Source organism: Schistocerca cancellata, chromosome 5 (assembly GCF_023864275.1).
Source record: "Schistocerca cancellata isolate TAMUIC-IGC-003103 chromosome 5, iqSchCanc2.1, whole genome shotgun sequence".
In the NCBI taxonomy this organism is placed as follows: Eukaryota; Metazoa; Arthropoda; class Insecta; order Orthoptera; family Acrididae; genus Schistocerca; species Schistocerca cancellata.
The window spans coordinates 494,434,328-494,578,506 of record NC_064630.1 but is presented as its reverse complement, the minus strand read 5'-3'; the positions used below and the strand labels follow the sequence as shown (position 1 = coordinate 494,578,506).

The following is a 144,179-nucleotide window of genomic DNA, read 5'->3' as shown; positions in this document are numbered from 1 at the left end:
TCGAAAGCTACGGAGGCATATGCTGAGGTGTATTGTGCGCTGGAAGGAGTAGTAGGAGAGTAGAATGGCAAGTTGCTATTGAACACAGGGCCACATCTGGCTGTTGCCAATAGGGATCTGGTGAAGTAGAAACAGTGGAATCGATCGCGGCACAGATTACGTGTAGTGGGGGATAGTAATGTCAAGCCGTTGGAATCAATGGACATAGATTTTTGTTTGTGTGCAGTGCCATTCAGTCAAGGTGTAGAAATTGAGCCACACATAAGTGAGGACCATGATTTGATTCTAGGGCTGGATTTATTACGTCAGCATTGAGCAAAAATCGACCTTCGGCAACACACAGTAGAGTTTAACGGAACGGTATTTCAGTTAGGCGAAACTATTGCCAGCATAGATATGTCTATAATTTGTGACAAACAAATCAAGCCGCGAACAAATGTACTCCGGCTCGATTCACATAACTATGTACTCAAGGGAAGTTGCTTTGGGGTAATGTTGAGGCTAACTGACCCATAGGTAAATTGCGTGGTCATGGACTGTGCGGCGGGTCCCGGGAAAGGTTCGAGTCCTCCCTCTGGCATGAGTGTGTGTGTTTGTCCTTAGGATAATTTAGGTTAAGTAGTGTGTAAGCTTAGGGACTGATGACCTTAGCAGTAAAGTCCCATAAGATTTCACACATATCTGAACATCTAAATTGCGTGTGGTGGTACCATTAGAAGGAAATGCAGTATTGGATCCAACAAGTTTTTTCGTGAAAAGATGCATTTTACACGTGTAAGAGATCAATGGGAAAAAGTGTTACCTATTAATAGATCATTTTAGCGCTGAGAATTAGAAGTTAAGGACAGGGTAGTTAATCGCTAGCGTGAATACCCTGGATGAGGATGAGAAGGACAAGAGAAGTGTTGGCCACATCCAGTTGCCAGACGCCACTGAAACTGCGTCATGAAGAAAGAGGAAGCATCTGAAAGAAAATGGTAAGAAGCATTTACTGCTGGAGTTTAAAGATTTTTTTTTGTTTTTTTGTTTTTCAAGTAACTCGTTGTCAGCGACACGTATTACGGGGCACCGTGCACCAATGGAGGGCGAATCATCAATGTACTGCATGCCACGTGGAGAACTGAGATAGTTACAGCTTAGCCTATACCAGATGAGTTCATTAACCATCAACCAAGGGCTTATTGAGAAAAGTAATAGCTGTATACAGTCTGGGACAGTGCAAATATTTGTCGACTATGGGCTATAATAGTGGATACAATCAGCTAGGAGTGATTTCAGAAGACTGGCCAAAGATAGCTTTTGCTTCACCGTGGGGACATAACCAGTTCAGATGGGTGCCTTCTGCGTTGAAAAACGGATCTCTGATGTTTTTGAGATTGTTGTATTGGCTTCGAAGGGGTTTCGTTTCATTTCGGTTTCGCAAGCAATGCTAATTCCACTCTGTTTAGTTATTTGCGGATTTTCCTGGGTCTCAGGCAAAGTAACTGCTACTGCCGCCTGTACCTCGTAACATTCTGTACCGAACTCCTTTGATACTACTGAACTATAGTCTCTAGTGATCTTTGTAGCTTCTCTAGAACGCTTTCGATTAGCTTTCTCCACTTTAATCAGTGAGAATCGAGAACGTACTGTTCAGCGATCAGTCGAAAATACGAATTAATTTCATGCATGTAAATACCCTAAATTCACAAAAATCCTCACATGCCAAAGAAATAATTCTTCACGCGCAACATATCACAAATAAGAACCCCAAAAAAGAAAATGAAATAAATTACAGTCTGCACTACCAAGGTTGTAGCTCTCGAATAACAAAGCAAGCGAAACTGGGATTACAAATAATGGCTACAAAATGTTTTGCAGTCTAAGATACGTCCCGCTATAGCGTTCTATCTGCGAGGCGTCAGACAATTGTAGTAATTTTAATCCTGGATAAGGGTCGCCATGAAATATTTATGTTACGTATCATTCTGTCGTTCTGGTGATCGGCAGTGGTGTGTGCTGTACGCCTACCACACTTACCAACTCAAAGATGCTGTAAGAGTGAGTGAAATGCTCGTTACAAATCAAATAACGAACTACAAGTAACACGTGTAAATAAATCTGTTTGCTTACTCAGCACCCAGATGCTATATCAATGAGTACAATGCTCATTCGACATTAATCAAAGATGTCAAATTTTAATCTCTGTCAATAAATCTGAATGTTCCAAAGTGAGAACATTTGTTTTCCAATGAGAACTCCGTCACGGGACAGTAAATTAAATGACCAAAGGGCTGATTACATTTATTATTTAAGGATCGCCTAGTTAGGATCTGTTGTAGAATAATTAAGTTTGGGAACGCAAAGCAACTCTGCGTTTAGCAATAAAGTTCGAAATGAGTGACGTTCAGTTACTAGCGAGCAAACATTAATTCATGTTACGTTTAAGCAAAAGGTGGCTCACTAGTCGGTCAGATACATACTGAATCTGCCGTTAACGCTTTTGGAGGACACCAAAAAATTATCTGGAAGATTGCTGGGGAAACGGGATAAGCTCCCCTAATCTGCTCTTCTGCTAGTTGTGAAATAAAAGAATCAGTGATAGAACTAGCACAAAATGTGAAACTTACTCGTAAACCAGGAAGTGTACTGAATTAAAACTGGAGCAAGCACCTCTGTCTTTGTGACGAGGCAGCGCGCCTACGTTACACGGAACGCGCTCTCAAAGCTTCGTTCCTGCCCCCTCCCCCCCCCCCCCCTTAACTGATACCACATTTACTGGCAAGAATTCCCCTAAATTACCGTAAAATTCTCAGCCATTACTTACGAAACGTGACAACCTGTAGCAGATTGGTACTGGCTGATAACAACAGTGTCCCAGTCATGGGTCATGCTCTTCCCGCCATGGCGCAGAGGCGAAGCAACGTACTTGACTGGATGACAACGTCTGGAATGAAAGACACCTAATTCTCTCACGCATCATGGCCTAGCTGCGGTGACGTTTGTTACATTACCTTAAGGGACGGTGCCTGGACTGGAATGCGAGTTACGTTATGAAAAAACGATGGATTTTATCACATACATTTTCCCACAGTTGGGAAATTTAAAATATTTTACTGTGCCAGCAATGAAATACACCCAACGGAGAGATTAAAACAATTTGAATATTTTTTGCTACCAACATGGCCAATCGGCCACGAACTTCTATTCATTTCCATTTACCTCGAAGGAGAACCTGCGACAAGAATGAGATCGATAGCACGTCAGCGTCACTCATACGGTGATTTTTATCACGCATTTTTGTCCGCTTGCTGGTCTGATATAACAAAAGATCGCGCGAAACACGATACGAAAACTGCACTCCTTAATGCACCCATATTATCACATGCTGATTTATCTCTTGATTTTTGTCTTTCGACAGATGGATCCAAATCTGGCCTTGGTGTACTCTTGTTTCAATAAGTTGCAGAAAATGGAATTGTTACACAGAAAAGTGTAGCTTCCGGTAGCCAAGTCTTAACCAAAGCTGAACGTAACTATCCCGTCAGCGAGCTAGAAGCCTTAAGACATAGTGTAGGCCTTTGATGAATTTCATTGCTTTCTATAGGTAAACACACTAAGGCACATATACCGATCGTTGGGCATTTCTGTCTCTTAAGACAGCTAAATTAAATCATGATCGATGAGACGTTGGACTCTGTTAAAACAAGAATTCAGTTTCACTGTGATTTACATTCATGGTTCAGAAAAATTAACTTCATCTTCCTTATGTGATATTCCTCATGAACAGGATAAAGAACCAATCCGGAAGGACATAAAGGAGAAACGGTTTGACAAATCAAATTCTGCGATAAGACAGTTTCACCTTTTACGTAATAACATCTCATTCTGACGCAGATGTCCTGACAGTCCTATTTGGATTCTGTGTATCCCACACGAACTCGTCAACAAATTCATTTGGTACACACATCTCAGTTATGCACGCTTCGGTGCTAAGAATTGTCTTCAGAAATTACGGTTCATAAAGGCTCAGAGCACTATGGGACTTAACCTTTGAGGTCATCAGTCCCCTAGAACTTAGAACTACTTAAACCTAAATAACCTAAGGAGAAGACACACATCCATGCCCGAGGCAGGATTCGAACCGGCGACCGTAGCGGTTGCGCGGTTCCAGACTGCAGCGCCTAGAACCGCTTGGCCACAGAAATTACGGGGTACCCGTTACTTCAACAATATGGAAAAACCAATTCGTACATTCTTGGCAAAATGCAAACTGTGCCAAAAGGCAAAACCACCTACCGTCGCGCATAAAACATCACTATTTCCGGTCATTCCTCTGAAACTGAGTGAATTTTCGGTCCAATTACGAAATCTGAACGTGGTCATTCATTTCTTTTTGTAGCTATTGAGCTTACCTCTGAACTTATGTCATTAACACTCTCACGGAAAGCGACTGTAAAATCTGTTTATAGCATTCATAAAGAATTATCTGAAAGCAGCAGGGCATGTTGACTAAGTTATTTCTGATAATGGCCCACAATTTCGTACAAATACATGGCTAAAATTTCTGAGAAAGAGAAACTTTAAACCAATATTTACATCACGGTATATGCTATCGTGTAACCCTTCTGATCGCGTTATGAAAGCATCACCCCGTGAACACTGCAGACTGTATTGCTGTCGCCAACACAGAAACTGGGATTTGCACTTGTTGAATTTTCCAAACATAATTAACTAACTACCAAATGACTCTACAATTTACCCCCCACCCCTTGTATTAAAGAATAAACCACCAGCAGATCGTACAACACAATTAATAGCCTTCCCTACATAAAGACGTTTAAGACGCAGTTAAATTATGAATTCTGGGAAACATCAAGAAAGATGCAAAGAAAAGGAAGAAGCTACAGAACCGACGAGTGAACATCAAGAACTTATAGTTGGTCAAAAAATCTTGCTTGAATTGCATCGTTTAGCTCATAAAGGAAAGTGTTCAAGTAGCAAGTTTTCCTTGGTGTACAGAGTTGCTTTTCGCATACGCTGAACCACACAAGCACGTATTGTGGAACTTGAAAACATACGTACACATAAATCACTAGTCTTCATCATATATCACACATTTAAGTATACAAAGAATATTACCCTGTAGTGTCTACTGTACTTCGATATACGTATACATGGAGAGCGTAGGTGCCCGAAATATTGCAGTGCATTTTCTTACATTAGCTTTCAGCACTGTTTCATGCTCTTCAGCTGATTTGTATATCGGTTAATGTATTTTTCACTTTCAACCTACTTAATAGGAATTTTAAAAAACATGACTATCTATGATTTGTGTTGTCCGAAGATAAGTTCTCTGAATTTCTTAAGCCTAGTCTCACAGGTTGATAATACAGAAGAAGTAGACAATGTTTTTGCATCCACATTTTCATTATCACAATATGAAATGGTAAGCCATCTGTCAACAATTTGTATTCAGCCGGTATTATTTTCAGTTTACTGGTGAAGTATCTGATTGAAATGTAATACTGTTCTCTTATTTCTGAGTTTGAAACTTTTCTGTTGAGATCTTGGTACAACAAAATAGACTTGGTTTTGCTGTTCTCAGATAATCATATTTTTCTCCAGGAAGATAGTTTGCACATTTAATGAAGTTTCTAGTGACTTATGGCAATTTGTGGATTTTTGTTTTATCTTTACCAGAGAGAAAACTGTCATTTTAGAGGAAAATGCATAGATTACATTTAGTGAAGTAGATCATGAGTTTTAGAGGTATAGACAACTGCTGACTTGATTTTTGACAAGAGATTGTGTTCGAGTGGTTATGAATTGAGAAAGGAATTTCTGATGGGCAGAAGTGTAACTAGGAACATTTGTTATTAATGCTTGTTCTGCTATGTAGGAAATACGTCAGTGTTATATACACACACATAACGCATCTAGAAAATACAGCGACATCTAGATATGGAAAATGATGAATAATTTTGTTTAAGTATTGCTGTGTGAGCGTTATGATGTTACTATGATTCATTGTAGTGCAAATATGGTATATTATTGGTGCAGTTATGGTATATTATGTGAACTGGATTATGATTTGTGGGGCATTATGCTGACGGCTAATAAAAGAAGTTGTTTTAAAGAAGACACACGGGGCATTAGATATGATTTAGTGAAGAAGCGATTTTTTGCAACTGTTTATGGAACAGGACAAGGTAAGGAATGTACACTCTTTAAACGAAGCAACCCACAGCTGTACTAGATACACGGAGATTTCGTTTGTGCACACCTTGTTCGAATATTGAATCACAGTGAAAATTTGAAGAGAGATTTGTTTTGTCATGAATGAATTCCTGTAAGAACAGCACTTTTGAAGTTATGTTGACACTGATGAGACGTATTATGACATGAAAGAGCTATCAATTAGAGAAAGAACACGAATTACAGATTGAGAAACCGATCATACTTCCTATATCCATTCTAAACTGCACAAAATACCAAACTTTTACCTATGTGAAACACCAGTGCCTGCAGACGATACATTTTCTTTTCACCTATTTGGAGATGAGCGTCGAAATGTGGATGTATCTGTCGAGTAATGAGCATGAACAGGTTAACAAAGATATTTTGTCTCTCATGCTTAATTATTAATGTACGAGTGAAATCAATTTTCTGCCTTGGCGAAGGTTAAAAAATTTTGTTTCTCTATTTATTCGGTTTACAGTTTCTGTACTTCATTTTTTGCGTGTGACGTGGTCATAATCGAATTTTTCTCTGTTACAGAAGTAATAAAAAACTTCGAACTATATGCTTTTGAATGAACTAATCTGTATTTCCAGATCGGAGTGTCACATACGCGCTGAGCGAATTACATTCCAACAATGCATGTGTTGCAGTGGTCTGTTACCGAGTGTTACACCTTCCAGAAGACTCAGTCGTGTTAAAAACATTGATCAACGACTTTTATATTAATACGTTATGCATTTTCACATCTTTCTTTTTTTCCAGATTGTACTATTTTTAGACTTTTATGCAAGTTCATCAGCTACATTTTTATGCATGTTGTAAATAATTGTGGAAAATAAGTTACTTCAGTACTTCAGCGTTTCTCCGTCTAAAGAATTTTCTTTCTGAGTTTCTCTTATGGTGAATGAATGAATGAATGAAGATGTAGCTTCTGCTACAGTAGTGATGTAGTAACAACTCAGAACAGTAAGTTAATGATTGTAAGAAGATAATTTTTTCTTGAAACTTTCTGACAGGTTAAAACTGTGTGCCCGACCGAGACTCGAACTCGGGACCTTTGCCTTTCGCGGGCAACTGCTCTACCATCTGAGCTACCGAGGCACGATTCACGTCCGGTACTCATAGTTTTACTTCTGCCAGTATCTACTCTCCTACCTTCCAAACTTTGCAGAAGCTCTCCTGCGAAGCTTGCAGAACTAGCACTCCCGAAAGAAAGGACATTGCGGAGACATGGCTTAGCCACAGCCTGGGGGACGTTTCCCGAATGATATTTTCACTCTGCAGCGGAGTGTGCGCTGATATGAAACTTCCTGGCAGATTAAAACTGTGTGTCCGACCGAGACTCGAACTCGGGACCATTGCATACGCGGGAAAATGCTCTACCATCTGAGCTACCGAAGCACGACTCACGTCCGGTACTCACAGCTTTACTTCTGCCAGTATCTCCTCTCCTACCTTCCAAACTTTTAACATGCACTCCCGCGAAACTTGCAGAACCAACACTCCTGAAAGAAAGGATATTGCGGAGACATGGCTTAGCCACAGCCTGGGGGATGTTTCATGAATGAATTTTTCACTCTGTAGCGGAGTGTGCGCTGATATGAAACTTTCTGGCAGGTTAAAACTGTGTGCCCGACCGAGACTCGAACTCGGGACCTGTGCCTTTCGCGGGCAAGTGCTCTACCATCTGAGCTACCGAGGCACGACTCACGTCCGGTACTCACAGTTTTACTTCTGCCAATATCTCGTCTCCTACCTTCCAAACTTTGCAGAAGCACTCCTGCGAAGCTTGCAGAACTAGCACTCCTGAAAGAAAGGATATGGCGGAGACATGGCTTAGCCACAGTCTGCGGGACGTTTCCCGAATGATATTTTCACTCTGCAGCGGAGTGTGCGCTGATATGAAACTTCCTGGCAGATCAAAACTGTGTACCCGACCGAGACTCGAACTCGGGATCATTGCATTCGCGGGCAAGTGCTCTACCATCTGAGCTAACGAAGCACGACTCACGTCCGGTACTCACAGCTTTACTTCTGCCAGTATCTCCTCTCCTACCTTCCAAACTTTTAACATGCACTCCCGCGAAACTTGCAGAACTAGCACTCCTGATAGAAAGGATATTGCGAAGACATGGGTCAGCCACTGCCTGGGGGATGTTTCCAGAATGAAATTTTCGCTATCCAGCTGAGTGTGCGCTGATATAAAACTTCCTGGCAGTTTGAAACTGTGTGCCCGACTGCGACTGGAACTCGGGACCTTTGCCTTTCGCGGGCCAGTGCTCTAACATTTGAGCTACTGAAGCACGACTCACGTCCGCTACTCACAGCTTTTCTTCTGCCAGTATCTCGTCTCCTACCTTCCAAACTTTACAGACGCTCTCCAGCGAAACTTGCTGAACTAGCACTCCTGAAAGAAAAAATATTGCGGAGACATGTATTAGCCATAGCCTGGGGGATGATTCCAAAATGACATTGTCACACAGCGGCGGAGTGTGCGCAAGTATAAAACTTCCTGGCAGATTAATACTGTGTGCCCGACCGAAACTCGAACTCTGGACCATTTCTTTTCGCGGGCAATTGCTCTACCATCTGATTTACCGAAGCACGACTCGCGCCCGGTACTCACAGCTTTACTTCTGTCAGTATCTCGTCACCTACATTCCGAACTTTACAGAATCTCTCCTGCGAAACTTACAGAACTAGCACTCCTGACAGTAGTAATATAGCGGAGACATGGCTTAGCCACTGCCTGGGGGATGTTTCCAAAATGAAATTTTCACTCTCCAGCGGAGTGTGCGCTGATATAAAACTTCCTGGCAGATTGAAACCGTGTGCCCGACTGAGACTCGAACTCGGGACCTTTGCCTTTCGCGGGAAAGTGCTCTAACATTTGAGCTACTGAAGCACGACTCACGTCCGCTACTCACAGCTTTACTTCTGCCAGTATCTCGTCTCTCGTCTCCTACCTTCCAAACTTTACAGACGCTCTTTAGCGAAACTTGCAGAACTAGCACTCCTGAAAGAAAAAATATTGCGGAGACATGTATTAGCCATAGCCTGGGGGATGCTTCCAAAATGACATTGTCACACAGCGGCGGAGTGTGCGCTAGTATGAAACTTCGTGGCAGATTAAAACTGTGTGCCCGACCGAAACTCGAACTCGGGACCTTTTCTTTTCGCGGGCAAGTGGTCTACCATCTGAGCAACCGAAGCATGACTCACGTACGGTACTCACAGCTGTACTTCTGCCAGTATCTCGTCTCCTGCCTTCCAAACTTCACAGAAGCTCTCCTGCGAAACCTGCAGAACTAGCACTCATGAAAGAAAGGATACTGCGGAGACATGGCTTAGCCACAGGCTGGTGGATGTTTCCAGAATGAAATTTTCATTCTGCAGCGGAGTGTGCACTGGTATGAAACTTCCTGGCAGATTAAAACTGTGTGCCCGACCGAGACTCGAACTCGGGACGCTTGCATTTCGCGGGCAAGTGCTCTGCCATCTGAGCCACAGAAGCATGACTCACGTACGGTACTCACAGATTTACTTCTGCCAGTATCTCGTCTCCTACCTTTCAAACATTACAGAAGCTCTCCTACGAAGCTTGCAGAACTAGCACTCCTGAAAGACAGGCTATTGCGAAGACATGGCTTAGCGACCGCCTGGGGGGTGTTTCCAGAATGAAATTGTCACTCAGCAGCGGAGTGTGCGCAGATATGAAATTTCCTGGCAGATTAAAACTGTGTGCCCGATCGAGACTCGAACTCGGGACCTTTGTCTTCTGCGGGAAAGTGCTCTACTATCTGAGCTACCAAAGCACGACTCACATCCGGTTCTCACAATTTTACTTGTGTCAATATCTCGTCTCCTACTTTCTAAACTTTACAGAAGCTTTCCTGCGAAAATTGCAGAACTAGCACTCCTGAAAGAAAGAATATTGCGCAGACATGGCTTAGCCACAGCCTGGGGGATGTTTCCTGAATGAAATTTTCACTCTGCAGCGAAGTGTGCGCTGATATGAAACTTCCTGGCAGATTAAAACTGTGTGCCCGACCGAGACTCGAACTCGGGACGCTTGCATTTCGCGGGCAAGTGCTCTGCCATCTGAGCCACAGACGCATGACTCACGTACGGTACTCACAGCTTTACTTCTGCCAGTATCTCGTCTCCTACCTTCCAAAAATTACAGAAGCTCTCCTACGAAGCTTGCAGAACTAGCACTCCTGAAAGACAGGCTATTGCGAAGACATGGCTTAGCGACCGCCTGGGGGGTGTTTCCAGATTGAAATTGTCACTCAGCAGCGGAGTGTGCCCTGGTATTAAACTTCCTGGCAGATTAAAACTGTGTGACCGACCGAGATTCGTACTCGGGACGCTTGCATTTCGTGGGCAAGTGCTCTGCCATCTGAGCGACAGAAGCATGACTGACGTACGGTACTCACAGCTTTACTTCTGCCAGTATCTCGTCTCCTACCTTCCAAACTTTACAGACGCTCTTCTGCGAAAGTTGCAGAACTAGCACTCCTGAAAGAAAGGATGTTGCTAAGACATGGCTTAGCGACCGCCTGGGGGGTGTTTCCAGAATGAAATTGTCACTCAGCATCGGAGTGTGCGCAGATATGAAATTTCCTGGCAGATTAAATCTGTGTGCCCGACCGAGACTCGAACTCGAGACCTTTGCTTTTTGCGTTCATGTGGTCTACCATCTGAGCTACCGAAGCACGACTCACGTCCGGTACTCACAGCTTTACTTCTGCCAGTATCTCGTCCCCCCTTCCAAACTTTACAGAATTTCTTCTGCGAAACTTGCAGAACTAGCACTCCGGAAAGAAAGTATATTAAGGATACATGGCGTAGCCTTAGTCTGGGGCATGCATCCAGAATGAAATTTTCACTCTGCATCGTTGTTTACGCTAATATGAAACATCGTGGCAGATTAAAATTGTGTGCCAGACCGAGACTCGGACTTGGGACTTTTGCCTTTCGCGGACAAGTGCTCTACCATCTGAGGTCCCGAAACTCGAATCATGTCCGCCACTCACAGCTTTTCTTCTGCCAATACCTCGTCTCCTACCTTCCAAACTTTACAGACGCTCTTCTGCGAAAGTTGCAGAACTAGCACTCCCGAAAGAAAGGAATTGCAGAGACATGGCTTAGCCACAGCCTGGTGGATGGTTCCAGAATGAAATTTTCACTGTGCAGCGGAGTATGCGGTGGTATGAAACTTCCTGGCAGATTAAAACTGTGTGACCGACCGAGACTCGAACTCGGGACGCTTGCATTTCGTGGGCAAGTGCTCTGCCATCTGAGCGACAGAAGCATGACTGACGTACGGTACTCACAGCTTTACTTCTACCAGTATCTCGTCTCCTACCTTCCAAAGATTACAGAAGCTTTCCTACGAAACTTGCAGAACTAGCACTCCTGAAAGAAAAGATATTGCGGAGACATGGCTTATCCATAGCCTGGGGGAATTTTCCAGGATGAAATTTTCACTCTGCAGTGGAGTGTGCGCTGATATGAAACTTCCTGGCAGATTAAAACCGTGTACCAGACCGTGACTCGACCTTGGGTCCCATGCCTTTCGCGGACAAGTGCTCTACAATTTGAGCTACGGAAACACGACTCTCGTCTGGTACTCACAGCTTTACTTCTGCCAGTGTCTCGTCTCCTACCTTCCAAACTTTACAGAAGCTCTCCTGCGAAACTTGCAGAACTATCACTCCTGAAAGAAAGGATATGGCAGAGACATGGCTTTACCACAGCCTGGGGGATGTTTCCTAGAATGAAATTTTCACTCTGCAGCGGAGTGTGCGCTAAAATGAAACTTCCTGGCAGTTTAAAACTGTGTGCCCGACCGAGACTCGAACTTGGTACCTTTGCCTTCTACGTACAAGTGCTCTACCATCTGAGCTACCGAAGCACGTCTCACGTCTGGTACTCACAGCTTTACTTCTGCCAGTATCTCGTCTCCTATCTTCCAAACTTTACAGAAGCTCTGGTGCGAAACTTGCAAAACTAGCGCTCCTGAAAGAAAGGATATTGCGGAGACATGGCTTAGCGATAGCCTGGGGGATGTTTCCAGAATGAAATTTTCACTCTGCAACGGAGTGTGCGCAGATATGGAACTTCCTGGCAGATTAAAAGTGTGTGCCCGACCCGAGACTCGATCTCGGGACCTTTTCCTTTCGCGGGTAAGTGCTCTACCATCTGAGCTACCGAAGCACGTCTCACGTCCGGTACTCACAGCTTTACTTCTGCCAGTATATCGTCTCCTACCTTCCAAACTTTACAGAGGCTCTCCTGCGAAACTTGCAGATATAGCACTCCTGGAAGATAGTATATTGCGGAGACATGGCTTAGGGATAGCCCGGGTGATGTTTCCAGAATGAAATTTTCAGTCTGCAGCGGAGTGTGCGCTGATATGATACTTCCTGGCAGATTAAAACCGTGTACCAGACCGAGACTCGACCTTGGGTCCCATGCCTTTCGCGGACAAGTGCTCTACCATTTGAGTACGGGAACACGACTCACGTCTGGTACTCACAGCTTTACTTCTGCCAGTATATCGTCTCCTACCTTCCAAACTTTACAGAGGCTCTCCTGCGAAACTTGCAGATATAGCACTCCTGGAAGATAGTATATTGCGGAGACATGGCTTAGGGATAGCCCGGGTGATGTTTCCAGAATGAAATTTTCAGTCTGCAGCGGAGTGTGCGCTGATATGATACTTCCTGGCAGATTAAAACCGTGTACCAGACCGAGACTCGACCTTGGGTCCCATGCCTTTCGCGGACAAGTGCTCTACCATTTGAGTACGGGAACACGACTCACGTCTGGTACTCACAGCTTTACTTCTGCCAGTGTCTCGTCTCCTACCTTCCAAACTTTACAGAAGCTCTCCTGCGAAACTTGCAGAGCTAGCACTCCTGAAAGAAAAGATATTACTGAGACAAGGGTTAGCCACAGCCTGGGGGATGTTTCCAGAATGAAATTTTCACTCTGCAGCGAAGTGTGCGCTGATATGAAACTTCCTGGCAGATTAAAACTGTGTGCCCGACCGAGACTCGAACTCGGGACGCTTGCATTTCGCGGGCAAGTGCTCTGCCATCTGAGCCACAGACGCATGACTCACGTACGGTACTCACAGCTTTACTTCTGCCAGTATCTCGTCTCCTACCTACCAAACTTTACAGAAGCTCTCCTGCGAAACTTGCAGAACTAGCACTCCTGAAAGAAAATATATTACGGAGACATGGCTTAGCCATAGCCTGGGCTATTGTTTCCAGAATGAAATTTTCACTCTGAAGCGGAGTGTGCGCTGATATGGAACTTCCTGGCAGATTAAAAGTGTGTGCCCGACCGAGACCGAACTCGGGACCTTTTCCTTTCGCGGGCAAGTGCTCTACCATCTGAGCTACCGAAGCACGTCTCACGTCCGGTACTCACAGCTTTACTTCTGCAAGTATCTCGTGTCCTACCTTCCAAACTTTACAGAAGCTCTCCTGCGAAACTTGCGGATCTAGCACTCCTGGAAGAAAGTATATTGCGGAGACATGGCTTAGGGATAGCCTGGGGCATGTTTCCAGAATGAAATTTTCACTCTGCAGTGGACTGTGGGCTGATATGAAATTTCCTGGCAGATTAAAACTGTGTGCACGACCGAGACTCGAACTCGGGACCTTTGCCGTTCGCTTGCAAGTGCTCTACCATCTGAGCTACTATTTTTTTTTTGTTTTCACCCGCCTCTCTCTGAATTACTTCGTTAACAAAGACTTTGTTGGAAATACTCTCTAAGTTTTTATGTGTGATACCTTTGCTGCTTTTCTGTTATTGTTTTTTTGCTCTTTTCATTTTCTTGAAATTTTGTAAATTTATTGTTTCTTCTTTTATTATGTCTCATGTCGAAAGCAGGATGCATATCCCTTTTTGTTTAACATCAAATCTAATTTTTAAAAAAATAAGGTTCTAAATCCATTAGACAAGAAAACTTCTTCGACTTCACAGTAATACATCTTGAATTTGGTTGGTCACTCGTATGCTCATGTGAGTTAAATAAAAATAAATAAATAAAAATAAATAAAAAAGTAAAATAAAAAAACAAAAATGAAATTAAAAAAATTCAAGAAGTAATGTAAATGATATACCCTCTTTGTAGAACTAAGGTGATATTTGCCTCAGTAACGAAATAAAGCACCTCACCTGTGAAGATCGTTGTCAGTGGGTGTCTGAGATCAATTTGAACATGACTGACGCTGAGACTGGAACTCGTCACAGTTGTCTGCTTGGTAGGGACATATGAGAGGGCTGCTGCATCATCAACAGACTAACCTATCCCTTTTTTTTCAAAAACAATGTCCAACATATTCCCAAAGATTTTTTTTCAAATTGCCCGTTTGTTTTATTCTCCAATAAGCAGTATGCATGTATGCCAAAAATTCGACTAGGTTGTCGCCGTCCCGTCTGGTCATCGTATAATGCACGTAATTTGCCAATATCCACATCATTGTAGTATTCTTAGCCATAGGATAGTAGTCCTTATCTGGGTTCGTGATGATAGTGGTCGAGATACTCGCTGGCGAGCTTCTCGATAATAGTGCGAGTTTTTCCTTCACCCATCGCCAGTTGTTTAAGTGTCCGCAGCAGGTGAAAAGATGAAGCAAAGTGTCGATTAAACCACATTTAACACATTTGTCAGAGGGATGTAAGCCTATTCTGTGTAATTTGTCATTAGTGGCAATGGTATCATTCACCACCTGGTACCAAGTTGATGCAACATCCCATGTATGAATCTTAAGACTAACGTTCCTCCATAGGCTATTCCAGTTACAAGATGGATTTTTTGCCTCAATTGTATTACATTTACGCATCTTAGTCCATTTAAACATGACTTCATTCGTTGTCAAATGCGGGTTTCGTAAGATGCTGTCGCCTATATAACTTGTTTCAATGAAATATTCTCGTACATGTTTCAGCTGGAAGTTTATGTTGCTGATGTCGACGGGCGGGTGCATGTTTCCGGGGCGAACGACGTGGAACAGACTTGCAGTTATGTTTGGGTTGTGACTGTATACTAGGCGCGAAGTTCGTTTCAGAAAAAGGGCGTTGGCTTTTTTATGGATGTCAGTGAGCCCTAACCCGCCGTCGGGTCGTGAGTTTGTTAGCGTGGCACTGTCGAGTTTAAAAATATTCCCTTTCCACACGAATCTGCTAGCAATTTGCAACATTTTTTTGGCCTGAACTTTAGGTATGGGAAATACTTATGCCAAGTAGTATCCTTTTAGAGAAAATACATATATTGACAATCTTGATCCTTTCAATCAAGTTCGCAGAGCGCCAGTTGTTTTCAAGAATGAGACCATGCATGCTGTTCGTAACTGCTTTCCAGTTTTTCGCCGTCATTTTAAGAGGACATTTGTCGACGATGATACCTAGTGACTTAGGGTTGTCCACGTTTTGGGCCCAGGGTATGGATACATGTTCAAGACCTCTCACGTTAACCAGTTTGCATTTTCCTTCATTGAGTTTAGCTCCAGACACCTTACTGTGGTTGTCGATTTCCGTTTTAATCGTCATTACGTCGTTTACACAACGAATAACTGCTGTGACATCATCGGCATAGGCACGCAGTGCAAAACGAGCTCTTGATATAGATATACCTGGTAATGTGGACTCCAGTTTTCTGAGGACAGGTTCCAGAGAAAAGGCAAAGAGCAACATCGAGAGAGGACTTCCCTGTGGGACCCCTCCCTTAAGTGTGATCGGTATTGTCGACTGGCCGTTAACACACAGTCGGGTCGTAATGCCTGTGATGACATTGCGGAGTAAGGTTACTGCTGTGTTATCAAATCCAATCCTTTCCATGATCTGGAGTAATTAACGGTGACTCACACGATCAAAAGCCTTAGAAAGGTCGACAAGCAGTAGGGCACAGTTGATGTTGGTCGCCGCTGTGATCGAAATTACGTCCCTGAGTTCAGCTATTGTGGTCATTACGCTTCTGCCAGGGATGCAAGACTGATGATTTTTGATGACATGCCGGGCTGTCAAGATCAATATACTGTTTATCGCTCTGGCAGTAGTCTTATAATCAAAATTTAACAGCATGATACGCCGGAAGTTAGCAATTTGCCTGTGGCCTCTTTGTTTCGGTATGAGCACTGTTCTACCTTCTTTCAACTCGTCCGGTATTCTGTGGCCTCGAAAGACTTCATTAATAATTTCCGCAAGGGTGGGTCCAAAATTTGTGATAGAATTCTTTGGGGAGACCATCTGGACCAGGGGATTTGTTTGCAGGGGAACCGACAATTAAGTCTAAGACATCTGAAACTGCGAAATCGGCAAGAAATTCATTGTTGTCTTCTGCAGTTAAGTTACTGCCCAAAGTCTGAAGGAAATCAGACGTCAGATTTTCATCAAGTGGATCTTCTGAGTATAATTTTCTATAATAGTGATAAAAACCCTGAACAATGTCCTTTTGGTGCACGAGATGATCACCGTTTGGGGTAGCTAGTTCGTCAATGAAGGTCCGCACACGATTGGAACGGTGTTTGATGAGTTGGTATAAGGAAGTCATTTCTCTATCACTAGCAGATTTGGTCTTAGCTTTAATTTTTAGGCCATCTAATTGCCTTCGGTTAATGCTTAACAGCTTCGCTTTGAATCTCTGGATTTGTGCAGCGTAAACGTTGGAGTCATGAGATTTGTCATATAATTCTCTTAAAACGGCATAATAAAATTCTGTTGTCCTCTTGTTATCCGTCGCTTTCTGATAGTAGTGAGAGATCAGACATTGTCGCAGTTTTCTTTTAGCTATGTGTGTCCACCACTCTAGTTTAGTTCTGTGCTTATTAATGGAGCGGAGACAAAAATTCCATGTTGCACAAATGGCATCTTCGAGCTCCAGGTCTTGAAGATGAGAAGTGTTAAGCATCCACTGCCCTTTGAACATTTTTGTTGGTTGCTTGTCGAGATTTAAGGTGACAGCATAGGCACAATGATCAGAGAAGGGAGCTGGAATAACTTCAGTATCAAAAACACGGTTGCTGATGTGAGACGATATATAGATTCGGTCAAGTCGACTACTTGAAGTAGGGGTAAAAAAATTAAATTTAACCAGGGTAAGATGCAGAATTTCCCACGTATCTTTAAGCCGAACCTTGGTGACGAGTTCCCGAAGTTCATGACAGTAATTAAAGTGTGGCCTCTGATCCTTCTGATGTACCACGCAGTTAAAATCACCACCTAGGACAATGTTAACGGGGTTCTGTCGAAGCAAATAAATGACTTCATCTTTAAAATAGGCACTTCTCGCTGACTTGTAACTGCTGCCGGAGGGTGCGTACACATTGACAACTGTGACGTCAAAGATTTTGTAGCTAATACCGCGACCAGATTCAAGTTTTTCGACTTCTGTGACGGGGATGCCATTACGGACTATCATGGCCGTGCCTGTATGAAGTTCGTGAGCTACGTTTTCAATGGATTGGAAACCAGGAATATCAAGACTTTTGACTGCCACCTCCTGTAGTAGAATGATATCTGCTTCAGATTCGTAAACGAATTGCCGCAGCATTGCTACTTTAAGGTCGGATTGCAGTTTGTTAATATTTATGGTTAACAGTTTATAGGCTTGAGACATGTCTACATTAGGCTTAACTTAGACATTGAGGACTGTCAGTGTGTCATACGAACTACATCACAGAAAATATTGAGAAAACCATACGGAACAAAACAGAAAAACAACCTATAGAGGCCTGCCGTCCTAACGCAACGTCACTATGCCGTAAACAAGTATCCATTAATCGTTACTACTGTGGGGGTGGATCTCGCCGACACTTTTGGTTTGACTGCCGTCAGGTTCGTCACGCACTATTTCGTACCCGATATTCTCCTGTTTCAAATCTGATTTCCCTTGTTGCGACTGTTGTGATTGCGATGGATTGCGAGAAGCCGAAAGATTAGGCTGCGGTTTGAGTTTGCGTCGTACCGTCGGTTGAGGTGCCGATAGTGTTGTCGAGTCATCGGCCTTCTGTGTTGCTGTTTCCGTCCGACCGACACTCGTGAGCTGTTGTTTGGCAACAGCTGTCTCCTGTTTGTTTCCACCTGAGGCTTGTTGTCGTAGTTTGTTGTGGAGCCGATGTTTACCCGCCACTTCCTCATGTTGGTCGCGTTGAGGCGGCTGTTGTGCATCGCCGGTGACACTCAAAGTTGTTGTCAGTTGCTGTTGGTCGGTAGGATACTCCGTTTCCACATTCGATTTGTTGGTGGCAGATGGTACTGCAGGATCGATCTGCATACAATCGGCTTCTACTAAATCTCTGTCAGCTGAAGGTCGTGGTTTTCTGATTGTGGGAGAGGTGCGAGATAATTCATCTTCTGAATGATCATCGCTTCGCTCCAGTGGCCTTTTTTTATTCTGTAAATCACTGTCAGGGGGAACAGATTCGAGATTCGTCGGGGTTACGATAGGTGGAAAATCAGTGACACTGCAAGGAATGTCAGGTGAAATTTCCTTAGCAACATCATCTTCGGGTTGGACAGGTGTACCGTTTGCCATAACTTCACTGAGTGTCAATTTGCGTCGCTGCATGAGGTTAGTTTTTAAGACAAACACACAGCGGGGACAATTCTGCCGAAAATGACCTGACTCATTACAGACATGACATGTAGGGATTTGTCCAGTATAAATAATGTGAGCCTTGTGACCTTCAACGGAGATATGTGACGGGATATTAGTCTTAACTTCCATTTCAACCGACCTTATTCCATTAAAGCACTGGAGTTTATAATGCGGCGACCAGCGTTCATTAATGATTTCTTTAACATCCCAATATTGAGACAGAGCAACCTTAATTTTTTCTTTTTCAAGTTCAATTGGTAAATTAAGAACTCGAACAGTCCGATATGTAGTTATCAGCCCTTTTGATAGAAACCATACTCTTAGTGCCGTCCCTATGGATAAACTCGACTTGGTTGCCAAACTTATCGCGAATTTTATCAACCAGTAACGGATTGAAGAACTTAACAAACACACAGTAGTTGTCGGAATCAAGCTGGGTAATATGAACAGAATCCGGATTAATGCCAACTACCTCTGTCAGCCATTCGTGCACCTCGAGAGCAGACGGTTGAACTCGGCGAGTTTCCTTTTCAAACGAGAAAACCAGGGTGTTCTTACTGATGGAAGCAGCCATGTTGTGCAGCACCGGTCGGATTACGGTCAAAACCGAAAATCTGTAGAACGACGAATATCCGAAGACGTAACAAATACACAAAACCGGTGTAGAACAGATCTCAATTTAAACACTGAACAGAGAGCAGCACACACGAAACGGCAAACACTAGCGTAAGCGCTGTATTCACGGAGCGGCGGCAGCTAGAGCCAGAATGAACGCTACCGAAGCACGACTCACTTCCGGTACTCACAGCTTTACTTCTGCCAGTATCACGTCTCCTACCTTCCAAACTTTACAGAAGCTCTCCTGCGAAACTTGCTGAACTAGCACTCTTGAAAGAAAGGATATTGCGGAGACATGGCTTAGCCACAGCCTGGGGGATGTTTCCAGAATGAAATTTTCACCCTGCAGCGGAGAGTGCGCTGATATGAAACTTCCTGGCAGATTAAAACTGTGTGCCCGACCGAGACTCGCACTCGGGACCTTTGCCATTCTTTTTTTTTTTTTTTTGGGCCTTCTTCATCCTCTACAGCCCGTCCTTCCGCTCGCCTTTTGTGCCTTCTTCGGCTAGCTTCTGTACTATGTTTGGTCCATCGGAGATAGTTGCCTGACGAAGTATATGTATACAAGTAAACAAAATCCCTTCTTTTGGGGTTGTGGAAAGTAAATAGGTCCACTACATTCTTCCATCATTGTGCGGGAGCGATTTTTATAGGAGAACCAGGCGTACATCAGCCTGCTGGCGTCTGATGTTTGCGTCAGCAATCTATTAGTGCTGCTACACGAGGGCAAAGGGTAAACGAAATAGCCATCTTGTTGGCGTAAAATGAATGAGAAACTGAATAGATAATTTCATAAAGAAAAAAAAATCCTGAGATTGAATAAAATATCGTTTGATCGTTCTTCAGCTCTGTCGGTAAGACAATGTTCGGTTCAAGCAATTTGCGTAATTTTCTTTGTATTTCTTTTGTCGTTCGAGCTTTTGATGTTCTGTCATCAGGTACATCCAATAATCTTCTTCACTCTTCGTCATAGCCGTTGAGATGTAATGGACTGTCAGTCCTTTGAGCCAGTTAGCTGACCTTCGTTTAGTGTTAGGATATGGCACGTCATCAGGCAGAAGGACGTGTGTCGGTGTAATCGTGTTAGGTGACGTGCGGAGCACATTTGCTAGTTTTTGCCTGAAGAGATTCCCACACGTCTTTCACATCGCCACAGACGAAGCGATGTTCTTCAGTGTCGACGACATTGCAGCTGGTACAGTTCGGTGCGTGTGCCAGACGTATCGCGTGCAATTTGGAGTTGGTGGGGATTTTTCTATTGACTGCGAGGTACCACGTCGATCCCACATTGGATGGTAGATGGGGGTCAGATATGTTGTCCCATATGTTTTTCCAGTGATAATGTCGAAACTTGTTTTCTACTCGATTGCGCAATTTTCCTTCCAGCAAGGTGTTGTAAACTTCCTTAACCCGATATATGACCTTTTCCGGTGTTCTATGGCGTACATAGCTGTATTCCACAAGAAAATGTTTATAGTGGTACAGCTCGTGGGAGATGTGATGCACATCGATTGGTGGATCTCTGCTGACTGGGGTGATTTCACGTAAGAGATGAGCCACTAAAGTCCGCGGTGATCGTTGCCACTGTTTATAAGTTTTGCTAACGTATAGCGCTTGCGCTTTAAGGTAGATGTCTGTCAGATGTAGCCCTCCATTGCGTGTCGGTAGCGTCAAGGTATCATATGAAACCTTAAATATCTGACCTCTGCTGACAAAATAACCAAGCGCTGCTTACATTTGGTGTGCTATGGTTCGTGGCAGAGAGCAACATAGTTGACTTTGGAAGTGATGTATGCATTGGCCAGTTGCACTTTTTGTATTACGTTTAAATTACGCAAGCTGTGTTGTTTTATGCTTGCCCGTAATGTGGCAAGTAATTTTCTATAACTGAGCGCGGCCGTGCGGCAGATATTACTCGTATATTCTATTCCAAGGCGTTTTATTTTTTCCACAGTGTTGATACGTCCAGCAGCTCTGATTTCTATACCCCGACCAAGATTCATAATACCAGATTTATTGCGGTTGAGTTTAGCTCCTGACGCCAGTTCATAGGTCGCCACAACTTCAAGTACTGTTTCCACCTCGCTTTCGTCAGTCACAAGGACCCCTACATCGTCCGCGTAGGGTTCACGTACGATCTTTTGTCCGTGTATATGAAGTCCACGGAGTTGCCGAGTCAGGGATACTAAGAGAGGTTCAGGCGCAATCGCGAAAAGCGTCATGGACATGGGGCAACCTTGTCTTACCGAACTCTGAATATGGATCGGGTGACTGAGTTGTCCGTTGACACTGATTCTTGAGGTGCTATTCGTCAGTATGTTTTTTACGGAGGCTATAATTTTCTGTGGGAAGTGCATGGAGGTCATACACCGGAACAGATGACACGATTGACTTTATCAAAAGCTTTTTCAAAGTCAAGCGTCATCAGAGCACAGCGAATGTTGCAGGCTTCCGATATCGCTATAATGTCTCTGTAGTCGCATAAGGTCTGAAATATCGTTCTATCCTTTCCCACACTTGTCTGGTAAGCTCCTGTCACTGTACGAGTAACTGAATTGAACCTTTGCATCATGATACGGGCGAAGATTTTATAATCACTATTGAGAAGTGTTATGGGTCGAAGATTCTCCACGGTTTTGCCTCCTGGTGTTTTGGGGACTAAGACCACTGTACCTTCACAGAATTCCTTCGGAAGGTCAGTGTCGGCATTTAGTATTTCATTGCAGACGAGTGTCAATTTATCAATTACCTGTTCGCGAAAAGTTTGATAAAATTCAGCGGGTAGCCCATCTGGTCCAGGTGATTTATTCCTTGGGCTCCTCGAGATGGCATCTTCGATGTCTTCGTCCGTTATTCTCGCTGCGAGCACATCAGCTTCTTCTGGAGTGAGTCGCTCTGTCGTCCTAGCAGTGAGAGCTTGCTGCGCTGTTTCATCTGTCTGTGTATTGATCAGCAACTCACGAAAGTGTCGATGGATCTCGTCTCGTATTGCAGCTTGATCTGAGTCTCCCGTCTGAAGTTTTGAGTTCCGTCAGAATTTTCCGTTTTTGTCTTTTGTTCTCGTGGAGGATATGGTACATCGATGTTGTTTCTTCTCGTGTACCGTTCTGCAAACGCGTTCGTATTTTACAGCCTTCGAGATGGTGTCTCTGCAGGGTGAGCAATTTGGCTTTTATTCTGTTGATTTTCCCATAATTTGTTATGACTGTAGCATCCCGAACGCATCAGTCTCTCAGACAGCTGAAATAAAAGTCTAAGGTCCGCTTCCGCCAGGCGACTTTCTCACGGGAATAAGTTTTCATTGTCTTTATTATTGCGGGCTTCGCGCAGCTTAGTCACCAATTCAGCGCCGTACCGTACAAGTGGAACGTCCTTTCACATTCTGCCCAAGTGGTGTGGAAGGCGGCGTGACATCCAGGATCCGAAAGATGAGCAACGTTTAGCTTCCACTGACCTCTCGCCCTGTAAGTTCCTTGTTTCTCTAAGTTTAGCGTACATATGTACGCGATATGATCAGAGAAAATAGTGGGCCATAGCTCGGACTGTAAAACGTGTCTCCTTAAATTTAATGTTGCGTAAATCCTGTCGATACGACTGGCAGAATGGCTGGTGATATAGGACTATAGGTGAAACATAGCCTATCACCGTGTTTTAGTTCCCAAGTATCAAACAGATGGAAGTCTCTGACGATGTTCTCCAGCTCCAGAGATTTGTTGAAATTTGGCGTCTGATCTTTGGGACTCAGCACGCAATTAAAGTCACTCGCAAATATTATGTGTTCAAATCGCACCACGAAAAGGGGGGCGATGTCCTCCTTGAAAAATTCGGCCCTGCGGCGCTTGTTTCCAGTCCTGACGGGGCATATATGTTGATAAACCTGGTGTTGTTTATCGTGACAGCGAGACCTCTACTGTTCGGCAGTTTCGCCACGTCTGTAAGTAGGATCACCTCTTTAGTCATAATCGCTGTGCCGAGGCTATTGTCACTGCCAGGATTGATGACAGCGTTGTAGTCAGTGATGTCGTCCAAACGGATAGCCGTTACTTGTTGCAGCATTAAGATACTAATATCAGCGGCGTACAGAAAATCTTGGAGATTTCTCAGATTGAGGGTGCTGCTAATTTTATTTATATTCAAGGTCGCAATTCTATACGCCTGCAAGGACGTCATGTCGACTATACCGTGTCAGGAGGGATACTGTTTGCCAGGTGAAGTGGATGTTTGCTCCACTTAGAAGAAGTCGGCATCATCATCTGCTGCACGAGCGTCTTTGATGGTGGATTGTTGCCAGGTGGACACATCTTGTCGACGGTCGGGTGCCGTCCGTCCTGAATGTTGTGGTATGTCAGCCATCTCTGCATCATGGCTTTGCTCCTCCATGTCATCCGCCCAGTCTCGCGAGCACGTAACTTCCCGCGTGTCCGTTTTTGGTACACGTGGAGGATCCTTCGGACTAGCTGTACCGTCTGGAATGTGGATTCCACGGTCGGGTTCAGTGTCCTCATTTCGGGTCTTCTTTTTTGTTGTTCTATCTTCCAGAGGAGTTGACTGTGTCGTCTCCGCCAGTTCTTGGCCTATCTGTTTCTCCTTTTCACGCAGAATTGGCGCGATTTCTGCTGCTCCCTGACGGGCTATTCGACGTTTCTTACGTTTCTTTGGTGAAACAGGTGTAGGCTGCTGGCCATTATCCTCCGACGTGGCAACCGTGTCCTCTTTGTGTTGCCCGACTTCTTCGAGTGATTTGCACATGCCTTCTTCTGCCGTCTTAGCCTGGTCTTGTTCTACATGCCTGTTAGTTTCCTCGTCTTGTGAGTGTGCTGGACCTGTAGCTTCTGCGCTGCTAGTATCCATGGCTACGTTACCTTCGGGAACGTCGGCATGAGCAACTGCCGCCCTGTCGAAACACATGTCTGGGGCGACGTCACTGCGAATGGCGGCGGCGTACGTCACGGGTAGCGTGGCCATCTGACTAGGCGGGTCTCGCTCCCCAGTCGGCAGTTGCGTCACACGCCGTTGAACACACTGCGCGCGGACGTGTTGGGTCGAACCACAACCCGAGCAGGTTCTCGGCTGGCCATCGTAAATGATGATCGCTCGATATCCACCGATCCAGAGATACTATGGGATGTGTTTCAGCATGTCAATCTTAACTTGCCTGACTCCATTTAATACTGTATACTTGTGCAAGCTAGACCATTTTACGGCGACATTGCTGACAATAGCGCCATAGTCTCTCAGTTTGTTGTTAATCTCCTCGGGCGTTATTACAAAGGGGAGCTCAAAGATTCGAACCGTTCTTATTCCCATTCCAGCACGCCAAACCGTGACCTGCCCTATGTGTCCGCCTGAATATCTGAATTTTGCCACCCCACCACATGCTTCTACATTTTGGTCGCACTTGTGTGAACTGGATAACTTTAGGAACACATTCGGACTGACAATCGACAGGTGAATTCCAATCAATGCATCCACTTTGATCTGAAAAGTTTCTTCGATAAATGCCTCAACTTCGTAAGATTTCGGTCGGGCGTAGTTCGGATCGAAAATCAACTTCAAAGTATCGCGTCGCGTTGTCTGTTCCATTATCTCATTCTAGAAATGTGATCGTGGACTATGACTAACGCAGAAAGCGCGCACTCACCACACAGCGCCGGCCGCTCGCTGCGACGATGTAAACACCGAAACAGCCGCTCCACACGTCCGCACAGCACGGCCGCCGACGGCGGAATACAGTCCATCTGAGCTACCGAAGCACGACTCACGTCCGGTACTCACAGATTTACTTCTGGCAGTATCTCGTCTCCTACCTTCCAAACTTTACAGAAGCTCTCCTGCGAAACTTGCAGAACTAGCACACCGGGAAGAAAGGATATTGCGGAAACATGGCTTAGCCACAGCCTGGGGGATATCTCCAGAATGAAATTTTCACTCTGCAGCGGAGTGTGCGCTGATATGAAACTTCCTGGCAGATTAAAACTGTGTGCCCGACCGAGACTCGAACTCGGTTTAGGTGTTCGTTTTTCCCGCGCGCTGTTCGGGAGTGGAATGGTATGGAGATAGTATGATTGTGGTTCGATGAACCCTCTGCCAAGCACTTAAATGTGAATTGCAGAGTAATCATGTAGATGTAGATGTAGATGTAGATGTTGACTCCGCAATCATTGGTATATCAGAGCATTACTTAAATAATTTGACAATTCAGAGGCTTCCTTTACTAGGATACGCATCAGCTGGCTGTTTCTCAAGGAGTTCCTTGCGGGTTGGGGGAGTGGCTATGTACCTAAAAAACAGTATTCCATTTGAGTCCATAGACGTATCACGACAATGAACGAAACAGATATTTGAATCTTGTGCAGGGTCAGTTGAATTTAGTGAAACTAAACTTCTAATTGTTGTTGTTTATAGGCCACCTAACTCCGACTTTAGAGCATTTCTGCTCAAACTAGAGAGGGCTCTTGATTCACTTTGTAGGAAGTACCAGAAAGTAGTTCTATGTGGTGACTTCAATATTAATTTCGTATATGATGGTGCAAGAAAAGGGATGTTGGTAGATCTCCTAAATTCGTATGATTTGATTCAGACTCTGTTTTTTCCAACCCGGGTGCAGGAGAACAGTAGGACAGCCATAGACAATATTTTTATCCATTCTTCATTACTACATGAGCATTCTGTTATTGAAAGCGTAAATGGCCTTTCACATCACGATGCACAAATTTTAACACTAAAAGGCTTTTGTACTCAAACCAATGTCATATTTAATTACAATCTATGTATGAAAGTTAATCCAATAGCAATAGAGAGTTTTTTAAACCTTGTCAAAGTAAAAGAGTGGCAAGATGTTTATAGTACCGATAACATAGATGATAAACACAATACTTTCCTTAACACATTTCTCATCCTCTTTGAGAGTTGCTTTCCATTAGAACGTTCTAAACGGGGTACTAGCAGTAATAGGCAGCCCAGGTGGCTGACTAGTGGAATAAGGATATCATGTAGATCAAAGTGGAGATTGTATCAAAATGTTAGAAGTAATCACAATCAGGCTGCAGGAACTCGTTACAAATAGTATTGCAAGGTGCTTAAAAATGTTATTAAGCGGGCGAAGAGTATGTGGTATGCAAATAGAATAGCTAAGTCACAGGATAAAATTAAGACCATATGGTCAGTTATGAAGGAAGTGTCTTGTCAGCAACACAAGGTCGACGATATAAAGTCAGTTCGTAGTAAAAATATTTCTGTTACTGATAAATCAGATATATGTGCAGTATATAACAACCATTTTATGAGCATTGCTGGTGAATTAAATATAAATTTAGTTTCTACACGAAATCATATAACTTTCTTGGCAAATGCCTTTCCGATATTGATGTCTGGAATACTCCTCTGTGATACAGACAAGAGGGAGATTGAGTCAATAATTAAATCACTTAGGACTAAGGACTCTCATGGTTATGATGGAGTGCCTAGCAGAAGATTAAAGTACTGTGCTGTGCGTGTTAGCCCTGTATTTTGCCATATTTGTAATTTTTCCTTTAGGGATGGTCAGTGTCCCGAGCGATTAAAGTATCTAGCATTAAAGCCGCTTTATAAAAAGGGAGAAAGGAAAAATGTAGATAATTTTAGACCTATTTCAGTGTTTGCAAAAGTTATTGAAAAGGCTGTGTATGTAAGGACAATTGATCAAATTGATCATTTTACATCACAGGATTTGCTGTCAAATGTACAGCTCGGCTTTAGAAGTCGTTTAACAACTGAAAATGCTGTATTCTCTTTTCTCTGTGAGGTATTGTATACGTTAAACAAAAGGTTTCGAACGCTTGGCATATTTTTTGATTTAACTAAGGCGTTTGATTGTGTTGATCACAAAATATTGTTCCAGAAGTTGGACCATTACGGAATACGGGGAAAAGCTCACAATTGGTTCCCCTCTTACTTTAGCAACAAGCAGCAAAAGGTCAGTATACACAATGTTGATAACGGCTGTGATGTGGAGTCTGAGTGGGGTACTGTTAGGTGGGAGGTGCCCCAGGAATCAGTGTTGGGGCAACTCCTGTTCCTTAATTATATAAATGATATGCCCTCTAGTATTTCAGGTAACTCTAAAATATTGCTGTTTGCTGATGACACTAGCTTGGTAGTAAAGGATGTTGTGTGCAACATTGGCTCGGTTTCAAATAGTGCAGTACATGACCTAAGTTCACGGCTTGTAGAAAATAAAGTAATACTAAATCACAGGAAGACTCAGTTTTTACAGTTTCTAAGACACAATTCAACAATACCTGACGTTTCGATTTCACAGAACAGGCATATGACTAGTGAAACTGAACAGTTCAAATTTCCAGGTGTTCAGATATGTAGTAAACTGTCTTGGAAAACACACGTTCAGGATCTTGTTCAAAGACTTAACACTGCTATTTTTACTATTCGAATGGTATCAGAAATGAATGATCGTTCGACACGAAAATTAGTCTACTTTGCTTATTTTCATTCGCTTATGTCGTATGGTATTATATTTTTGGGTAACTCTTTCCATTCTAAAAGGATATTTTTGACTCAGAAACGGGCGGGTCTGGCAATAAGTGTTGTAAGTTCACGAACCTCTTGTCGACCCCTGTTCACGAGTCTGTGGATTTTGACATTGGCCTCTCAGTATATACAGGGTGGTCCATTGATCGTGACCGGACAAAATATCTCACGAAATAATCGTCAAACGAAAAAACTACAAAGAACGAAACTTGTCTACCTTGAAGGGGGAAACCAGATGGCGATATGGTTGGCCCGCTAGATGGCGCTGCCATAGGTCAAACAGATATCAACTGTATTTTTAAAATAGGAACCCCATTTTTATTACATATTCGTGTAGTACGTAAAGAAATATGAATGTTTTAGTTGGACCACATTTTTCTACACTGTGTGTATACAATGCATACATAATTTTATGAAATGAATATGAAGGTAACGAAATATAAACTTTTAATACTGTCGTGGGCAATGAAGCATCCCAGACGATCGCAGCTGCTGATTTGTGTTGCACTCTACATTGATCATTCGCAGAAGAATGAGTCACGTGTTTTTATTGCGTAATTTGTAGCAAAGCTACTAACCCGCTAGCTTATCTTCAAGTTCTTGGCAAGCCGCCAACGGCCTACTGGCCTGTAGAAAATATACGGACAGACAGTTCTCATCTGTTAGAGTGACAGGAAGCTCCTAAACGTTCGAGATGACTCGTAACACCTCTGCCCTCCATTTATCGACTGCGCTGCTGGTGGTCGCTGCCATCGTGCGCCTAGGTGAGTGGGCTTGCTACACACTTTGCTCCGTTGTCAAGTTCAGTTCACAAACCAGCTGCTACTGATTGTAAACAAAACGTTGGTAGACGTGGTATCCTATTTTGCCTAAACAGGGACGGTGGACGAAAAGTAAGCAAGGTATCGCTCTCAGAATTCTGAATCGATTACTTTCTTTTGATTTCGAGACATAATACAGTAGTGGGACGAATAAAGTAGCAAAATTTTATTTGTCTAGCGTGGATAAACAGGAAAACACTATATAATGTACCAAGTTATGGTTGTTCACTACGATACCTTCTCAAAAGCCATGAGCATATACCTTCTCCGTCCTTTCTGAAATCTTGCCAGTATTCTTTCTCTGGCTGCCTCTTGGCAGACGACAAAAGAGTCTAAAATTTTTTTGTACTGACACTACTTTGCCATAATAGTCCACAGGGTGAGAAGTACGGCAGGGTAAACATAAATAAGTTTTCTTGTTCTTTTTCTTCTTCTTCTTCTGCCTTTCACAGATTAGCCCTCCGACCTGTTGGGGCCCCAGTTCCATCTTTTAAATGGGCGTCCTGTGTCGATATTTCTTTTGGATCTGTATTGTACGACCATCTTTGAAATCCATGTTTGTTCCATTCGTTCCACACCTTCCTTCCAGGCAAAAGTATTTAGTCCTGTCTGATGTTCCCATTAGAAATCCTGTTCATCTCATCTTCGTTGGAATTAATCTAGCTCCCTGGGTACGTGAGTTGGAGTTTAATAGTGGCAATTTTTTTTGTGCAACTTATACAAAAATAGATGCGTGTTTCATAGTTCTAATGTGCTCCAAATAAATCACCATCATTGTATATAACCTGGTGCTAGCGTTGTGGAATTCGTAGGACACCCTCACTAGCGCCGGTTGTCTGTTGCCCGGAGAGTGTCTGTTCACAGTAGTAGTCTGTCAGCCTATGTTACACACACACTTAGTTACGCTAGTATCCTATGACCCTCTGTGCATTTGGATATCTGATGATGGAAATAAATACGAAACGCGTCAAGTGAGCAGTTTAAGTAATAAAGTCATTTTTACCGGCTGTATGACTTTTTTGAAGCGATAGATTCAGCTCAAGTACAGTACTACGCTATAATAATTATAACGATGATCGCCTGTGTATCGACTGCGACTGAAAATGGAGAATACCGAGTTTCGTGAGGTTATTAAACATTTTCATTGGAAGTTTCGGACTGCTGCAGGAACCAAAACAGAACTGGATGAGTTCACGTGGTCTCTGCACCATCTCTGAAGAATGTTTACTTATGGATTAATGAATTTAATCTGACAAGCACCGAAAATAAAGCGCGCTTCGGCCGTACAGTTGAGGTCGCCACAAAAGAAACCATTGACAAAATCCGTAATATGGTAATATAAGACCGCCAGACAGAAATTCGTAAGACTACTGAGATTGTAGGCATTGCAACTGAGTGCATGATATTTTGCACGGTGAATTAGGTTGGAAGAAGGTGTGTATGTGGTGGATACCGCGATTGCTCACAGTCGACCAAAAGCGGGTCCGACAAAATATTTCATTACTGCGGCTGGTGGTGTTCAATCGCAAACCGCAAGACTTTTTTGCACCTATTTCTGACTGTTGATCAAACCTGGATGTATCATTACACACCAAAGTAACACGGCAGTCACAACAATGGATAAGCGCCTGGTGTGAGTGCGCTAGAGAAGGCAAAGACCATTTCGTCTCCTGGTAAGATGATGGTCATTGTTCTTCTGGGATTCCAAAGGAATAATTCTCATAGATTAACTGGAAAAAGTCAGGAACATAAATAGACCCTATTATGCTTATGTTGCGTGAAAAACGATCAATAATGTGTCTCGAAGAAGTGTTTCTTCACGAGGAGTATGCGCCATTCCTAACAGCAGCGGTAACAATGGCAAAAGTGCATGAATTGGGCTTTCAATCGATTCCTTATCCACCCTTTTCAGCCAAATTAAGCCCAAGTAGCTTCATCCTAACTTGAAACTCCGATTTGGTGTGAAGACATTTTCATCAGATGAGGAACTGATATTTGCAGTCTGCGAGTACTTTGCTCCATTTGACAAAACCAATTTTTCCGATGGGATGAGAAAGCTGAAGGATTGCTGGACCAAGTTTTTATGTTGCTCAAAGAAGTTTCTGTCGAGAAGTAAGGTGATCAGACTTATCAGCCCATTCTATATTCTCCCATTATAAGTAAGAAAAGATTTTACACTATTTTGTAGGTGTGCTTTGTCGTCACTGTCATCAGAACACTTGTTTTCAGATACATTCCTTCCATGAACTTGAAACTTGGAAAGCGTTGCTTTAGCTGTTGAGGAATTTACCAGTTCTCCCAAGTCAACCGCAATTGCCTTGGTATCAGAATTCAAAATGAGCGAAAGCAATAAAGACTGAAATAACTGAGAAGTTCTAAACAATTTGTTGGGGGAAGCAGTAAACTAGTACAATGTTGATAGTAATAACAGATTCTTTGTTGACTGTTCAGAGTAAGTTGGAACTATTAAAATCATTACTACCATAAAGTATAACCTAAAATTAAAAAAAAATATTTGACATTTGATTAAAAATTTATGTATTGTGTCAATACTAAGAGTACTTAACATATACAGCGATTTAGGTTTATGACCAAGTTACTTAAAATATTTTAAACAATGAAAAGTCCAGGTTGGAATGTTAACAATGTAATGAGAAGATAGAAAGCCACTTACCGTGAAGGCGACACGTTGAGATACACACAACAAAGAGACACTAACACATTAGCTGTCGGCCACAGCCTTCGTCAGGAAAGGGAACACACATATTCATTCACATAAGCAAGCAGACTCACGCACACGACTTGCCGTCTCCGGCAGCTCAAGATGGAGTACATGAGGTGAGCTTGCTGGTGTGAATGAATGTGTGTGTTTTCGTTTCTGACGAAGGATTTCGCCGAAAGCTAATGTTTAATTATATTTTAGTCGTACTTGTCTGAAATTCCTGTCATCTATGCGGGAAGTAGCTAAAATTCCTCATATTTGGTTTATTACGCTTTATTGTTATTCTTGATTGTTTGTTCACTTTTTCTTCGTATTATATGCAAGTTAACATTTCAAAATAGTTTTGTACCCATATTTCTCAGGCATTTTTAGAGTCACAAAATTTTCTAAAGTTTTCTTGGTATTTGAATAATTACAGTACTGGCCATTAAATTTCCTGCACCAAGAAGAAATGCAGATGGTAAACGGATGTTCATTGGACAAATATATTATACTAGAACTGACAAGTGATTACATTTTCACGCAATTTGGGTGCATAGATCCTGAGAAATCAGTACCCAGAACAACCACCTCTGGCCGTAATAACGGCCTTGATACGCCTGGGCATTGAGTTAAACACAGCTTGGATAGCATGTACAGGTACAATTGCCCATGCAGCTTCAACACGATAGCACTGTTCATCAAGAGTAGTGACTGGCGTATTGTGACGAGCCAGTTGCTCGGCCACCATTGACCAGACGTTTTCAATTCGTGAGAGATCTGGAGAATTTTCTGTATCCAGAAAGGCCCGTACAGGACCTGCAACATGCGGTTGTGCATTATCCTGCTGAAATGTAGGGTCTTGCAGGGATCGAATGAAAGGTAGAGCCACGGGTCGTAACACATCTGAAATGTAGCGTCCACTGTTCAAAGTGCCGTCAATGCGAACAAGAGGTACGAACAACCAATGGCACCCCATACCATCACGCCGGGTGATACGCCAGTATGGTGATGACGAGTACACGCTTCCAATGTGCGTTCACCGCGATGTCACCAAACACGAATGCGACCATCATGATGCTGTAAACATAACCTGTATTCATCCGAAAAAATGACGTTTTGCCATTCGTGTACCAAGGTTCATCGTTGAGTGCACCATCGCAGGCGCTCCTGTCTATGATGCAGCGTCAAGGGTAACCGTAGCCATGGTCTCCGAGCTGATAGTCCATGCTGCTGCAAACGTCGTTGAACTGTTCGTGCAGATGGTTGTTGTCTTGTAAACGTCCCCACATGTTGACTCAGGGATCGAGAAGTGGCTGCACGATCCGCTACAGCCATGCGGATAAGATGCCTGTCATCTGGACTGCTAGTGATACGAGGCTGTTGGGATCCAGCACGGCGTTCCGTATTACCCTCCTGAACCCACCGATTCTGCTAACAGTCATTGGATCTCGACCAACGAGAGCAGCAATGTCGCGATACGATAAAGCGCAATCGCGATAGGCTACAATCCGACCTTATCACAGTCGGAAACGTGATTGTACGCATTTCTCCTCCTAACACGAGGCATCACAACAACGTTTCACCAGGCAACGCCGGTCAACTCCGGTTGTATATGAGAAATCGGTTGGAAACTTTCCTCATGTCAGCACGTTGTAGGTGTCGCCACCAGCGCCAACCTTGTGTGAATGCTCTGATAAGCTAATTGTTTGCATATCACAGCATCTTCTTCCAGTAGGTCAAATGTCGCGTCTGTAGCACGTCATCTTCGTGGTGTAGCAATTTTAATGGCCAGAGGTGTAGAAACAAAATTTATAACGGCTGGGTTAATGTGAGAGTTCCATTGACCGGCTGCCGGCCGCTGCCCGCCAGAGCTTCTGTAAGCAGCTGTCTATTTGGCTATCACGGTGTGCGGCCAGCCCTGCTCCGACAACACACTTGCTACGTGCCGGCTGCGATGCTCCACTGGCGCATTTCTGGACAATCGGCAGCCTTCGACAGGTTAATGTGAGAATCTCCCTGCATGCCCGCCGGCCGCAGCTCGGCAGGGTTTCTTTGCGCAGCTGGTTTTCTTCCGCGTTGACTGTGACGCACTGCTCGGCTCCTACGCTCCACGGGCGCGGCGTTCAGCTGCCGCCGCAGAGAGATAAAGAGGCGTGCGCTCGCTGGCTCAGCCATGACCTCAGTGAACACGCCGTCCGCGTCCACGAGATTCATTGCAAGAGCGTTACGCGATATGGACGAAGCACGATATTCAAGAGCCAAACAACAACGGAAGAGATTATCTCGGCGACTTCTTCTCTTTCACAATACAGGTCATTGTGAAACTCACTCTCTTCAACACTTGTCCACCGGTTATCACGTTCCACTTGCTCTTCTCGTCCTGTATAACCCACTACCTGCACGTCCTTCGTGAATCCATCAATCCATGTGGTTCTCGGGTCACTCCGCCTCTGTGACCCCTTTTAGCTACTTTCGTATCACGCATCTGTTCCACAAGCTTCATCCACCTGGATGTAGCTGATTCCACTATTCTCCTGTTCCAGTGTGTAAGGTCTAAGTAAGCAAGAATCGTTAGGAGTTAAGGATTTGGTTGTCCACAGGAATTTAGAAGTAACAAATCACCATTAATAGGTAAAAGTTTGATATGAATATATTCGACATTCGGTTTCCTAGGGACGTGCCAAAGAATGGCGTACTTCCCACCAACCACTTTGTGGAGCTATTGTGGTCGATCTCAGATAGACCAAAGTCAAAATTAGAAAAAAAGAAAGTATGGTACTGATGGCCAGGAGTCCCCAGCAGGGCAAGGTTGGCCGCCAAGTTGCAGGTCTTTTCAGCTGACGCCACACAGGGTGACTTGCGTGTCGATGACGATGAAATGACGATGGGGACAATCCAACACTCACTTCCAGGCAGAGAAAATCCCCGACCCAGCCACGAATCAAACCCGGGCCCACTGCGAGGCGATCAAAAGTGCTGACCACTCATCTAAGGGGGCGGACCGAATTTAGGACCAGACCTGGAAGGTGATGTGCGTGTTATCTGAACAGGAGCAGGAAACAGAGGTATTGTAGCCTCTTCACTGTTAAGACCAAAAGAAAATGCTTTCGTCTTGCTATAACTGTTCGTTTCTTCGTCTGCTCTAGAGGATGTCACGTCAACACATGCAATATTCGTTCGCTATTTATCATAAATGAATAAAATATTAACTTGACTTTGACACACTTCTTTGCCACATGATTGCTGTATAATTTAAAAGTGTCATTGACTAGCAAAGCATCACTTGATACACTAATTAACAAACTGCTCCCTTGAGGTGCAATATTCCACATTTACTAAAGTACAAGGTGGTCAACAGAAACTTTGATCCTACACTATGATGCTGTCTGTTTCCGATGACGTCACGAACTGGGGTGAGCTCTTGTATGCTTGATACTATATTGACCTCAGCATGAGACTGGTGCTGCGCTCAGAGGAAGGTATTGCTATAACATTATGTGTTTATGGTATATCTAATCTTATAAAAATTTCTTTGCATACTGGTACAATATTTTAAGTATATATAAAGTAAAGTGTGATATACTGAAGGTTGAAGTTCTTTGCATTGTATGTGAATAACGGATGTAAAATACTACCTACATTGTTTATTACGTTAAATAATGATCTGATGATATATTGTATTTAAAAATATTTGTGTGCGTAAACTGTTCATTTTGAAGTAAATTTGACAGTTTTAAGAAATGGTCACGCTTAGGAACAATGAAAGAAATAGGTGTTACGTGAAAATCAGTGCGCTTTTGTTTGAAACGGACGTGGTTCTGTGGAGTAGAAAAGGCGGCAAGAGAGAATTGGCGCCCCACCTAGAGCAAAGGTGGGTAGTAAGTCACATGACTGTAGGCGGCAGTGATTGAGCTAATACCCTTGTGAAGCCGGAGAAGCTTTGCCTGCAAATGTCACGGATGAAGACCGCAAACGGCCTACGGCGTGGTGCAAATGGCTCTGAGCACTATGGGACAACATCTGAGGTCATCAGTCGTCTAGAACTTAGAACTACTTAAACCTAACTAACCTAAGGACATCACACACACCCATGCATCCACGCAGGATTCGAACGTGCGACCGTAGTGGTCGCGGGATTCCAGACTGAACCATCTAGAACCGCTCGGCCACAGTGGGCTTACGGCGTAGTTGTGAGTTGTTGGTCTACTGTATGTAAAATTGAACGATGCCAAGAACAGAAATTGAGCCCATACAACAAGGTACTTGCAGGCTGTACTGTGGGTAGTGTAGCCGTCATAAGAGTTCGCTACAGCCAAGCCTACAGCCACCAGATAAGACTTTTTTTTGGTGTTTTACTTTTGTACAGTGTGAACCATTAATTTAAACTGCGTTTTATTAGCGAATAATCATTCTTGAACTTTAAAAAACCTGGTTCACCAGGTTATTTCATCCGAATCATAAACCTATATAGGGTTCCTTCCTGGTGTTTGACTAATCCGAACCGCGCGGAGTGACCGCGCGGTTTGAGGCGCAATGTCACGAACAGCGCGGCCCCTCCGGCAGGAGGTTCGAGTCCTCCGTCGCGCATGGGTGTGTGTGTGTTGTTCTTGGCTTAAGTTAGTTTAAGTAGTGTGTAAAACTAGGGACCTTTGACTTCAGTAGTTGGGTCCCTTCGGAATTTACACACATTTCAACAACATTAATCCGAGTATCCTGTTTTACAGACTTATGAAGTATCAAATTAATATAAAGAGGCACCATTTAAATTGTTTTTGTGTAAATAATGGTATGTATGTGTGAGGTACTAAGTCCTGTAGTAATGAAATTACGTCTCAGTAGTGGAAAAGTGTAAACTGAATAGAATGACATTAAATGTGTTTTTCCATTATGAAGTTAAAGAGTTCATAATTATAACAGTTAAAGAAAAGTTGTCTTAGCTGTTTCACTGAAAGGCTTAATGAAAATTTTAGTTAGAGTAATAACACGTCCATGCTTTAGTACATTACGGAGAAATAAAGTCAAACTATTCTTGTTTTGAAAGTTTTATTAACTAATGCAAAGTGTTATAGCAAAAGTTTGCTTACGTAAAATTCAGTCAGAGTGAAGCAAGGTTACTAGAATCTGTTAAATGGACCCTACAGAGATAGTTCAAAGAGTAAAAGCTTTTGAAAGTAAATCCCAATAAGAAAGATGTTTTCTTGAAGTGAAATGTGTTGTATAAAAGTTGTGTGCTTTAGTATCTAAGTATTTTAGTATCTAAGTTTGTTAGTATTAATACAAGTAGTTGCTTTCTTAGTAGACAGAGCATTTCGAGACCGCTATTGTTAGTTCTAGAAATAGTTCTATTGGTGAAGCTGAACTTAGGCGACGCAGACGTATAGTTTTTTTCAGTAACTGTAAAATTTTACCATGAGTGAGAAGTATGGGCTCTGTCGTAGGTTTGTGAGTAGTGGATTACAGTGTGGGATTTGTTCAAAGTATTTTCGTTGGGGAGAATGGAGTCGGGAATCCAGTGGGCATTCTAGCGAGTTCCTCTCCGGGGGAATGCAGAATCTGTAGTAAAAATAAGTTGATAGAGGAGCAGGAATGTAAGATCTGTGCCCTTCATACGCCGTTACAATGCGCAAAGGAGGAACTAGATAGGTTGAGGAGGGTCAAGAGTGATGTGGAATGGGAACTGGCAGTTATCAAGAAGGAAGCTAGGAGGAGGAGGTATTCAAACATTTATACTTTGATTACATGCGATAGATAGAGTTGAGTGGAGAGGAACCTCTTGTGGCTATACATGTAGGGAACATGCAGCAGTCCTCGGCAGTTAGGAGGCCTAGGTTACTTGCAAAGTCAAACAGAAAGAAGAAGGTTCTGCTACTAGGTAGTTCGCACGGTAGAGGTGTCCGCCAGCAGTTGCAGGAAGTGTTGGGGGGTGAGTACCAGGTCAACAGCATTGTGAAGCTTAGTGCAGGGTTGGCTCAGGTGACTGGCAGCATAGGGGAGTTATGTAGTAATTTTACAAAGAGGATCAGGTAGTGTTAGTGGGAGGAGCAGGGAACAGTCTTGATAGGGACGAGGAATATGAAGTAGGTAGTGACCAGATAAGTATAGCTACTCAAACTGGTGGCACTAATGTGCATTTCGTCCAACTGTTTCAACTTTATGATCGGCCTCATTTTAATCCGGCTGTTAAGTGCGATAACATGGGGCTGGAGTTGGCACTGATGGCAGAGGGCATGGGTCACATTTCAGTGGTGCTAGTTTGGTCTGTCAGCAGATCAGGTTTCACTAGGCTTGGCCTGCACCTCAATAGGGATGGGAAGGGGAGGCTGGCAAACCTTATAGGTGACAGTGTAGTGGATGGTGGTGGTATCACTCATGGAAAAATTCCTGTAGTAGTTGGTGTTGGAGGCGCACCTTTTTTAGATTTAAGTCAGCTGATAGGTGTACCTACTTAAAGGAAGTCCCTCTAACTAAGGACTCACCTTCAGAGGCTGTTTCCAAGTAGAGAAGGAATTAGCATATTACTTCAAAATATAAGGGGTTTTAGAGATAAAGTTAGTGAACCGCTTACAGACTTTGACTCTGAAATTATTGATATATCGGAGCACCATTTAAATAATTTGACAATACAGAGGCTTCCTTCACCAGGATACAGATGAGTTGGATGTTTTTCAAGGACGTCTTTGCGGGGTGGGGGAGTGGTTATATAAGTAAAAAACGGTTTTCAATTTGATTCCATAGGCTAGACCCATCACGGCACTGCGCTGAACAGATATTTGAACGTTGTGTAGGAGCAGTTGAATTTTGTGAAACTAAACTTCTAAATGTTGTTGTTTATAGATCCCCTAGCTCTGGCTTCAGAGCATTTCTGCACAAGCTAGAGAAGGCTCTTGATTCACTTTGTTGGAAGTACCAGAAGTTAGTTATAAGTCGTGACTTCAACATAAATTTTGTATATGATGGTGCAACAAAAAGGATGTTGGTATAGCTTCTAAATTCATATTATCTGATGCAGACTGCGTTTTTTCCAGCACAGCCATAGACAGTATCTTTATTCATTCCTCACTACTAGATGGCCATTCTGTCAGTAAAAGCGTGAATGGCCTTTCAGACCATGATGTACAAGTTTCAACACTAAAACCCTTTTGTACTCAAACAAATGTCACATGTAATTACAGACTATGTAGGAAAGTCAATCCAACAGCAATAGAGAGTTTCTTAAACCTTTTCATGGAACAAGATTGGCATGGTGTTAATAGTGTTCATAACATTGATGACAAATGTAATGCTTTCCTTAACACATTTCTCATGCTCTTTGAGACTTGCTTTGTATTAGAACGTTCTAAACGGGGTACTAGCAGTAATAGGCAGCCCAGGTGGCTGACTAGTGGAATAAGGATATCATGTAGATCAAAGTGGAGATTGTATCAAAATGTTAGAAGTAATCACAATCAGGCTGCAGGAGCTCGTTACAAATAGTATTGCAAGGTGCTTAAAAATGTTATTAAGCGGGCGAAGAGTATGTGGTATGCAAATAGAATAGCTAAGTCACAGGATGCTAGAAACGTAGGTTTGCCTTTCCTTAATCTTTCTTCTAAGATAAGTCGTAAGGTCAGTATTGCCTCACGTGTTCCAGTATTTCTACGGAATCCAAACTGATCTTCCCCTAGGTCGGCTTCTACTAGTTTTTCCATTCGTCTGTAAAGAATTCGTGTTAGTATTTTGCAGCTGTGGCTTATTAAACTGATTGTTCGGTAATTTTCACATCTGTCAACACCTGCTTTCTTTGGGATTAGAATTATTATATTCTTCTTGAAGTCTGAGGGTATTTCGCCTGTTTCATACATCTTGCTCACCAGATGGTAGAGTTTTGTCAGGACTGGCTCTCCCAAGGCCGTCAGTAGTTCCAATGGAATGTTGTCTACTCCGGGGGCCTTGTTTCGACTCAGGTCTTTCAGTGCTCTGTCAAACTCTTCACGCAGTATCGTATCTCCCATTTCATCTTCATCTACATCCTCTTCCATTTCCACAATATTGTCCTCAAGTGCATCGCCCTTGTATAGACCCTCTATATACTCCTTCCACCTTTCTGCTTTCCCTTCTTTGCTTAGAACTGGGTTTCCATCTGAGCTCTTGATGTTCATACAAGTGGTTCTCTTATCTCCAAAGGTCTCTTTAATTTTCGTGTAGGCAGTATCTATCTTACCCCTCGTGAGATAAGCCACTACATCCTTACATTTGTCCTCTAGCCATCCCTGCTTAGCCATTTTGCACTTCCTGTCGATCTCATTTTTGAGACGTTTGTATTCCTTTTTGCCTGCTTCATTTACTGCATTTTTATATTTTCTCCTTTCATCAATTAAATTCAATATTTCTTCTGTTACCCAAGGATTTCTACTAGCCCTCTCTTTCAAATTCTGAAGGTGTCAGCGGTAAAATACAGGGAGCGAAAGGCTATTTACAATTTGTACAGAAACCAGATGGCAGTTATAAGGGTCGAGGGACATGAAAGGGAAGCAGTGGTTGGGAAGGGAGTGAGACAGGGTTGTAGCCTCTCCCCGATGTTATTCAATCTGTATATTGAGCAAGCAGTAAAGGAAACAAAAGAAAAATTCGGAGTAGGTATTAAAATCCATGGAGAAGAAATAAAAACGCTGAGGTTCGCCGATGACATTGTAATTCTGTCAGAGACAGCAAAGGACTTGGAAGAGCAGTTGAACGGAATGGATGGTGTCTTGAAGGAAGGATATAAGATGAACATCAACAAAAGCAAAACGCGGATAATGGAATGTAGTCGAATTAAGTCAGGTGATGTTGAGGGTATTAGATTAGGAAATGAGACATTTAAAGTAGTAAAGGAGTTTTGCTATTTGGGGAGCAAAATAACTGTTGATGGTCGAAGTAGAGAGGATATAAAATGTAGACTGGCAATGGCAAGGAAAGCGTTTCTGAAGAAGAGAAATTTGTTAACATCGAGTATAGATTTAAGCGTCAGGACGTCATTTCTGAAAGTATTTGTATGGAGTGTAGCCATGTATGGAAGTGAAACATGGACGGTAAATAGTTTGGACAAGAAGAGAATAGAAGCTTTTGAAATGTGGTGCTACAGAAGAATGCTGAAGATTAGATGGGTAGATCACATAACTAATGAGGAAGTATTGAATAGGATTGGGGAGAAGAGAAGTTTGTGGCACAACTTGACCAGAAGAAGGGATCGGTTGGTAGGACATGTTCTGAGGCATCAAGGGATCACCAATTTAGTATTGGAGGGCAGCGTGGAGTGTAAAAATCGTAGGGGGAGACCAAGAGATGAATACACTAAGCAGATTCAGAAGGATGTAGGTTGCAGTAGGTACTGGGAGATGAAGAAGCTTGCACAGGATAGAGTAGCATGGAGAGCTGCATCAAACCAGTCTCAGGACTGAAGACCACAACAACAACAAGTCACAGGATAAAATTAAGACCATATGGTCAGTTGTGAAGGAAGTGTCTGGTCAGCAGCACAAGGTCGACGATATAAAGTTAGTTCGCAGTAAAAATATTTCTGTTACTGATAAATCAGATACATGTACAGTATCTAACAATCATTTTCTGTGCATTGCTGGTGAAATAAAAAAAAATTTGCTTCTACAGGGAGTAATATAACACTCTTGTCAAATGCCTTTCCGAGATTGATGTCTGAAATACTCCTCTGTGATACATACAAGGGGGATATTGAGTCAATACTTAAATCATTAAAGACTAAGGACTCTCATGGTTATGATGGAGTGCCTAGCAGAATTTTAAAGTACTGTGACGCACATTTTAGCCCTGTATTTAGCCATATTTGCAATTGTTCCTTTAGCAATGGTCACTTCCCTGAATAATTAAAGTATTCAATAGTAAAGTTGCTTTATAAGAAGGGGGAAAGGGATCATGTAGACAATTTTAGACCTATCTCCGTGCCATCAGTGCTTTCTAAAGTTAATAAACAGGCTGTGTATGTAAGGATAGTTGATCACACGAGTTGCTATCTAATGTACAGCACAGCTTTAGAAGTCGCTTTTTTCGAACGCTAGGCATATTTTTTTTTAATTTAACTAAGGCGTTTGATTGTGTTGATCACAAAATATTGCTCCAGAAGTTGGACCATTACGGAATACGGAGAGTAGCTCACAATTGGCTCACCTCTTACTTTAGCAGCAGACAGCAAAAGGTCATACTTCACAATGTTGAGAATGGCTGTGACGACGTGGAGTCTGAGTGGGGTACGATCAAGGAGGGGGGGGGGGGGCGGTGCGATATGCCCTCTGGTAGTATTACGGGTAACTCTAAAATATTTCTGTTTGCTGACGACACTAGCTCGGTAGTTAAGGATGTTGTGTGCGACATTGGCTCAGTTTCAAATAGTGTAGTTCATGACCTAAGTTCATGGCTTGTAGAAAATAAACTAATTCTAAATCACAGTAAATCTCAGTTTTTACAGTTTGTAATACACAATTCAACAAAACCTTACGTTTTAATTTCACAGAATGTGCATAAGATTAGTGAAACTGAACAGTTCAAATTTCTAGGTGTTCAGATAGATAGTAACCAGTCGTGGAAAGCCCACGTTCAGGATCTTGTTCAAAGACTTAATACTGCTATTTTAACTACTCGAACGGTATCTGAAGTGACTGATCGTTCGATACAAAAATTAGTCTACTTTGCTTATTTTCATTCGCTTATGTCATATGGTATTATATGCTGGGGTAACTCTCTCCATACTAAAAGGGTATTATTGGCTCAGAAACGGGCGGTTCGGGCAATAGGTGATGTAAGTTCACTAACCTCTTGTCGACCCCTGTTCCCGAGTCTGTGTATTTTGACTTTGGCCACTCAACTTCTTGTCGACCGCCGTTCACGAGTCTGGGTATTTTGACATTGGCCTCTCAATATATATATCCCGAACTGTCATTTCTTGTTAACAATATTAGCTTATTCCCAAGAATAAGCAGTCTTTACTCAGTTAATACTCGACAGAAATCAAACCTGCATTTGGATAGAGAAACTGTGCAGAAAGGTGTGCAGTATACTGCTGCATCCATTTTCAATAAGCTACCACTCGAATTAAAAATCTTAGCAGTAATCCACGCGCATTCAAATCGAAACTGAAGAGTTTCCTCAAGGGTCACTCTTTCTGTTCTGTCGGGGAGTTCCTTGAAGAAGTAAGCTGATTTTTGTGGTATTGTTGATTGGTTTTACTTAAACTTATTGACTGACTTTTCTTGGGTTCACAAACATTTTGTTTTTATCTGTTATTACCTTCATGTTGTAATTTCATGTTCTGACACGTTCCATGACCTTGAAGATTTTCTCCTCAATTTGATTCTACGGGACTTGACGTGTAAATAAATAAATAAAAGTTACGAAAAATGGTTTTCTATAGGTCTGCACTGGCCAATTTTTTTTAGCTTCCTTGAAGTTATCTACTGAGCTCTTCTCTATTAAAAACGTAATGTATAAGGGTGTAGTACTCAAATAATTCCGGTATCTGCAACAACATTGCTTACGTGGAGTAATATTTATTTGAAGAAGCGACTTAAACAGTAGCAAGAAAGTAGGCAAAATTTATACTTCTGATTTTCCAATACTTCACTGTTTCATTGCCTGGATAGTTTTGGCGACCGTTATTACGTATTTTAAACCACTAAATTATCTTTGAACTGAGTTGTCCTAGCTTCAATATAATACTATTCATCCTGCGTTTCTTTCTAACCGCTGGGTAATATCTTAGGAAAAGAGTTGAATAGTCTGATTTACTTATCCATTAGACACAACACAGGGTCAAATCCTGTGAAAAGGGTAACTCTTCTGATAAGCTTTTCCTATTAACAGACTATCCTTCCGTAGTGTAGTTTATTTAGAGACTAATCTAAATTTAGTAAAACGATTATACGTAGCAACATAGAGACAAGGTTTTCTGTTATTTATTTAAAAGCGTACTAAATTACAATAGTAGTGGTAGGGTTATATGGTGTTCTGTACTCCCATCCACTGGTAGTTGCAGAATTCACCAAGTCCTCGGTAATGTCTGTGGTATCGATTCACGTCGGCAACTTTGGCGTGGCACTACGATCTCTAGACGATACGACATTCACCTCACACACTGCTCACGTTTCCTGGCACCACACATAACTTTTCCCCTTGCCTTCAATAGGTTGTTGAAGACACTGCTAGCCGAACTTTGGGCTGTCAGCAACCTTACCTGACACGTAGACCATGGAAAGCGTACTACTACAGACAGTAAAACTGAATGTGAAAGAAAATTTTACATTGTCAGTAACCTGGCAATGAATTACTCCCGTTGATCCTCCAAACGGGAGGTGGCCTGTATAACCCGTTCATTTTCCGTGGAAGAGGTGATGACATTGTCTGGAGGTTTTCATATGTTTATGTGGTTATTGCTGATGGTCATAAATACATCTTTCACGAAGTAATTTACAATCGATATTTCAAAAAATTATACGTATTACAAAAGAATGCTTCAATTTGGCGTGACTACACTGAATTGTTGTCGCTGTGCTCCTGAGGTGTCGAAGCTACAGTGGGTGGCGTGCGTGGTCCACGGAGATGCATGGCATTGAAGTTGCACTGGTATGGCAGTGTATCTCACAGCAGTAGGATATCACGAATGACAGTTGTGGTTAAACGTCTGGTTGGTTGGTTGACTTTGGGTAGGGGACCGAAGATCGGGGATCGGCATTTCCCTGAAGCGATTTAGAGAAATCACGGAAAACCTAAATCAGGGTGGCCGGAAGCGGGTTTGAACCGTCGTACCCGCGAATGCGAGTCCAGTGTGCTAACCACTGCGTCATCTCGCTCGATGGTTAAGCGTCTGCAACAGTCATTAGAGGATGTGTACAAAGCTTGGGATACAACAGGGGGACTTATTTACTGAGACAACAATACCAATTTAAAGAAAGGGAGATAATTCAGAGAGAACCTTGTCACACACGTCTTTACAAATATTTCAGTTTTTACTAAGAAAACGCAAGTCATTTAAAATATCTTTTAAGTTAATGACATTAAACTGATTAGGCAGAAGACTAATGCTCATTTTCAATTTACAAAACTGTTGAAAATTTAATAAAAAATTGTAAGACAATTTAAAGCGGTTACCCCGAAAATTGAAATTATGTTACCTTGTATTATGTATTTCATTTTTCCTGCTTTCAGTGAGTTAGACAGAATAAATATGCATTGAGTGATGTGGGAAAAGTACTATGAGACACTTCATACTTTGACACAAACATAAAATAACCGTTAAAATAAAATATAACTTCCTGTTTTATCACAAAAGTTTCTTATAACGAAACGTTTGATTCATGTGTGAATACCATTCGATTTTCTGCTGAGTAGTTGCTCTGAACCAGCAGTCCATACAAGCAAACCATGATGCTGCTCACACCATTGGTAACTGGACGACACACAGGTCCGTTTGAAAGAAAAAGCTCGATGTTGTCATGGGGGAGGGCTGCAAACGTCTGATTTCATGCCCAGCAGCTAACTCCCTGCAAATACACTGATGCGCCAAAGAAACTGGGAAAGGCAGGCCATCAACAAGTGTCTGCGTGCAAACCATTCAACGAAACATCATCCATGAGGGCTTTCGCAGCCGAAGGCCCACTCACGTACCCTTGACGACTGCACGACACAAACCTTTACGCCTTTTCTGGGACCGTTAACACCGACATTGGACTGTTGATGACTGGGGACATGTTGCCTGGTCTAATGCTCTCACTGCAAATTGTATTGAGCGGATGGACGCGTACAGGTATGGAGGAAACCTCATGACTCCATGGACCTGCATGTCAGCAGGGGACTGTTCAAGCTAGTGGAGGCTCTATAATGGCGTGGTGTGTGTGCAGTTGAAGTGTTATGGGACCCCTGATACGTTTATAGAAGACTCTAACAGGTGACACATACGTAAGCATCCTGTATGATCACCTGCATCCATTTATGTCTATTGTACATTCCGTCGGGCAATTTCAGCAGGGCAATGCGACACCCCACACGCCCAGAATTGCTACAGAGTGGCTCCAGGAACATTGTTCTGAATTTAAACACTTCCGATGGCCACAAATCTCTCCAGACATGAACATTATTGAGCACATCTGGGATGCCTTGCAACGTGCTGTTCAGAAGAGATCTCCACCCATTCGCAATCTTACGGATTTATAGACAACCCTGCAGGATTCATGGTGACAGTTCCCTCCAGCACCAATTCAGACATTAGTCGAGTCCATGCCAAATCGTGTTGCGACACTTCTGCGTGCTTTCGGGAGCTCTACAAGATATTAGGTAGGTGTACCAGTTTTTTTGGCTCTTCAGCGTAATAATCTGTAGTGTATGCATCGGACAGAATTGCGAATAAGTAAAATACACAGAAATATAAAATAAAAGAAATGAATAATTTAATAAAAAGGATTCTATTATAATGTCTGTAGTTGCAACACATGACAAAATTTTATGTTGAATGATGTTTATTCAAGAAAGTATATCTCAAATAAATGGAAAGTGGTCTTACAATAATTAAAATAGAAACAGAAAATAACCTAATCAAACGCAGTAAAGTTGCTTTGAGAGCATTACAAGACAGGTGAGCAGCATCCCTAAGCCAAATAGTCATCCAAGATGTACGTAAACTAATTTCATTTCATGACTATAAGACACGAAATATTCACCAGGTCAAAATAGTTCAGAGTGCAGCATCATGCTTCGCAAATTAAGACACATTAGATGATGAGTAGAAACACATAATCCGTCTCCTTTCAGTTCCATAATTCAACCGGAAAATGTTAGAATATTGTAGCAGCCGTCCACCACCCAGAATCTATCACCAAATGATAAAACACCAAACGATACCACAGAGGAACTCTACATAAAGTCTTCTTCAAGATCTAAACGAAAATTGTGCAGAATCACTACCTTCTGCTCTTCACTCAAAAAAGTGTCCATGTTCACTTGACTCCAGTGGTGTTCCATCACAGTCTGCTCTTCCATTGGCTGAAGGCCATCCCCGCCAAAACTCCGTCGTTCGTAAGTTCCACAGACATGATCTGACTCAACTTGACTACGTCTCATACTAAACAAATACATTATTTTAGTGCCAGTGGATGCGTCTAATTTATCTGGGATCACTGATTTGCTAAGTGCTGTATTAAGCCAGCTTTCATCCTGCGTGACACTCATTCATTGCTCGTGGATCGTCTCTTCTTTCAAGTGACCGACCACTGTCCAAATTCCCCATACCGTGATGTACTTACATCCATCCACACTATGCTGATAGCCTTTGCACACAGGACAACCAATGTTCGGTCTGGCTAGCCCTGCCTCACTCTATGCCTCCCAGCTAGGAGTACGGTCATACAAACAAATTCATCTCCGTACCTCCTACCAATACTAGACAACAAAGTAACTCGCCTATATATGTTTAACGTTACAATTTCCTACGATGCTCAATCTTAATTTCGTCTTCAGTTGTTCTGAGATTGGCCTGTTAAATGCAGCAACTATAGAACACTGCTGTGTCATCCATAATAGTTAAACAATTATAATAAGAGAATAACAGGCTTACAACAATGTATAATGGTTTCATTGCAACAAATGCATATGAAATTTATCGTATGTACTACATCTGAAATACCATTTCCAGTTGGAATAACTGCAGTTTTGCAGCAGCTCACAGCCTCATCTGCCATCGTTGGACTTGATTTTAAGGCATAGGACTATTAACAAAATGCGCAATAAGAGGCATATGGATAACTGAGTCTTACCTTCTAGGTATGTGGTAATGGCTGAAGCTACACATTCCATGTGCATGTGATCTCTATCCACGATAACCACCGACTGGTTGCGGTGCAGGACAACTTGTTTAGGCGAGTTAAGGAATCACTTACAATAGCCCTTCTTGTACTTGTTTCCCACAATTGTTACTAGTAAGAGTTTGGATATTAGTGTAGGAATAGAGTCAGTGTGTGTTGCTGTGAAATGTAGCATTGTTGGTGCCAGTTGTCAATAAGAGTGCAAAATTGAGTTGTTCAATTTCATCAGCTATTAACCTATCTGTTGGCTGGAGCAGATGGGTATTAGTAAGTTTAGGCAGCGCTGACCATTTATCGTGGTGATGGAGCTCAAATGGTAAATCTAGCAGGTAAAGAAAAAAGGGAATGTGTGGTTATACCGAAAGTATGTTCCAGGTGAGTAGGAAGTTTAACAGTAGGCGTGAATATATCACACTGTGACCTATTAAACAATAGACCATTCTCAGTTACGGTGAAGTGGTAAGACTTGATAAGAGGAGTATGGTCATAGCAAATCACGGTCGTAGTTAGTGGTATGGGTATAGTGTACGGACGACTATGGATGACGAAGATAAATACTGGACCTCGCGCTGTAGTTACTACCAGGGAGCATGGCAGTTTGTAAATTTCGACTAACAGCAGAGCAATTTCACAGCCATGGGTTCCGATCTGAAAAAACATATCAACACAAAGGTATTTCTTAGCATGAATGCAGCGCTGGAGGTACCTCAACAACCATGTTGAATGCATCTGACGATCCTTACTAGTGATTAAAAATCATGATTTTGACAATCGGTATGTTTACAAAGGGTTTTCTATGCTACGGTGAACGTGTTCAACTAGAAATATTCAAAGGCACTTGCGACAATTGATGGGTAAACGTATTCTTACACTGTGTTTATTATTATGCAGAGACAGTTGCTCAATAACTATGACGTAATAGTGGAGCAAGAGATTCTCTAACTCGATAAAGCATTTGCAACGGAGCTATTAGTTGAGTGGTAATATCACGTTTAGAAATATTTCGACAGACATCAGACTAGGGTGAGTTTATGTTGCAGCCCTAATTAAGTGACAGTGTACAGAGCACTTACATGTATCTGAGACGTAAGCGTGTTATAGAGAATAATTTGTACAGCTTTAGTTATTTACAACATGTCGGCGTTACTGACTGACTTCCCAAGCACCAGCTACGGACTACTGTCAACAAAGGTTTTGAACTCCTCTACCTCTCCCATTATGCAGTGGCTGCTGTTCCAGTCTATTGGCTACTGGCAAGCAAATTGTCCTCTAGATGAGTTATTGGAATGTTTTGTTGGTAAGAATTCCCTGGGTGTTCTCTACGAGCCACATTGCACAGTGACCGTCGTTATTCTATCGTTCGGAGTCAGTGAGGTCAAGTGTTCCAAAAAATGTCTGAAGTACAGCTCCTCCGACATTGAACCGCGTCCTTTTGGTTCAACGACACAGAACGATGTCAGTAAAACTGTGCAGCTGCTCCTGAATGTTGATAATTGTACGGGCTGGTTCCCACAGGCAACGAAGAGTTCCATTGTGACCTGGGCGTTTCAAAATGGACGCAACCTCCAATAACTGTCTCGCTACTTGAAAGAGAAACTCTTCTTCTTAGAAGGGTATTTGTTTGTTTCTGCGAAGATCAGCACGCAGTGCGACGTATATTCCAAATTATTAAACTGCCAAAGAATACGCCTGAAGTTGAAGGTTGTTTACTCGTATGAAATGAAATGAAGATGGATAGTAGGAAAAGCGAAGTAACGTACCTCATACTGATGAATAATTCTAGAAACACAACGTCCTCACTATCTAGGAACGGCAGCTCGGCTGTACGATAAGGCAGTGGTGGTGCTCGAGGCGGCAGGTTGGATTAAATTAGCTATTCAAATGACCACCTATAAAATTGTAAACTATTATGATTAAGGGTGAATGGAGGAGAGTGGCCTTAAATTCGTCTTGGGCATGGAAACAAATTTAAAAAGATTTCAAGCTTCCGTTTCTTTCAGCAGATCGTGCGACACTCTTCAGCAAGGCATCAGCACCGAGCTACGGTACCCGTTAGCATGAGAGTTTGCTCAGGTGATCCCAGACCCACATACGGGGTATAGCATCAGTATTACAATCTGAAGAGGAAGTATCGGGACCTGAGCTTGGCTTTTAGGTTGCAACTTGGCTGGGAAATAACTTTACCTAACTTGCACAATAAATATACAGACGAAAGGGAAAGAGAGTTAAGTATGTGTTAGATGATAATCAATTTGGCTTTAGGAAAGGTAAAAACAACAGATAAACAATTCGGACATTGCGGTTGATAATGGAAGCAAGACTACAGAAAAACCAGGACACGTTCATAGGATTTGTTGATCTGGAAAAAGCATTAGACAGTGTAAAATGGTGCAAGATGTTTGAAAGTCTGAGAAAAATAGGAGTAAGCTATAGGGAAAGACGGATATTATATAATTTGTACAAGAACCAAAAGGAAATAATAAGAGTAGTAGACCAAGCACGAAGTGCTCTGATTACTAAAGGTGTAAGACAGGAATGTAGTCTTTCACCCCTACTGTTCAATCAGTACATCGAAGAAGCAATGACGGAAATAAAAGAAAGATTCAAGAGTGGAATTAAAATTCTAGGCGAAGGATATTAAGATTCGCTGATGCCGTTACCGCCGTCAGTGAAAGTGAAGAAGAATTACAGGATCTGCTGAATGGAACGAAATGTCTAATGAGTACAAAATATGGACTGAGAGTAAGTCGAAGACAGACAAAAGTAATGAGAAGTAGCAAGAAAACAATGAGAAATTAAACATCAAGATTGGTGATCACGAAGTAGATGAAGTTAAGGAATTCTGCTACCCAGGCAGTAAATTTATCCCATAACGGATGGAGCAAGAAGGACATACGTAGAAAGCAGACTACCACTGGAAAAAAATGTATTCCTGGCAAGTAGAAGTCTACTAGTATCAAACATAGACCTTAATTTGAGGAAAAATTTCTGAGAATGTACGTTTGGAGCATAGCACTGTGTGTTAGTGAAATGTGGACATTGGGAGAAATAGAACACAATACAATAGATATATTTGAGATGTGGTGCTACAGACGAATGTTAAAAATTAGGTGCACTTGTAAGTTAAGGAATGAGGAGGTTCTCCGCAGAGTCAGAGAGGAAATGAATATATGGATTAATGAGAAATTACATGACATCAACTACCTCAGAACTATAGAAGACTGTCCGGAGATTGGCAAATGTACTGCGTGGTGGTGGATTAGGACTGCGAGATTAGCGTGGAAAAAGATGGCCATCTGCTCATTTCTCAGCGACTTCCTCGAAAACAGACAATATTGAGTGTTTATTTACGGTTTATTTTCAGGGACTGTTTATGATGGTTAGCATCTAATTATTTTTACTTCTGCGATTTCAAATAAGGCCATGAAATAATTGTAAAATGCAGCAAGTAGCCGAGAGGCAAAGGTTGGCACGTACTTAAGGCATCTTAATAACCACATGCCAGGAAATGAACGGAAATCCTATTTTCAGTCTATCACAGAAGGTAAGAGACGCAGTGGTAAGAAACTTGTTTTGGCGGAAACTGTGGAACTAGGTCTGTGTATCTCACACTGTAGACACAATGTAGGGTGAAAGAGTTCAGTTTCTCTTTACGAAGGGAAACGATCTCTGAAACTGGAATAATAGGTATAGTCATTCTGTTTGACACAAAATGTACTACCTAGGTTCAGAGGGAGCAATAAACTCTTCAATCCAGATGGGGGATCCTTCGAACTGGTACCGCTTCGACTCAGGGGCAAATACTTTCAGTGTGTATCGGTGGAAAAGAGGTGATAGAGAAATGGTTCTGTCAGAACGTATCAATGTAAGGTATTCTCTGACAGCAGAAGAAAGAAACAATGTACAGTATGAATATTACAGACTCACAGTAAACGGACAACCAAAGACTGAACTGCACAGCGGGTGTTTTCAATAGCCTCCTGTTATTAAATAACAATCTTTTAATTACAGCTGCAGCAAAATTTCGGGAAGGATTGTAATAATATAAATTTTATACGATATCATCTTTATTTGTCTACTTCGTGTTTTACTTACGAATAATAATTATCACAAAAACAATGAAAATAAGAAACTATTTTGTCATCTTCCACAGTTTGTGAAGTACGATTGTATCACACGAACAACCTCTTTTTAAAGGATCTGTTGGAAAATTTACTTCGTTAATATTCGTGAAAACTTCTCTCTAGTAAAAGTTGGCGGTGGCAGTTGATGATGAGCTGTTGATTGTATTTTTATACAGTCTTCTGGGAAATTTATTTCTCAGTTATTTTCAATTAGATAAGGACAATTTTGTGTACCCTTTATTAGTTTTTTTTTACCTGTCTGTAAATATAGACGTTACAGCATTGAACAAGAGGAGTACATTTTGGATTAATCACTTTAATTTTACATGTGGCTGATATATCATCATCCTGAAAGATTTCTTCAAATAATTCAGGCTTTGCCTGCCCATCCCTAGACTGAGTAATTAATACAAACTTTTCTTTTCCCACATAAGACTTTAAACACGGTTCAGGAAGTGAATATACAGTCCTGCCATTAGCTTACCGGATTTCGATGACGTTATTACGACATTTTTATATTTTCACCGATACTGATTTACTGTTTTTAGAATTGGGGGGGGGGGGGGGGGCGAAAGTTACCGGTTGCTTCTTGTAAACAAACAAGTACTTGAGACAGGATTTTTCCAGACAGAGTAAAAGCATACGGAGCGGTATATGTAGGCGTCACTTTATTCGTGTCCGCCCTCGGTAGTGGAGTGGGGTTTAGCTGCCCTCTGCAATAAAAAAAAACTGAGTTAATGGATCACAGACGAATTTCAACAAGCATCATGGTACGTCCGCTCCGAACAAATAAAACGAACACTATCAAACGAAATGAGATTTAAAAAAAAAACAAGAGGTCAGCACGACGGAATGTCAGTCCTAAGGGCCGGGGTTCGATTCCCGGCTGGGTCGGAGATTTTCTCCGCTCACGGACTGGGTGTTGTGTTGTCCTCCTCATCATCATTTCATCCCCATCGACGCGCAAGTCGCCGAAGTGGCGTCAAATCCAAAGACTTGCACCCGGCGAACGGTCTACCCGACGGGAGGCCCTAGTCACATGACATTTACATTTACTTTATTCGTACTGCGCCTTTTGACAAAAATACTTTTGTTTCCTTCGCCAACCAGTCCTGTTTTACGCCGACTAATACCGACATCCTGGAAAGAGAAAACAACTGAAACTGAAGTATTGAAGTATTTCCGTAGAGAGTAGTAACAATAGGAAGAAAAATTAATCTGTAAATGTTTTTCAGTGTTCTACCTCTCAGGTCAGTGTTGGTTACAAAATCTTTGTTAAAATTCGGATCAGTTTGAAAGTCTGGGTTCGAAAAGTGTCTAGAGACGCCAAAGTTTGTTCGATGGTTGCTGTTTCTTTTTCTTTTTTTAACGGATTTAGTTACTTTTCGTTGATGAATGTCATGTTTTTAGTTTTGGATTTATGAAACCAGCTGTCAGAGGCCTTAAATTAGAAAGCTGTGAATTGTTGTGATACTGCTATAGCCCACTGGTGTAAATTCCGAGTAGTTACTTGTTGATAATTCTTTCAGACTAAAACGAAACGGTCATATGTTGAAGGATTGATTGCTGCCCACTTATCAAATTGATTGCCTCCATTTCTTATTTCCTTTTCCTATTGAAATAAATATTCCCTCTTTTTTAACCTTTTGAATCCTTTTTCCACGTGGAACAGCCTTCGCGATATTGACAACTTTAATTTTGCAATTTTTTTCTTCTGGTTTATATTCATCCGATGAGCTATGATCTTCGACCTTTTCAAAAGGTTCCTCGACACATTTTTTTTTTTTCGTGAGCTAGTTCTGGCTTTGCGCTTTACAACTTTTGTGGGTGGACACCCTTCGAGGCATATAAATAAGCTGCAAAGTCTCACCACGAACCGAATTGCTGAGGCGCTTCTTAATGCAGACGACAGGCGCAGCCCGCTTTCAAACTCAGGGCTGCAGCTGACGTAGCCCAGTCATCTCGCTGTCCGGCGACTCTTTGGCGTTGTGTTGGTATTGCTGGCTTCCGGCAGTGACATGTGACCCTGCATTAAAATCCAGATTTATTTACATCTCTCCAGTGCCCATTTGGTTCACTAAAATCTGCCGCCTAGTCACGTTGTCAAAACAAGAGACTTGCCCCTGTGTGGTAACACACTCCCACTCGCTACGTGGTTACGACTGTGCAGCGCCACTTACTGGTGAACTCGGCTATCCTAGCTGCGCAATCCACTAACGTGTCTGCTTCTGTAACCCACATATAGCCATACTTGCGGCTACCGGCCCGTGGCAGCTAGCGCGTTGTTCCGTGGCGTTTCCATGCATGTTTCCCTTACTTGTTAAAGACCAATCATTTTCCGACTAAATACTGAGCCGTAGTACTACAGACTTAAGCCGTACGAGCTGCCAAGATGAACATTGCAGTGGTCGACTAAATCAGGTGACCACAGAAGAAATTGCAAAGAGAATGGTGTAGGACGACCGTCGACTGAAAGTCTGCAAGCAAGCAGAAATCGTAGGCAGTTCATAAAGTGCTGTACGCCACATACTGACTAAAACTTTAAACATGGGAAAGCTGTGTGCTAGATAGGTGCTGCGTTTACTCAACATGGAACAAAAACAGCGTCGTGAGGATATTTCCGTTAAGTTTTAGCGATGTTTCCCTGGAATATTGACACTTTTTATGTCAGTTAGTAACAATATTACGGAAAATGGGTCCATAACATTATATCTCGGAGGAAGCAACAGCCAGAACAGCAGACTGAAAAGGGAGATTTGGCACCAAAGAAGGTGATGACAGTTCCACATGCAGGCGAGCTCATGGGAGAATTGGCACCAAAGGAGGCGAAGACAATTCCATCTGCAGGCGAGCTCATGTTTTGAAAGGGGAGAATTGGCACCAAAGAAGGTGAAGAGAGTTCCATCTGCCGGCGAACTCATGGCGTCAGTGTTTTGCAATGTACGTGGGATAATTTTCGTTGATTATCTTCTGGAAAAAAAAAGTCTGTGGTGAGTATACCGCTAACTTATTGCCTTGTTTGGGCAATGAAATGAGCACATTTAGCGAAAAAGGAAGTTTTCTTCCCTGAAGACAATGCACTAGTTCACGCATCCAATATCATCATGACCAAAATTAATAAGTTAAATTTCGAATTGCCTCCTCGAGCACCCTGTTGTCCAAATTTAACCCCCACTCATAGTTTTCTATTTCCGAACTTGCCGAAATTATGGTAAAAGATTTGCCAGAAATGAAGTTGAGGAAGTTTGTACTTGATGGCTATTTTGGGGAGATTACCTGTTCTCACGATAAAAGCCTTTTGAAGCTATTACTGGGAAATGTGTTTCGAAATGAAAGGAGAGTAAGCAGAGAAATAAAAATGCTTTCCCAAACTTTTTTGGGTCTTTTATTGTGTCAGGTACTTCTAAGACAGCCATCGTACACAAGCCACCATCGGGCGTAGTGACCCAGTGGTTAGCACACTGCAGTCGCATTCTGGAGGACCACGGATCAAACGCGCGTCCCGCCATTCACAAGGGAATGGTCCAATAAGACATGTCGAAACCTATCCTGAAATTTTTTACATGGAAAGAAGCAAAGAAAGAAATGTACTGCCAAAATTTTAGCTGCTAAGAGGCACTGCAGGTATTTTGTAAAAAATGTTAAAGTTACATATTTTACCACGCGAAGAACAGCTTATAACAGTGGTTTCGAGACTCGACGAATCACTCACGCAGCACCGTGTAACGGAATTATCCAGAGTTCACAGACACCAATTTAAAGCATCTAAAGCGTGGTTTACATTGGAGCGAATGGAAGCGAACACGTGCGAATAAGCATTTGCAGAAAATTCACTACCATTCGCTTTTATATGGGTAGGATCGTATAAAAACTAGAGGGAACGGAAGAGAACACGAGGTAGCGAACATTGCCTATGAACGCTGTGTTATTAGTTTTTGGAGCTAATATTCGGCATACAGGATACAACTCTATCTTGTTAGAGCCACAATGCGGAACTCTGCTATTCAGTGACTATTATTTTGCATGGCGAGCGCACTGTTCTTGATGATGTATGCTAAATGGCACAGGGATGGAAGAATTTATGTGTCTTAATTTGTATGGAACCGTGACATGCGTGGAGATCGAGCACTTTACACGGAATTGCGTCTACATCTCTCCTTATCACTGGTCCAAAATTTTCCTTGTATGATGGCTGACACTTTCCTCTGGCTCCTCATTACATTGAGGGGAAATTTATAAACAGAACACTAATTACCAACGTCGAGCATCAATTCAAGAGGTGACACAGCGTTTCCACTACAAATGTAAGGTCTAATGGTCACATTCTTTCTTTTTTTCCTAAACAGAAATGGTGAAATTGCAGAGCATGTGCTTTATGATCCAGAGAGCGTGGGATCAAATCCTGTTCAGATCACTACTTTTTCACTATGATTTTTAATCGAGCATTCACTTTTCACAGATATTGGAGTGGCCAGGAAAGACATGTACTTCAAATTCCACGTTAAACTGCAGGTCTCCATTTTCCAATCAGATAACTATGGAAGGTTAAGGACATCTAAGTAGCTGCATAGGCAGTTGAAAGACCTGCAAGAGGCCTACTGGGTATACCAGACAGAATCCTCTTTTCCTCTTGCTTGTTCGCTTGTTTGGTCCGGTGAAAATCTGGCTTAAACTATTCAAACATTTTTTTTGGAATAATTTCATATCGACAGTCCAGTTCTTGCTCATGTAATTTTGATAATAGTGGCTAGCAGAGAAAATAAAATCATGGCAGTGTTTCATGTCACAGGCGACTTCCATCAGTGAGGACTTGTAATCTGTCGAAATGAAATGCGTCCTGCAGTATTACATTTTATAACAATCCCTGTAGGCCATTCCTTCTAATAATGTTTGCATGTCGTACATCTGATTATCAGTGAACAGTTCTTTGTTTATTCCCTGTAGTCGTCACAAAAATGCGAAGTGTCTATTGAATGACAAAAAAAAAAAAAAAAATTCTTGCATGCGGTACACCGGACAAAGGAAAAATTGATGCAGTCAGGCACTTCGCAATACCGCTAGTTTTATTTAGACAGAACTGGTATGGAGTCAGATAAGGTTCCAGCCGTTGTCCTGCATACTGCGCTTCATAGCAGGCATACTTGATCAAATTCGTACAACGTGGCGAAGATAACCGGTAATGCAGAAATGACTGGAGCTTAATAATACTTTTCTGCTGATAAACCTGAAATGAGAGAGAGGTATCGGAAATTATGTTGTCTGATAATTTCCTGAAAAATGCTTTGCACTGTCGAAAAACTTCTTTATCGAGAAGTGGAATCGCACTAGTATTGTATGTTGTATTGTACGTTAACCAGGGCCTGGAAACGACGGAGGGGCTCCGTCCCCGCCGCAGCCGCAGTGTCCACAACCCCACGACGACTATCGCAGTCCACTTCACCCCTTCGCCGCCCCACACCAAACCAATCTTTCAGGGTTATTGTGCGGTTCGGCTCCCGGTGCACCCCCCCCCCCCCCCCACAGGGAACGTCTCACACCAGACGAGTGCAACCCTATGTTTGCGTGGTAGAGTAATGGTTGTGTACGCGTACGTGGAGAACTTGTTTACGCAGCAATCGCCGACATAGTATAGCTGAGACGGAATAAGGGGAACCAGCCCGCATTCGCCAAGGCAGATGGAAAACCGCCTAAAAATTATCCACAGACTGACCAGCTCACCGGGTCTCGACACATGTCCGCCGGGCGGATTCGTGCCAGGAACCAGGCGCTCCTTCCCAGTCCGGAAATTACACTAGTAGTTCTGGATGGAATCCACATTGCATCTACAGATTTCTCGTCGTCCTCCACAAAAGCAGAGGCGTCGTTATATCCAGATCGTTACTCCAACAAAAGCAATGAGTTGGTTTCTGCAGCTGATAGGAATACGTTTCGAACGTGATGTTGAAAATTATTCTTTCCCTTTTTTCCAGATTTTTCATACGTTGATTACAAGATTTTTGGAACTAAGCAGTGCACTTTTTTATTTTTGGTCCTGATTTGCCTTGCGGTTCTTGAAGATAGATATACAGCTGCGGAAACAGTAAACCACTCATACCATTAGCATTATCGTGTACGAATGTGTCATTGCATTCAATGATTGGGCAGCCGACTCCGTCTTTCAACACCCAGAAATGATAAAGTGCGGTGTGCACGCAGTTCTTTCACGAAACCTGACTGATCAGCGTTATAAACAGTAGTTGTGGGGATAACAGCAGGTTTCGTCTTTTCGTAAGCTTTGAATTTCTCTATAGCATTGTTTTCTCACTGGTAGCTGCTCAATACGTTTACGTGGAGGAAGGAAAATTTGGTAATTTTGCGGTATCCTATACTGTACGATTCAGTACGTGTTTTTTTTTTAGGACATTCTTATTCAGAACTGTTACTGGCACAACTGACGTGATCCGAACCACAATTCATGGAATCGTCACAGTTATTTCCAATTTCTTCTAACCTATGCACAATTGCAAACAAAATGTCGACATCATTCGAATCAATGTAAAGGAAATCAACTAATTAATGACACATATGTACGTCCTCTGGAGAGGTAGGTGATTTCGGCTGGGAGTCACGTTCTTCGTATTTCATTACTGCTAAACTGAGAACGTTAATTAGATTCCACATTACTGTGAAACTCGAAGAAAAAAGATACTATTAGCAGGGATGCCTTACTAAAGCACAATAAATATCAATCCAGCTTTATCTGTATAGTCAGTACTTATCAGTACCGCAAAAAGCAATTGATAATTTGTAATAGATGTTACTTGAGTGACTGATTCGAAAGAACAGTAACTGTGTACTGAAGTATCAGAGAAACTACCAACGAACGGTAACCTGAAACGTCCTTTACAAATAACGGTCGGGTTGTGTCATGTTTCCTGTTTATAAATATACCCGACTTCGGCTGTGTGTGTGTGTGTGTGTGTGTGTGTGTGTGTGTGTTTGTCTGTGTCTGTGTGTGTGTGTGTGTGTGTGTGTGTGTGTGTGTGTGTGTGTGTGTGTGTATGTGTGTGTTTGTGTGTGCCTAGTTGCACATGTGCAGTTGCTACAAAAAAATGGTTCAAATGGCTCTGAGCACTATGGGACTTAACATCTGAGGTCATCAGTCCCCTAGAACTTAGAATTACTTAAACCTAACTAACCTAAGGACATCACACACATCCATCCCGAGGCAGGATTCGAACCTGCGACCGTAGCAGTCGCGCGTTACCGGACTGCCCGCCTAGAACCGCTAGACCACCGCGGCCGGCGCAGTTGCTACAGCACAAGTAGGGATTTACATTTCTACCGCCGCCTGGCGTGCTAGAAATGCGGCAATTTTCCGCTATGTTTTTTTAATACTTGCAGTGCCTCTTAGCAGCTAAAATTTTGACAGTGCATTTCTTTCGTTTTCTTCTTCCTGTGTAAAAAATTTCAGGGTAGGTTTCGACATGTCTTGTTGGACCATTCCCTTGTCAGATTTAGGTTTTCCGTGATTTCCCTAAATCGCTTCAGGCAAATGCCGGTATGCTTCCTTTGAAAGGGCACGGCGATTTCCTTCCCCATCCTTCCCTAATCGGAGTTTGTGCTCCGGCTCTAATGCCCTTGCTGTCGACGGAACGTCAAACACTAATTCCCTCGTCCTCCTCCAACCCAAAATTTGTGGTTTTCAACCGATAACAACGAAATCCAATATGGCGTCTCCGAAGTTCGGCTTGTAACGTCGTCATGACATAGACGTAATGTGGACAGCCAGGCGGAAAAGATCAGGTCTTCGGGAGACCTGTAAGAGCTGCACTCTGTAGAAGCGACGCCCCAAAACCTCTGCTTTAAGGCACTAACCGGTATTTCAAGAAGCTGCCAAACGTCACTTGATATCAACAGTTCCAGAAACGTTGACAGTCGTTATCTGAATGTTCATGTGCGAAATGTTGGAAATGCTCCTGATAATTTAAATTCTTTAATCCATTATTCAAGAATACCTGCTATCGACATAATCCCGTCCAGGTGACAGCAGCGTCACTTGGCGAGGAAACACTACTAGTCAGACACACGCACGGTGCATGTAGTTTTAGTGGGCGTGTTGTCCGTGTGTAGAATGGGGAATGAGCGCAATATAGCTGAGTTTCACCGAGGGCAGATTTCCATGGCCCGGAGGCTCGGCACGAGCATTTCGGAAACTGCACGATTTGTGGGGTGTTCGAGGAGTGCTTGGTGAGTGTCTTCAACATGTTGCGAAACCAAGCTGAAACCACGTCCAGACGTCGTGGTGTTGAGAAGCCACAGCTCGTAACAAATGTCGGACGCCTTAGGCTGGCTAGACTGGTAAATCAAGACAATACGCGAACTGTTGCGGAACTAACGTCAGACTTTAATGCTAGGCATAGTTCAAGTGCGTCTGAACACTCAGTCCACCGAATATACCTAACGATGGGCCTTCGCAGCCGACAACCCTTGACTTCGGCAACTAAAAACGAAATGGTCACGTGACCATCGGCGCTGGACGTTGATGTAGTGGCAGAACATTGCAAGGTCTGACGAATCACGACACCATCATGCTGATGGGTGGGCGCTAACCTGTCATCTTGCAAGGCAACATTTCCTTGATACTTACACTGCGGCACGGAGATAAACTGGCGGCGGCTCCATTACACTGTGGGGTACATTCAAGTGGGCACCCACGGCGGCCAAGGAGTGTCGTACACTGGTTGCAGACCACGTGCACCCCTTTGTGACGATCGTTTCCCGACAGCAGTGGCATTTTTCAGTAAGATAATGCACGATGTCGCAAGGTCAAGAGTGTGATGGAGTGGTTCGAGGAACACAGTGGCGAGTTCCAGTTGATGATCTGGTCCCCCCCAACTCGCCAGATTTGAACTCGATCGAACACATCTGGGATGTGATTGAACGTAGCGTCAGTCTCATCGACCCCCTCCACGGAATTTACAAAAAAATTAGGTGATTTGTGTGTGCAGCGATCTACCAAGGCCTTATTGCTTGCACGCCACAACGCGTCGCCTTGTTATCCGTGCCAAAATAGGACATACGGGCTCTTAGGTAGGTGGTCACAATGTCCTAGCTGATCAGTGTATATTCCTTGAGGTGGCTCCGCCCGAGAGCTTGTAACTGTGAACCGCGCCAACACTTGAAGTTTTCACAGTACTCACCTTTTTTTCACGTAAACATTTCGAATACATTGCAGCTGTTACGAAACAGATTCGCATCCTGTGACTGTGCACTGACGTCAGCAGTTTGCGAAAAATGAAAGTTATTTAACGACCGGTTCCGTAGCCTAGAAGCCACATCATCTGGTTAAATATGGTGACTCATGACATTAAAGATGCAACATGGATGGAACCGAAAATTCCATGTGTATGAGTAAATGACGCAAGAAATGTTGAAATGTTGCAACTTTAATGTTATGAGTCATCATATTTAACCTGATAATGTGGCTACTAGCCTACGAAACTGGTCGTCAATAAATTTCAATGTGTTGTTAAAGAAATTATGTACAAGAGCTGCCAAGCGGTTATTGTTCAAAATGTTTACGTATGACTGCCTTTGTCCCTCATACAAGATAGTGTCTAGCATGGAAATTGGTGCCACACTGAAACCGGATTTCCCATTTATCGTCAACGTGCCCGTTAACAACTTGGGCTATCCGAGCATACCTCCATGGCCGATCCAAACTTCCATATGCCACGTAGTCAAAAGCCTTACACACACACACAGTTCATGATTTCTGCAAAAGGAGACGAATATTATATCGCAATTTTAGCCTGTCAAGACACTAATACATCATTTATGGTTACAATATTTGTATTTTGTTTTTATACAGTGTCTGTATGTTCACAATACAGTCTCCTTCACACATGCATATAGTCAGTGACAGTGTCTGTTTCTTCAGACATGCATACATGTCTGAAGTACATTGTACTGTAAGGATAGACACTCTATGAAAAAAAAATTAAAGAAAACACAGATGATGTAACCTTCAATTGTATTGCAGCTAACCTGTCACAGGCCGGTCTCATACTGTCCCTAGTTCTATTCCTCTCCCTAGTTCTGTTGTTGACACGTCTGTAGCACCGTCTGTATAGGAAGAGACGAAAATCCATTACGTAGTAAGACAGTCTGGTCGTGTTTCAGCTCCATCTGGAGACTACTGCATCTAAGACGATGTGGCCTCAGTCAGCCAGAATCATGAGGACGCCGGTCGTCTGAGTCGGGTAGTGGTCGTAAATACAGAGCTGTGTGAGTGGTCTTTTAATACATCGACGTCTGAGAGCACTGTCAACTTACGTCGCCTTAAGACATCCAAAACCATCAGACAACCATAGTTCTCCCTCTCTGTGCTAAATATTATGTTTTAATAGAGTATATGAAGCTATGATGCTGAAGTTGCTCATGGAGACTGTTTGAACTGTGAGACCAAACAATAAATCTATTGTCAACATATCACCATTATACTGTAGACTTCAAAACTACCAACATTAGTACCTGCAAATGTCTTAAATGTTACAAAATAAGGACATTAAAGGGATGCATTTTTAATAAATGAAAAGCACCAGTTTCCTTTTGTTCTACGATATTACTTTTATTGTTAACCGGTTTTCGGCTTACAAGGCCATCTTCAGACATTTACTGAGTATTATCACCAAAGGAGTTAAATGTTAGCAGACGACATTGGAAGAGAAGTAACACATGTTGACTGAAGTATAAACATACTGTAAGTAAAATCTTTGCAATGAAATAGTAAAACCTGAACAGTACATAAATAACACCCCATAGCTCACAAACATGCAGCTTTCCACTCAATGGTACACCGTCTTATATCTATCCCCATGTCCAGAGATGATTTTAAAGCAGAGTTAGATACAATAAAATATATTGCCACAGCCAATGGCTAAAATCCAGTTCTTATTGACTCCATCTTGCACAGGAAACAAAAACGGAAAATTATACCCCTCCTCTATGCCCCACCTGCTTCCCCATCCACTGTCTGCAAGAAATGGTGTACACTACCATTTCTAGGTCAGATATCACAGATTATAGCCAAAGCACTGAAATCCTGCAAGTATAGGCTTTCCTACTTTATCAGGAACACGACACCACAGTGTGCTTTTAAAAGCAAAGACAAGATCCAGTTATTAGCCAACCGTGGGGTATACAAAATCACTTGTTCTGATTGTGACAAATTTTACATTGGTCAGTCAGGCAGAGACATAACCACTACGCTGGCTGAGCATGAATGCAGCTGGAGGTTGCAGAATTCAGACTCTGTGTTTTCTGAGCATATACTGAGTGAGGGTCACAACTACCAGCCAGTGTCCTATGTACTTCACTTAGCAAACAAAGGCCATAAACTCAACCTGCTGGAAGCCCTGTAAATTAACAAACATCTTGCTCACAGTCCAGATCTCATCCTAAATGACCAGACACAACTCAATACTTCCCCTCTCCTAAACTTCATATAATCATCTTTGTTGTTCATTACTTCCCACACTCTCTCTTCCTACATATTCCCATTTTGCTGTATTCATTAAGTTGTTTTATTTGTTGAAGTTGTCTTTGTATTCCACATAGACTGTAGTTTCAATAGTTAAGGCTTTCTTTTAACTGGTACTTGTATTACTGTCCATATTTAACACCCCTTGTAGTTGTCTCATCAAATATTTATATTTTACTTTGCCCATTTATTTAATGAAAACTGGTACACAGCCACTGCTTTGATTATAATGTTAATGTTAAAATGCAGTACCACCACACTCTCAGACTGTAGGTTCCCTCAAACGCCTCCATTTTCCAGCATTTTTTAATTTCTGTTTATCTTATTGATATTGCTTAAGATCCTTATGTATTCTGTATTTACACTGACAATTGTCTCTTCTTTTAATTGGTTGTGTATCACTCTCCATGTTTCATACCTCCCGATGCAGCCCTGTCTAGTATTAATTTTATTTCGTTTGTTTTGTTTATTAATAGAAACTGTTATGTAGGCATGCTACTCCTATTTTGTGCTAAAGGTTTTCCTGTCAACTCCATTGTTATTTATGTACTGTTCAGTTTTTACTATTTCATTGCAAAGATGTTACTTACTGTATGTTTCTACTTCAGTCTAGATGTGTTACTCTCTTCCAATTTTGTCTGCTAACATTTAACTTCTTCGGTGATAATGCTCAGTAAATGTCTGAAGATGGCCTTGTAAGCCGAAAACCGGTTAACAATAAAAGTAATATTGTAGAACAAAAGCAAACTGGTGCTTTTCATTTATTATAATGTTGTTCTACCAAGAACCGACGGAAGATTCTGTTAATAGGATGCATTTTTCTTTAACATTTGCCAAAATTATGATTGGTCTGGTTTATCTGAACAAGCGAGGAAGGAGATTAGTTTAAAACTTGAAAACCAGTCACATCTGCTTCTAAGAAGCAGAACTTCTTGTTAACGCCTCAAGGGCCTTGTTATTTGTAATCGACTGTTGGAAAATCTCTTCACTGGTGGACAAGCAAGAAATGATATGGTATTCATGCACTTTCACGTGGATATTGTTTTGTATGTAGGGATCCGTCATTTGATATTAAGTGGCAGCTTACCAGGCTTAGGATGGAGCTCCAGAACAGGACTGGTCCTAAAGGTGCAAATGGCCAGCTAGACTCCATAGTGGTGTACCATGTCCAACATTTCCTAACCAGAAGGGTCTTGTTGACCCACATACTATGCACCCATTATCAGCTCGGGATTGCATGAAGTCTGTGTAAAACCTCAGCCTAAAGACTTGGTCTGCTCCCCATGAACTGTAACACATGCATTTTAAAATACTTAGCGCTTTTAGGGATTATGCCTTCAGTTTCATAAGTCGTGGCAAGCAGAAAGCTTAAAATTAGATGTAAGGCCTAGAAACATTGCTGTTTCTTTAAAATTATAGATAACTCTAAAACTGGGGCAGCTATAGCGAAAATAGTTATACACGACTGATTAACAATTCACACAGTAGACAATTTTTTAATACAGGTATTAAACTTATTAAATATTGGACTTCGCATGCAGTTGTACGTACAATAATTTTAATACTTGTGTTAGAAACTGTTTACTACATAATTTGTCAATCAATCATGTACCTTTAGGTGCGCGGGATTAGCCGACCGGTCTAAGGGGCTGCAGTCATGGACTGCGCGGCTGATCCCGGCGGAGGTTCGAGTCCTCCCTCGGACATGAGTGTGTGTGTTTATCCTTAGGATAATTTAGGTTAAGTGGTATGTAAGTTAAGGGACTGATGACCTTCGCAGTTAAGTCCCATAAGATTTCACACACATCTGAACATTTTGATGTACCTTTAAAGCTAAGAAGTATCCATCATTATCCATTCTGGATCGTTAAAAACAAAACCTGGACAGTTAGAAGCGACACGCGCAGGTTTCTCATAAAAAATTGATATCTTTTCTTCCCGTCCATTCTTCGTACCTTCTAACTGTTAGTTGTGTTTATTGGATTTCTGAAAGATTCGGAGACAAACAAACCACCAAAGACTCGTCCACAAAAACTGAACACTCAGTAGCTACGCTTACGATTGGCGCAATAGGATATCACCGGTTCGATATTGAAAAATCAGTCTGGAGAGGAAATACGTATAAGGGTAGGAGGACATTGTCAGGAGCTCCATTCATGGAGGTGCCTGAGGTTATTATGCTTCCATGCAGTATAGGTCTTCTCAATGACAACCTATTAGACGAAGCCTGCACGAGAAAGCCAGCTACTTAGGCGCATCCTGTAGAGTGGAGGCGAACGATCTAAGATCCAGACAAGGGGGTTTAACTATCCAATGTCTTCCCTACACAACTGGTGAGGACTGTTCTATCCTCTCCTACAGGAGCAAGACTGGCTGAAGTGATACATATGCTTTACAGTATCACTGTTTATAATATTAACTAAGCTAAATAAAACCTCTGAGAATAATGTCGCTGAGCGTAAACCGCACGTTTCTGCGAACTGCGCAAGCAGCCCCTCATGACATGCGGAAACCGGGACGCGTTTCCCGCAGTCGAGGCGCATGCGTGGCGAAAGCCTAGCCGCAGGCGGGGCGACGACAGTAGCTTAGCGAACATCGCCTCCTGGACAGGGTTGCCGACGTAGCGGGGAACCTAGCTGATGGTAAAGTCAACATTGTGTGCTACACCGCTTCAAATTACCCTCACTCTCAGTACTCAGGCAAATAGGTTACCTCACATTAACGACTGTAGATGCACCTCATTACATGAAGATCTTTGGAGCAGGCGTGTGTGTTTACTCAGTGCCCTTTTAAATATAAGTGTTTACTAGGGGAAAAACAATTTATTAAGGCAATATTGTAGCTTAAATAAGTAAATTAGTATGTATTGTGATCTATATATTGAAAGTTTCGCTTTTACTTGCGTAGTTTTCGTGAAAAGATAACGGTTCTAAAGCGCAAGCCGCTGGCGTGGGTTTGTTTTCGTTATCGTCCGCAGCAAGTTATGTGATTATTCAATAATTTCCGGGTAGTGTCTGTGCAGCTTTATTGTGAAGAGTATCGTGCGTGTGTAGTTTGCATTCGGTTTGTGTTTTCTGTGTTTCTATACTTCCGTACAGTTAATTTTCCATATTGTGTTCACATTCCAAGGGGAACGTCAATTTGCAGTAAAGTCGTTAAATGGTGTTTCTGTTTCCATTAGAGTATTTATACATAACTCAGTGATAGCGCCTGTTCAAATTTGTCTTTAGAAAATATCGAGCCTCTTCAGTTTCTTACTCGTTTCATGATTTCCGCCACTATAACCTACGCCGGCAATTAACTTCGCGCTGTTTACATTCGCCTGCTGCTACATTCGCCTGATGTCCAGAAGTTCTCTGCTCATCTCACCGGAAGCTAAGTTATTTTCTGCTAATTATTAATTGGTGTAGCGGAATTGTTAGTAGAGTAGTTTGTATTGTTTAATCTATCGCAAATTTGGATGTTGTCGTAGTTTAGTGAACATGGGAGTGATGTGTTAGGATTATGGGTTGGTGTTTCACTGGGGTGATTGTAGCGGGGAAGCTGTTATAGTGCCAGACGAGGCTCGCCAATGGAGTTGTAGATTATGTAGCCGTGGCAAGAAAATCGTGGAACAGGGAAGAAAGATTTATACCCTTCAGGCTGAAACAGAAATGGCGTACTTCGAATTAGACAGGTTGAAGCGGGAAAGAGACAATGGGAGCTGGGATCAGGTAATAAGTCGTAGTCGGAAGGAGAAAACCTCAGAAATCACTTTTCATATTCCAGTGAGCAATCAGTTTGATTTGTCACCTGAAGTAGAAGAGCCTCGAACAGTTTTTGAGCAAAGTAGGGTGCAGCAGACTCGTAGTAACAATTGCAATGCTAGGTGGGGAGTAAAGTCAAGCAGAAAGAAAAGAGTCCTGCTTTTAGGTAGCAGTCGTGGGAGAGGTGTAGGCCAGTTGCTACAGGATAGTTTAGGAGTCGAGTACCACTTCACAAGCATTGTGGAACCTGGTGCTAAGCTTAGCTAGGTTACAGAAAGCCTAGGGGCCTTGTGCAAAGATTTTTATGGTGAGGACCATGTTCTAATAGCAGGAGGAGCAGGAAACAGCCTGGCTAGCAATTCGGACTATAGTATTAGGTGTGATCTGGATGTAATAGGAACAGCAACAGTTCACGCTCTTGTGGGGTTTGTGGATGTTTTGCAGCGCCATGACCAGCCCTGGGTTAATATGGGTGTCAACTGTGTTAACAGAGAGCTAGGGGGGGGGGGAGGCTTTACTGTTGGCAGAAACTAAATCTCATATCTGTTCTGTGCCTGTTGATGCAATTGGGAGGTATTACACTAGTCATGGCCTGCACCTAAATAGGAGTGAGAAGGATAGATTAGTTGATCTTGCATAAAGTGTAAGGGGAGCCACATGCACACAAGACAAAATACCTGTGATTACTGGAGTCAGAGGGACACATTTTTTAGGCTAGAGTCAGATTACAGACAGAGAGCATGGAAAGGGATAAAACATAACAGTGGCATAATGTCTGTAGCAGTATCCAAAGAAATAAAAATTGTGTGTTTCATCAGAACATTAGAGGATTGAAAAATAAGATAGATGAGCTTTTTGTATGCCTAGAAAATGAGGTAAATTCTCAAGGTATAGATGTTTTGTGTCTCTCTGAACATCATGTAACCATAGGGATGGAGAAGTTACATTTAAGGGGTTATAGATTAGTATCTTATTCATGTAGAGTGAACATGGAGAAAGGAGGAGTTGCTACTTATAAAAAAACTGGACTTATATAAAAACTGGACACAAAGTAAAAAATATTGAAACAAATAGTTTTCGTGTAGATCAGATCCATGAAGCATGTGCTTGTCAGTTGCTAATGCAATATACTTCTATAGTAATGTGTGTGTGTGTATATGTGTGTGTGTGTGTGTGTGTGTGTGTGTGTGTGTGTGTGTGTGTGTGTAGTGAGTGAAGTGTCATAAAACAATGTGTGTATAGTGTGTGCAGTGAGTGATAGTGAGATATGAGTGAACAGTGTGGCATTACATTATTTACTAAGTTATTTGTAAAAAAAGTATTGTGTACCAGGAGTAATTCTAATGATTGTCTCCTACTAGAAGTCTGTAAATATATGTTTATTCCACCGTACATTTGTCTCAGTATTTGACAGCTGCTTTCCTGAAATGTTACCCAAAAAGAAAACATTGGAAAGTCAAGTAAGCCATGGATTACTAAGAAAATTAAGATATCATGTAAGATGAAGAGGGAAATATATGTTGAGGCCAGAATAAGTCGGGATCTGACATTACTTGCTTACTGCAAAAGATACTGTAATATTTTAAGGAAAGTAATTAAGAAATCGAGAAGCTTATGTATTCTGACAGAAATTAATAACGCAGATAATAAGATTAAGGGTATACAGAGTGAGTTCTTCGATGAAAAAATCGATTTTTGGGAAAATGCATTTTCGAAAAATTTAGACTCTCCCGTTTAATACCATGTATAAAATATTTGGATGACGTGAATAGAAGTATTTTAAATAATTTTTTAAAATAATTTCGACACACGACGTTCCGCACCTTGTATATGAGACGCGAAATATACCTGATATAGACAGCCTTGCCAGAGATATAATTGAGCACAAGAGAGTTAGCTTTTCTAATGGCTATACTGCTAGACAGTTGACAATAGATTCTGCACCATTTGTATTGTTTCCTTTGTGAGTACATCCATGTCATTGTTGTGAAAGTCGTATGTGGAGAAGTAATTGAGTTTTCTTTCCTTCAACATTCCAAGACCTAGTCTGAAGGTATTTAGAAAGCGTGTACATTGGCGCAAGAAAGTAAAGTGTACTAAAAATTCGTCTGATTCATCTTCATCAGTATCTGATGTCCCAGTAGCGACTAACCTCAACACAGGTAGTGATACATTGAGTGATGCTGCTGCCGTTTCACCGGAAAGTGCTTCAAGAAGAAAACTAGCTGGAATTGAATAAGAATACAAGAAACTAAATGCTGGGACTACAAAATATGAGGTAATTAACGTCTCTTTATTATCAGACGTTTTGGAGAACAATGTGTGCTGCAAACAATGTGGTAAATGTGGTGTTTCATTGAAAACAAACTTACATGTAGGACTTGCTTGTGAATTAGAGCTGATGTGCAGTTATTGCAAACACAGTGTTACTTTCTTCAATTCCTCACATGTTACTGCAGAAACAGGTAAACTATACGATATAAACATTAGACTGGTTTTTGGATTACGGTGTATAGGAAAGGGCAGGGCTGCAGGTGCCATGTTGTGTGGTGTGGTGAACCTCCCTCCTCCACCTTCAAAATTTAACAAACACATAATTGCAATAGGCTCTGCTGTAGAAGATGTGGCACAGGAACACATGAAAGATGCTGTTGAGGAAGCAGTTGTTGAAAATAATAATAGCAGAGACTTGTCCATAGGTTTCGATGGAAGCTGGCAGAAGAGAGGCCACACATCTCTGAATGGTGTAGTAACAGCTACAAGTGTGGACACTGGTAAGGTAGTTGATGTGGCAATACTTTCCAAGCATTGCAGATGCAAGGAGAAAATGAAAACTAAAGATGAAGAGGAGTGCATGGCAAATTACTATGGGTCAAGTGGTGGTATGGAAGTTGCTGGTGTAAGAAGTATTTATCAACGCTCAGTAAAATGGTACAACGTTAGATACATAAATTATCTTGGAGATGGTGACTCAAACGCTTTCAAAGAAATTGAGGAACTGCGACCCTATGGTAACGATGTGAAAATTTCCAAACTGGAGTGTGTTGACCATGTTCAGAAAAGGATGGAATCAAGACTTCGACGGCTCAGGGCTAGCATGAAAGGCAAGAAATTGAGCGATGGAAAAACTTTAGATGGGAAAAATAGACTGACAGATGCTACAATAGATCATATTCAGAAGTTCTATGGTCTAGCAATAAGACAGAATACAGCAGATGCAGAATTAATGAGAAGAGCAGTCTGGGCTCTGTTTTTTCATACAGCTTCAAACAATGAGAATCCCCAAAATGGGCTATGTCCAAAAGGAGACGATAGTTGGTGCAAGGACAACAGAGGCAAGGTAACTAAGAAACAATACAATCACCCTCATCACCTGCCCCCTGCCATAGTCGATGAAATAAAACCAATATTCCGAGACCTCGCAGATATTAGTCTACTAAAGAAATGTCTTCATGGCCGGACTCAAAATCCAAATGAGTGTGTGAACCATGTGATATGGAATAGACTACCTAAAACTGTGTTTGTGGGTATAAACACACTTCACTTTGGCGTTTATGATGCTGCTTCATCATTCAGTCAGGGCAATATAACAAAGTGCAAAGTTCTGCAGAAGTTGGGGCTCTGTGTAGGAATACGAACTGCCACAGCTATGCTTTGTTTGGACAAGGAACGGCTCAGGTCTTCAGATAATGCCATAAAAGTATATTCAAAGATGGCTCGACAGCATAGCAGAGCCATCAAGAGGAAGCTGTTGGACGATTCTGATGATACAAGCTATGGAGCAGGCTTGTACTGAAGTAAAAACTTTGAAGCTAATTTCCCGTAACTTTAGTTTTTTGTGTATAAGGTACATTTTCTCAGGGCCTATTTATAGTAGAAAGATGAAATTTTCTGTAGTTGTTCCTTAAGACCTTCTAATATATCTGAATTAAAAGATATGTGGAATTATTTTGTATTAATGGATGGAAATTTTAAAATACTTGTTAAAATGTATAACTTTTTTTAACATTTACAAAAAATAAAATATCTGAAAAACTATACATTATTTTTTCAAAATTAATAATTCAGCATAAAAGCAGAACATATCTCTGCATTCTGTGAAAAAATCAAGAGTATCGTCCAAATAACAAATGAGAAAATGTTCCTAACTTTTAGCTCAATTTAACATTGTAAGCATAGGGCGTTCCGTAAACTATATGGAATATTGTCAAACAGGAGACGGGGCAGCCTGACAGTGCACAGTATACCAAATCAATAAAGTGAAACAATGATGTTATGAGTGATAATTCACAAGTTGCATGATTTTTAATAATCATTTTCTGAATGTAGCAGCAAAAATAGGATTAAAGGGTTCAGTTGAAGAAGCAAGAAAACGTGTTAAAAATGTCATTCCCAGGACTTAAGGCCTTTAGAAATAGCACCAGCATCCCCACTTAAATTGAGGGAATTATAAATATACTGAAAAACAAGAGCTCATGTGGTGTTGGTGGAGTCTCTAACAGAATTTTGAAGTGTTGTTCTAATTTAATAAGTGGGGTGCTTAATGATATATGTAATGCTTCACTGGCACAGGGAATTTTTCCAGACAGACCTAAATACTTAACTGTCAAACCTCTTCATCATAAAGGGGACAAGAGTGACTTAAATAATTATAGACCAATCTCATTGCTGATTTAATTTTCTAAAATATTCGAAAAAGTTATGTATTCAAGAGCAGTCTCACATTTAAGTGAAAATAATGTACTCAGCATGTCACAGTTAGGATTCAAGAAGGGTTACTCGACTGAGAATGTTATCTACACAATTACCCTGTCAAATAGTACAAGCCCTATATAACAAATTATCGCCAGCTAGCATTTTTTGTTATCTTTCCAAGGCATTTGACTGTGTGGATCATGTTACACTCTTAGAAAAACTCAGGTTTTATGGAATTGAAGGCTACACATACAACTGGTTTGAATCATACTTAATGAAAACAAAGCAAAACGTTGTTCTAAATAACTCAAATAATGTTGGGAGGGTGGTAAATTCTAGTGAATGGGGAGTTATTACAAAGGGAGCCCCACAGGGGTCCTTTTTCGGTCCTCTGCTGTTCCTTATTCGTGTGAATAACGTCTCACTTAACGTTCAGCAAGCAGAACTAGTACTTTTTGCAGATGACACCAGTATTATAATAACTCCCATTCCAGAAGAAGCAGCTGAAGATATTGTTTTGGATGACTTTCATAGAATTATTAAGTGGTTCTCAGAAAATGGACTCCCCCTTAATCTTGAAAAACTCACTATATCCAGTTCTGTACACCGAATGGAGTCATACCAACAATTGGTGTAGCATATCAACAGGGCTCAGTTAACAGGGTAGATTTCTCTAAATTTTTGGGTGTTCACATAACTGGAAGAAGCATTTTACTGAGCTTCTCAAACAATTAAGTTCAGCTTCTTTTGCTCTTCGTATAATCGTTAGTCTTGGTAATAAACAGATCAGACTCTTAACGTACTTCGCATATTTCCACTCAATAATATCTTATCGAATAGTTTTCTGGGGTAACTCACCAGTTAGACATAAAGTATTGATTGCACAAAAGAGAACAGTGAGAATAATTGGTGATGTTCACCCAAGGACGTCATGTAGGCATTTATTCAAGGAATTAGGTATTTTATCTGCACCATCAGAGTACATATATTCGCTACTGAAATCTGTTATAAATAATCCATCTCAATTCTCGAAGAACAGTGATGTTCATATGTACAACACTAGAGAGAAAAATGACCTTTACTATCCGTTATTGAAGCTGTCAGTTGCTCAAAAAGGGGTACATTATTCAGCAACAAAAATCTTTGATCATTTGCCCAACAACATAAAGCGTCTGACAGGTAGCAGATCAAGTTTTAAATCTAGCTTAAAATGATTTATTTTGGACAACTCCTTCTATACCATGGACGAGTTTCTGTTTCACAACTGGTAAAAAAAATTGTACCTCTAAATGCTGTTGCATGTGTAGAACTAAAAATTTCAGTGATATTAATATTAGCACTGTTCATGTGTGTATATATATCTTGTAATCTGACTTTTTCCACATCATATCGATAAAATAATCGTGAAAATGATCTTCGGAACATGATATTTCTAAACTAAACTCTCTACGAAACTGGAGAACACTAGTGTATTGAGGAGGAGAGAAGATTAACAACGACACTGTCCCATGAGGCTGATAACTCGCAGACAACCTCCTGACAAGCAGTAGGTGCTGTGACGACACGGTCCTATGAGTCTGAGAGCTCGTAGTCAGTCTACTGGTAACTAAACGGTCCCACAAGGGAATGAGACGTGGGCAGTCACAACAAATAGAACGGACCGCTGCCCTCGGAGCGGCTGATGGAAGCGCGGGGTCGAACGTGGCTCAGGAAGAGGGCGACACGGCACGGTGGCGGGCAGCGAAGTGGCAGCAGCAGGCGTTGTCCGTAGCGGAGACATGAGGCGGTTGTTGGTGGCTCGGAGCTCGGAACTTAACCGGCTCTCCGTGCACGGAACGCCGACATCAGTACACGCTTGCGGAAGAATACATGCTTAATATCACTTGAGCATGTGACCGTGTGGAAGAAAATTAGTGCCCGCATCTGCAGTGGTGTGTGTGGTGACTTACGCACCACGTAGAGGCGCCACTGGCGCCCACGGACGCTGTGGTGACTGCTGGCGACTTGCCTGTAGGCATTACCTTGTCTCTTCTGTTTACAAATAATCTCCTAGATGAGGCAGTGGCCTTACCTGGCTAGCGAAACATACATGTAAATGTGGAGGCCGAAATATGCAGGGGACAGCCCTACATACTCAACAAAGACAGCGCTACTGTAATTACTTCAGAGGTTTTAAAATAGGGGTTAAAGTGGCTTTCCTCCACAAGTCGGGAAATCGACACCCACACGAAGTTCTACCCGTAACGTATCACAATATGAGGTAATGGACCCTATCGTGACGGGTAAAGTGTCACGAACCACAGACAGTGTTCAATCCAGCTCCTACTATGCTTCGCCATCGCTGGCATTGAAGTTCCATTAATCACTCCCAGCAACAATTCTTGTCTCTAAAATGCTAGATCCTGACTGTTTATGGCAGTTACTCTAGTGTATTGTTCCACCATTTTTGCACTGTGTCATGTGGGTTGATTGGGGACTTTGGTTAGCACTGTAGCCACACACTGGAGCTTGTTTCCAGAATGAATGAATTTTCACTCTGCACCGGAATATGCGCTGATATGAAACTTCCTGGCAGATTAAAACTGTGTGCCGGACCGAGAATCGAAGTCAGGACCAATGCCTTTCGTGGGCAATTGCTCTACCGCCTGAGCTATCCAATCCAAGCACGACTCCCGACCTCCACTCACAGCTTCACTTCCGCCAGTACCTAATCTTCTACCGTCCAAACTTCACAGAAACTCTTCTGCATACCTTGCAAGACTAGCACCGCAGTGTGAAAATTCATTCTGGAAGCAGTCACCCATGCTGTGCCTAAGCCATATCTCCGAATCTTCTAGGAGAGCCAGTCTTGCAAGGTTCGCAGGTGAGCTTCTGTGAACTTTGAAAGGTAGGAGATGAGATACTGACGGAAGGGAAGCTGTCATCGCGGGTCGTGACTGGTGTTTGGGTAGCTCAAGTCACAAAGCACCCGCGAAAGGCAAAGGTCCCGAATTAGAGTCTCGGTCCGGCACACTGTTTTAATCTTCCAGGAAGTTTCATATCAGCCCACACTCCGCTGCAGAGTGAAAATTCATTCTGTATCCTCCTAATGGCTTTCTGTGCAGTTGAACTCTTGGGCCTAGTTTAATAGAAAGGATTTGTTTCCATGGTCCCTTATAGTTTTCCCAATAATTTGAAGACATTTGCTAGAACAAGCTTTTTTTTAGTGACGTTGATATCAACCTGCTTTTAAATCACGATTCATCTTTTTATTTGGATAACAATGTTGCTTTAAAGTTTGACATTAACGAATGATAATCACTGCACAGACATTATTTAACTGTATTCTCTTCGTTTTGCAGGAGATGGACTGCACTGTTATAGGTGTCATTCTCTCTTTGATGAAACATGTGACACCCATCCAAATAAAACTGAGAACTGTGATTATGTAACTGACTATTTCTTCAGTGAAGGTGTCCGGATTAAAGCGAAACCTGTCTGCATTAAGGTCATTTATAAAGGTACTTTTTCCAAGTTACTATTATTTAAATAGCGCATATCTGTTGAATGCATATGCACTATTTTTTCCTTTTTCTTTTCATGACTAAAATAAGAACTTATGAATAATATACACTATTTAAGTACAAGGTAGCTCTAAGTTTGCGTTAACGATTTTTTGAGTAACTTCAATTTTACAATAAAACATAATATCTTTAGTTAAAACTTAGCAATGATAATACATTTTAGGTGTTATTACTTTTACCCATCCACTCCATCCATTTTACGAAATTGTATAGCTGTCAAGCAGGATCTCGGAGACAACAAAACAGATATCTGTATGTGTTAAATGCATTTTTTCCCAATTTTAATGACTGGTTTGTTAGTTGAGACTTTCTGAAAGATCTCAAAACCAAAAACTGTTGTCAGCTTTATAAATCTGAAATAAGCAATGCATCAAATTATGAAGTCCTTGTATTCGTTGAAATTTATAATGATGGAAAGTTTGAATTCGAAATTACATTTTCCATTGGTAAGATTTACCTCTGAAAAAAATAATAAAAATATATCAACGTAAATGTCTTTTGGTTTGTTAAATTATATGTTCATTTGAGTCTGTTGTGTAGGGCAATGACAGCACAAGCATGTTCTGTTAGTACGGGTTGTCGACATCAGAGGCAAGCATATGTACAAAGGGGGCACAAAAATAATTCTACTCCATGTCAGCCGTTAACCTATTGTTCTCTTTTGCCAGAGACTGAAAATACAGCTACAGTTGTAAGGTTCTTTTATTTAACACACGATCGATTTCAGGCTCTTATACGCCCATCTTCAAGTGTCGTACTGAAAGTAGCAAGAGACGAGAGATAATTTTACGTGCAATAACACACATAAGAAACAAAAAATCCATGAAAAATTTAAAAACATTTAAAAACCGCTGGACGGGCTAGGTGCTATGAAACCTAAATCAATGCCACAGGGACACCAGACAGTACTATGGACGACTGCCTGGGTAAAGAAATATGCAAAGAACAGCTGGACACTTACACTTGGTTCTGTGGCACCGAGCGCCACCGTGGATGAGTGCAAGACACGGTGTGCTACCAACGAGCGCAGAGCATGGAGTAACGGACGTGAAGGAGGAAGCAAACTGGTAAACCAGAGTGGCAAAAGTACTGCCATCTGTTGACGGGAAGAAGAATGAGTGGCCTCTAGACCGGCCGATCACAATTTGAATTAGTGATTAACATTTAAAATGAAGAATAAAGAAAGAAACATTACGTAAAAAATTACATAAAAAACGTTAAAAGAGTATTATGCGTGGATAAAGAACATGTTGAACAGGGCAGTACAAAACTGTAGTAAAACTGAGTGGAAGCGGTAACATATAATTTATGCATAAACCGTAAGACACAATGACACTTTGCCCTTTACACGAGTGGCATGCAACTTTTTAAGTGGAGGTATATCTATGTAGCGACATGGAACAACACGCCACAGTCTCAGATAAAAGAACATACACATTTGCCACTCCTATTTACAAGCATCTCGTTACTGACCAACAGGGGAAAGTATCGAAACCTTACAGTCCACACTGTCAAACTATTATGCCAATTAATAGCTAGGAGCAATAACTCTAACAGGACACATTAAATGTGGGGTCAATTTAAAACCTGCTAACTAAAAGTCGACAATCGAGGCTTACATGAGATATGACCTGAGGCGCATTTTACATCACGAAAGATGGCAAATTTTAAATTAGTAGGGACACAGATAATGATGCAACACAGTAATGCGCCATAGTCATAGGATAAAATGATAAACGTGCAAATTTCTATTGAAAGAGGACCATTTTATAGCTCTGTAAAATGAACTGGGTGGACCTTGCAGACCTCACAACAGGAAACATGCATATGCCGTATATACGGTAAGCCTAATTGAGGACCACAAAAGTAATGGCGAAAAACTGATTCAGTTAAGAAATATGCATGTATGGCGTACAATAATCAGAAACCAGAGGGAGAAGGAAATGAGACTGGGCCCTGCCTCAAAAACGAAAAGTTATTCAGCAGGACTGCATGCTTAAGCAGCATTTACCGTGATCCGTCTGGCATTTTGAATGAGAAAACTGCGCTTAAGCACACAGTCCTGCTGAATAACTTTTCTTTTTTAAAGCAGCGTCCAGCCTCACTTCCTTCTCTTCCTGGTTTCTAATTATTCTACGTCATACATGCATATTTCTTAACTGAATCAGTGTTTTTCGCCATTACTTTTGTGGTCCTCAATTACGCTTTCGGAATATAAAGCATATGCCTGTTTCCTATTGTGAGGTCTGAAGGTCCACCCAGTTCATTTTACATAGCTGTAAAATGATCCTCTTTGAACAGAGCTTTGCATGTTTCTCATTTTTTTCCTATGACTATGGTGCATTATTCTGCCGCGTCATTATTTGTGTCCCTACTAATTTAAAATTTACCTATCTTTCATTATGTAAAATGCGCCTCAGCTCTTATCTCATGTAAACTTCGATTAGTTGTCGACTTTTAGTTAGCAGGTTTTGAACTGACCCCGCTTTCAATGTGCCCTTTTAGTGCTACTGCTCCTACCTATTAATTTTCATAATAGTTTGACAATGAGGACTCTAAGGTTTCGCTACTTTCCCTTTTGGTCAATAGCGAGATGTTCGTAAATAGGAGTGGCACATGTGTGCGTTCCTTTAACTGATGGCTCTGGCGTGTTGTTCCATATCGCCACATATACAGCGTGTTTCAAAATGAATGTACTGGTTTTAAGGCTTTGTAGCACGTATTACATTCATCTTACAGTTGTAAATAGTACACCAAATAAAAGAGAAACACAAACAGTTTTCTTACAATTATTCAGTGTGAACACCTGTCACACATCGAGTTGATAGGCGAGTTGTTCCGAAACCTTGATCAGCGTGTCAGCAGTAACAGTTGCGATAACACTGTTTCTAAAGTCGGATAGATCTGCTGGTATCGGAGGCACATACACATGATCCCGTCAGATCGTGAGTGAACGTGAAGGTCTTGCATAAAATGCTGTGTCAACCGGCCCCTTGCGCCCAATCCACCGGTCGGATACAACGTCGTTTAACCAGCCCTGTACTGAGTTATGCTAGTGAGGCGGCGCACCATCTTGCTCCCAAATAAAGATGTCTTGTTCAGCTTCTTCCCATAGAGGTACAGGCCATATCTGAAGTACATCAAGATTTCTTGGGGCTAAGCGTGAAAGACTCGCATTCGTTCAACTCATTTCTCAGTCACTGTTTGTCATCCATACTCTTACCATTGCGCACAGGTATACAGATAAAAACTGTTTGAGATGCCCTTTCATTTGGTGTATTACTTACATTTGTAAGTAGAACGTAACAAATACTACAACACCTTAAAATCGCTACGTTCATTTTGAAACACTCTGTATATCCCCACTAAAAAACCTGCATACCACTCATGTAAAGGGAAAAGGTTCATTGAGTTTTACGGTTTTATACATAAATTTTATGTCGCGGCTTCCACTCACAACGCCACAAACAGAGAGCGCTGTTGGCCTCCCCCACTCGCCACTACATCTCCCCCATCTCACCCAACCCGCTTCCCCATCTGGCTGTTGGATGGAAGGGACACAAATCTTTACTTTCCGCTGTTTTTTCCAATCGTGCAAGGAATACCGTCAAAATAGCACATCGCGCGTAATTACACTGTTTGAAAATCTTTCAATCGCAAAGAACGCGCTGTCCACTGTCCACTGATCCAACTACTTGACGTATTCTCGCATGCGCAGGCCGTTTGGTGTCCAGCGAAGCAACGTGTCCATCAGTGGCCGTATCATGCGCCAAACACCTCACACAGCATGCCGAACAGATGTTGCAGTAATAGCAGAGCAAACTTCAGGTGCCGGCAACCCTTTGATATTTGATATACCTGAGAAATTCCTGCCGAAACATACGCGTTCTCTCACTCCCTCTCTCTCTCTATCTCTCTCTCAGGTGGCAAGTTCATGCCCAGCGACTGTCTGTCATGTGCCACACTACCCCCCTTTTGTTCTGAACAAAGTAATGAATATCTGGTAAATCACTCCTCTTTTGTCTTGAACAATGTAGCGAATATCTGGTAAACCACCAGCTGTGGATGTCTTGCAAATATTCCTTCACTCTACCAGACCGATAGATTAATTAATTAATTAAATCGATATCCTCTGTGTGGGACAGTTTTTCCTTGCATCCTATTGGAGGATACTAGGACTGATATATTAGGCGGGATTCGAACCCCAAATTGCCGGTTTCCAAACATTTTCAGACTTTTTTTCCCCTTGCCCCCTATTGGCGGATAATGGCACAGTCACATCGTTTGGTAGGCAGTTGATTACGTCGGAGGTAGCTGAGAATTTTAAAAACATTCTGAGGAGAGGTTGGATTGATGTGTATGCTCGCAGTACCACTATTGGAAACAATAAATCGACCGGTCGGGAAATTGACATCTCCATTGGAAGAGGTGATGCATAAAATGATAGTTGGAATTTTTCGGTGTGAATTTATACCATTGTCGTTGTAGAATTCCTTACCACTACAGTACTGGTAAGTATATTTTATAAAGCAGTATAGAATTGCTAAGTTTGTTCTCTCAGCTACATAAGGATGAAGAAAGAGGAGAAAAGCGTCTACTACGTGATAGAATAGTAACACCAACAAATACTACTACAAGAAAGAGCGCACAGCAATGTATTGAGAAACACTAAACCATGATCCTAGTAGTTGTTATTGATAGATGCCTGAGATTGCTGAAACCACTCATTCATACAGCTCCCTCATCTCCCAGTCTACCAGTAGTTTAATTTTTGGATAAACAAATGTATTCATTTACTGCTCATAACATACATTTATTTAATAACAGACACTATGATTCTGAGCATTTTATTGACTCCCCAAAGACTACTGATCAAGTCACCAACTCTCTGCACTCAGCAAAGTAGCAGATTGTAATGTATTGGAGGACTGCAATGAGTGATTTCATCATACCTATCAATCAGAGGGCTGTTAATAGAAATAACATATGGTGGAAGAAAATTTCATTCAGATATGATACCAGTTACGCCAGGAGTCCGAAAAGAATCAATCCAACGCCCACTTCTCTAGATTCAAACAGAAAACTAGAAAACTTAATTACTTTTGAATACATTACGGGAAAGGTAGTGATCAATGTCTTACAAATATTTACTATTAAAACAGTCTTGATCACGATTTATTTATCAAGGTGACCGGTTTCGACCACTACTGTGGTCATCTTCAGACCATTGAGTAGGAACCTCTTTCTGTTGGAGAATCAGTAGTGATTCTCCAACAGAAAGAGGTTCCTACTCAATGGTCTGAAGATGACCACAGTAGTGGTCGAAACCGGTCACCTTGATAATTAAATCGTGATCAAGACTGTTTTAATAGTAAATAGAAAACTTAACATTAACAGTTTCTGAATGATATGCTGATGATACAAACCTCCTTGCTCTGAATATTTCTTTCACAGCAGATGAGAACTGACCTAGTTGACAACAGTGACAGTCTCTTACACTGGCTCTATTGTCATAAGCTTTGGCTCAAAACAGATGAAACACCTCATATGATCTTCTGCCCAGTGAAGAAGAACCTATAGTCAATGAAAATAAAGCTACTGCACAGAGATTAAATTTCTTGTGCTGTGGGCAGGCAACACATTACAGTGAAATATTTGCGTATAAAAATTGAGTCACGCATTTTGAATGCTCAGTGAAAGGTGTGACTTGACTATTACAAGAATTATTTACTTCACTAAGACGAACGCTCTCATTTCATTTTGTATCCCTTTCTAGTGAAGAACCCACGTAAAGTATTTCTCATGCAAAAGCAAATAGTGACGGCCCCATCACATGCAATCACAAAACCAATTTTCAAAGAACTGGGATTTCGCCTACTCCATTCATATAATTACATCATGGAGCATTTCATTTGTGAATAAGACTTTCTATCTTTGCAGCTAACATCTGCAGTTCTGGTACTCATTGAAATCTCCGTTCTGCTGTTCCACAATATATCATTAATGGAGTCAAAAGGAAATGGCGCATGTCGGTTGTAAAATGAAGGTAGATTGTATGATTCTGTTTTCACTGTTCTAACAGCGTACTGCATATTGCAGCAAATGGACTTCAATGCGTACGAGTATTGTAGATATGCACCTGCATACAAACTGAAAATTGTGTAACATTATTTTTAAGTGATAATTAATCCTTTTGGAGTACTGTTCATAATGTGGCAGAGTGAAACATCTAGGCGGCTTACTTTATAATAAAAATAATATGATATCATTCAAGTATAAAGCCACCAGTATAACGTTCTAACACTGATTTTATTTGGTGGCTGAATATACACAGACTACTTCAGGGAAAAATAGTAACTGAAATGTTTTGTACAGCGATAATTAATTTAACATTAATTCCTATGTTGTTTTTATTTAGTTCCTATGATTATGAAGACGAGTTTATATATGTCATAATAATCAGTTTACAATTTTGGTGTATATTGCGATCTTTACAGAAAGTCTATTTTCGAAACTTCCTGGCGGATTAAAACTGTGTGCCAGACCGAGACTCGAACTAGGGACCTTTGCCTTTCGCTGGAAAGTGCTCTACCATCTGAGCTACCGAAGCACGACTCAAGCCATGTTTCTGCATAATCCTTTCTTTCGGGAGTGGTAGTTCTGCAAGGTTTCGCAGGAGAACTTCTGTGAAGTTTGGAAGGTAGGAGACGAGGTACTGGCAGAAGTTATGCTGTGAGGACGGGGCGTGAGTCACGCTTGAGTAGCTCAGTTGGCAGAGCACATGCCCGAGAAAGGCAACAGTCCCAAGTTCCAGTCTAGGTCCGACATACAGTTTTAATCTGCCAGGAAGTTTCATATCAGCGCACACTCCGCTGCAGAGTGAAAATCTCATTCTGGAAGCCTATATCTGTGAAATAACTCTTGTCACTAAAAGATATACGTATCTTCAACGTTTGCAGTAATATATGTCCCACATTTCCACAGACACCTGTGGTCCATCAGCCTGACTGGAAGACAGCAACTAGGTGCAGATTATGACAAAATTGTAAATCCAACAATCAGTTCCAAAATTCCAATTTCTTCACAAAACATGTAGTGATAACTTACACGCATTCAATTCTTTTATGAAATGTTCACATATAATAGAATTAGTACCATGTTGGACTGTCAGTACATCATGTGAAGTACTTAATTTTACTTCCACAGAGACCAATTCCTTCGTCAAAGGAAGCTGACACACGTCACTTGATCAGTGACAGCAAGCCTTTTTCTTATTCATATGCTTCCTTTCAACAACTTCTGTTGGTTGCTAGGCTTTGTTCTTCATTAATGCATTGCTAATGGCATTTCGCAGGCTTCACTTCTTGGACCACTGTTCTTCTCGCCGTGTACAGCGTGAAGTGATTAACTTTTGCACCTCAAGCTACTTTTGACCCATCAGAACAGCTGTAGTATGCCATGCTGTATGTGAGGTTTAACATCTCCCTTTCAGAGGTGAAATGCCTCCTTTCTAATTTGCTCATATAAAGATATTTGCATTCCGTTTCACCTAGAGGAATACTGAACAGAGAATCATGAAAAAAATTGCACTGCATTCTCATAACTTCATTAATAACCAAGAAACTGGAACTGAGCCTTTTTCTGCTGCCGAAATAGCAGATCTGCATGAGACAGCTTCAGTGTCACAACTCTTTTGAAGGTTTGATAGTTAATTACAAAGTAAAAATATACTACATCTAATGATTTTTGTGCTGTGGTTGGAACCATAATAAATACAAACTCATACATGAATACAAACACAGCTCATTCAATTTTCTGCGAGGGAAAACATATCACTGACAACACAGCACAGGGATGAAGAAATACATAAGACTGAGTGTTACAAATTTCGGAGTCTGCATTTTTATCAGAACTTGATTTAGAAATCACATACTGCAAATCTTCAAAAATGACTGAGTACCCCAACATTTCCTCTCTGTGATTTATTTTTGTGATCGTAGCATGATTAGCTTGATTTGCTTATTTGTATTCACTGGTGTCATACGGAATAATCTTATGTCGAGTTCCACACATAGATCCAAAATATTCATTGCACAGATGTGTGCCGTCAGGACAACGCCTGGTGTCTATTCTTGTATGTAACGAGGCAACCGCTTAAAATAATGGCATGCTAACAACAGCCTAACAATACATTGACTGAATTTTGTTTTGAAGAATTAGGCATGGCTTTAAACTAGTAGTACCACTCTGCAGAAGAGAGAGGTTTTGATTGGCGTGGGCGTCGTTCTGCCAAAGATGGGATGGACGACCAGCAGCAGAGGAAGAACCTGATGAGGACCAAAAACTTCTTTATTACTTCTTTACTAATTTATGCAGCTCGGACTCCTCTATGCAGCTAGTTTGGAGGAGCTGTGGACAGGCATGAGCATGAACACAATAAGTCTTTGACCACTCCAGCCAACTCATACAGATATTCGAGTGCATTTCTGTCTTCTTGTATTATTCTGGCATATTAAGGACAGGCAATGTAGCAAAAGATACAGTGGATACGTGCTGCTCGAGAGACAGCGTGCTGTGTTGGTATCTCCAGTGTGCCATTATTGTGCTGACAACGGAAGGCAGGTGCCTGTCGTCGCTTTCAGCGGTGGACGAGGCTGGCGAGATTCACCATTCTAGTGAAAGGGTGTGGTGTCCCAACTACAAAGCAATGATGTTGCCCATGGTCGAAGTCTGGATCGATGCTGAAGAGCAGTTGCAGGCAGCTGGTACAGTGTCAGCAGCACGGCCTCGGCAGACAGACAGGGTCGCCGTCCACGGCCCGGCAGCTGCAGTCTTACGACAATAGCTCCAATTGATACAGATTGGGCGTCACATAATTGCCTAGCTAGTTGAATGATAACTGACAGGACCTTGTGGTTTAGAACCTACTGGTTAGCAAATGCCTTTGAAAGGGCATAGCTGACTTCCTTCCTCATCTTCCCTAATCTGATAGGACTAATGACATCACTGTTTCGTCCCGTCCCGCAAATCAGCCAACCGACCAAACTGCTGGTCAGTGCTGACTGTTGTGAGACAGCCTTGATTCGGGATTGCATCAAAAGCACTGTGTGAGGTAACAGGCGAGTTGTGGCGCCCTGGAAATATCCTATGTTCGGAGTTGGCATGGCCGCGCTGGGGCCTTTTGGTGGGCCGCGGCTCGTTGGCGGCTACATGGCGCCGAACGTTAGCCGGCGTCCATCGCCTGCATGGCTGGGAATTCCATGGAGATGCTGTGTCGATGAAGGAGACATGCCGGGAGTGCCAAATATGGCAGACTTTGTGAAACTGTAAGGATAGACTTTTCACAGTTCGTATAGAAATTAACAGTGGCCAGATGCATCATGGTATCTCAAAAAGAAACATGTACATTAGTATTATTTGCATGACGATTCGGATGATGTAATCAGATTATCAATATCTTTATTAGTTTAAAGTTTAATATCTGACTGTAAATTATACAAGTAACACCACCAATGGATTTCCAAAATGTAACTGGTTCATCCGATTTTGTCGATCGATTTGTCTTTAGAAAGCTGTTAGTGTCAACCTAAATTGTTATGAATTACAGGCATGTAACTTGAATAGTACATGAGTTATTGGAGGTCAAAGTGGCCGATTACTATCGATCACGTCAGGCCATAAGTACTCCACAGTTACACGAAAAAACGGTAGCAGCATGCTTACAAACATATTTATTGATCTATGTCTTGGTTTATATCCGATATATGCTGTTCATGAAATTGGTCAAATATTTACTGTGTTTTAGAAAGCACATAGGCATTAGGCTACTGGTCTACTTTCGCTTGCTATTTCTTTGATTTTATTTAATTTGTTTATGTATTTAATAATGTGTGTTAGAGCGTGTTTATGGTTCAGCCGTAGAAATATTTATTTAGTTTAAGCTTATTTAAATGTAAGTTCAGTATTTCGAATGTGTTTTAATATGTTTGTGAGTGTGCGTTGGCTTGAAGATATGACGGGAGTGGTCTAGCCAATCACAGCGTTCGTTAACGGCGAGACTGTATGAAAGTGGGGGAGGAGCATGGAGTACGGGAGAGGACACGAGAGGAGTTCGGAAGGACGCAGCGCGAGAGACAGTATGGCACAGGACACAGGAAGTGCGGGACAGTAGGGCGCGACGAACGGACAGTCGCAAGAGAGACTTGGAGTGTGTGGAGCGGTTTGCGCGTGGTCGCGGGTGACAGAAATATGAGGCATGTTTTTTTTAAGTACCGTTTCGAAATTAAAAAATATGTGCTAAGATATCTCAATAATTTTATTTTTACATGAAATCCTGTACCTTAATCTACTTTTCTACATAATTTCCTTCAATACTGAGGCACTTGTTATAACGTTGTACCAGTTTTGAATACCCTCCTCATAGAAGTCTGCCGCCTGACTTGTTGACCACTGCATCACCACTGTTTCAACTTCGCCATCGTCTTGAAGACGCTGACCGCCCAGGTGTTTCTTCAAGTGAAGGAACAACATCGGGGCTGTCCGGAGAATGATCTAGAGTTTTCCATCGAAAAGATGTGATGAGATCTTTGGTCTGATTCGCCACATCCGGACGGACATTGTCTTGCAGCAAAACGATGCCCTCGCTCAACTTCCATGGACTGTTGCTTTGATTCTGGTGTGACGTAGGCCACCCATTTTTCATCACCCGTAACAATTTGGCTTACGAAATCATCACCGCCGTTGTGGTACCGCTCAAGGGAAGTCAATGCAATGTCTAAACGTTTGGTTTTGTGCACATTCGTCAACACTTTCGGTAGCCAACGTGCGCACAATTTTCGGTAATTCAAGTGCTCGGTCACAATGCCATACAAAACACTACGAGAAACATTAGGAAAGTCATCCCGCAAGGAGGAAATCGTAAAGCGTCTGCTTCCTCTCACCTTATTTTCCACTTCCAGCACCAAACTTTCATTAACGACCGAAGGACGCCCACTCCGTTGTTCATCATGCACATTTGTGCGACCATCTTTAAATGCTCTCACCCACTTTCTTGCCATTCCATCACTCATAATGTTTTCTCCGTAAACTGCACAGATCTCACGATGAATATCGAACGCTTTTAGGCCTTTAGCACTAAGAACTCTTATAACAGCCCGTACTTCACAGTCGGCGGCTCTCACGAATACCGTAAGCATCTTAAACACTGAGTACACAACGTAAACAAAGAAGAAACAGAATGTAATGGTGTCAGTGCGTAGATTAAGGTACAGGCTTTCATGTAAAAATAAAATTATTGAGATATCTTAGAACGTCTTTTTTTAAATTTCAGAACGATACTTACTTAAAAAAACACGCCTCGTACTTCGGAGTGCCGACTTGTGGACTTGTGACATTTCGGTGGTTTCTACAGTGAAGACGTAGTATGCGTTTAGAAGTGAATATCTTGGGAGCTATATTGTTGTTCATTACTAATTACGAGCACTAGGAATCTATTGTTTCCCTGTTATTTAACGTATATTTTATTTAATTGCTGGACCATCGACACCAATAAGTCTTTGCAGAAATATACCACATACTCAGAAGTACTTGTACTACCGTACTCATCATTTAACGTCGTTAAGATAGTACCTGCAGATTTTACTTAACTACAATCTTTCATTTATAAATTTCTACGTTACATTCGCAATTGCCGACTGATAAGAACCTATGACCATTCGATTCATGTGTACATTCATATTGTATGCTGTAGACTCAGCAGTATTTGGCTTGTACTGCGGCAACTACGTATCGGAGCCCCTAGACAACGAAGCCAGCAAAACTTTTAATATATCAACACTGAGGCCGAGGGTACGTAGCTGAGAGCCACACCACATCACACCATTTCATTCATTATTAATAGAAAGCCCGCAACAGGCATTGGGGCGATGACCGGGCGTAGCATAACCGGCAGTAGGTCCATCAACCCGCCATGGTTACGTGACGTACCCACCCTTCGACTCATAGAATCGTCGACTGCAAAAGTGGCGCCTCTGCTGACTTTGCTGTATTTGCAGGGGCTTTGGCCAGCAAGCTTTGGCTTGATTTCGTCCTGGCGCTACTTCTAAATCTTGTGCATAAAAATGAACCAAATAGCTCTGAGCACTATGGGACTTAACATCAGTCCCCTAGAACTGAGAACTAATTAAACCTAACTAACCTAAGGACATCACACACATCCATGCCCGAGGCAGGATTCGAACCTGCGACCGTAGCAGTCACGCGGTTCCGAACTGAAGCGCCTAGAATCGCTCGGCTACCGTGGCCGGCTTCTTGTACATAGATTTCGCCTTTACAACTCGTAAATGTAACATGAGGAATAGAAACAGCCCCACTATCATAAGCTTTCGAAATGTGGTGCTACAGAAGAATGCTGAAGATTAGATGGCTAGATCACATAACTAATGAGGAAGTATTGAATAGGATTGGAGAGAAGAGACGTTTGTGGCACAACTTGACCAGAAGAAGGGATCGGTTGGTAGGACATGTTCTGAGGCATCAAGGGATCACCAATTTAGTATTGGAGGGCAGCGTGGAGGGTAAAAATCGTAGAGGGAGACCAAGAGATGAATACACTAAGCAGATTCAGAAGGATGTAGGTTGCAGTAGGTACTGGGAGATGAAGAAGCTTGCACAGGATAGAGTAGCATGGGGAGCTGCATCAAACCAGTCTCAGGACTGAAGACCACAACAACAACAACAACATCGTAAATTTAACCCTACTCTTATACGGAAAGGAGCAGGGCATGCAACTATAAAAATCTGTGACCAATTATGTTGTGAATTAAAGATGGTGGTTGATGATGTGTGTTTCGCTGCTTCTAAATCTTGTACATAGATTTCGCCTTTACAATTCATAAATGTAACATGAGGAACAGAAATAGCCCCACTATCGTAAATTTAACCCTATTCTTACACGGAAAGGAGCAGGACATGCACCCTTAAAAATATGTGACCAGTTATGTTGTGAATTAAAGATGGTGGTTGATGATGTATGTTTAAAAAAACAAATGGAAATCATTTCTACTTGACAACTCCTTATATTCCAAATGGCAGAATTTGTGAATATGTACTATGTATGTGGTTGGGATATATTCATGAAATGTTATAGCAGATTAAGACTAAAAAGATTCAATAAGCGGCATACAGCCATCATTACACACCGAAATTTATTTTAAAAAAATGAAAGTAGAGAAAGAAACGAAACCCGTCAGTGACCTCATACAATGATTTCCATGTGCTGTTTAATGCGCTTTCAGATACTTCTTTATTCAGAAAGCTACTTTCAGACGGTACTATTTTGTTTTCACAGATATTATACACGGTGACGCGAAGTTGGTATTGCGAAGATGTATACCAGAAACGTCTGAGGAGCCGCATCCCTGTGAAGCTGTTTCCAGAGAGAATCCACAAAATACTATTATATACTGTGGCACTTGCCAAGGTGATCTCTGCAACAACAGTAATCGCTTTGCAATAACTTTCCTGATGTTGTTGCTTCCTTGCTTTATCAGTCTCATCCTTTCACTCATTCATTAAAATTGTTTGTACTTCAGGCTAATACAAACATGTTAGAAACAACTGTTCATTGTTGTACAGCTATTTACATATAAAAACTACAGCAAATACGTGAATTTAGTGCGAGATGGCCGTGTAAAGTGAGCTTGTATGAGAATCGTTGATTAAAATTGTTAACTATTCAAGATGTAAGAAACTGCTGCTTGATAATTTCTCAGTGATATGTTTACATTGTGTTATTACTTGTTACGTTCACAGTCTCTCTGAAGGTACCACTGCTAATATTCCTTCCTAGCATAACTTTTCGATGATGATTGTAATACTTGTACCTTAGTTGTAATCCACTGTGTAAGTTCTTGTTTGTGAGATATTTAGTACCAATTCGTAAGGTGTAAGTAAGTTTTTTGCATTTAAATTAGAACTTTGCTGAATGTCAGTTTAGAACATATTTCCTTACTCCAACGATATCACTGTCGTTGAAACTTCGAGAATTTTTTTTCTATTTTGCAAGACATGAAAATTTATGTTGATGGTGAAATTGTAGAAGTTTTATAAATTGCAATTCTAATATCGATTTGTACCATAACAATTAAATTATGATCATATTGTACTATAACTATTGTAATGTAAGCATATATAAATCTGTAAATAAATTTTTGATGAAACTTCATAGAATACCCACTACCATGCTAGTGGAGAAGAAGAGAGACGTCATGATACCAACTCTAATGTTATCCTATGCCTGAACATACTCTAATTCACAAATCAGCATGCCAAACTCAATTTTTAATGAAAATCCTACAATAATTAATGACTTGCAGTTCTTGAGTGAACTGTAACAACATTAAGTTGCTGTCATTCAGTATGTGGTGATGTAGCCAATCAAAGCAAGAGACCTATCCCTCTACTAACTGTGCGTCTGAGATTAGTTGTTAAACTGTGGCCTAAGTAAAAGAGCCAGGCCAATAAAATGTGTACTGACCGTGCTACCCTAAAAACAAAGAGGTCATTCAATAACAAGCCATCCAACTCTCCTTCACTCATCCAATTTCATGGAGAACATGAAGAAGAACCGTCAGGGGTGTGGAAAGGATGAGGATTAACTTTAACCCTTGAATGGACGAGTGTTTGGACTGACATTTATGCATGATGGCCTCACCTTCATCTACGTTTCCATGGACACTCTGCAAATCACATTTAAGTGCCTGGCAGAGGGTTCATCGAACCATCTTCACAATTTTTCTCTATTATTCCAATCTTGTACAGCGCGCGAAAAAACGAACACCTTTACCTTTCCCTGCGAGCTCTGATTTCCCTTGTTTTATTATGATCGTTTCTCTCTACGTAGATCGGCGTCAACAAGATACCCGGAGGAGAAAACTGGTGACTGAAATTTCGTGAGAAGATTCTGCTGCAACTAAAAACGCCATTGCTTTAATAATGTCCACTCAAAATCCTGTGTCATTTCAGTGATACGCTCTCCCCTATTTCGGGATAATACAAACCGTGCTACCCTTCTTGAACTTTCTCGATGTACTCCGTCAATCCTATCTGGTAAGGATCTCACATAACACAGTATTCTAAAAGAGGACGGACAAGCGTAGTGTAGACAGTCTCTTTAGTAGATCTGTTACATTTTCTAAATGTCCCGCCAATAAAAAGGCATTCTTTGGTTAGCCTTTCCCACAATATTTTCTGTGTGTTCCCTCCTATTTAAGTTGTTCGTAATTGTAATTCCTAGGTATTAATTGGATTTACAGTTTTTAGATTTGACCTATTTATCATGTAACCTAAATTTAACGTATTCCTTTTAGCGGTCAAGTGGATGACCTCACAGTTTTCGTTATTTGCGGTCAACTGCCAATTTTTGCATCATACTGATATCTTTTCTAAATAGTTTTGCAATTTGTTTTGATCTTCTGATGGCTTTATTAGTCGATAAATGACAGCGTCATCTGCAAACAACCTAAGACGGCTGCTCAGATTGTCCCCCAAATCGTTTATATAGATAAGGAACAGCAAATGGCCTATGACACTACCATGGGGAACGCCAGAAATCACTTCTGTTTTACTCTTTGACTTTCCGTCAATTGCTAAGAAGTGTGAACTCTCTGACAGGAAATCACAAATCCAGTCACATAACTGAGACAATATTCCATAAGCACGCAATTTCACTACAAGCTGCTTGTGTTGTACGGTGTCAAAAGCCTTCTGAAAATCTAGAAACATGGAAACAATTAGAAATCCCTTGTCAATAGCACTCAACACTTTGTGTGTGTAAAGAGCTAGTTGTGTCTCACAAGAACGATTTTTTCTAAGTCCATGTTGTCTGTGTGTCAATAGATCGTTCTCTTCGAGGTAATTCATAATGTTCGAACACAATATATGTTAAAATATCCTGCTGCATATCGACGTTAGTGATATGGGACTATAATTAAGTGGATTACTCCTACTATTGTTCTTGAAAATTGGTGTGACGGTGTGACCTGTGCAACTTTCCAGTTTTTTGGTACTTATCTTTCGTCGAGCGAACGATTGCATATGATTGTTAAGTATAGAGCTATTGTATCAGCATATTCTGAAAGGAACCTAACTGGTATACAGACTGTACAGTAAGACTGGCTTTGTTTGATTTAAGTTGCTTCACTATTCGGAGTATACGTGCTTCTGCGTTATCCATTTTGGCAGCTATTCTTCATTCGAATTCTGGAATATTTACTTAGTCTGCTTTTGGTGAAGGAATTTCGGAAGGGTCGGTTCAGTAACTGTCCTTTGGCAGCAATGTCGTCTACAGTATTTCCTTTGCTATCGCGCAGAGAAGGCATTGATCGTGTCTTTCCGTCAGCATACTTCACATACTTCCAGAATCTCTTTGGATTTTCTGTCAGGTTTCGAGACAAAGTTTTGCTGTGGAAACTATTATAAGCATCTCCCACTGAAGTCCGCGCTAAATTTCGAGCTTCTGTAAAAGATCGCCAGTCTCGTAGATTTTGCGTCCGTTTAAGTTTGGCTTGTTATTTTCGTTGTTTCTGCAACAGTGTTCTGATCCGTATTGTGTAACAAGGAGGATCAGCTCCGTCGTTTGTTGATTTATTTGGAATAAATCTCTCAATTGCTGCCGCTACTATTTCTTTGAATTCAAACCACATCTGGTCTACACTTAAATTGTTAATTTGGAAGGAGTGGAGATTGTCTCTCAGGAAGGTGTCAAGGGAATTTTTTTTTAATATATACAGTTTTCGTTTATTTTTGGAGGAATGGGGGGGGTTAGGATATTCAGTCTCGCTACGGCAACCCTGTGTTCACTAATCTGTGTATACCTTTTGATGCTTATCATTAGCTCAGGATTATTTGTTGTTAAGAGATCAAGTGCGTTTTCACAACTGTTTACTATTCGCTTGGGCTCGTGAACTAGTTGCTTGAAATAATTTTCAGAGAATGCATTTAGCACAATTTCGGATGATGGTTTGTGCGTGCCTCCGGATTTAAACATGTATGTTCGCCAACATATCGAAGGTAAATTAAAGTCACCACAAACTATAACTGTATGAGTAGGGCATGTAATTGAAATTAAAGTCAGGTTTTCTTTTAACCTTTCAGGAATTAGATCATCTGAATTGGGAGGTCGTTAAAAGAATCAAATTATTATTTTATTCTGGTCGCCAAGAATGACCTCAGAAGTCCCAATCAAGGTTTCTATAAATATCATTACTTTCCAGCCTGGTAACATATATTATGAAAACGTATTTCTATAGACGAGTGAGTTTGTTTAAATTACGAAAATATTAAATAAAAGGTTTTGACATTAATGTCAATGGAACAAGATTCAATTAAATCTTTACTATTCTATTATTGTGGCATACAATATCTTATATTAGCATTTATACAAACTAAGAATTGCATAATGAGGAAGTGTAATGCAAATCAATATGCATTAAGCATCCAAATACAAAATAGAAAGAAACAAAGAAAAAAGCTAAATTGCACATTACATGCCTAACAAAAATTAACCTACACTGAATTTTATCCGAATAAAGATGACACTGTCTGTCACAAAGGTCCACCCATTACTAGAAACAGTCTTCACAAACGAGGACGCTACGTTCTTTTCATACATTGGTAGAACATTTAGAGAAACAGCAAATTCACGTGGGCACAAAAAGCATCTTCTCCTGGCCATTTTTCTTTGACGGATGATCTTCATTTCCTGATAATACTCATTTCCTAGCCACTTTTGATATCACATCCAGCCAATGCTTGTAGGACACTTCTTTGCAAATTTGGAATTTTGACCCTGGATTCCATATGTGGATGAATCATTGACAGCGCCAAGTCTTTCAAGAAAATACGCTATTTACGTGATTTTCCATTGTGATATTCTGGATGTTGATTTGTGTATAAACAGAAAGTATTTATAGCTGCAGCGTCTATTAAATTCGCCCATAAAATAAACGACAATCTTCTTGTCTGGCTTTTGCAAGTTAAGTACCTTTTGGTCAAGAGAGTCCACACCTGATTTTGTTTTGTAGAAATAAAATCATTTCTGGTTACTTCTTTCGTGAGTCTCTTCAAATGTGATGCGTGTGATGCGTGGAACCTAGTAGCAGCACAGCCTTCTTCTTCTCTGGCGAGTTAACATTAGTCAAATTATATCTGAATCCAAATTATGAAGATAGAACCTTTCGTATCGTACGTGGTTTCAGTTCAGGTGGAATTCGTGGTTTGTTATGGCGATAGTACCGACTGTTGTAATTTTATCCTTCAGTAAATCCTGAAACAGTTAAACACTGATAAACAGTTCTCCATCGTGATATTTATTGAGCTTCCTGTAAGTGTCTTTGCCAGCGAGCTGCAACATAATCTTGACGAGGATGATGTAGATTTTCTTTCCTGAGTACTCTATCACATCTGTAGCGTATTATGTCAGAAAGTAGTAGAGCTAGAATGTCTTTATTTCATATTTTCCTGTATTGCTTGGAATAAACTGTAGAAATCTGCAACGCCCTCTGAAAGACACTAGCTGCTCATCTCTGGCCTTTCCTGACTGAAAGATTCGTCTGCATTTCTTTGTAGATAGTTTCCACATACTGCGGAAAGCTGTCGTATTATCATTTTGGCTCCTAGCTCTCATTTCTTCAAACCTGTTTACAGGAAAAAGTTGCCATATAAACAGGGTTACTAATGTTGTTGTTGTTGTTGTGGTCTTCAGTCCTGAGACTGGTTTGATGCAGCTCTCCATGCTACTCTATCCTGTGCAAGCTTCTTCATCTCCCAGTACCTACTGCAACCCACATCTTTCTGAATCTGCTTAGTGTATTCATCTCTTGGTCTCCCTCTACGATTTTTACCCTCCACGCTGCCCTCCAATGCTATATTTGTGATCCCTTGATGCCTCAGAACATGTCCTACAAACCGGTCCCTTCTTCTTGTCAAGTTGTGCCACAAACTCCTCTTCTCCCCAAACTAATCAATACCTCCTCATTAGTTATGTGATCTACCCATCTGATCTTCAGCATTCGTCTGTAGCACCACATTTCAAAGCTTCTATTCTCTTCTTGTCCAAACTATTTATCGTCCATGTTTCACTTCCATACACGGCTACATTCCATACAAATACTTTCAGAAACGACTTCCTGACACTTAAATCTATACTCGATGTTAACAAATTTCTCTTCTTCAGAAACGCTTTCCCTGCCATTCCCAGACTACATTTTCTATTCTCTCTACTTCGACCATCATTAGTTATTTTGCTCCCCAAATAGCGAAACTCCTTTACTACTTTAAGTGACTCATTTTCTAATCTAATTCCCTCTACATCACCCGACTTAATTTCACTACATTCCATAATCCTCGTTTTGCTTTTGTTGATGTTCATCTTATATCCTCCTATCAAGACACTGTCCATTCCGTTTCAACTGCTCTTCCAAGCCCTATGCTGCCTCTGACAGAATTACAATGTCATTGGCGAACCTCAACGTTTTTATTTCTTCTCCATGGATTTTAATACCTACTGCGAATTTTTCTTTTGTTTCCTTTACTGCTTTCTCAAAATACAGATGAATAGCATCGGGGACAGGCTACAACCCTGTCTCACTCCCTTCCCAACCGCTGCTTCCCTTTCATGCCCCACGACTCGTATAACTGCCATCTGGTTTCTGTGCAAATTGTAAATAGCCTTTCGCTCCCTGTATTTTACCCATGCCATCTTTAGAATTTGAAAGAGAGTATTCCAGTCAACATTGTCGAAAGCTTTCTATAAGTCAACAAATACTAGAAACCTAGGTTTACCTTTCCTTAATCTACACTCGTGGAAATGGAAAAAAGAACACATTGACACCGGTGTGTCAGACCCACCATACTTGCTCCGGACACTGCGAGAGGGCTGTACAAGCAATGATCACACGCACGGCACAGCGGACACACCAGGAACAGCGGTGTTGGCCGTCGAATGGCGCTAGCTGCGCAGCATTTGTGCACCGCCGCCGTCAGTGTCAGCCAGTTTGCCGTGGCATACGGAGCTCCATCGCAGTTTTAACACTGGTAGCATGCCGCGACAGCGTGGACGTGAACCGTATGTGCAGTTGACGGACTTTGAGCGAGGGCGTATAGTGGGCATGCGGGAGGCCGGGTGGACGTACCGCCGAATTGCTCAACACGTGGGGCGTGAGGTCTCCACAGTACATCGATGTTGTCGCCAGTGGTCGGCGGAAGGTGCACGTGCCCGTCGACCTGGGACCGGACCGCAGCGACGCACGGATGCACGCCAAGACCGTAGGATCCTACGCAGTGCCGTAGGGGACCGCACCGCCACTTCCCAGCAAATTAAGGACACTGTTGCTACTGAGGTATCGGCGAGGACCATTCGCAACCGTCTCCATGAAGCTGGGCTACGGTCCCGCACACCGTTAGGCCGTCTTCCGCTCACGCCCCAACATCGTGCAGCCCGCCTCCAGTGGTGTCGCGAGAGGCGTGAATGGAGGGACGAATGGAGACGTGTCGTCTTCAGCGATGAGAGTCGCTTCTGCCTTGGTGCCAATGATGGTCGTATGCGTGTTTGGCGCCGTGCAGGTGGGCGCCACAATCAGGACTGCGTACGACCGAGGCACACAGGGCCAACACCCGGCATCATGGTGTGGGGAGCGATCTCCTACACTGGCCGTACACCACTGGTGATCGTCGAGGGGACACTGAATAGTGCACGGTACATCCAAACCGTCATCGAACCCATCGTTCTACCATTCCTAGACCGGCAAGGGAACTTGCTGTTCCAACAGGACAATGCACGTCCGCATGTATCCCGTGCCACCCAACGTGCTCTAGAAGGTGTAAGTCAACTACCCTGGCCAGCAAGATCTCCGGATCTGTCCCCCATTGAGCATGTTTGGGACTGGATGAAGCGTCGTCTCACGCGGTCTGCACGTCCAGCACGAACGCTGGTCCAACTGAGGCGCCAGGTGGAAATGGCATGGCAAGCCGTTCCACAGGACTACATCCAGCATCTCTACGATCGTCTCCATGGGAGAATAGCAGCCTGCATTGCTGCGAAAGGTGGATATACACTGTACTAGTGCCGACATTGTGCATGCTCTGTTGCCTGTGTCTATGTGCCTGTGGTTCTGTCAGTGTGATCATGTGATGTATCTGACCCCAGGAATGTGTCAATAAAGTTTCCCCTTCCTGGGACAATGAATTCACGGTGTTCTTATTTCAATTTCCAGGAGTGTATTTTCTAAGATAAGTCGTAGAGTAAATATTGCCTCACGTGTTCCAATATTTCTGCGGAATCCAAACTGATCTTCCCCAAGGTTGGCTTGTACCTGGTTTTCCATTCGTCTGTAAAGAATTCGTATTAGTATTTGCAGCTGTGACTTATTAAACTGATCGTTCGGTAATTTTCACATTTGTCAACACCTGCTTTCTTTTGGATTGGAATTATTATATTCTTCTTGAAGTCTGAGGGTATTTCGCCCGCATCATACATCTTGCTCACCAGATGGCAGGGTTTTGTCAGGACTGGCTCTCCCAAGGCTGTCAAGTAGTTCTAATGGAATGTTGTCTACTCCCGGGGCCTTGTTTCGACTCAGGTCTTTCAGTGCTCTGTCAAACTCTTCACTCAGGATCGTATCTCCCATTCCGTTTTCATCTACATCCTATTCCATTTCCATAATATTGTCCTCAAGTACACCGCCCTTGTATAGACGCTCTATATACTCCTTCCACCTTTCTGCTTTCCCTTCTTTGCTTAGAACTGGGTTGCCATCAGAGCTCGTGATATTCATACAAGTGGTTCTCTTTTCTCCAAAGGTCTCTTTAATTTTCCTGTAGGCAGTATCTATCTTACCCCTAGTGAGATAAGCCTCTACATCCTTACATTTGTCCTCTAGCCATGCCTGCTTAGCCATTTTGCACTTCCTGTCGATCTCATTTTTGAGACGTTTGTATTCCTTTTTGCCTACTTCATTTACTGCGTTTTTATATTTTCTCTTTCATCAATTAAATTCAATATTTCTTCTGTTACCCAAGGATTTATACCAGTCCTCTTCTTTTTACCTACTTGATCCTCTGCTGCCTTCACTACTTCATACCTCACAGCTACCCATTCTTCTTCTACTGTATTTCTTTCCCCCATTTGTGAGAATTGTTCCTTTATGCTCTCCCTGAAACTCTGTACAACCTCTGGTCCTTTCAGTTTATCCAGGTTCCATTTCCTTAAATTCTCACCTTTTTGCAGTTTTCTTCAGTTTTAATCTACAGTTCATAACCAATAGATTGTGGTCAGAGTCCACATCTGCCCCTCGAAATGTCTTACAGTTTAAAACCTAGTTCCTAAACCTCTGTCTTACCATTATATAATCTATCTGATACCTTCTAGTATCTCCAGGATTCTTCCATGTATACAACCTTCTTTTATGATTCTTGAACCAAGTATTAGCTATGATTAAGTTATGCTCTGTGCAAAATTCTACCAGATGGCTTCCTTTTTCATTTCTTTCATCCAATTCATATTCACCCACTATGTTTCCTTCTCTCCCTTTTCCTACTCTCGAATTCCAGTCACCCATGACTATTAAATTTTCGTCTCCCTTCACTACCTGAATAATTTCTTTTATCTTATCATACATTTCATCAATTTCTTCATCATCTGCAGAGCTAGGTGGCATATAAACTTGTACTACTGTAGTAGGTGTGGGCTTCGTGTCTATCTTGGCCACAATAATGCGTTCACTATTTTGTTTGTAGTAGCTTACCCGCACTCCTACTTTTCTTATTCATTATTAAACCTACTCCTGCATTACCCCTATTTGATTTTGTATTTATAACCCTGTATTCACATGACCAAAAGTCTTGTTCCTCCTGCCACCGAACTTCACTAATTCCCACTATATCTAACTTTAACCTATCCATTTCCCTTTTTAAATTTTCTAACCTATCTGCCCGATTAAGGGATCTGACATTCCACGCTCCGATCCGTAGAACGCCACTTTTCTTTCTCCTGATAACGACGTCCTCTTGAATAGTCCCCGCCCGGAGTTCCGAATGTGGGACTATTTTATCTCTGGAATATTTCACCCAAGAGGACGCCATCATCATTTAACCATACAGTAAATCTGAATGATCTCGGGAAAAATTACTGTTGTAGTTTCCCCTTGCTTTCTTCCGTTCGCAGTACCAGCAAAGCAAGGCCGTTTTGGTTAGTGTTACAAAGCCAGATCAGTCAATCATCCAGACTGTTGGCCCTGCAACTACTGAAAAGGCTGCTGACCCTCTTCAGGAACCACACGTTTGTCTGGCCTCTCAACAGATACCCCTCCGTTGTGGTTGCACCTACGCTACGGCCATTTGTATCGCTGAGGCACGCAAGCCTCCCCACCAACGGCAAGGCCCATGGTTCATGGGGATAGGTTGTCAGACCTCTGTTACTAATAGAATCATGAAATAATTCTCGTATAGGAATACCCCAACCTCTGTAATTGCAAGCTGGTTGGGGAATTATAAAAAAAAAAAAAAATAAAAAAAACACTGATTTCCTTATTTGTGACATTACTTCATGTTTGACCTTATAAAGATGCTCAGCGTTGTCCTCCCAGATTTACGCAGTGAAATGTCTCATTCACAATACTCTTTGTGACGAAGTAACTCCAAGTATCTTTTGGCGTTTGTGTATTTGTTCTCTTAAAGGACCTGGCGAAACTTTCGTTATATCATGAGTAAGCGTGCTGCTAGGAGGTGGTGTTTCGGTCCACTGAGTTCCATCGCTCTCGATAAAAAAGTTTGCAGGATGAGTTGGACTTCCTACTTTATTTGCATTTTCAGGCTGGGTTGTGCTTGGCCAGAGGCGTGCATTCCGGGTATGCTGTGTAAGCGCCGCTTACCCATACGAACTTCCAGTAGTGAAAATAATTCAAACTTTTCTGTTGTCGGACCTCTGTGTTCTGGAAATACAAATGTTTCTTTCGAAAGTCCTGTTTCTGCAGTGGAAAAGCTGCAACCCTTATCGCTGAGCTAGAAGCTGCTGTTGTGCGATAAGCGTGGTGGAGCGCGCATGCGCACAGGCGAGCTTTTGAGCGACTCGAAGAAGCTGTGGGGCTTCCACTGCCCTGTTAGTTAACTCGCGTATGGCGCGCGCATGCGCCGCAGTCAAGCTCCGAGCCTTCTACTGCCCAGTTTGCTAGCTAGCGTATCGCGAAAAACTTTATTCAAGTGAAAGTCAAGTAATTGTTTGTCGACATTCTAAGTTCAGAAAACAATATTTTTTTCTTTGGAGTGAAAGAAAGATTTGAATTCGAATTGTTGCGTGAAGACATTAGAAGTTCAGAACACAATATCAGTATAATGTAAGTATGGTATTCATTTATTTATTTTATCTTTCATTGTGTTGGTTTATTGATTACGATACGATAAACAATTACAGTCTTAAACGTATGGGACTGATACGACAAATTAACATTTACGCAAAGCTTTTTAACTATGTAATTCCCTTCCATACACAAGGTTTCTCGATGGTGGGGTAGTGTAATGGATAGCGTGTCTATCTCATAAACTGGAGATCCTGGTTCGACCCTCGACATCTGTAGAACATTCAGTTTTTTGCTTTAGTCTCATACATATGACATGATATATAAGGCTGTAAAAATGTCCTGGTATTTTAAAAATTTCATTTATTAATTAAATTTTTCTTTATTCTCTCTAATTACAGTATGGGGAGGCGGAGTGTGTAATAGAACAATTGTTGGGAAGACTGTTTCGTCTAAGGGGTCTAAACAAAAGTCATGAAATTGTGGAATATTGTAGACCTTGCCCAGAACTGCCTTATCCAAAGGCAGTTCATAAAGACAGAAGCCAAGAATACGTTCGACATTTCCAAACGTCTCTATATAGCAGGACAGACTGGATTGCAGAGAGTTCGATGCTCGACGAACTTTTCTGTTGACCATGTTTATTGTTCGCAAAAGAAAAAGCTGTCTGGTCAAACAATGGATATAATAACCTGTTTGCAGAATGCCTTACAGAAATACGAGAAATCTCAGTCTCACATTTTATCAGTGCTGTAAAACTTTTGTGGTTCATGGTGTGGGTTCCTGTTGTCATGTCCTAGTTCATGAACCACGGGCAACGTATGAGTGGCCAAGTAAGTGGTCCTGACAGCCTTGATACCAGTTACTTTGGAATAAGGCTGGGCATCTCGGACATATTATGAATCGTGATCACCTTTGTGCTCAGATGACAAAGACTACCAAATCCACCGGTTAGTCCCTCAATCGTTAGGGGTAAAACTCAGTGGGACCCGTGGCAAGTAAGGCTAGCAACCTGCTTCCCTGGTACTTTAAATATGATGCTGGCAACAATAAGAGCAAAATGCCTCGGACCTTTGGAGGTGACGGAGTCCCACCTCTAATTGACAAACCAAGGACTCCCAAGATACGACTCGGCAAACGAATGGTAACGAGATGGGGAGCTACTAATATCAATCGGGGCTACTCTGGGAAAAATGTAGAGCTGGCAGATTCTGCAAGTAAGATGAGGTTTGACGTTTTAGCTGTTAGTGGCATTCGGGTAAGGGGTGAGAAAGAAGAGGAAGTGGGAGAATACAAGGTCTACCTGTCAGGAGTTAAAGCTGGAATAGCACAATGGGATGTAGGGCTTTACATCAGGAAAGAAATGGAACCCAGCGTAGTTGCAATAAGGTATGTAAACGAACGACTGATGTGGATAGATTTGACAGTGTCTAGCAAGAAAATTAGGACTTTGTCAGTATATTCGCATTGTGAAGGGACAGATCAAGATAAGATGGATAGTTTTTATGACGCACTCAGTGATGTAGTTGTTAGAATAAAGGACAAGGATAGTGTTCTGCTCGTGGGTGATTTTAATGCCAGGGTTGGAAATCGAACAGAAGGGTATGGAAAGGATATGGGTAAATTTGGAGAGGATATGGAGGCCAACAGGAACGGGAAACAACTCTTGGATTTCTGTGCCATTATGGGCTTAGTAATCATAAACTCCTTTTTTAAACATAAGAACATTCACCGGTATACTTGGGAAGGCAGGGGAACCAGATCTGTCATTGACTATATAGTAACAGATCAGGAATTCAGGAAGGCTGTGAGGGAACACATGTATTCAGTGCATTCTTTGATGACACTGATCACTATTTAATCTGCAGTGAAATTGGTATTGTGAGGCTGAAAGTGCAGGAGGTCAGGTCCATATGTAGGAGGATAATAGTGGAGATACTACAGGATAAGGAAATCAGGCCCAAGTACATAACAGTGATCTCAGAAAGGTTCCAGTTAGTTGAATGTAGTCAATTACAGTCATTGCAAAAGGAATGGACAAGGTACAGGGACACAGTACTAGAATTGGCTAAAGAATGTCTTGGAACAGTAGTGTGTAAAGGTAGGATGAAGCAAACAGCTTGGAGGAATGACACAGTCAAGGCAGCCTGTTAAAGGAAAAAGAAGGCATATCAAAAATGGCTACATACTACAACTCAGGTAGACAGAAAAAGTTATGTTGAAGAAAGAAAGAAAGCCTAACTGATAATTCCACCATCCAAGCAGAAATCTTGGGAAGACTTTGGAAAAAGATTGGAGACTTTGGTTCAAGCTGCTGGAAAACCATTCTGGAGTGTAATTAGCAGTCTTCGAAAGGGAGGTAAGAAGGAAATGACAAGTATTTTGGACAGGTCAGGAAAACTGCTGGTGAATCCTGTTGATGCCTTGGGCAGATGGAGGGAATATTTTGAAGAGTTGCTCAACGTAGGTGAAAATACGATCAGTAATGTTTCAGATTTCGATGTACAATGGGATAGGAATGATGATGGAAATAGGATCACTTTTGAGGAAGTGGAGAAAATGCTCAATAGATTGCAGTGCAATAAAGCGGCTGGGGTGGATGAAATTAAGTCGGAACTCATAAAATACAGTTGAATGTCAGGTCTTAAATGGCTACACAGGGTAACTGAAATGGCGTGGGAATCTGGACAGGTTCCATCAGACTGGACGAAAGCTGTAATCACACCAGTCTTTAAACATGCGAACAGAAAAGATTGCAACAACTACAGAGGTACCTCTTTAATCAGCGTTGTGGGTAAAATCTACTCAGGTATTGTTGAAAGGAAAGTGCGAGTATTAGTTGAGGACAAATTGGATGAACATCAGTGTGGGTTTAGGCCTCTTAGAGGTTGTCAGGGCCAGCCAGATCTTTAGCTTACGGCAAATAATGGAGAAGTGTCACGAGTGGAACAGGGAATTGTATCTATGCTTTATAGATCTAGAAAAGGCATATGACCGGGTTCCTAGGAGGAAGTTATTGTCTGTTCTACGAGATTATGGAATAGGAGGCAAACTTTTGCAAGCAATGAAAGGTCTTTACATGGATAGTCAGGCAGCAGTTAGAGTTGGCGGTAAATTGAGTTCATGGTTCAGAGTCGCTTCAGGGATAAGAGAAGGATGCAACCTGTCTCCACTGTTGTTCATATTATTTATGGATCATATGTTGAAAACAATAGACTGGCTGGGTGAGATTAAGACATGTGAATACAAAATAAGCAGTCTCGCTTATGCGGATAACTTAGTTGTGATGGCAGATTCGATTGAAAGTTTCCAAAGTAATATTTCAGAGCTAGATCAGAAATGTAAGGACTATGGTATGAAGTTTAGCATCTCCAAAACGAAAGTAATGTCAGTGGGGAAGAGATATAAACGGACTGAGTGCCAAATAGGAGGAACAAAGTTAGAACAGGTGGACGGTTTCAAGTACTTAGGATGCATATTCTCACAGGATGGCAACATAGTGAAAGAACTGGAAGGGAGGTGTAGCAAAGCTAATGCAGTGAGCGCTCGGCTACGATCTACTCTCTTCTGCAAGAAAGAACTCAGTACCAACACTAATTTATCTGTGCACCGTTCAATCTTTCGACCATCTTTGTTGTATGGGAGCGAAAGCTGGGTGGATTCAGGTTACCTTATCAATAAGGTTGAGGTTACGGATATGAAAGTAGCTAGGTTGATTGCCGGTACTAGTGGATGGGAACAATGGCAGGAGGGTGTCCACAATGAGGAAATCGAAGAAAAACTGCGAATGAACTCTAGTATATGTAGCAGTCAGGGCGAACAAGCTTAGATGGTTGGGTCATGTCACACGCATGGGTGAAGCAAGGTTGCCCAAGAGACTCCTGGGTTCAGCAGTAGACGGTAGGAGGAGTCGGGGTAGACCAAGGAGAAGGTACCTGGATTCGGTTAAGAATAATTTTGAAGTAATAGGTTTAACATCAGAAGAGGCAACAATGTTAGCACTGAATAGGGGATCATGGAGGAATTTTATAAGGGGGACTATGCTCCAGACTGAACGCTGAAAGGCATAATCAGTCTTAAATGATGATGATGATGATGGTGATGATGATGGCGTAAAACTTGCGGCACTACACGTATAGATAGATATTCAGCTCGATACACAGTTACGGACTGATACTGCACGTCATAATGAATCTATGAGGAAAAAATAGAGAAGTACTGAAGAGTAACTGACGTTGTATGCGACATTGCTGTTCACGAGATTCCGTTTCGTGAACATAATGAGGGTGAAGATTCTCTGAACAAGGGTGTTTATTTGTGTCTCATTGAGTTGCTACCTCAGTATGGTGCTACGTTAAGTAGTCATCTTCAGACGTCCAGAATATTTCGCGGAACTCCAAACAGAATTCAAAATGACATAATTCTTGCTGTCAGTGAGGTACTTCTAAGAAAAACTACAGAATAAATTACACAGTCAGCATTCGTTGCTTTGTTATTAGACGAAACATCAGTTAAAACGAATTCTTCTCAACTCTCAACGACACTAAGGTACGTGAATTCTGAAAGTGGAGAAGTTCATGAAAGGTTCATCTCATTTACTGATGCTAGTGCAGATAGAACAGACAATGGCACGCTTCAGCACTTGGTAAAGATTGTCGAAGAATTTGATTTAAGTCCTAATTTCGTTGCTAAAACTTTTGACGGTGCAGCTGTGATGGGCGGCCATTCGGGTGGACTAAGTTCAAGAACTATATCCAAAGGCCATATTTGTTCATTGTTTTAGCCACAGATTAAATCTATTTCTGTCTCAGTCAGTTACTTGCATAAAAGAATGCAGAATATTTTTTCAGACGCTAAAATGTTTAGGAGTCATTTTTCCACAAATTCTCAAAAAGAACGCATGCACTAAACGAGTTTACAGTGAAAAGAATGCCAAGACATCCCCCAACACGATGGAATTTTTCATTCCGTTTGGTTCACACTGTAAAAGACAAACGAGCCTCATTTGTTGAATTCTTTGAACATGTACTGGATGAAAGCTCAAATTGGGACAATGAAATAGTAAGTGCAGCTCGAGGATTTTTTTAAATTTATGACTAGCCCAGATACAACTTTTTTGCCAATAACATTCAGCAGAATTTTTTGTTTCACAGATGTGCTCTTTAATATTCTTAACACCTAGATATTCTGTTTTGTTCACAAAAGATTCAGGACACGAAAGGGGAAATACTGAACTGATTCAGTGTGGAGTGACACGCAGGCATAACATTCTGGTGCTGAAAGTGAACCTCCTGCTAAACGGCAGCATTGTACTGTACATCTCTCCATTTTAAGAAGGTTCCTCTACTGTGATATTGTTCACAATGTATTTGCTCAAATTGAAGAAAGGTTTGAATAATTGTGTCAACTTCAGTTCATATATTTGTTGGACCCAAAGGTGTATGAACCGTTCAGAACCAGTCTCCTTACATCTGCATTTGAAAAATTGAGACAAATTCACAAGGATGTGTTTGATTTCGTTCGACTGAAAAATGAACTATCCGTGTTATACGCACATGAAAACTTTAGTAAAAATGACCCATTTGAACCTGTGACATCACTGAAGAGCAGACAATTAGATACAGCCCTGACTGGAGTGTATAAACTAGGTTTACTTGTTGTTACTGTCCCAACCCCAACTGCATGTGTAGAAAGATCTTTTCTGCATTAAGAAGAATTTAATCGTACCAAAGGTGTACACAGAGTCAACAGTGGTTTTCTGGGTTGGCACTTCTATCCATAGAAGCGGATGTTCTTCAGAGTCTAAGAAGTACGCATACCTTCCATGATGATGTAATCACAGAGTTCACCAGGAAAGCAGGAAAAGTGGAATTTGCACAGAAATAAAAATTAATATTAATTCAGTTACGTAGATAATTTGTCAAATACATGTATAAACAAATATGGTGTTATGTATGAGTAATAGAATGTCATTTTCGATACTTTCCATACATTATCCCAAAGCTCAAAATATTTTTTCAGCATACCCAGCGTTTTATATCACCGCACGCCTCTGTGCTTCCTATATTCTTTGCATCTGCAGGCTGGGGTGTACTTGTTGTTGTTGTCTTCAGTGCTGAGACTGGTTTGATGCAGCACTCCATGCTACGCTATCCTGTGCAGGATTCTTTATCTCCCAGTACTTTCTGCAACCTACATCCTTCTGAATCTACATCTACATCTACATGATTACTCTGCAATTCACATTTAAGTGCTTGGCAGAGGGTTCCTCGAACCACAATCATACTATCTCTCTGCCATTCCACTCCCCAACAGCGCGCGGGAAAAACGAACACCTAAACCTTTCTGTTCGAGCTCTGATTTCTCTTATTTTATTTTGATGATCATTCCTACCTACGTAGGTTGGGCTCAACAAAATATTTTCGCACTTGGAAGAGAAAGTTGGTGACTGAAATTTCGTAAATAGATCTCGCCGCGACGAAAAACGTCTTTGCTTTAATGACTTCCATCCCAACTCGCGTATCATATCTGCCACACTTTCTCTCCTATTACGTGATAATACAAAACGAGCTGCCCTTTTTTGCACCCTTTCGATGTCCTCCGTCAATCCCACCTGGTAAGGATCCCACACCGCGCAGCAATATTCTAACAGAGGACGAACGAGTGTAGTGTAAGCTGTCTCTTTAGTGGAGTTGTTGCATCTTCTAAGTGTCCTGCCGATGAAACGCAATCTTTGGCTCACCTTCCCCACAATATTATCTATGTGGTCACTTTAAGTGTCTCATTTCCTTCAGTCTGGAACTGCGTGACCGCTACGGTCGCAGGTTCGAATCCTGCCTCGGGCATGGATGTGCGTGATGTCCCTAGGTTAGTTAGGTTTAATTAGTTCTAAGTTCTAGGCGACTGATGACCTCAGAAGTTAAGTCACATAGTGCTCAGAGCCATTTTGTCTCATTTCCTAAATTAATTCCCTCAGCATCAGCCGACTTAATTCGACTACATTCCATTATCCTCGTTTTGCTTTTGCTGATGTTCATCTTATACCCTCCTTTCAAGACACTGTCCATTCCGTTCCACTGCTCTTCCAAGTCCTTTGTGTCTCTGACAGAATTACAATGTCATTGGCGAACCTCAAAGTTTTTATTCCTTCTCCATGGATTTTAATACCTACTGCGAATTTTTCTTTTGTGTCCTTTACTGCTTGCTCAATATACAGATTGAATAACATCGGGGACAGGCTATAACCCTGTCTCACTCCCTTCCCAACCACTGCTTCCCTTTCATGTCCCTCGACTCTTATAACTGCCATCTGGTTTCCGTACAAATTGTAAATAACCTGTCGCTCCCTGTAATTTACCCCTGCCACCTTTAGAATTTGAAAGAGAGTATTCCAGCCAACATTGTCGAAAGCTTTCTATAAGTCTACAAATGCTAGAAACGTAGGTTTGCCTTTCCTTAATCTATTTTTTAAGATAAGTCGTAGGGTCAGTATTGCCTCACGTGTTCCAACTTTCCTGCGGAATCCAAACTGATCTTCCCCGAGGTGCGCTTTTACCTGTTTTTCCATTCGTCTGTAAAGAATTCGGATTAGTATTTTGCAGCTGTGACTTATTAAACTGATAGTTCGGTAATTTTCACATCTGTCAACACCTGCTTTCTTTGGGATTGGAATTATTATATTCTTCTTGACGTCTGAGGGTATTTCGCCTGTCTCATACATCGTGCTCACCAGATGGTAGAGTTTTGTCAGGACAGGCTCTCCCAATGTTGTCAGTAGTTCTAATGGAATGTTGTCTACTCCCGGGGCCTTGTTTCGACTCAGGTCATTCAGTGCTCTGTCAAACTCTTCAAGCAGTATCGTATCTCCCATTCCGTCTTCATCTACATTCTCTTCCATTTCCAGAATATTGTCCTCAAGTACATCGCCCTTGTATAGACCCTCTATATACTGCTTCCACCTTTCTGCTTTCCCTTCTTTGCTTAGAACTGGGTTTCCATCTGAGCTCTTGATATTCATACAAGTGGCTCTCTTTTCTCTAAAGGTCTCTTTAATTTTCCTGTAATCAGTATCTATCTTACCCCTAGTGAGATAAGCCTCTACATCTTTACATTTGTCCCCTAGCCATCCCTGCTTAGCCATTTTGCACTTCCTGTCAATCTCATTTTAGAGACGTTTGTATTCATTTTTGCCTGCTTCATTTACTGCATTTTTATATTTTCTCCTTTCATCAATTAAATTCAATATTTCTTCTGTTACCCAAGGATTTCTACTAGCCCTCTTCTTTTTACCTACTTGATCCTCTGCTGCCTTCATTACTTCATACCTCAGTGCTACCCATTCTTCTTCTACTTTATTTCTTCCCCCATTTGTGACAATTGTTCCCTTACGCTCTCCCTGAAACTCTGTACAACCTCTGGTTTAGTCAGTTTATCCAGGTCGCACCTCCTTAAGTTCCCACCTTTTTGCAGTTTCTTCAGTTTTAATCTACAGTTCATAACCAATAGATTGTGGTCAGAGTCCACATCTGCCCCTGGAAATGTCTTACAATTTAATACCTGGTTCCTAAATCTCTGTCTTACCATTATATAATCTATCTGATACCTTCTAGTACCTCCAGGATTCTTCCATGTGTACGACCTACTTTTATGATTCTTGAACCAAGTATTAGCTATGATTAAGTTAAATGTTATTTTACATTACAAGCAAAGATTGGATTCTTGTGGAGGATCAGAGACTGATATTTTCTCTATGTGGAACCCTGTTCAAGTCTGATTCTGAGTCTCATAGAGTACACCAGACTAAATAAACAGTCGCCATGTTGATCTATGTGTTTATGAAGCTAGCTTCACATATGCGGTCCTTTTCATTATCATACGAAAGTATACAATTTAAGTGGCACATCACATTAGATATGTCTCCTAAACGCATCGTTTTTATTACACTTTATTGTGCTAATGTCTTCCTGTAATGTGACGTCAGCGGATACACATACCACAAACATTTGTTTTATTTAGTAGCTAGTCCTGGAAAGAAAGTATATAGGGCCTGAACCTGTTTTAGAGAGTCCTTGCACCATAGTTCATATGGTAAATGTGTGGAACATAACCTCAAGTAGGCCCAAGAACGAAAGTAATAAAAGGCTATATTAGCCAGCCAACAACATCAATGTTTCTACATTCATCAGAATTACTTTGTGATTGAAATATCGCAGTGGTGGATGGCAGATTTGCCGGCTTACAGTCAGGCAAACTTTTCAATGTGCTGCATGTACCCACCAAACAGACAACAAAGCGAGTACATGGTGCTCGCAAAACAACTACAGCTGCATGACGCCAGTCACAAAGTGATTTAAATTGGTGTGCAGTAAAGAACATGGTGCTTTATCTTTATACCCCTAAAAGAGAGCTTGTGAGGTGTACTGAAACACAAACGGTGATGTAAGTCCAATATTTGAACCACCAGTAATACGTCTAAGAAGAACAGTCGACTATCACTTCTTTGGATGCTTAACATATTATTTCAGCCACATGTGCTTTGTACTGCTACAGAACAATAACACAGACAACATGGACATGGAAAGAGCATTGTGATACTGAATTTGAGAGTCCACTATCTTGCTTTAGGGGTAAAGGTAAAAAATGAAGTTCCACCGTATCATCGTCTGCCAGTGGCGGCGTGGAGTGATGTGTGGTCAGCACACCACTCTCCCGATCGTTGTTGGGTTTCTTGACCTTGGGACTTAAACGGTCGAATTGTTCCTCAGTTGCCCTCACGAGGCTAAGGGCACCCTGTACCAATTCTGCCACCACGTGAAAACCTCTGCCAGACTCAGGAATCGAACCCAGCTCCCCCACATGGTAGTCAGCCCTGCTGACAACTCGGTTATGGAGGCAGACATCTTAACCTGTAAATTACACAAGAATTGCACTCTTTATTAACTGACACCCACTATCATATTATGGGACGCACTCTGTGTTAGAAAACTGAGTTTTAAGTACCTATTAGTTTGTCTGCAAATGACAACCCTTATTGGCATAGCATATGTTTGTTTTACTGCATGCGTTTTTTTACTGTTGTAGAATAATATTACAGGGCTACATTACATGTACAAATGCGAGTGATGCATTAATAGCACTGTAAGTTCACGAAGTATGCATTTTGCATTTTAAAATTGCCCAATGAATGCCCCACTGGTGACATGACACAATCCAAGCAATAGTCAAGTTCATTCCATACCTTATGTAGCAACATCCCGCCATTGGTCTTCACAGTAAGATTGATGCGCTCTCTAAGCTGTTCCAGTGATCTTGGTAGTTGGGGTTCATAAAGAAGGTCATTAATGTACCCACCAAAGAAAAACGTTGCAAGGGGCTGGATAATGCAACCTGAGTGACCAAGGGAACAAAGCCACATTCTTGTCACAACTATCCCCACTCCCGCGATGCGGGAGTTCGTCGTTTAGGTACCAACGAACATCGAAGATCCAATGAGGGGCTGCCCCGTCTTGTTGGAAGATGAAATTCTCGGAATCAGCAGGCAGGTGTGGAAACAATCACAATTACAACACATCATGGCAAGAGGTACCCATCACAGTTTTCTCAGAGAAGGAAAACAGCTCATACAACTTCGTCTCTGACACTGAACAGAAAACATAAACCGTACTCGAATTTGACTCATGTGCCACATCTGCAAGAGGATTATGAGTGCTTCAGATTCTCCCATTGTGACGATTAATCTTTCCATGTAAGTAGAAGGTTGGTTCGTCGCTGAATATCAACTTGGAGGCAAAATATTCCTTCTCAAATCAAGGGTCCCCGTACCCGCCGAGATCATGGGGGGACGTGGAGGCGCTCCCCTCCCCCTCCTCCCCCCTCTCGCTCCAACCAATCTCTCAGGGAAAGGAAAATATTTGTAGTCGGGTAGTTTTTCTTCAAGAAAATAATTTAAAAATCTGGTTTTAACATGATCGGAAATGGAATTTTTTTATGGGTCCTTGAAATATGCCATTCATCTTCCACACACCCAGGTGTTCCGCCCCCACCACGTCTACAAATTATCATTTGTGCTCCCTTGCCTGAAATATTTTCTGCATTGCAATGCAAAACTGAAGGCGTCGGTCATAATTTCCAGTTTTAATTGTTCCACAAGATGCAGATGGTACGGTTTGAAATTTAACAGCCATCGCAAAGTCTTCCACACAGGTTGCTGTGATATTCTAAGTTCACAGTTTGCGTCGACCGTTGAATTTTTTTTGGACTGGGTACGAAACTACCTCTTAGCCCACATTAGCATTTGACACACTTGGTCCGCCAGTAATTTTCTGTTTACGGTGACAAGCAGTGTCCATAACATGTCGATACCAAAGCCAAATGCTCTGTTTTCACGGAGGTTATTCCTTCTGAATGCACGCTGCACTATATAACACATAAACATCTTTCACATTCCAGTACACGGAATCTATTTTCTTACTCTGTCGTCATTTTGTCAAGGCATGGCCCTAGCTAGCAACACCTGGTGAGCACAATGCAGACTCAGTGAGTTTGCGGTTCTCTTCATGTATCTCATATTTGTACATGTAAGAGGAGAATGGGCGCAGAGGAAGAGGACACACAAGATCGAAACACCTGGAGGAATATTTTGAAAATATTGTCTAAGAACGTTTATTGTTTGTATTGTTATTTCCAAGTAAATTATTATGTTGGAGATAAGCCACTGTAATGAGGAAAAGCTCAAAATAATAAGAATAATAAATATTTTGCAAAATATAGAACTTTGGAGTAGAATGAATCATTTACAGTAGCTCTGTACAGACAATTACACAACTAATGGAAGTAACATTGTGATATTTAATTTGAGGTTCCATTGTGCCTTATGCAAAGTGGTGTAGAAATATCAAACATCAGTCTTCTGCAAGTAGACGCAAAGAGCAAGATGTCCGAGTCTGGGCTACATACTGGTTCTCTGTGTGATTTCATTTCAATGGTTGATACAGTATTGGGAGAGAAATATATCTATATCAGTTGGATACATATATCAGGTGGATAACTCCGCCAAAGCCTGTTTCAAGTCTGGTTGAAGAGTTGGAGGAGTAAAACCTCATTAAAAAGTCTTCATTCGCCTGACTCAGGTGTTGGCACCTCGTAAAGGATTCCTTGCCACGAGGAGGGTGAAGACCTCAACGCCAGTGAAGACGGAGATGAGGATCATCAGAAACGGCGGAAGAGGGCACATGGTCAATTTCAAAACTACCCAGGAAGGAACCAATCTTCCATCTGTAGTCATGGAGGTACAACTAGGCCTTTAGATTCTGGAGAGCCTAGAACATCATGTCAGGAAGGTTCGGAGCTTCCTAGACCTTCTACGAAGATAAGACCCAAGAAAAAACACAGTTATGAAATCAAGTTACCTTCCATTAGGAAAGTGGGTGCACTCAGCGACTGTTATGTAATTTATAAATGATAGAGCGCAGCAATCAGTCGTCCTTTTTTTTAGGTTTTATTACGCAAATCCAGATTTCGGCCAGTGTCTAGCCATTATCAATGCACTATTTTTTAATCTCGACTGCAAGTTAGTTCCCTGTTGTTCGGGTTTCAGTCCCAGTTTTTTGAATACTACTCAAAGAAATGTGCCCGAAAAACAGGGAAATAACATGCATCGAGATTAAAAAATATTGCACTGATATTGGCTAGACACTAGCTGAAATCTGTATTTGCGTAATAAAACCTGCAGAAAAAGGGCGACTGATTGCTGCCCTCTATCGTTTATAAAACATTTATGAAAGTTGCGAAAGTAAAATATATAGCTGACACCCTCAATAAATGCAACACACTTATATTAGCTCTTCAAGAAACATGCTATCCAGATGAACATGCAATTGAGTCAGCTGGGTACAGAATTTACAAAGGAAAACCAACCATTAGAAATTCCAATAATATGGCTATGTCAGGAACAGAAGTTATGGTGAAACATCAACTTGCTGAATCAATAAATAATGTTAGCTCTTCATCAGAACCTATTATTTCATTTCTGACTTTTAAGTCAGGCAATAAACTTTATAACATTATATATGCACATGCAAATATAGACCAACATAATACAACAAATGCTGAAAAAGTGGAGGATTTATGAGAAATGCTAGAATACGAAACATCCAGAGTACCAAAGGAACATACCAAAATTTTATTGGGGACTTCAATGCACATATTGTAAGGAAACAAAATTTAAATCAGTAGTTGGAAATTATCCATCACTTGAAAGAAGTAACAGAAATGGGGAAAGGCTCATAGATCTTTCTAAACAATTTAGCCTAAAATTAATGACAACATTTTTCAGGAAACGTGCAACAAAGAAAAGAACGTATAACCGAATCCAAAACAAGGTGCATATCAAATAGACCAAGTGGCAATAACTACTTGTAGTCATAAAGAGATCTTTGATGTCAGAGTGAGGAAGAGCCTAAGCATACACTCAGATCATTATCTAACAGAAATGTGACTGATGCCCGAACAACAGGGAACTAACATGCATCAAGATTAAAAAGTATTGCACTGATAATGGCTAGGCACTGGAATGAGTTTAAAGAAGAAAGGACAAAAACGGCAAAAATCTTCAGATAACTGAAAACAAAATAAACAAATGCAGACTCGATTCGGACTTTAAAAGAACAACACTAGGGACTTCTGTAAGACTTTCAAAGAAGTTTTTACAGGATTACAGTTACCAAGTTCACATTTTAAAGTTAAAAATGAAAACATGTTTTAAGCAGTAAAGAGAATGCCAACTTCTAGCTGAAAAGTTTGAAAATCTGTTAAATTGTGAAGAGCCTATTGACACACTACAATTTCAAAAAGCACAACATGAAAATCCATCATCAGAGCCTTTACAGTAGAGGAAATGAAAAGGATTATCAAGCTACTGAAGAATGACAAGGCATCAGGAGAGGATTGGTAACAGCAAAAATGTGGAAATAGGAGGATTTTCCATGTGGTAAAAAATTCGTAAACTGATTAAAGATGTTTTGACAAAAGGAATCATTCCCAGTGACTAGAAACAAGCTCCACAAAAAGGAATTAAAACAGACACCTACAACTACAGGGGTACGTCCTTGTTATCAGTAATATACAATATATTATCTAAAACACTTCTAAATAGAACAGCGGAACAAGTAGGACCTAATATAGGAGAGTACCAAGCAAGATTCAGGAAAGGTAGATCATGTGCAGAAGAGATTCTTAATTTGAAAACCATTTTGAGAGTGAGAGCTACACAAAATAAAAACAGAGTAGTTACTTTTGTATAATTCAAGAAGGTCTACGACTCTGTTAACAAACAAACTGTTTCAGGTAGTTTAGATGATAGATGAAAACACCAGAAGACTTGTCGAACAAAAACTCTTGGATACAACATCAAAGATTAAGTTTCAGGGCAGTAGTCGGACTGTCCTTGATTCTTTTTAACCTGGTTTTAGATAAAATAGTAAAATCATAGGAAAACACATCAGAAAGCAGAAGGTATACACATGGGACAAGGAAAGAAAATATATGAAGTAAAAATCTTTATCCTTTGCTGATGATATACCATAGATAACTGAAAACTGAAGAGTTGCAACTGTTATGCTTCATCTATTACGCGAAACTGCTGAAAAGACTGGGCTAAAAATATCTTATGAGAAAATCAAGTATCTATAACACAAGCACAATAGAGAGAAATCTATGAAAATTACAGAAAAACTAAAGGAGTTGAGAAATTTAAATACCAGGAAATGGACCCACACAAACGAATTGGAAAATACAATAAATAAAGAAAGAGTAAAAAAGTTTGAATTTGCATACAAATTAACACAGAATTACTACAATAAGAAATCAACACGCATCTAAGCAAAGATTAGACATTATAATTCATTTTTTCGGACACAAGCAACATATGGATCAGAGTGCCTAACACTGAATAATCTAGGCGAACTAAGAGAACTAGTAAAACAGAGAGGAAAATACTAAGAAAAATGCTAGGTCCTGAGAAAAAAATTAAATATATGGATTAAAAGGAGAATATATAAAAATACAGAAAAAACACAGATACAATGAGAAAGGTATGGTTAAAATTGTATAGACATTTGAAAAGACAGGAAGAAAAGCGGATTACAAAGAAAAATTTTAATTACATGAACAAACTGAAGAAAACTCTAGGATGGATACAAGCAGTGAAGAAAGATCTAAACAAAGTAGGTGTTATGGGAGAAATAATACGTGACAGGAATCGCTTCAAGCTACTAATAGAAAACATAATGTATGAAGACGATAAGCCAAAATGTCGACCAAAGAGAGTGGTTGGAGAGAAAATGAAAAAGTACTGGGAAGTATGGAGAAAAAGGAACACTGTAAGTCCAGTCTGAAGTTGTATGTGGCCCAAAGCTGACCAAAATTATCAACAAAAAAATCAGGACGATGTGAAGTGACAAGTGGAATACTTTCAAAAAACTTTACCAACAGCCATACATTTTGGGTTATTTTAAATATCAAATGCTACCAGTTTCGGCCACTCAATATTGCCATCTTCAGGCCCCATATACTATTTTCGTGTTAACAAGCTTATCGTCTGGTGCCATAAAACTGGAACCTTAAATCCGAACCGTTGTGCAAGTGATTCATGTGGCACCATACAATAAACTTTTAACGTTCTTTATTAACATCTAAGTCTAATATTCCTTAAAAAAATAACTGTGTTATCCAAATTTATTGTGTGATGTGTTGTTGAGCAAATGGTGTGCTTAATCAGTTTTACTGTAATTCAAAGAAAAATTAAACAACTTAATATGGAAAGCCAGTATGTATTGCCTATAATGAAATCAATATCTCTGAAATTTACTCAGTCACCTGAGCTCTGAGTTCTGTGGCCCTGTGCAATAAACTGATAAAATTCCCTATGCAAATAAACTATGAAACATATTTATCTTAGTTCTTGAGTCACAACAGATATAATCTTGGAATTCTGTTCTCTCCACAGTAGGCAAACAAAATATTTAATCTTGGCTAAGTGAAGTGCAATGCCAGTCGTAAAATAATGTCAGTAGATTAGTTGATAAATGAATAACCTTGCAAATTGTCAGTGATAATTTTGGGCATTTTCTCAGCACTGTCCAATGCTGCCCACATTGAAACTGTTACAAGCATTAATACTTTTCTTATTCTGGCACATTAATATTTTACTGGCTCTGATTGAAAAATCATATCTTTTAAAAAAAAATACTCATTGGATTTAAACAAGCACGGCATGGAACAGGATGAGGTACTGATTACGGGATATGCTAAGACCGAATGCTGCAGTTCAAAAATTGCATTCAAAATAAAGTTTCTCATTCACAAAATCTAATAACAATCTTTTCACATTAACTTCAAAATCAGTGAACTTCTCAATAGTTCTACAATTCTCACTTACTGACGTAATTAAACACACTTGCATTGTTCCATGACAAAGTCTAACATCGTTTAACAAAACAGATTCGAAAATTTCACTTGTATGTATCAGGATTCCAAAACACACAAATTTACAAATCGAGCGTACCTAATCAACCTATAAATTAAATCTGATGGACGATACATGGTTCCTACATTCAAGGGACAGTACTGTTAGAATTAGCAAAATCCACATTGCATTGTTTCATACTTAAAACTAAATAAACAAAATTTCATTACCTTACAAAAACTGTATTATGCTGCGTCCATAGACTAACAGCTAAATAGTCACAGCTAGCCACTACCTTAAAGTCTTACATCCTACCGTTAACAGAGTGCAATAGCAACTGCTACTGTTATTGTGCTTTGCACGCCCCTATTTACTATCGATTCTGCCACTCAGGCCACATCTTTGGTTCAGTGGTGTCAAAGTTACAATCTCTTATACATGTGATAACCATTTCATGTCATTTTTTCATTAAATGATATTACAAAATCGGGCTCCACGTACAAGTCGATCCCTCACATAACCTTCCAGCGAGGTTTGTTAAAAGTGCCACACCTGCACGATTTGGAAGTGCAATGGATACCAAATGTAGGGCGATTTGTTTTTTTTTACATCAGAATTTACAATGTGAGTAATTGGTATTACATAATCACTACAATATAATCCTAAAGACAGTACAAATCACTGAGATCTTGAGCAAGCTGGTTCTCTGGTGCGTAAGCAGCAAATGTAAAGTCTGGTCATCTCATATACAAAAGTTCTAAAATAATGTTGCTACAAGACGTATAACATTAGTGATACTAAGAGTGAAGTCCATCCCTAATGGTCAAGAAAATAATGGGGAAATAGCTAAGGAAAGGTTGTTGTATGGTTGAAGCTTATAACCATGTAGATTTGGATGCATTATAAAGTCCAATTATTTGCACTTTCACATCTGAGCATTAGCCATAGTAGGTTGGTCCAGCGTCCAAGAACAGCCAAACAACTTACCATAGACTCACTTCAGTACACAAGTACAGTTGGTATCTGGCACCATTTTTACCAACACCCAAAGTTGGTTGTTCTCAGTACATCAGTATTGTGATGATCATCATCATCACTACATTTGAAATGGAAGATTCTTCGTCGATCCACTTCGTGCATAGCCACACTGAAGTATGAATGCTGATATCCAATTTCTCCAATGCCATGAGTAGAAGGAGGAAATTGGATAATGGAAGGTGAGAAGCAATAAGTCAGGTACGGTAGTGTAAAATGTCCTAATAAATGTATCAAAATCTCTATATAAGTTCTAAATCAGCCTCTACTGAGTTTGCAACGAGAAAACTTCTAATAAATGTGGGAACAGTGAACAGTAAAGATGCAATACCCAAATAAAATCGTGAATTGGACTAAGCCATAGTGCTGTACATTATAACACGTCAGTTCCATACAATATAATGAGCAGTGTGGCAACAGTCTGCATGTAAGTATAATAATTCTCAAGAAATGTGGCGTCAGTTTGTCTGAGTATACCAATACTAGCATACATGCTAAATAAACAAAACATAAAGATTTAAGCAATAAAGGTAATACAATATTATTGGTAATGAATAATCCTTCATAATGACCTACAATGGCCTATATACCTATCATAATGCATATAGCAATGATTAGACATACCAGAAAAATAGTGAGATGGCTACAAGCTCATTTTATATAGTACAGGGTGATTCAAAAAGAATACCACAGCTTTAGGAATTTAAAAGGCTGCAACGACAAAAGGCAGAGCTAAGCACTATCTGTCGGCGAATTAAGGGAGCTATAAAGTTTCATTTAGTTGTACATTTGTTCGCTTGAGGCGCTGTTGATGCACTGTTGATGCTAAGATGGCGACCGCTCAACAGAAAGCTTTTCGTGTTATTGAGTACGGCAGAAGTGAATCGACGACAGTTGTTCAGCGTGCATTTCGAACGAAGTATGGTGTTAAACCTCCTGATAGGTGGTGTATTAAACGTTGGTATAAACAGTTTACAGAGAATGGGTGTTTGTGCAAAGGGAAAAGTTCTGGACGGCCGAGAACGAGTGATGAAAATGTAGCACGCATCCAGCAAGCATTTGTTCGCAGCCCAGGAAAATCGACTCGCAGAGCTAGCAGAGAGCTGCAAATTCCACAATCAACTGTATGGAGAGTCCTACGAAAAAGGTTAGTTATGAAACCTTATCGTCTGAAATTGGTTCAAGCACTGTCTGCAGCTGATAAGATTAAAAGAATCGATTTCTGTGATTTTATCCTTGCTCAAATGGAAACAGATGAATCTTTCGTTTCAAAGATTGTGTTTAGTGATGAAGCAACTTTCCCCACTAACGGGAAAGGCAACCGTCACAATGTCTGTACCTGAACGTCAACTACCCGAGGCGATGGATCGGCCGCCAGGCAGCCCGTGACAGAGCACTTCATCACTGGCCTCCAAGAAGCCCTGATCTTACCCCCTGCGATTTTTTCTTATGGGGGTATGTTAAGGATATGGTGTTTCGGCCACCTCTCCCAGCCACCATTGATGATTTGAAACGAGAATTAACAGCAGCTATCCAAACTGTTACGCCTGATATGCTACAGAGAGTGTGGAACGAGTTGGAGTATCGGGTTGATATTGCTCGAATGGCTGGAGGGGGCCATATTGAACATCTCTGAACTTTTTTTTTGAGTGAAAAAAAAAACCTTTTTAAATACTCTTTGTACTGATGTATAACAGAAGGTTATATTATGTTTCTTTCATTATATACACATTTTTAAAGTTGTGGTATTCTTTTTGAATCACCCTGTAAATATCCTGGCTGCATGTGGCCATTATATAAAGTATGCATATTAATGGAAGGTCATAGGCTGGCTACATGTGGCCATTATAGAGTATGCGTGAGTACATAGCTTGCAGGCCTTTATAAACATTTTCCTCTTAGTGTACTAGGTAAATTAGGCAGATTGCCTATAAAGATTTAGGATTAAAAAAATTTATTCATGTAGTTTTAGGTATAAGAGTATTGTTAGATGAGTGTTCATGGCCTGAACTGCAATATTTTTTTTAAGTAATGATGGAATGTTGATGTGTAATGAGTGTTCATGCAATGTCCATTTGACATAATTAGTTACACAATCTCCTCATAAAGTGTAGTAAAAATTTGAATGCTAGCTCTCAGTGGCATTGTTTATGCAATATTGTGACACAATTATTTAAGAAAACCTAACAGTAAAAACAAGAATAGGATGGCTCCAGGTGGCTTTCTTCTTGGAATACATGCACATCATAATAACTAAATAACTGTAGAGAAAATGTCAATCAGAAGCTCCAAGTACCCTTCTTACTCACATAAATGCTGGTCTTAATAGCTATAAAATGACTGGGGTTCCAAGTGGCCTAGTACATGAAATACATGGTAATCTTAATATCGAAAACAGTTGAACAGAAAATGTCAACCAGAGGTGCCAATTTGCTTTCCTACTTACATAAATGCTGATCTTAGTCGCTATATAATGTTACAGACATCAGTTTGGGGCTCAAAGTGGTCAAGTTTTACAAAGATATAATTGCTGACCTTAATAACTAAAAAGTGAGAAAATCGTCTTTTGAGACTCACAGTGGCCTGGTTTAACATGAAATAAATTCTGATCGTAATTGCTAATGCGACAGAAAACATCTCTCTGACTCAAGGTGTTCTAGTTTTACATAGCATAAACATCAAACCTTAGAAAGTATCATAAAATATCCTTTACCTATAACTTTATATGGCACTCAGAGGACTGTGCATAATTAATAATACGAATACATAAGTTGAGATGGCTTTTACAAGAACAAAATGCATAAATAGAAGTATTATATAAAAGTACGGCTCTGTATGGCCTGTATGAGTACATATTAGGCAAACAGAATCATAGAATCAAAGAATGGTACCATGCGAGTAAAGACACAATATTTATAGGTTGTGTAGCACCCTTGGGGCATCATAAAATTATATATTAAATGACCTGTCTCTCTAACTATGAGCATGTCTACAGGAAAGAATATGGGAATGCTTGATAATGGCAGTGCACTTAATCTGTAAAGAAAATGATTGACAGTGAAACCATAATTTGTCTTGAATCAAGAACCACTATGACCAAAGCAAAGGAAAAAATGTGGTTGTAGTATAAGCAAGCATAAAGACAGCAGTACTAGATGCAATATACCTTAGTGACTAGATAAATTAACATATTCCAAGAAATCAAGAGATAAATATACAAAGATGAAGGTGAACAGCAGAAATAGTGGAACACTCATTACACATCAACATTCCATCATTACTTTAAAAAAAATTATTGCAGTTCAGGCCATGAACACTCATCTAACAATACTCTTATACCTAACACAACATGAAGAGAAAAAATATTTTTAATCCTAAATCTTTATAGGCAATCTGCCTAATTTACCTAGTACACTAAGAGGAAAATGTTTATAAAGGCCTGCCAGGAAACAGCCCGAGAAGTGTCAATGGTGTTTAATTCCCTGTAGCTGCTTATGTCGTGCCTTCTATGTACTGCATTTCCTGCACTTTCATGTGCTCTATTTATAAGCGTGATATCTCATTAGTACACGTTATGGACATGAGTTACAGGGTACATTGATTTCTCGAATCTACATAGGTGAAAGCAAGTAAACTAGGGACATCATCAAGTATAAGATATACAACAAATTAGAGCACAAGGTTGGGCATAAATGAAACACTACAACATTATAAAGTATAAGGAATGACTAATCCAACAAAAATGTAGTGTTAATTCATCAGGTAATTGCGTAAATGTAAGCAGTAGTACTATCTTGCCTGGGGCGTGCAATAATGGGAAAGTGGGGTAGCAGAGCATCATAAAAATGGTACATTTCATAGTATCAGAAAAGACAAAACAGCATCAGAAATAAATTAACACTATATATATATATATATATATATATATATATATAGAGAGAGAGAGAGAGAGAGAGAGAGAGAGAGAGAGAGAGAGAGGCTATAAACAAAAGGAACACAAATTCTTATTACATAAAATGTTCGAGTTGCAGTTTGCAGCAGTCAGACCACCCAAGAGATGTGATCCGCTGGACACATGTCAAAATAAATGTTGTCTCTTTCAGTTGTTGTTTTCATGCACACCCATATGAAGACAGAAAAATGTGCTAGGCCGATACTTTCGGTAAGAGAACCGACCTGCAAGTTTCTCCCTACCTGGCACGTCGCCACCTAATAAAATGCTGAATAATCAAGGAATGATGAAAACAAGGTACCAATAGAATTTGTAAAAGCATTGGAAATCCATCAGGTAAAAAGATTATTATGTACACTCATATGTAAATCAGAATATGCATATATAAAATCTGACAATGTAAATATGCTGTAAAAAATTTTTGCGCTTAGCAGAGTTCCTGCAAAAAGATTTATACAAAGCTAAAAGTTGAAAAAATAAATAGTTGTGGTGTGTGATCATCAAAATTCTATCTAAATGCGTGGAATAAACCAAAGAAAAAGTTATTGTCTAAAGTGCTTGACGTTGCTGATGTGATGATTGCCTTGCGATTTCTCGTTCAATGTTAACCACATTGGGATGGGGAATATTACGTATCCTAAAAGGTTCAGAATATAAAAGTTCATATTTATTGCAAGACGTTTACCTCTGTTGGATAGGTAGTGAGTGTGTACCAACACTTTTTGGTCTATGCGAAATTCCTAGAGGTTACTCACCTGTTTTTGTTGACGTTTGTGGCGTTGTGCGGCCCGCTATATATTGTTGAGTGTGATGTCTATAATTTCATTGTCATGTAACTTCCTTGTAGAAGGAAAAGAAACAATTTGACCAATTTTGTTAGGTGGCTCTATATTTTTCAACACAAGATGCGGCGAAAGCATGGTAGAGTCGTTTGGTATTGAATTGATGACGTCCTGAAAATCTGAAATGTGCTTGTCCCAGTCAATATGTTTTTTGTGACAGTAGATACGACAAAGTTTTCCAATCTCTTTCATGATGCGCTCTGCTGATTTGGAAGAAGCATGGTATCTGGAAATAAAAATAGGTGTAATATTTCTAGCTTGCAATGTGCATTTTAATATCACTGATCGAAATCGCGGTCCATTGTCGGAGATTACCTTGTGAACATGTCCAACATGAGTCAAAATAATGTTTAGTAAAAGCGTTAGAAACAGTTGTAGCAAAGGCTTTTCGTAACGGAGTGAAAGACACAAATTTCGAAGTTAGTTCTACGACAACGAAAGAAAACAGAAACCTTCATTAGTTCGTGGACTACGCTATTCCATGTTTGTGAAATAACAATTATGTCGTAATATTAAAAATCATTTGCGAGCACCATAATGGGTGTCACTTAAGTGTGTATACCAGATTAATTTATTGGCAAGTTTTTCAGGTATGCAGAGAGTCCAATTATCGCTGTCTGGGCGAGCGCCGCGTAACAGTATTATTGTGCACGGTGTAGTGATTTCTGATCGTTGTCTGGCTCTTGTCACGCCACAGAAGTTTGATTTATCTCCAGACGTCGTCTTTTCTCTGCTCTCTGGATATGTCTTTTAACGATGCTGAAATAAAATTTTCGAAAGCTACCTGTTTAGACAAGGCTGACCAGATAGTATTTTTACCTGTAAGATAACAAAATCTAGGGGTATCTAGTGCAGAGTGATGTATGAAACAGCGAAAAAAATTGATCAAACAGAGGAAGCTGCGAAGTTGTATTTTGGTAGACAGAATTGTAATGTCAAGTCTTCAGGTCCAGATTGTATACCGATTAGGTTCCTTTCAGATTACACTGATACAATAGCTCCCTACTTAGCAATCATATACAGCCGCTCGCCCACCGATAGATCTGTACCTACAGATTGGAAAATTGCGCTGGTCGCACCAGTGTTTAAGAAGGGTAGTAGTAGTAATCCATTGAACTACAGACCCATATCATTGACGTCAGTTTGTAGTAGGGTTTTGGAGCATATACTGTATTCAAACATTATGAATCACCTCGAAGGGAACGATCTATTGATACGTAATCAGCAGAAAACATCCTTCTTGTGTATCGCAGCTAGCTCTTTATTCGCACGAAGTAATGGCCGCTATCGACAGGGGATCTCAAATTGATTCCGTAATTCTAGATTTCCGGAAAGCTTTTGACACCGTTCCTCACAAGCGACTTCTAATCAAGCTGCGGGCCTACGGGGTATCGTCTCGGTTGTGCGACTGGATTCGTGATTTCCAGTCAGGGAGGTCGCAGTTCGTAGTAATAGACGGCAAATCATCGAGTAGAACTAAAGTGATATCAGGTGTTCTCCAGGCAAGCGTCCTGGGACCTCTGTTGTTCCTGATCTATATAAATGACCTGGGTGACAATCTGAGCAGTTCTCTTAGGTTGTTCGCAGATGATGCTGTAATTTACCGTCTAGTAAGGTCATCCGAAGACCAGTATCAGTTGCAAAGCGATTTAGAAAAGATTGCTGTATGGTGTGGCAGGTGGCAGTTGACGCTAAATAACGAAAAGTGTGAGGTGATCCACATGAGTTCCAAAAGAAATCCGTTGGAATTCGATTACTCTATAAATAGTACAATTCTCAAGGCTGTCAATTCAATTTAGAACCTGGGTGTTAAAATTACGAACAACTTCAGTTGGAAAGAGCACATAGACAATATTGTGGGGAAGGCGAGCCAAAGATTGCGTTTCATTGGCAGGACACTTAGAAGATGTAGCAAGTCCACTAAAGAGACAGCTTACACTACACTCGTTCGTCCTCTGTTAGAATATTGCTGCGAGGTGTGGGATCCTTACCAGGTGGGATTGACGGAGGACATCGAAAGGGTGCAAAAAAGGGCAGCTCGTTTTGTATTATCACGTAATAGGGGAAAGAGTGTGGCAGATATGATACGCGAGTTGGGATGGAAGTCATTAAAGCAAAGACGTTTTTCGTCGCGGCGAGATCTATTTACGAAATTTCAGTCACCAACTTTCTCTTCCGAATGCGAAAATATTTTGTTGAGCCCAGCCTACATAGGTAGGAATGATCATCAAAATAAAATAAGAGAAATCAGAGCTCGAACAGAAAGGTTTAGGTGTTCGTTTTTCCCGCGCGCTGTTCGGGAGTGGAGTGGTAGGGGGATAGTATGATTGTGGTTCGACGAACCCTCTGCCAAGCACTTAAATGTGAATTGCAGAGTAATCATGTAGATGTAGATGTAGATGTAGATAGCTTGTAATTTGTCGGGATCAGGCGCAATTCCGTCAGCCGAAATTACGTGACATAGAAATTTAATGAATGTCTTGTCAAAATGAGATTTACTGAGGTTCACGGTAACACCTTCTGTAATAGCATGCGAGAAACAGAATTATGATCCGACCAAGAAGGTTCTGCAATTAGAATGTCGTCAATGTTAAGTGGTGATTCTGTCTTTTAAATCATTTGGAAGAATATTATTCATCGCACAGATGAAAGCAGCGGTGCTAACTGTTAAACCAAAAGGCAATTTACAAAATTGATTGCAGGTACCGAAACAAAGAAAAGCTGTGTATTTTCTGCAATTAGGATGCAGTTGAATTTGCCAGAATCCAGATTTTAGGTCCAGAGTAGAACAGATTGACGTTCGATGAAATTTTTGTAAGAGCTCTTCCAGCGTTTGCGGAAGATTGGTTTCAGCAGCGATGATTTAGTTGATCTGACGTGAATCGAACACACGACGAATTGAGCCATCCTTCTTGTTAACAACGTGTAGAGGGTTAATATATTGACTAATGGCTGGTTCAATGATACCTTGGTCTAACGCAGCCTGAAGTTCTTGCTTGACTTGGTCCCTATAGATAAACGGAATGGAAAAATGTTTTGCCTTGAATGTATCATGCGGTTTTACTTGAAATTCGTAAACAAAACTGGACATAGTTCCTGGTACATTGTTAAATACTTCAGAGTGCTGTAAAAGAATATCCTGCAACCGTTGGCATTCTTCGTCGTTCGAAGTTTTACACAAGTCTGCACAATGTCATAATCTACTTCCTGAGTGATATTGTTACTTTGGAAATATGTGTCTGTAAAGATGTTGTATGCCAATTAGTATTCTTAGATCCTGAAATGACCTCTACTCTGTTAATGTCCTGCTCCTCAGCTGACAAAGTATTCTGAAACGTGACACTTGTTGCGTATAGGATTTCATTATAAGCAATGACTTCTTATAGTTGATAACAGCGTCATGTACGACAAGGAAATCCATACCAAGGATGACGTCGGTTGTTAAGAGAGGAACGATCCAGAAATTACCGTGAAATGTGTGATCGGCAAGTATAAAAGATAGATTGGTTTGCAGTTTCACGTCTAGTCGCTTGTTAGAGATTGCGCCTCGAAATTTCATTTTACCGAGTGGAAAAGTAGGACAAGTATTGTCGGCGTTACATGTTTAAAATGCTGTTTCATCTATCACTGTTACTGGTGAACCGGAGTCGATCACTGCAGAAAATAAATACAAACCAATTTTAATTTCAACAACCGGATGAGAAATATTCTTTTGAGATTGGTGTTTCTCTTGTAATAATGTGTCCCTAATGTCGTCGAAGGTTATGACGTTTTTCTCAACGGTATTATGAGTAGAAAAATCGCATTGCACGTTTTCCAATGGAACAGCGTCGGTAGTTTCCAGTCATGCATTAGTAGTAGACTGATTGGTTGCAGAAGATTGCTGTGATGGTTCAATTATATGAACTGTACAGTTGTTTTGGTATGCAGAATACCGTGGTGGAAGGTAAAGACCATTATATTCATTAAGAGTGAATTGAGACTGCTGGAGCTGATTGTGATGAAAGTTGCTGTTGCCAAAATTACGCTTGAATTGTTGATTATTCCCTTCATGCTCGTGGTGAAAATTTCTTAGCAGTTGATCGTTTCGATGTGACTGTGACCATTGGTTTTTGTGGGAGAAGTTATTCCCTTGCGGTTGCGTAAAATTACTGGACTGGGCTGTAGTGGTGAAGCTGGGCGGTGGCACATTGTCCTTTGGTTGGGTTTGTCGACCGTATTGTTGTTGGATATTTCCGAGCTGCTGCGGCAAGAATTGCGGCTGGAAACTGTGATTGTTGGCGTCGAAATTCTGATATAGTTGCTGCTGCTGAATGTACTGGTGGTCGATATGTTCTCTCTTGTTAGCATGTCCATGAAAATCGTTTCTTTTGCTATGGAATGGGCGGGATTGCTCGTTGTAAATGTTCTTATTCACAAAAGACTAGTCTCCTGTCACACCTTGGTAGACTTTCACGCCACCAGCAGTGGACGATATGTTCGCCCTGAAGATGACCCCTGCGGTGGGCTAAAACCGGTCGGCACTAAATAAACAGAAAACGCGATTAAGACTGTTTTCTTAATACTAAGCTAATTTATATCAATCGCTGTTGCTCTATAATCGTGTTGTCCATACAATTAGTCCTATTGTTGAATTTCTAATAATTGTAAGTCCCTGAAAGTTGAAATGCTTTCCTTTTGCTGTCCAGTGAGAAGGGAAACTCGCAATGATCGCGGATGTTTTGAGATTTTATGCGGTTCGGTCAGGTACTGGTTTTGTTGAATCATATATTCAAAAAACTCGGTTATACACTCCTGGAAATTGAAATAAGAACACCGTGAATTCATTGTCCCAGGAAGGGGAAACTTTATTGACACATTCCTGGGGTCAGATACATCACATGATCACAATGACAGAACCACAGGCACATAGACACAGGCAACAGAACATGCACAATGTCGGCACTAGTACAGTGTATATCCACCTTTCGCAGCAATGCAGGCTGCTATTCTCCCATGGAGACGATCGTAGAGATGCTGGATGTAGTCCTGTGGAACGGCTTGCCATGCCATTTCCACCTGGCGCCTCAGTTGGACCAGCGTTCGTGCTGGACGTGCAGACCGCGTGAGACGACGCTTCATCCAGTCCCAAACATGCTCAATGGGGGACAGATCCGGAGATCTTGCTGGCCAGGGTAGTTGACTTACACCTTCTAGAGCACGTTGGGTGGCACGGGATACATGCGGACGTGCATTGTCCTGTTGGAACAGCAAGTTCCCTTGCCGGTCTAGGAATGGTAGAACGATGGGTTCGATGACGGTTTGGATGTACCGTGCACTATTCAGTGTCCCCTCGACGATCACCAGTGGTGTACGGCCAGTGTAGGAGATCGCTCCCCACACCATGATGCCGGGTGTTGGCCCTGTGTGCCTCGGTCGTATGCAGTCCTGATTGTGGCGCTCACCTGCACGGCGCCAAACACGCATACGACCATCATTGGCACCAAGGCAGAAGCGACTCTCATCGCTGAAGACGACACGTCTCCATTCGTCCCTCCATTCACGCCTGTCGCGACACCACTGGAGGCGGGCTGCACGATGTTGGGGCGTGAGCAGAAGACGGCCTAACGGTGTGCGGGACCGTAGCCCAGCTTCATAGAGACGGTTGCGAATGGTCCTCGCCGATACCCCAGGAGCAACAGTGTCCCTAATTTGCTGGGAAGTGGCGGTGCGGTCCCCTACGGCACTGCGTAGGATCCTACGGTCTTGGCGTGCATCCGTGCGTCGCTGCGGTCCGGTCCCAGGTCGACGGGCACGTGCACCTTCCGCCGACCACTGGCGACAACATCGATGTACTGTGGAGACCTCACGCCCCACGTGTTGAGCAATTCGGCGGTACGTCCACCCGGCCTCCCGCATGCCCACTATACGCCCTCGCTCAAAGTCCGTCAACTGCACATACGGTTCACGTCCACGCTGTCGCGGCATGCTACCAGTGTTAAAGACTGCGATGGAGCTCCGTATGCCACGGCAAACTGGCTGACACTGACGGCGGCGGTGCACAAATGCTGCGCAGCTAGCGCCATTCGACGGCCAACACCGCGGTTCCTGGTGTGTCCGCTGTGCCGTGCGTGTGATCATTGCTTGTACAGCCCTCTCGCAGTGTCCGGAGCAAGTATGGTGAGTCTGACACACCGGTGTCAATGTGTTCTTTTTTCCATTTCCAGGAGTGTAGTTGGAAAACTGGAGTCTTCAAAACTGGGTAAACCAATTAGCTGGTCTTTAATGCCTCGTTGAGTCGTTTCCGACCAATAAACAGATAGAAAAGCATTTTGACAATCTTAGACGGAGTGACGTTGTCTTGCTATGGGTCTCATATGCATCGAAGGTTGTCCCTCTAAAAAGCTACATACAAATTCGAGCTTGTGTGTCACTGGCCAGTTCAGTGGCAGCGAAAATGAAAATTGCTGCACCCAATCAAGAGGATGCAGATCTGTGCGGTTATCTGTAAATACCTTGAATTTCTTTACAGACTGGAAATGATTATAGTCGAATCCTTCTTGTTGTAGATTTCTAGAGGGTTCGGAGGCGTAAATAAACTGATTGTCAGATGACTGGCTTGTATAAAAGTCACACACTCTTTGTAGTCTGCTCATATTATTGTGAGGCTGAAAAGTAGGTGACTGTTGCTGTGGAACGTTTGTTTGAAACTGATAACGTGGAGAAAATTTTCTGATAAAGTCTACTTCCTGATGTAAACTGTTAACTTTCCTATGTAGCGAACTGTTATGTGCAACAAGCTGGTTTAATCTTTGCTGCATGTACTGATATTCTTGAGATTCTGTGAGTCGTCTGATCTACCTTCGGTTTGATTTTCAAGTGTTTCTAATCTTGCCGATAGCTCATCACATCTTTCCGTGAGCGTAAGAATGTGCGTGGAATTCTTTGAATCCTAAGAGTCGACCTGCTTCTGTAGTTTGCGTGTAGTTTCGTTCATCTTTTTAAAATCTGCTTTAATGCATTAACGCCATCTGTCAAAGATTTGGTGCTATCTGCGCATTGCCTGGTTAGCGCTTCAATTTTATCACAAAGACGTTTTTCACTGGCCTTAATATCTGTACCTACCTGTTTGAAAAGGTTATCGATCGTTTCTGTGTACGATATAAGCTCGTCACGTATTGTGGAAAATTGTTCATTGAGCTAATCAGATTTGTTGTTCTGTTTAACCACCATTTGCATGAGAATATGAAGCATCGCTTCCGTATTCTTTTCAGTTGATTCGTCGGGTGTTACCTGTGTTGTGTTTTGTGGTGTTGAGACATCATTAACAAGCATAGACGTCTCGTTTGTAGCATTAGCTGCACGATTACCGTTAATAAAATCTGACAGGTTTTTAAGAACAGACTTAGTACTGTCCACTGTTGTTTCCTCTGACATACTGTTAGCAATCTGATTAATTGTATGAAAAGTAGGTAAATCACTGACCTCACTCGGTAAACAATCAAGTTTTGAATTATGCACATCAGCCATGTGCAGGTCAGCGGCGTCTGCAATACGGGAATTTACTGTTTGATTACTAGTCAAATTACTGCGTGAAATTATATTGTCAGGAAACTGTATATTATTTTTGGAAACGGAACTCTCGTTTTCTGCGGTGCTTTGCAACTGTTGCACCGCAGAATAGTCACTATAATTCTCAACATTGTTATCAAAATTCATAGAATCGTCCATTTCGGCATCTTTAATTGTGAGATGACGAGCCGGAACTTAAATACTTTTGCGCCGCATCGTAAATGAAATACAGGGAACAAAGCCAAAGAAAAAAAATTATTGTTCAATGAAATCAATGGAAAACAAGGCGGAGCATAACAATGTGGGTGAACTGTGCAAAAAATTTTGTACAAGTTAGCAAATTAAGTTGCGCCATGGAAATGTAATTACTTTTAATTACTATTATTGCTACAGAGTGGTTGAAAGAACAGAAAATATATATCTGACTGCTTTAATATCAAAGAATTCACAAAGCGAACTACTAGCAGGGCTGTCACAAAGTGTAACGTTCTTTAAAATATATATTTGTGTTATCCAAATTTACTGTGTGATGTGTTGTTGAGCAAATGGAGAGCTTAATCAGTTTTTCTGCAATCCAAAGAAAAATTAAACAACTTAATCTGGAAATCCAGTCTGTAGTGCCTATAATGAAATCAATCCCTCTGAAATTTACTCAGTCTCGTGAGCACCGAGTTCTACGATTGAGTGTTGCCCCTCTTAGCACAGGGAAGGGGTTCTACAAAATCGATAAAGAGTTTCTTCATAGGATGCAGCAACTTGTTGGGCGAGTGTTCAGTTTACTTTCACTCATTAACCGAATGGCGAATATCCTAGAACGAAGGCCGCGTGAGGTGAGTATGTACCTTCACCAAAGTTTTGTAAAGACCTAAATGCCCACCCACCACAGAGTTACGGAAATAATTAAAGATGGAGGGAACTAGTTCAACAGGGAGACAAATTCTTGGCTTATCGAATTCACCTACATTTTTACACAAAATCCAGTCCTTTAACAAATACTTAGGAACACACTGTCCAGACAACAACTGCCTTCCAGTGGATCCTGCCTGACGATAAGGCTGCCAAACAATTGCGGTACTTCGACTAACACACGACACACAATATCATGAGTGTCTCCAGTTTCACCTTCGGCTCCTGGATCCTCCTCTTCAAACGTGCGAGTAAGCGCATCTTCCACATGGTTGTCGGAGCCTTTAATGTGCCATATCTTGAAACAGAAGGCTGATATGCAGACAGTCCATCTCGCAATCCTTTCAGTTTTCCTGCTTCTAGCCAAAACTCAACATAGTTGCTACTTACCATGTAGCGGATATGGTGAGTCGAAGTCGTTTTTCTTTATTTTTATTTTTATTTTATTTATTTATCTTTTTTTGTCTTTCTTCGACTGAGCATCTCCGCTATATGGTGAGTAGCAACTATCCTTTTCATAATATATCGCCACTGGTTATGCTGCTCTTATACAGACAAGTTACGGCCAAGCTGGCCAAACGCTACCCACATGTAAAAGCCGAAGCAACCAGTAGTACTTCGCTGACTGGCCACGAGCCTGCTAGCCATGAATCAAGTTAAGTACTTAAATAAATTATCGGGCCCCTAAAACACTATTAAAATGATAAATTACATTCAAACAACCCCTTTTTAAAAAAATCAAGAAACTCAGAGCTCAGTTTGCCCAAAGGTTTTCATCACACGCCCATAAGGATCTTACAAAAATAGAAAGACTGATTAAATTACTTCCTAATTGGACGACACCCACGCCGCAGCACGATACCACAAGAATGACATGAAACTACTCAAGTTCAGGCTGGAACGGAAGATCCGAAGAAGCGCGCGTGACCCACCAGCACCCAGGCCTCGTACGATGATGGGAAAGCCGCCGAAGCTGAAGGTAAACGCGTCCCTGCCCTGGACCAGTAGAACAGCAACGCGTCAACCACATCCGATACAAAGCTGTCAACATATACGAAACAACAAATAGAAAAAAGTTTGATAAAAATTAACACACACAGTAATACTCATACGGCCAATTATAGAGTATTTTCGAGAAAAGCAACTATTCAAACTTGTGTACAGGAGCGTTCCGCTCATCAGCATTGCAAGTTATCTTCCAATAACAAGCACAATATAAAAGTCATTTAAAAAATTAATAACACAATAATTCAAACAAGATTAAATAAGTCGAGGTATGCCTACAGTAGGGCCTCTTAGTGACAAATAGACTCTGTAATTGGGATATGCGCCGAATGTCAGATGGCCAGTTAAAATGTTCACCTTTAACCCGAACACGGAGTGAGAGGGTGTGCAAATACAAACACGAACAATCACATTACCCACAAGTGCGTACCTTTAGGCTGAGCGCACACAACTTTAGCTAGAGACCAAATCCAAGAAGGGACATAAGGTCCACAACAAACAGAAACTAGAATCAGTAACATCAAATATTCAGTGGTAACAAACAATTACTTCAAGTACCAGATTAAAATTACTAATACTGGCTAGGCGCTTGACACACACAACCCCAAAAGTGGTCACTGGAAGGCATAAAGAATCAGATTCCTGGTCATCTCACGCCGGGGAAAAATTAATAGTCTTTAAGTATAGTACTTACTGAACAGTTTTCATACAAAATTTCAAATAAATTCAAAGGACACCAATAGCTTCAGGACTTCAGGTAGGCGCCGGATAATACCGCCCTCCTGCTCGTAGCCGCTAACAAGTTATGCAACACATCTCGGCGTAATTACCACACAACAAACTGATTCATTTCTTAATCAGGTTGCAAGGGACGAGAGCCGCTCCTCGTCTGCTAAACTCGCCGCTAGCAACGGTCAACGCTGCAGGAAAACGCGGGCTCCCACACCCAGCAGTCAACGGTTTCAACTCGCTGCAGTCGCCAGGACGCCGAGTTCTCAGGCACGCACGTCCATCTCCGAGATCCACACTAGACTCTGTACCACAGAACTCCAGATGGAACACATAACCAAGTAAATACGATACGACGAGAGCCAGAGTCGATGGCGCCAGTCGGATCGCGCACCCTCGCACAAGCCGTCACGGCTGATCGTTACTGCAAAACAACGGTGTAACAGTCCTTCCGGAAAGGCTCCCAACACATCTGCAGCGTCACGTGAAGAAATAATCTTTTTGTGTCTAACTGTTGCTGGACGATCATTCCGTCTGCAACTTGACACTGGCGCGTCTGTGGCTTTGCTCAACCGTGGCACTTACAAATTACTTTGGGAAACCTAAGTTGTGCACATCGTTCCACATGCTTATGACGCATAACGACCAAGACATTCCTACCTCATGCACTTGTAGCCATCCTGGGCTTTTCCGGAATTTGACGAAGACAGTCTGTGCTAATATTTTTGGTCTAGACTCTTTTGATTTGTTAAGTATTCAGGACAATGTACATTCTATGTCTTCCTTTGATCCTTACTACAATGTTGGTAAGTGACGAGCAGAATTTCAGGATTTTTTTCTGAGGGTTTTGTCAAAGCCAACAATTTTGTTGCCCATGTCACAAGTAGGACGTCAACGGCCTTGCCGCAGTGGATACACCGCTTCCCGTGAGATCACCGAAGTTAAGCGCTGTCGGGCGTGGCTGGCGCTTGGATGGGTGACCATCCAGCCGCTATGCGTTGTTGCCATTTTTTGGGTGCACTCAGCCTCGTGATGCCAATTGAGGAGCTACTTGACCGAATAGTAGCGGCTCCCGTCAAAGAAAACCATCATAACGACCGGGAGAGCGGTGTGCTGAGCACACACCCCTCCTATCCACATCCTCAACTGAGGATGACACGGCGGTCGGATGGTTCCAATGGGGCACTTGTGGCCTCAAGACGGAGTGCTTGCTTGCTTGCTTGCTCACAAGTAGGACAACGCACAACCACGGTTTGTTCGAGCTCGTCCTATCCCTCAGGCTCTTCGAGAGCAGTTGGCTCAGCAACTTACTGCTTTTTAAGACAGTCGGGTCGTAGCACCTATCAGTGCCAGTCAGTGGGTGTGCCCTCTTGTTCCAAAGAAGCCGTCCGACAGACTCTGGTTGGGTGCCGATTTTAAGAAAACTGCGAATCCTCAAACAGTCATAGTCAGTTATCCCTTTGTGACCAGAAGCATTGATGGATAAATCGAGTGCCACTCGTTACTTTTCCAGAACTGACATGCATGACACTTAAAACTTGCAGATCCCTCTGGATAGACAGTCGCAACATGTCATTAATAGTCATCTGCGACTCTTAAAATTTTTGAGATTGCTATTTGGCAGAGCTTCAGCACTCACCACATTTCACCGTTTTCTGGACCGGCTGACTGAAAAAGTTACTTTTTGCTCGAATTATTTAGATGACATTGTATTCTCACGTCGCACTCCTGAAGAACACAATAACAGTCTTTGCGCTCTGTTTCAAGTGTTGTATGCAGCTGGTCTCAAATGTAGCAGACAAATGTGTGTTTGTCCAGACAGAGCTTGAGAACTTGATACGTCATTAATGGCTAGGGTGTTCACCGATTGCAGTCACATTTGCTTGCTATCCCTGACCTTCCAGCTCCATACAAAGTGTAGGAATTATACTCCATGTTAGGGAAGCTCACGTATTACATCCGATTTATTATTAACGTCGCTCAAATCGCGGCTCCCTTTCATCAACAGTGTACGAATAATGCTCATTTTGTTCCATCGCAAGAATTTCACTCAGCTTTCTAGAAGCTGAAAGATGCTTTGCTTAGTGATCGATGCATTGTTCGTTTTGATCCAGCCAACCCAGCGGTTCTGGCTGTGAACTCTTACTTTCACGGCATCGGTACAGTTTCGTCAGACAAATTTGGTTATGTTGACAGGCCGATTACCTTTTCTTCTAAGTTGTCGCGCGAAGTTCAGTTTAATATTATCACACTGAAAAGGTAGCTGTCACCATTGTCTACAGCGTCACTTAGTCTTCACTAGTATCTTTTTGGTAGAAAGATGTACTTGGTGACTTACCATAAACCTCTGCAATCTTTGTTTGGCCCTTCTCAGTCAGTCAAAACTCACACAGTGCAGAAGCTTAATGCTGGGTTCGTCTTTTATCAAATTACCACAGTGAGATTGTGTATAGCTCCACGTTTAAGCATGCAAATGCAGATGCTCTTTCTCGCCTCGCTGTTGGCTCAGATTCAACATTCGACGAGTCCTCTGCTTCTTGTTGCTACACTGATACAAAGGACATGGATACTTTGCACAGCTTTCCTCTTAATCACCAAAAAATTACCTCGGTCACAGCAGCCGATCCTGCTTTGCAGATCCTGTTGCACTGTAAGATCACTGGTTGGCTGTGTTCAGCCAAACAGATTCATAGCCCTGGGGTTCGCCGATATTTTGCCCATCGGCACGCCCTTGTAGTTCATCAAGGTCTCATTTTGCTTCTCACTGATAATGACCAGACACATGTTGTGGTTACCCAGGCTCTCCAGCCCAACGTGCTCTGTTTGCTACACCAAGGTCACTGGGGCGTCATTCACACCAAGCACTTGGCAAGACATCATTGCACTAGGCTCAGTTTGGATGCAAAAATTTAATAGTTCACTTCTCAGTGCCAAACCTGTGCTGAACATCACTCAGCCCCACCTCAGCAGTTCTTTTAATGGCCCAGACCTCAAGCACCTTGACAATGTTTGCACGGATATGTCGCAGGTCCTTACAGGAATACACATTGACTCATCGTCATTAATGCTTTCAGCAATGTCCCTTCAAAATTTCTATGGACTCTACCGTGGCTTGTTCCACAATGTAGGGCCTGTCGGTGGTCTTTCACCTTGAGGGGCTGCCTGATTGTGACTGACAACATACTTCAATTTCTTGCCGCCGAGTTTGAAAGTTTTTGCACTGCTTCTGGCATCACCCAAATCACAACTGTACTGTTCCACCTGCACTCCTACAGCAAAGCTCAACGCGTTGTGCGAACATTCCAGCAACACAGGGACAAACCTCTTGTCTCCCACACATGGTATCACGTTTGTTTTCTTGTCTCTCGACAGCTACAAGACACATGTCGTACAATCGCCGGTGGAGTTGTTTCATTGGGGCACCACCCCTCCTTGCTGTACCAACCATGGCGAGCGGCGCCCACTCCACCCAGACAGACAAAGTATCGAACTAGCAATTCGGCTTTTAGAGACTATATGGCAGACCTAGGCGCTGGGAGTTATGCACCATTGTACGACGTATTGGACGTTCTATGTTTCTCCTGCAGGTACCAAGAGGATCGCTCGGACGTCACCAGAGCCAAATTCGTCAAAGTGAATTGAATGATCCTACGGCAGACTTTGTGTTTACAAATTCTGTGTCTGCCTCGACGCAGCAGGTCCTACGCCATTGGTGCCAGTCCCGGAGCCGATGGAAGCCGACGCCCTTTCATGGTCATCGCCTTCTTGATAGCCACCATCATCAGAGAAGGGCCCCTCTACCTGGTGGCTGTCCCATGTGAAACCTCGGGTCCCTATGCTGTCGTTGAGGTGCCTCCATCTTCATTTGTTGCTCTGTCTTTGGATGTTGGTATGCACCCTCTGTTCCGACTTTTTGGCTGGTGCTGCTGATCGGGATCGAGACATATGCTGGGGCGTGGGCAGGAGCTTGACATCAGTCTCAGTTTCGGCTCCCGTCTCCCCAATGCCACCTGCTTTCAACCCTGTCCCGGTTGTCTTCTGCTCATCTCCGCTACACGACAGTGGTGAGAAGATTTGGGGGAGACGTCGGGGAGAGGGATGTGTTATCGTATTTCAGTAACACCCCACGGGCTTCATATCTACAGAATTGCAAGTTTTCATGAGAAGCGGATAGTGGTCATGTCAGATCCGATGGATCCAATGGAACGCACCTGCTGAACTACGCTTCTAGTGGCTTGGTACCATGAGCACCCTCATCCACCAAAATACTAAATGGGCAGCGGCAGCAACTCAGCCCACCTGCTCTCACTTTGTAGCGTGATGCTATACAGACACTGCTCGGTCGTGGCCCCTTCTTCGTTGTTCATGTTTTAGCATAGAGAGTCTTTTCCTTGTGTGCATTGTGATAGCAAATAAAGAGGCATGAAATATCAGGATTCACCAAATGAAAGCTAAGGTTTCCCATCAGTAGTGGAACAAATGGGGTATGAGGACAAATAAATTATTCATATTGGCAGCTGGGTTCCTCCCCCCCTCCCCCATATGATGTCACAACTCCCCTCACCACTTCTAGAAATGACAGGAAATTATTTGGGTGGGAAATAGGTCAATTGGACTACCCTCAATTGGACTACCTCCACAAACCTAACTCCCCATCTTTCCTCCATCCTTTGCAGCATCCATCACCATCCACCCCCTCCCACATTGTGAATTGGTGGGAAAAGACTAAGTCTGTGCTGAGCTGCAGGAGAGGAAAGACATTGGGTATTTGGTTTTTTTAGCAGAAAATGTGGTGTTGGTGGTGTTATCCTGCTGGTGAAATATCCCGCTAACTTCACCTCGAAGATGGACTTCCATACGCTATACAATACCGCCACCAAAGTGTGCTCGAAACTATCCTACACCCACCATCACTTTCTGCCGCCCACCGCTCCTTACTTTTCGAGTTTAAGGTGCTGGTTTGGAGGCACTGTCGGAGAGAAAAAAATTTCAAAATCCTACAGATACTGTGCTATTCACCACTTTTCTGAACCGCTGGGTGAGCTTGGATTATTTTCGCTGCTGGATTTAGGGATGTTAAGGCACTTATTTTCTTTACTTTTGGAAGCAGTGTTCTACTATGGGAAACCCAAACTGGTGTCTAAGCACACATGGGGAAAATGAAACCCATTACATATCTAAAAGTTCGTGACATATTTCAACCTCCACAACAGACAGAAAAAAAAAGAAAGACACACAGCAGATCAGATGTAAAAGATTATCATGGAATTTGAAGCACTGTCCTGCAGATAAGAAAACTGGCTGGAGTTTACCGTGAATTTTCGATTTTCTACAAGTGCTGGTATGGTGATGGTCTAAAGCTGTGATGGGTGGGGGACAGCATTCCACCTGTCCAAACCAAAGGAGACTGGTCTACCTGGACTTGTCTCTCAATACACGAATAAGTAATATGTGACTCTCTGATGTCAGAGAACTCTTTGTAGTTGCCTCGATTTGCCCCTGTCTTGGTGAAACCAGCCTGTAGAGACACCTATGCCCTCACAAAGAACGTCTTGTGACTCTCTGATCATGACACTTCATGTGAATGGAGCATCCTGATTAGTTCTGAATTTACTCACAAAAATGTTGCTGCTGGTGTGGAAGCACTATACAATACTTTCTACAGATGGGCAAACTATGAGAATTTCAGCGGAAAACTATTTTCGTACAGATCGGAAAAAAAGCACACAGCAGCAATATTGCACTGACAGTTGAGCCCTGCAAAAGTGGTCTATAGATCTTGGAATATGCAAACTATCGCCAATGACACTTACTCAATGACAACTGCGCTGCTACTGTCGGGGAAAGCTTGAATTTCTCGGCATAAAACCAATCTCCAACCAGGCTAAATCGCCACAAACGATTGTACCACCATGCCATATCACTCTTGTAAACGCAGTTCGTATCGTGCGCCATACAGAATGATCTCTTTTGCATCCTCCATATAGCTATCAATCTCAACACACACTCATACATATACTTAAAGATGCATAGATCTAGAATACAGAAGTACACGCACCATGTATAGTAGCAGTGATAGGCATCCCCCATGAGGCTGAATGATCATCCACTGTGGCCAACAGTCACAAGGCAACTTCCTCCACAAGTGCTGACCTGGTGAACGATTGGGGCGCCCTCTGCAGACATCGATCACTCTCCAAATTGGTGTACAAAGCGTGGCTCGATTCCTATGGGACAAAGGCGTCCATTAACGGTACCGTTTCCGGGCGATTCTGCTTACTGCGACCTTCTCCAGACTCTAGGATTACGCGAATATTTTCTTTCTGTGCTCTGTCGATTTGAAATTATTGTCCAATCGCGAACTAATAACAGGATCTCGAATCTGATATTAACAGTAGTATCCGATTTCACACGCCAAAATGACAATATTTGTGCCTTACATCGGTCTTCAGCAAGGTCCTGGAATCTATCCTCACCCGCCGCATCCACCAGCATCTCCGCCAGCACCGCCTCCTTCCTATTACCCAGTGTGGCTTTCGGCCGTCATTCTCTTCCGACGATCTTCTCCTTCACCTCACTCATCTCCTTTCCGACCAGCTTAATTCCCGTCGCTCCGCAATCTTCCTCTCCCTGGACCTCGAACGAGCTTATGACCGCGTATGGCATTCCGGTCTCCTCTTCAAGCTCCAAACCTTCGCCAGATTCCTACACCTTTTTCCCCTCCGCCGGTGTGCCCCAAGGCTCCGTCCTCTCCCCCCTTCTGTACATTTTGTACACGGCGGACATGCCGCCGCCGTCACCCCCCATCCACCTTCTCCAGTTTGGCGATGACACCGCCTTCCTTGCCCTTCCCCCCACCCTGCAGCGCTCCCAACACCTTCGCCAATCCCATCTAGACCGGTTCACCGCTTGGTGCAACCAGTGGTTGCTCAAGGTCAATCCCTCCAAAACCCAGGCGATCATTGTAGGCAAAACCACCCCTTCCTTCCGCCTCCTTGATTTCTATCTCACCATCTATGGCCGTCCTATCGCCCTCACTCCCACCCTTAAGTACCTTGGCGTCACCCTCGACCGTCGCCTCTCCTGGACTCCCCATCTCCGGACAATCCAAGCCAAGGTACGCTCCCGACTCCATCTCCTCAAGTTCCTTTCCGGCCGTACGTGGGGTCTGGACCACTCCACCATCCTCCACACCTATAAATCCCTCATCCGCCCTATCCTTTGTTACGCCCATTCGGCCTGGATCTCCGCTCCCCTTCCTTTTATAAATCTCTCCAAATCCTTGAACGCCATGCTCTCCGCCTCGCCTATCGCATCCGTCTCCCCTCCCCCACGCAGATCCTGTATAATCTCATCCCCTTCCCCCACCTCCTCCTTTTCCGTGAATGGATGCGGATCCTGTACACCTCCCGCAAACTCGATCCTCCTCAACCGCTTGTCTCACCTATCCTCACCCAACCCCGCCCGCTGCCGCGCCTGTATTCCCACGTCCCACCCGGTCTCCATCTCTCCACCCTCCTTACCCTCTCCCAAGGTGGCTTCCGCCAGCTCCCCCTCCCTGATGATGTCCTCCTCAACTCCATCTAACCCTCCTATCAACTTTGACCCTGCCCCACCCCCCACTTCCGGTGTCCTTTCCTTTAGGCACCCTCCCTCTCCTCCCTTCTCTTCCCTTCCCTTCTCTTTCCTTTTCCCCTGTCCCCTCCCTCCACTCCTCTTCCCCCAGGCTTCCCCTCCCCCTTCCTCCCTCCCCCTATCTCCCCTGCCCGTGGCATCTCTGCTCTCTCCTCTCGCTCTCCCACTCCCCTTCCTCCTCCTCCTCTCTTGGCAGGTGCCCGGACTCGCACACGCACAGTGAACATTCGCGCGCAGGAGGTCATCGCCATCAGTGTCTCGTGTGTGTGCCTTCGTTTGTGTTTAGTGTTTTTTCGCCGTCACGCCGCCACTGTTCACGTGTACCGTCGCCATCATCCACGTTATGTGCGCCGTGTCAACTAGTGTCAGTGATGTTTTCTCGTCCAGCGTGAACGGCTCCATGTTTTTTTGTTTTTTAGTGTCTACATTTTTTTGCCCGTCGTTTTGTTTGTATTCTCTGTGCCCCCTCTATGTATTACTTATTGTACAACTCAAGGCTGAAGAGCGGAGTACTCTGCTGCTGACAGCCCGCCTTGTGTAAGGTGATAAAAATCACAATAAAGAAAGGAAAAAAACCATATTTGTGGTACTATTATGCTGAAATCATCTTGTTGCATACGAAAATTTCTAGAATTTCATGTTTTTCACGTATTTTGCTGGAATATTATGGTATTTACGTTACTGTTCTCAGGTGAATAATAGTGCAGCTTAACCACGCGCCATATTGAACCTTCTCAAATACCGACTTAAAAATAGGAGAATACTCGCTACACACACGATTGCCAACTCTGCCCAACAGATACTGAGTATTACTTCGCTATTCATCCATCCAGAGGGCATCATCGTTAGGCCAACTGCACCCTAGTAGCCTGCCTGACTGGTTTGTGAGCCTCAGTGGCCGTTCGCGTTTGAGCCAAGACTGTACATTCGTTCCAGCCACTGGCTGCCTCCACCACGCTCACGAAAGCCAAATGCAGGCGTCCTAGGAAACCAGCCACATATTTAACAGTGTAATTACAATTAAACATAACGATTGCAGCGTCAATCTGCTAACATTTGACAAGCGAGCGAGGTATCGGAAATGCCTCCTCCCGATGACTATGGCTCAGGAAATATCAATTTCCCACTCAAATCTATATCTTCCTTACGAAAGTACATAATTTTTGCAGGTAAAATCTTTCATACCTCTACAGCTCTACATGCGTTGAAATCACAATTTTCCACATAAAAATCTGAGAGCTATACATCCCTCATGATTCGACAGTCTATTCACAGAATTTTCATGCAGTGCTGTTATCGTTTGTATGTGTATAGCGTCCGAAAAAATTGTTTTATGTTCAAACTCCCACCAGCTGGGTGTCGTTTTGCATGCAAAGCCCTTTCACTACATCGTCGTTACCACATATTTTTCGAGGAGTAAAGGGCGTAATTACAACCAAAACGGCCTTGCGTCTTTTATGTTACATACGGTCTTGAACGATGGTCGCTTATACTAGAGCAGGAGGAACTGATATCCCCAGTAAAGCCACAGTCCCCTACTAGTACTCTCGAAATTCCACTTTTTACTCAATCAGCTTGTAAGATTGGGAGAGAAGGGTAACAGATAATACTGTTGGGATGAATCCTCCACCATGCACTGTACAGTCACTTGTAGTATATTTGTTTTGGATGAGGGATGTTCGTAGGTGATAGAGTTGTCTACAAGTTGGCGGGATGACCTGTGGTGGAGTTGGTTGTTGACCCAAAAGTAACTAACTCTATTACGCATTAACAGAACTAGAAATTCCGTACATCGTCACCGGAGACGTTAAATGCCGTAAAATTATGTCTAGCAGTAAGCATCTGGGATGAGCTGAAGTAGAATGCATATGTCAGGTTCGAATTTATTTGCTGCAGTCTTAAGGATGACAACCCAAGCACTAAGAAGTGACAAGTCGTTGAGCTGAAGCACAAGAATATGTCAGGCTCATATTCAGTAGCATAGACTTTTAAGCGGGTGTGTGAACCAGCTGCTAAAGAGTCACGGTGTAGGAGGCTAGTGACCGTTAATCCCGTCGGTATGTCACCTAGAGACTGGTGCTACAGTTCAGGTCGAGGTGTAAGAGCCGGCTGGAGTGGCAGCGTGGTTCTAGGCGCTACGGTCTGGAACCGCACGTCCGCTACGGTCGGAGATTCGAATCCTACCTCGGGCATCGTTGTGTGTGATGTCCTTATGTTTGTTAGGTTTAAGTAGTTGTAAGTTCTAGGGGACTGATCACCTCAGATGTTAAGTCTCGTAGTGCTCAGAGCCATTTGAACCATTTCTTTTGCAGTTCACGCCTAGTATGGGTGCAGCTGTAGGGTTTCATTGGTCATTAGAAAACCACAACTGGCGTAGCGATCATAGAGGATATTACGTTATATACTGAGGCATACAGATATTCATTTGTACTCGATCATTACCTATGTGGAAAACGAACGAATAAATCGAAAATACGGCTACGGTGTAGTCCACATTGTTCAGTGGTTTATGGAATATGTATTTAGATATAGGCTCCTGTTTGTAGCAGGGTTAGGAGACCGGTAAACAATAGCGATTTGCGTAGGACTGAGGACTGATGGGCTTTGGAGCTGAATGTAGATAAATGTAACTATTGAATCTAAAATAACCGAAGACCCCTAATAGTGCATCGTTGCATCACTGACTACAGATCAATAGAAGCAGTACTAACGGCAAAAAATATCTGAACAAGAGTATCTGCATGGTTATGGATTTCTCTCTGAACGTTAGTCTACTTTCTTTTCTCGTTGTGTTAGCTCTCTACCTAGCCAGCGATGGTAGAGGGCTAGATAGCCTTCTGATTAATGGAACACTGCTGTCGTAACGTAATGGGATTTCGAGAGGTTAGCAGGGGACTGTGACTTTAATACGCGACTATCGTTCAAGACCGTATGTAACATAAAAGATGCGAGGCCGTTTTGCTTGTAATTACGCCCTTTATTCCTTGACAAATATGTGGTAACGACGATGTGGCGAAAGGCTTTGCTACTCAGAAGCTACGGCAGGCCGTACGAAAGACACCAGCTGGTGTGAGTGTGGCCATACCATAATTTTTCAAATGTCATGCACATATATGGGGTGGTTCATTGATCGTGACCGCGCCAAATATCTCACGAAATAAGCGTCAAACGAAAAAACTACAAAGAACGAAACTTGTCTAGCTTGACGGGGGAAACTAGATGGCGTTATGGTTGGCCCGCTAGATGGCGATGCGATAGGTCACTCAACAGCGTTTTTTAAAATAGGAACCCCCATTTTTATTACATATTCCTGTAGTACCGTAAAGAAATATGAATGTTTTAGTTGGACCACTTTCTTCTCTTTGTGATAGATGGCGCTCTAATAGTCACAAACGTATAAGTGCATGGTATCACGTAACATTCCGCCAGTGCGGACGGTATTTGCTTCGTGATACATTACCCGTGTTAAAATGGATCGTTTACCAATTGCGGGAAAGGTCGATATCGTGTTGATATATGGCTATTGTGATCAAAATGCCCAACGGGCGTGTGCTATGTATGCTGCTTGGTATCCTGGGCGACATCATCCAAGTGTCCGGACCGTTCGCAGTAATAGTTACGTTATTTAAGGAAACAGGAAGTGTTCAACCACATGTGATACGTCAACCACGCCCTGCAACAAATGATGATGCCCAAGTAGATGTTTTAGCTGCTGTCGTGACTAAACCGCACTTCAGTAGCAGACAAATTGCCCGAGAATTGGGAATCTCAAAAACGTCGGTGTTGAGAATGATACAACAACATCGATTGCACCCGTACCATATTTCTATGCACCAGGAATTGTTTGACGACGACTTTGAACGTCGTGTACAGTTCTGCCATTGGGCACAAGTGAAATTACGGGGCGATGACAGATTTTTTGTACGCGTTCTATTTAGCGACGAAGCGTCATTCACCAACAGCGATAACGTAAACCGGCATAATATGCACTATTGGGCAACGGAAAATCCATGATGGCTGCGACAAGTGGAACATCAGTGACCTCGGCGAGTTAATGTATGGTGCGGCATTATGGGAGGAAGGATAATTGGCCCCCATTTTATCGATGGCAATCTAATGGTGCAATGTATGCTGATTTCCTACGTAATGTTCTACCGATGTTACTACAAGATGTTTCTCTGCATGACGGAATGGAGATGTACTTCCAACATGATGGATGTCCGGCACATAGCTCGCATGTGGTTGCAGAGGTATTGAATAGCGTATTTCATGACAGGTGGACTGCTCGTTGAAGCACCATGCCATGGCCCGCACGTTCACCGGATCTGACTTCCCCGGATTTTTTTCTGTGGGGAAAGTTGAAGGATATTTGCTATCGTGATCCACCGACAACGCCTGACAACATGCGTCAGCGGATTGTCAGTGCCTCTGCGAACATTATGGAAGGCGAACTACACGCTGTTGAGAGGAATGTCGTTACACGTATTGCCAAATGCATTGATGTTGACGGACATCATTTTGAGCATTTATTGCACTAATGTGATATTTACAGGTAATCACGCTGTAACAGCATGCGTTCTCAGAAATGATAAGTTCACAAAGGTACATGTATCATATTGGAACAACCGAAATAAAATGTTCAAACGTACCTACGTTCTGTATTTTAATTTAAAAAACCTACCTGTTACCAACAGTTCGTCTAAAATTGTGA

The 144,179-nt window shown here is 41.8% G+C and overlaps 1 protein-coding gene across 1 annotated transcript; it reads left to right on the top strand.

Annotated features, from left to right (window-relative positions):
- Positions 1-28,616: 28,616 nt before the first annotated feature.
- LOC126187632 (uncharacterized) lies at positions 28,617-89,287 on the top strand. The gene is made up of 3 exons (XM_049928831.1): positions 28,617-28,749; positions 74,780-74,938; positions 88,350-89,287. Exons 1-3 carry the CDS (start codon positions 28,680-28,682, stop codon positions 88,574-88,576), a joined length of 456 nt encoding a protein of 151 aa, XP_049784788.1. The 5' UTR covers positions 28,617-28,679; the 3' UTR covers positions 88,577-89,287.
- Positions 89,288-144,179: the final 54,892 nt, after the last annotated feature.

Bases quoted from the DNA above. Each gene is read 5' to 3' on its own strand.
- LOC126187632 (XM_049928831.1), top strand. From the start codon at position 28,680: ATGACTCGTAACACCTCTGCCCTCCATTTATCGACTGCGCTGCTGGTG. The intron at 28,750-74,779 runs GTGAGTGGGCTT...TTCGTTTTGCAG, and splicing joins CGCTGCCATCGTGCGCCTAG to GAGATGGACTGCACTGTTAT. The intron at 74,939-88,349 runs GTACTTTTTCCA...TTGTTTTCACAG, and splicing joins CATTAAGGTCATTTATAAAG to ATATTATACACGGTGACGCG.